Source organism: Vicugna pacos, chromosome 1, assembly GCF_048564905.1.
Source record: "Vicugna pacos chromosome 1, VicPac4, whole genome shotgun sequence".
Lineage (NCBI taxonomy): Eukaryota > Metazoa > Chordata > Mammalia > Artiodactyla > Camelidae > Vicugna > Vicugna pacos.
The window spans coordinates 81,059,145-81,203,323 of record NC_132987.1 but is presented as its reverse complement, the minus strand read 5'-3'; the positions used below and the strand labels follow the sequence as shown (position 1 = coordinate 81,203,323).

Below are 144,179 nucleotides of genomic sequence, written 5' to 3'. Positions count from 1 at the left end.
GAGTTTATTTTAATAAAACTGGATCTGGGTTTTACTAATTTTTTTTATTACTTTTTAATCTCTAGTTTATTTTCTCTTTGATTTTTAGAATTCTTTTTCTAAATCTTTTGGGTGGTAGGTTAGGTTGTTTATTTGAGATATTTCTTGTTTTCTGAGAAAGGCCTGTGTTGCTATGAAATTCCCCCCAGGACTGCTTATGCTGCATCTCATGTTAGCTGTGAGGGAGTGTTTCATTTATGTATATGTGGCTGTGAAGCTTCCCCAACACCACTTGCCAAAGAGGCTGTCTTTTCTCCATTGTATGTTCTTGCTTCCTTTGTTAAATATTAATTGACCAAAAGTCTGAGGGTTTATTTCTGGGCTCTCTATTCTGTTCCATTGATCTATATGTCTGTTTCTGTGCCAATACCATGCTGTTTTGATTACTGTAGTTCTGTAGTATTATCTGAAGTCTGGAAGGGTTATGCCTCCAGCCTCATTCTTTCTCTTCAGTATTGCTTTGGCAATATTGGGTCTTTTGTGATTCCATATAAATTTTAGGATTATTTGTTCTAGTTCTGGGAAAATGTCATTGGTAATTTGATAGAGATCACATTAAATCTATAGATTTCTTTTTGGTATTATGGCTAGTTCAACAATCCAAGAGCATGGAATATTTTTTCCATTTCCTTAATTTATTACCTATTTCCTTTATCAGTGTTGTATAGTTCTCAGTGTATAAGTCTTTCACTTCCTTGGTCAGGTTTATTCCTAAGAAAATTTTTGATGTGAATTAAAAAGAGATTTTTAAAAATTTTCTTTTCTGATATTTCATTGTTCATGTAAAGAAATGCTACTGATTTCTGTATGTTAATCTTATATCCTGCTACCTTGCCAAATTGTTTTATCAGCTCTAGGAGTTTTTGTATAGAGCCTTTAGGGTTTTCTATATGTAGTATCATGTCATCTGCAAATGACATTTCTTCCTCTTCTCTTCTGATTTGGATTCCCTTTATTTCTTTTTCTTGTCTGATTGCTATAGCTAGGACTTCCAATAATGTGTTGAATAGAAGTGGTCAAAATGAACATCCTTGTCTTGTTCCAGATTTTAGTGGGAAAGCTTTCAACTTTTCACCATTAAGTATTATGCTGGCTGTGGTCATACACAGCTTTTATTATGTTGATATGTGTTCCCTCTGTAACTACTTTAGTGAGAGTTTTTATCATGAATGGTTGTTAATTTTATCAAATGCTTTTTCTGCATGTATTGAGATAACCATATGGTTTTTGTCCTTTCTTGTGTTGATGTGATATATCACATAGATTGATCTTGCTTATGTTAAACCATCCTTATGACCATGGAATGAATCCAACTTCATCATAGTGTATGATCTTTTTTATGTAAAAACAATATATATTCGGTTTTTTTTTTTTTTTTTTTGGTTGTAACTTCCTGAAAATATCAATTAAGTTAACTGTTCTTTTATGCCGTTTAGGATCTCTGCTGCCTTATTGATTTGCTGTCTGATAGATTAGTCCATTGATGTTAGTAGAGTGTTCAAGTTTTCTGTTAAGGTATTCCTATTAATTTTTCCCTTTATGTCTGTTAATATTTGTTTTATATATTTTGGTTCTCCTATATTGGGTACATATATATTAGTGAGTATAGTATCTTCTTCTTTTACTGCTCCTTTAATCATTGTACAGTATTCTTCTTTATCTGTCTTTATGGCCTCTGTTTTAAGGTCTAGTTTGTCTGATATGCATATTGCTAGTCTAGCTTTATTGTCATTTCCATTTGCATGAAATATCTTTTTCCATCTCCTCACTTTCAGTATGTGTGTCCTTTGCCCTAAAGGGGATCTCCTGTAGGCAGCATAATGTAGGCTCTTGTCTTATTATCCAGTCTGCCACTCTTTGTCTTTTGATTGGCACATTTAATCCATTGATATTTAAGGTAATTATTGGTGGATATATATTTATTCCAATATTATAATTAATTTTCCAGTTGATTTTGTATTTTGTTTCTTTTTCTTTTAGTTTTTTGTAAATCTGTTGTATGTTCTTGATTTGTATTTATCCTATTTTTTAAGTATGTTAACTCATTACTATCTACTTGCTTTAGACTGGTCATATAGACTCAAATACATTATAAAAAAGGAAAAAAAAAGTCTACATTTTATTACTCCCCTCTCTGACATTTTATATTTTTTATGTTTTCTTTACCATTTTCATATTTATTCTTCTGCTGTTCATTGTAATTATTGCATTTCCAATTGTGATTTTCTCTTTTCTGAAGATTTTTCTTTTCCGTTGAAAGAAGGACTTTCAGTATTTCTTTTAGGATAGATTTATTATTGCTGTGTTCTTTTAGTTATTGCTTATCTGATAAATTCTTTATCTCTCTTTATATTCTAAAGATAGTCTTGCTGAATAGAGAATCCTAGGTTGTAGGTTTTTATCTTTCAGGACTTTGACTATATCTTGTCCTTCCCTTCTGGCCTGTAATGTTTCTGTAGAGAAATCAGTTGATAGCCTTATGGGGGTTCCCTTGTAACTGACTATTTTTCTCTTGCTACCTTTAGAATCCTCTTTAACTTTTCCCATTTTAATTATACTTGTCTTGGTGTAGATCTGTTTGGGTTTATCTTGTTGGGACCTTCTGTGCTTTCTATACCTGAATATCTGTTTCCTTCTGTGGGTTTCAGAAGTTTTCAGCCATAATTTATTCAAATACCTTTCTGATTGGGTGATTTCCATTATCCTGTCTTCTAAATCACTTATTCATCCCTGTGCATTATTTAGTCTGCTATTGACTGCCTTTTGCTCAGCTTTTATCTCTGCAGTTGAGTTTTCTGATTTTGTCTCCTCTTTATAATTTCTAGTTCCTTGTTACAGTGATCTGCATTTCTATAGATAGGGTTTCCTAATTCCTTCCTTCAGGTTTTTGTTTTGTTTTGTTTTGTTTTTACTTACATTTTAAACTTAAGATCTGGTAGACTATAGAGGTCTCTTTCATTGTTCTTTCAGGGGATTTCTCTATTCTTTTAACTGGGGATGGTTCTTCTGCTTCTTCATTTTACTTACAGTTCTCTGACCTTATGAATTAGAAGCAATAGTTATCTACTATGGTCTTGAAGGGTTGTTTTTATGTAATAGAATCCCTGTGTAGCATGTGTGTGCCTAATATTTTTGGTGCAAGAATTGTTTTTAGTATGTATGGCTGCCATGTCTTTTCCTTCATCTCTGCTATTTATTATCTTCTTGATAGGGATTATGATTGGTGTTCTGCTGGCCAGAGCTTCCACTGGATGTTCAGCAGGCCTCTTCTTTGCTCTTTGGTTTTTACGGTCCTATCAGAGGCCAGGTCTGCTCCCCAGTTGTTGGAATATAAGCCGCCATATCCATTTCTGAGCTGCAGAGTGAGGTAGGTAGGACTGGAGCACTTCTGCTGAAAAAGGATCCATTGAGTGTTCCTTCATAAGAGGTGTTCACTGGGAAGTGCACTCTGTGGTGTTGCCTGTCACTCATTGTGCAGCTCACAAAGTACAATTTTGTTGGTACTGCCCTCAGCCCTTCTTCAGCCATGGGGAAGCAGGCAATCAGCCCTGATGTCCCTCAGGTGCTGTGCTTACCAGCCACCAGTGTAGATCTGCTTAATTGCAGGCTCCAGAACCACTGTAGTTGTGCATAACTGCATACCCAGATCCATTATGGGAGCTATGGAGCAGGTTGAGGCCCCCAGATCCACTTGAGTACATGTGCCGGCAAAGGCTGCAGCTGCTAATGCCTGGACCACCCCAGCCGCACACCACTAATCTGCTCTGATGTCCTGCCAGCACTGAGCTTATGAAGGCACTGTGGTATAAATCTGCCAAAGCTGCCTGGGACATGGCTCAGATTTCAGCCCCACTTTTGAAGTGCGGGGTCCTTGTGGACTGGCTCAGATTTCAGTCTCACCTCTGCTTGCAGGCAACCCATCAGGGCTTGTGTACTCCCAGAGATCATAAGAAACCATGCTTGCTGTGAGCACGCAGAGAATGAAGCTATTATGGTGCAGTCCCGCCTCTCCCTTCAAGCTTGTTAACAATGAGGCTCCTTATGGTGGTCTTGGGCTCTGTGCACATACTCCCATTTCTTGCCCAGGCCACACTCCAGCCCCTTCAGTCTGTCTCCGTAGCCAACCTCAGTCCTCTCCCCAGGTCTACCTGCTGAAGCCCAGTTTCAGCACCCAGCCCCCAACACAGACCAGCAGAAGCTCACCTCAATCTGGGGAATGTAGTGAGGTGGCAGGGACCATCTGTGCTGGTCTGTTTCTGTTCTGCTTGTTTTAGGCCAGCTGCTGCACTCTCTTCTGATCCTTTGAAGCTGCCTTTCTGTTCTGGCTGATCTGCCAGCTGTTGAAAGTCTTCTAAGTGTGAGGGGCCCTTTCCTCTTTAACAGCTCCCTACCAGGGATGCAGGTCCCATTTCAGTTTTCTTTTTGTCCTACTCGATTATGTGGTGATCCTTTTTGTGGTTTTGCTTGTATGAGATCTTCTGCCAGAGTTCGGTAGAAATTTTGTGGGAATTGTTCCACATGTAGATGTATTTTTGATGTATTTGTGGGAGGAAGCAAGCTACACATCCTTCTCTTCTGTTATCTTGATCTCCACCCCTGATGATGAGTATCTTAAGACAAATATGAAATGACTAGCTGGGCAAACAGGGGACACAAAGACAAAGTCATTACTCTGACTTATAAGACTCTCCACGGATTGGTCCTCCATTATTATTGTAACTCTGCTCCTAGTAGTTTTTCTTGCTTTTTCTGCTTGAGCTGCGCTGGTCACTGTGTTTACTTCTGAAAAAGCCAGGAGTGGTTCCAGCTGTTTAAATGTTAATCGTTCAGCCTTGGGTGATGTTCCTTTAGAGATCTTCATGGCTCACACTCTCACTATAGCTACACAAAATCATCACATCATCATGGAGTCCTTTGCCTCCCTTATATAAAATCACGATACCTTCACCCCGAAATAGAATAGATTCCTCTCTGCCCTATATTTTTTCCTTAGCCCTTAATACTGTATATTGAAAAAAATCACACATTGAAAAAAATCATGTGATTATTAGCTATTTTGTGAAGACTTGGTTTAAATTTGTGTCCTTTACTATTAGTTTCATTACCATTATTATGTTTTTTAATTACCTTGTTAACGCAAAGGCATTCTGTTATAAGCTGTAACATTATATTCTATGTAATATTTTGAAAAAAATGCTGCCAATTAAACAATTTTCTGGTGAAAGATACATTATGATTTCAGAGATACTAAAATGTGCATTAAATTATAAATTTAGAATCACTGAAATGGAGTAGTTATGCTTCGCTGTTTCCCTCACTAGAATGAAGGTTTCATGAAGGCAGAGGTTTTTTTTAATGTTATCTTCACTGCTATCAACATTTATAGTGCCTATTTTTCCTTTTATATAATAGTAGGTACTTGATAAATATTTTTGATGATAAATTCTGAATAGATTTTAGTAGTCTGTTTATTTATTCTGTTGCATTCATGACTTACAATTGTCATATACTTCTTTCTTTTATCTTCTCTTTCCCAATGCAGCACCACGTAAAAACATAAGAAATTTAAAAAAGTAGATATTTATTAAATTGTATCAAACTGAGATCTTACTTTATGAAGCTGGGGTATGTGTGTGTGTGTATTTATTTATTTATTTATTATTTTGGTAATTTTAGAAAGCACCATTCTTTGTGAGTTGTTAGAGTATATTTTAAGTGGCAAAATGGAGTAGTTTGAAAGTAGAAATATGATTGGTGGTTTTGGCCTATTTTAGTGCCTCATGATGCTCAGGACACAAGATTCTTCTAACTTACTGCCCTACTATTCATGACCTCCAGTCCAAAGTTCAGCACATAGTTCAGTTTATATTCTAAGAGGACCCTACTGGTTCTGTCTCTCCGTTCTCTAGCCAATAGGAGGTAGAACTGCCAAGCAGAAGGATATAGTTCCCCTACCATATAAAGACACTTCCTAGGGGGTGGGAAGGGGTAAAATGGGAGCTCGAGATGTGCAGATATTAACTGCTGTATATAAAATAGATAAACAAGAAGTTTATACTGTATAGCACAAACAGCTATATTCAGTATCTTGTAGTAACCTATAATGAAAATTAATATGAAAAGGAATGTATGTATGTATATGTATGAAACGTTATGCTGTACACCAGAAATTGGCACCACATTATATACTGACTGTACTTCAGTAGAAAGGGACACTTCCTGAAAATTGCACATACTCTTTCTTCTTAGCTCTTACTTGTCTAGTGATGCCTTATGCTAAGCACATATAGTGCTAAGAGAAGGTGAGGCATTTCAAATTACTAGTCTGGATGGCCAATACCCTGTTTCTTAGAACAAATAAATTAATTCTATGGAAAAGTTAGTCTTCTCCACACTGAAGGTTCTGTGAGTTTCCTTCTTCTCACTATTAGAATATAACTCTCTAAGAAAGGCATGCCAGAGTCTGATGCAACTACTATTTTGAGCTCACAGGCCACGTTTTCTCAGGGACATATTGTATATAGTTCTTCATATTCAAATAACCTATCTCCTATATCATAATTTAAAATCTTCTGAATATTTCCCTTTCTACAAACCTGGTTGAGGGGCAGAACAAATGCAATGAAGTGAAGAATGGATGATGGGAAACACACAGCAGTCATTAGTCATAGCTTTTATCACATCCTACAGTGCAAGATTAGAAAAGACTCGCTTCTATAACAGGAGATCTTCCTATAGATTTCATCATCTGAGCTTGGCAACGGAGAGTACAACCCACATGAAGCTTTCTCAGCATTTGCAGTGGGTTTCCTGCTGGCCTGCGATCGTGCTTGCTGTTTCTTTATGCTGTAAGAAATTAAAAGCTTTATCAGACAAAGACTGTGGTTTTGACAGCATAATTTCCTTCAGACCTTAATAGGTTTCTAGTCAATTTTCTTCTAGGACTCTCCATGTGCAAGCAATTGCAGCCAAGGATTTTGCTGATACATATTAATTTAAGCTTAAAAACTCTTGTCTTTTATTTATAATTCTCTTGCTTATTAAACTACTTAGAGAATATCTGAAGCAATTGAGTTGGCTGGAAAAGAAGCCAGCTTAGTCTGATCTTTGCTACAGAGAATAAAATGTGTTCTAAATAGGCTTGAGGAAATACTCATACCACGTTGAAGTGTATGTTTGAGAGCCACCGTTAATAATGGCTCTGGTTTGGACTACCAACATACTTGTTTTCATCAGTCCTCTGAGTCCTCAAATTACTGGATTTTCAATCAACAAATTTACCTACCACAGGCCTAGATTGCCCTCCTAGGCAGAATGGCAATCTTTTCCAACTCTGCTTTTTGGCTGGTAAATTCTAGTCTGAGTATTACTCTCTGTTAAGCAACTAGAAATAGGCTATTTTGAAAAGTTCTTATTTTCTCTAGTGCTGTAGCCTCCTGTAGCACATGGTTTGCTATTGAACAAAAAGAAATACACAATTTATGACGCATATTTCAACATGCATTATTAACCTTTAATATCTAATCCTTCCTACCCAACGTAAAACAAATTCCACAAATCCATTGTCATATGCTTAGGTTCTGTTAGTTGGAGCACTATAATCCAGATACCAGAATCTACATTAGTTAAGATTAGCTTTAGCTGTGAGTGGCAGAACACTCATATTAAAAGTTATTGAAAAAAATTCTAATTCTAATAGTCCTGGACTCCCACAGTGTTGCATCTAGTGTCCTTCTATCAAAGGGCACAAGAATAGGACAGTCGAGAACATGATTTTTGGTGCAATAATGACTGTCCAAGTTTTGCTTCACCACTCACTATGTGTATGACCTAGGACATATAATTCTCTGTGTACTTCAATTACTGCGACAGCAACAATTGAGATAATACTAAACACCTCATAGGGTAGTTGTGAGAATTAAGTAGGTTAATACACATAATGAGCTCCAAACAGTTCCAAGTACAAAATAAATTATACACATGCTAGCTTGTTATCAGTTAGCTTTTGCTATGCAGTAACTATCCTAAAGCTAGTATTTTAAAATATCAACCTCTCACATTGCTCACTTTTCTTTGAGTTAGCAACATGGGCTGATTTGAGATGAACCTGGATGATCTCTGGGCAGGGTTTGCGTGTGAGTCTGTGGTCAGCTGGCAGGTCCCTTTGGGCTAGCTTGTTTATCCTGACCTCATCTGAGAAAACTGGCCCTTGCTAATCCTCCAGAGAGTTGGAATGAGAACTTTACAGTGGTGGTATGGGCAAACAGACAAAATGGGCAAGTTTTAGTGTACGTTTTTCCAAATCTATGCTTGTATCATATTTGCTACTCTCACACTGGCCAAAAGGGAGAGCAAGGACATCCCATATTTAAGGAGTAAATGTTCTGTAGTCATTGATGGGAGGAGTCATGAAGTCATACTGCAAGCGCAGAAGAAAACTTTATAGTCATGATGGCAAGTGACTACCACTATGATTATTATTGCTCTTATGTTGAGCTCTACTATGAATGGTCTCATTCCCAAATTAACATGATACACTCCAACCATAAACTTCACATTTCAACAGTAAGGAGGCAAAAATATCCACCTCCTTTAAGGACATATGCTGAACGTTTCTCTGGTAGGCAGAATAATAGTCCCACAAAGAGTCACATTCTTATCACTGGGAACTATGCATTTGTTATATGACATTGAAGAATTAAGATTATAACAGAATTAAAGTTGTTAATCAGCTGACCTTGAGTTAAGGAAATTATCCTGGATTATGTAGATGGGTTTAGTGTAATCACACAGGTCCTTGCAAGTGAAAGAGGAGACTAGAGAGAGTCAATGTCAGAATCACAGAGAGATTTGATGACAGTACTGTGCTGACTTTGAAGATGAAGGAAGGAGCCATGAGCCAAGGAGTGCAGGAGACTTCTAGAGGTTGGGAAAGCTGAGGAAACAGATTTCTCTGCTGAAGCCTCTAGAAGGAACAGCACTCTATTGAAACTTTGATTTTAATCCAGTGAGACCCATTTCAGACTTGCGACTTCAGGAGCTGCAAGATAACAAATTTATGTTGTTTTAAGCCACCAAATTTGTAGTAATTTATTACAGCAGCAACAATTGCACACTCTAATTTTGCTTGCATTGACTAAAACTTTATAAGTTAGCCATGTGTAACTGCAGGGGAAGTTGAGGGATGTAGGATTTCTTCAGGGTGGCCATGCACTTAACTAATTTTAGAAGTTTCTTTTCTACAGATGAAAGAGAAAATATACTGTGGGAAGAACAGTAATCTCTGATATAGTGACCTGACTAGTTTCATCAGTATAGAGGTCATAAAATTATTAAACATTTTTAAAACATTACACTTCAGTAAGTGAGGACCTGATTACTAGCATAAACTAAAAGATAAAACAGAGCCTGGAAATGCAGTGGGGTAATTATATACATACATGAAAATATAAACATCTATTTAGGGATTTTAAATGAGTTAGTATTCATAAAAGCCATGTAGCAGCACTTGACAAACAACACTATATAATTTTTAGTTACTGTAATTTTTGTTGTTATAATTCTGCGAATAGGACACTTCTGTCATTTTAACTGTTTTTATTATTGGGGAAGTTGGTTTCCATATATATTTTAATTAGGAGGAAACAAAATATTTCTGAAGCTAATCTTGAAAGATGACTTCTATCCCTTTTTAGAAAGTGCACAGTCCATGCTACATGTTTTGGTTCACTTTGCTTTACTGGTCTTGATTTTATTGAGCTTTATCTTTACAAATATTAATAATTATTACAGCAAATTAAGAATTGTTTCTGTGACGATAATTGGTAATAGTCAAGTATAAATAATGTATAGACCCACAGCAAGTAGGGAAACAAAACACATAATCAAAGACAAACTAAATAAAGGAATCCTAGGGAAATTAATGGTGGAGCATCTATAAAACTCACTTCAGGAAGCTCAGAAATAAGTACTGTTGCATTTTTATATGTCAACTCTATATTGAACCCCACCTGGAAAAATGAGTTGTATTTTTGGGCACTTATTATATTTTTAATAATGCGTTAGTAAAAGCACTGAATGTAAAAGGAAATAAAGAATATTAGCTACATTTGTAGTTCTTCTAATGGATATTTACCCAAAATGAATTATCCTGGTTAGTAAGCACTTTAGCCATAGTTTTATTATGATAATTGTTGTTAATATTCTGCTTTTATAGATGCAGTAATTGAGGCTCAGGAAAAATAATTCATTTGCACAATCACACACCTAGTAAGTTGAATTAAAATTAGTACCAAGCTTTTTCTGAATCCAAACTCCATGCCATTCCACTCATGCTTAAGAAAAAGGTTTTTGTTAGCCTCTGGGTAACTGAAGGATATTTTCTAGGCCCCCACCTCTCTTCTCTACCTTCATTTCCAAGCCAATTGAGGACAAATTGTTAAAATTGAAGACATTCTTCTAGGCCTCAATCCTCCCATTGGATGACACTTTAAAAGAAAGTAAAAAAAAATCAATCACTTGGGTTCATGCTTCATTTTTTAATAATAGCATTATTGACATACAATCCGTCTACTGTAAAATTCATACTTTCAATATTTTTAAGCATATCACAGAGTTGTATAACCATCACCACTTCTTCATTTTAAGTATTTTTTTCACCCCAAAAAGAAATTCTGTGGCCATTAGCAGTCACTCCTATCCATCACATTCTTCCTAGCCTCTGGCAACCACTGATCTCTTTCCGTCTTTATAGATTTCCCTGTACAGGACATCTCATATAAATAGAATCATAAAATACATAACCTTTTGTGACTGGCTTCTTCCACTTCCCACAATTTCATCTTCATCTACATTGTAGCTTGTAAGAGTACTTTATTCTTTTTGCTCCTGGATATAACACCCTTTATTTATTCACTTAATAATTTAAAAAAAGGCAATCCCTAAAATCAGAATAGATCATGTGTTTGATAAGGAACTTATATTTTTTATCAGTTGAAGGACATTTGGATTGATTCTGCTCTTTGACTATTATAAATAGTGCTGATATGAACATCTGTGTACAAATTCTTGTATGATCATAATGCCTTTCTCTAGGTTATTTACCTAGGTGTGAAACTGCTATTTACTATTATAACTATATATTTAACCTTTTAAGAAACTCCTAAATTATAAGTGACTGGAACATTTTATATTCTCACTAAGAAAATGTGAGGCTTCCAGTTTTTCCATGTCTTTACCAACACTTGTTATTGTTTGTCTTTTTGATTATAACTATTCTACTGTGTGAAGTGGTATCTTATGGTTTCTACTTACATTTTCCTAATGAATAATGATGTTAATATTCTTTTCAAGTACTTATGGGCTATTTATATGTATTTTTTGAGAAATGTTGATTAAAATACCTAGCCCATTTTTTAACTGAGATTTTTTTCAGCTGAGTTTTAGACATTGCTTATAAGTTCTAGATACAAGTCATTTGTCAACTGTATGATTTGCTCTAGTTTTATGGACTTTTTTATTAAGACTTTTTTTTTAAGAAGTTGTTTAGTTGTCAGAAAAAATTAATGGGAATGTATAGAGATTTTTTCCATATACTTCCTGCCTCCTACATTTGCTACCCTCATTATCAATATCTCCAACCAGAATGGTACATTTGTTACAATTTATGTACCCATATTGTTGAACTGTACATCGTTATGTACCCATCATTATCACACAAAGTCCATAGTTTACATTGTGGTTCACTTTTAGTGTTACTCATTTGAAGGGTTTGGACATGTGTAGTGACATGAATTCGTTTTTATGGTATCATACAGAGTATTTTCACTATTCTAAAATCCTTTGTTCTCTGCCTGTTCATCCCTCCCACCTTTTTGCTCCCAACCACAACCCCTGGAAACTACTGATCTTTTTACTATCTCCACAGTTTTGCTTTTTCCAGAATGTTGCATAGTTGGCATCATACAGCATGTCGCCTTTTCAGATTGACTTTTTCACTTAGTAATATACATTTAGGGTTCCTCAATGTCTTTTCATGGCTTGATAGCTCATTACTTTTTTATCAATGAATAACATTCCATTTTCTGGATGTACCACTATTAATTCACTTACTGAGGGACATCTTGGTCACTTCCAAGTTTTGAAACTAATAATTTTGTATTTCCTTGATCACATATGATACGGACCAGTTTTTCATATTCTTGTTTGCCATCTGTATGTCTTCTTTTGGTGAAGTATGTTTTAAGGTCTTTGTCTCATTTTTAAACAGCTTGTTTTCTTCTTGAATTAAACATTTTTCTGGTATATTTTATGTAACAATCCTTTATAATATTTTTTTTACAAATATTTTCTCCTGTGGCTTATCTTCTCATTCTCTTGATATTATCTTTCATGGGGCAAATATTTTTAATTTTAATAAAGTTTTATTCATTAATTATTTCTTCTTTGGATCATGCTTTTGGTGTTGTATCTAAAAAGGTCATCTTCATAGCCAAGGTCATCTAGGTTTTCTCCTGTCTTATCCTCTAGGAGTTTTATAGTTTTAACATTTGGGTCTATAATCTACTTTGAATTAATTTTTGTGAGGGATGGAGGTCTGTGTCTAATGTAATTATTTGTCCATTTGATTGGGGATGTATTTGGTGTTGTGAACAGAGCCTGCACTGGATGTTAGGCAGGTCCTCATCTTTGCCCTTTGGCTATCATTGCCCTGTTAGGGGCAAGATCTACTCCCCAGCTCCCAGCTGTTGGGGTAGAAGTCCCCAGATCAGCCTGTAAACTTCTGTGTGAGGTAAGTGAGATTGAAGCACTTTTTTTGGGAGAGGAGCTGCTGTGTATTCCTCCCCAGGGGCTGTCCACCAGAGATGTGTGATACTATGAGGCCACTTGCTCCGCATTGTTCATGCCAACACAGGATTCACTCCTGTACCTGCCCCTGCTGAGGAAGCACTGATAATTGGCTGTGGTGTCAGCTCCACCCCTGGCATGTGCAAACTCCCAAAGCCTGATGTTCCTAGAGAGCCACATCTGTCTTGAACATGCTGACAGTGGGGGTCTTATGGTGGACCCGTGCTAGCAGGCACACATTTTGACCTGTTAAGTGTGGTTATACGATAGCTGCCCTGATTTTTAGCAAGCCAGTACCTATATGTGCCTCTTGAACAAAATCCAGGCCACTCCAGCTCCCCATCTACCCTGGCAGACCTCACAGTTGGCCAGTTGGTAAAGGGTTCTTTCCTAGGAGTGTAGGGTCTGGTTCAGAGTCCTGCTTTTTGTTTTGTTTTGTTTTGTTTTTTCATCCTACTTGATTACATGGGGATCTTTCTTGCAGCTTTGGTTGTATTAGGGGGCTCTTGCCAGCTTTCAGCTGGTTTTTGGTGAGAGTCGTTCCACGTGTAGATGCACTTTTAATGTTTGCTGGGGGAAGTGAGCACCATGTCCTTCTACTCTATCATCTTGATTTCTGCCCCCAAGTGCAGTTGAATTTGTATGTTGATTTTTAATCTTGAAACTTTATTGAATTTATTTAATAGTTTTAAGTTTTTTGCTGGAATCCTTAGGATATTTTATATATAAAATTTTATAATCTTAAAATAGATAATTTTACTTCTTCCAGTCTAATTTTTATGCCTTTTATTTATCTTTTTAAAATTTTCTTATCACTTCATTTGCCTTATTGCTCTGCCTAAGGCTGCCAGTACTATTCAATAGGATTGGTAAAATTGGGCACCCTTGCTTGTCTGTGATCTTAGAAGAATAGCTTTCAGCTTTTTACCATTGAGTATGATGCTAGCCATAAGATTGTCATAGATGGCCTTTATTATATTGAGGTACATTCTTTCTATATTCAATTTATTGATAACTTTTTCCTTGTTTATTGAGGTATAGCCAGTTTACGATGTTATGTAAATTTCTGGTGTACAGCACAATGCTTCATACATGAATATACATATATTTGTTTTCATATTCTTTTTCACCATAAGCTACTACAGAATATCAAATACAGTTCCCTGTGCTATACAATATAAACTTGTTTATCTAGTTTATATACACCAGTCAGTATCTGCAAATCTCAAACTCCCAATTTATCCCTTCCCATTCCTTTCTTCCCTGGTAACCATAAGTTTGTTTTCTATGTCTATGAGTCTGTATCTGTTTTACAAATAAGTTCATTTGTCTTTTTTTTTTTTTAGATTCCACTTATGACTGATATCATATGGTATTTTTCTTTCTCTTTCTGGCTTACTTCACTTAGAATGGCATTCTCCAGGGCCATCCATGTTGCTGCAAATGGCATTATTTTACTACTTTTTATGGCTGAGTAGCGTTCCATTGTATAAATGTACCACAATTTCTTTATCCAGTTACTGAGAATTTTTATAGTGAAAGAATGTTAAATGCTTTGTCTGTATCCATTGAGATGATAATATGATTTTTATTGCTTGAGACAAACATACTTCCTTAAGAATAATCTTTTTTTTCTGTTCCCTGTTCCCCAAACAAAAACAAACTTTAGAAAATGGGATGGGGAATCAAGTTTTACCTTAGGTATTACATTAATCATTATTATATTATCTGACTCTTCTCAACAGTGGCTATGTTCTGCTTTTTCTTTCAATAAGTATTATAAGAGCTAAAATTTAGTTTGGGTTTTATGTCATGCTTTGCATACAAGTCATTTAAACTTTAGTTAGGTGTCGACACAGGCTATCCATGTGGAATTTGGAATGAATCCACAACTACCAATAAATAATTATGTTCTCCCATTTACCTCTTCTATGCATATATTTTATCAGGGGCTTTATAGGGATGGTTATATATGGATAGTCAAGGGCAAGATTTAGGCATTTTTGGATTCCATAGTCTTTAAGAAATTTTTTAATCCAATTTCAGTTGTTCTGACAAATGAAAATATACATTTTTAATGGAGATAAAGCAAGTGCATATGAAAGGATTATTACCAAAATATGAAGCACAATTGTAGAAACAAACAGTAGGGTAGACTCGAGCAGGTACTGTTTATATATACAAATAGGAGGCTTAGAAAAAGGAAAGATAGTGTAAACAAGCTATCATAAGTATATTCCTTCAGAACATTTTTCAGTTGCTTCTCCATGTGGGGCACAATATAAACTACCAGGCAAACAGTGTGTGGAATTTGAGAAAATATAGTGTTTCTTAGGAAAAACAGACCTAATTCTGATTTCTGGCTCTTCTAACTATTTGAATGATAACACAGTTATTAGTCAATCTCTGTTCCTCAATTTCCTCACTGGAAAAACTGAAATATATTACTTATATTTTATAAATTTATTTTATAAATACTGTGGTATTTTAGTGTAATAATATGTAAAATAGTAAAATACCTGATGCAAAACTGATATATTTAGTGTGCTCTACTCTGTCACTATCTCTTTTAAACCCTGTATTCTTACTTTTCTAACACTCATCAGTCATGACCTGAATTGATGTTATATATTTTTTAAAATGTCTTTATTTGTTGTCTGTCTCCTCTAAGCTTTAGGGACCATTGCAGCAGGAGACTTGTCTGTTTTGTTCACTTCCTTGGCCCAGCATTTAGAATCAAGTCTCAAACATACTAGGTACACAATAAATATTTGTTAAGTAAATGGATAAATGATAGTTATTAGTAAAAGGCACTATCACTTTAATTTTAACACTTTAGAATTTAGGATGACATCTGTACATGATGCTCTACTTACTCATTCTCTTTTGTCAGCAAAAGTAAACATTTGCACCTGGCTGATTAAAAATAGCATTTGTTATCTTATTTGAAAAATCAAGTCATTAGAGTGAGACAAAGCTAGAAATTCATTGACATAAGTTCAACATTGTAAAGGGAGTAATAACTCAGTAAAAGTAAATATAATTGCTATTGTTGGTAATTATCAAGGTGTTGTGGGTTGAAATGTGTCCCTGAAAAAGATACATTGAACTTTTAAATATCAATATTAGGACTTAGAGACAATGTTTAAACATGAGGCACCAACTTACCTTACAAACTGAGCTGCTCATCATTAACCAGGTGCTATCCAGCCCAGCAAACCATGAACTTGGGCATGCACAGCAGCCTCCAATATCAAATGGAAGCAGTATATATATATGAGATCAGGCTCAGCAAACCCTGAAGGCATAGATAAGTTACATAAAGAAGTGGTTCAAATGCCCATGATCTGCATTCCTGCTACATGACCTTCTTTTTTCCAGCCGATACCTATGGTCCCATGGGGATTTCCATACAGTCCACTGAGGAAAAGACATCTTGGGCCTGGTTTATGGATGATTCTGCATGATATGCAGGCATCACTTGCAAATGAAGAACTGCATTGCTACATGTCCTTTCTGGGACACCCCGAAGGACAGTGGTGAAGGGCAGTTCTCCCGGTGGTCCAGGTGGGCACAGCCAATGTCCTGTGAGAAGCACAGCACCAAACCACAGGGGCTTATTCTCAGGCCTTGACATCTAATGGAATCTGCCCTGCTAGATTTTGGAATTACTTAGGATCTGTGACCCCTTTTTTCCTTCCAATTTACCTCATTTGGAATGAGAGTATCTATCCTATGCCTGTCCTACCATTGTATTTTGGAAGCAAATAGCTTGTCTGGCTTCACAGGTTCACAGATGGAGAGGCATTTTGCTTCAGGATGAACATCTTGAACTAACTTAGATGATGAGATTTGGGATTTTAAGTTGTTGACATTTAGAAGAGATTTTTCACTGAGAGATTAAGACTTCAGGGCTTGTTGGGTTGGGGTAAATAGATTTTTCATGTAAGAAGGACTTAAATTTTGGGTAGTCAGAGGTGGACTGTGATAGGGTGGATTGTGTCCCCCTAAAATATGTTGATATTCTAACATCCAGTTCTTTAGAAGTGGCATTATTTGAAAATAGGATTTTTGTAGATGAAAATTGTTAAGATGATGTTACACTGGAAAAGTGTGGAACTTTAATCCAATATGGTGAGTGTTCTTTGGTGATGAAGAGGGCAGACCCAGCAGGGGAGAATGCCAAGCAAACATAGAGGCAGAGGTAGAACTTAGGCTGTCACAAGCCAAAGAACACCTGAGGCCATTAGAAGTTGGAATACGCAAGGAAAGATCCTCCCCTAGAAGCTCTAGAGAGAGCATGGCCCAGCCAACACCTTTATTTTAGACTTCAACCTCCAGAACTTTGACAGAATAAATATCTATTGTTTGAAGCCTACTTGGTTATGACAGTCTTAGGAAACTAATGCTATAGACAGATATAACCCTTGATGTTTTATTAAGTATTTAATTCTGCATTGATCTAATTGATCCTCATAAAAGCATCATAAGGAATTATACTGAAGATAGAAAGATCATTGGACTGAATAATTTTTTGAGAACTAAAACAAGATTTTTCTTCCTTCACTTTTTTTTAACTTTTTTTTTTTACTATATTACATTGGGCAGGAGGTAATTAGGTTTGTTTGTTTGTTTGTTTATTTTTAATGGAGATACTGGAGACTGAACCCAGGACCTCATTCATGCTTAGCATGCACTCTACCACTGAGCTATGCCCTTCCCCCTTCTTCCTTAAATTTCTAAATGGAATTTTAAAATAATATATTTTAAGTTAAAAGACATCCCCAGAGACTGGAATCATGCAAACAAATTCATGTGCTTACTAGTTCCCCAAGGAGGTGAGATTGGGGAGAGATGGTACAAAAAGAGAAAAGGGAGGAAAAAAATTGTTTAGGGCAAAAAGAAGAAAAGCTGAGGCAACTAACTCCTCCATACTTCCTGTCCTTGTATTAAGGGATATAATGGGCCATTTCACCACTGTGTCCATAGTTAGTTGCGTATAAATGTGTTTTTCATTGGGGGTACACTTTGTTAGTCCCAAATTCAACATGCATGAAGTAGATTATTGTAGTTTTCACCAGTATTTCCCTAAAAATTACTCTTTGTTGATCTTGAAGATACTGAACTTCCAGTTCTCAATCTTAGTGGCATATTCTCAGGTCTATAAAGTTCATAGAAAATGTGTGGAGAAAGGTGAAGATATAAAGAAATAAAGGAGACCTTTATAGATTCTATTATGGTAAAAAAAAAAACTATGCTCTTTAGTTTAACACAAAATGCTGTCTTAAATCTAAACATGCTGAATCGTTTAAAAACTCTAAAATTAGAAACTCATCTCTGTTATTATCTACATAAAAGAATGAGGAAAGAAAAATGAGGACTCAAGAGGTTAAGTGATTTACCTGAACTGCAAAAATTCAAAAAAGAACAATAAGTAGGTATTAAAATTCATATTCTGAAACTTACAGTCACAGCCAGAAATTGTTGGACCTTTCTACCAATGATGAATTTTCTTCTCAAGAAGCAGTAGAGCAGAAAACTTTTTTAACAAGAACTGTAAGGATCTGGGTTTTTGCCGTATTTACAAGCTAAGTTTCTTAATACTGTTTTGTGTGGCCTGGCAGGAATCAAGAGCTCTGGATAGGAGACATAAGACTTTACTACAGCAAGAGCAGTAGCCAGAAGTTCACATCGGCTTCTGTTGGTCCCCATGCTCCCCTAACCCATAGGGAGATAGTAGGGTCCATTGTAGGCGCCTGCACATCCAGTGGGCTGTATTACCTGAGGAAATCCCTGAACTGGGAGGACTCACTGCTTTTACAGTGATCAGAAGCAAGCCTGCTCTTTGGGGAGAAATGTTTCCTTCTCAAAGTTGCTTGCTGAGAAATGACCTAAGCAAAGGGCCATCAGGGCCATGTACTCATGGCATATTCAGCAAAAATGTGGAAGGGCATTCAAAGCCCAAAGCAGATCACCCTTCCCAGCAATCTACCTGTCTGCTCTACAAGTTCTTGGCAGAATTTAAATTTTCAACATGAGTGTGCTGCTCTGTCAGCCACTCAGACTCATCTAACCAGCAGACTGGTGCAAAATCAGTTCTATTTTTCTAATATGATATTTTGGTTGTAATCAACAAAACTCCAAACATCAGGCCAAATTCAGTACTGACTGACCTCAGTCATACCCCACAGAACACAGAATCAGCCATCTGTGAATAAGTCTCAGAGAGGAACGGTAGTTCTTTAGATAACCAGGATGCCAGGCAACTATCCATTATGATCTATGCAAGACATGTTAGAGGGACCTACAGATCTTTGGTGTCATCATGTTTATGTTTCCTAAAAAAATTCATATGTTGTAACTTAATCCCAGATGAAATGGTACTTAACAATGGAGCCTTTGGGCAGTGATTAGATCATGAAGGTATAGCCCTCCTGTTAGAATTAGTGCACTTAATAAAAGAGTCCCCAAAGAACTCTCTTGCCCTTTCCACTGTGTGAGAACACAAAGAGAAGAAGGTCATCTATGAACCAAAAGGCAGACCCTCACCATACACCAAATCTGCCAACACTCTCATCTTGGACTTCCCAGTTTCCAGAACTATGAGAATTAATATTTGTTGTTTAAGCTATCCATGCTATGTTATTTTTGTTTTAGCAGTCCAAAAGGACTAATACAGTTATCATTGCCAATAATTACAGGAGTAATAGATGAGCGAAAAAGCAACCTCTACCCCTACGGAAGTTATTTTATGGCCAACTTTTCCATGCATACAAGCATATAACCTGAAAGGGCACAGATCACTAGAGTTCATACTATATTGTCGCCATTACGTTGGTTTGGTTAAATCACAGTGTCGCTGAGTATTTTCACCTTCAGTTACCATACATGGCATAACGCAAGGCTACTCAAACATCAGAAGGATATGAGTTTGCATCATTTATATAGAAACAAAGTAGTGGTAGCTGAACACACCGCCTTTGGGAATTATCATTAATAGCACCAACCACAGCAGAATAATTCAGGTCTGGCCGTGTCCACATGAGTTTTTCTGTTTTTATAGTATGTGGACAGAAATGACAAACCTGAGAGTAGGTCAGACTGCCAACTTCAGCTGCCACTCGATTCAGACTGATCTAGGGGACAAATAGAGCATTAATTGCCCTCTTCCACTCCTAATACTTCCTAGGGTCTAAGATGTTCACTTTCCAGACACTAGAGTTTTTATATCTCCACCAACACAAATTACCAAGGCCCAATTAAGTAGCTACAATTTTCTGCCAGTCTGCACTTACTTGCATCCAGACCTGTTATTCAGAACAGTTAGAGGGGAATTTCAAAAATTTCAAAAATATGACCCCATTTTGTACTGATGATTTCTTAGCAGTCAAAGGGTGAATATCTGTTTCTGGAGAGTCTCATTAAATAATCCAACTGTGAGGTTGAAGGGGGCAAGAGAGTCAAAAATCTTTCCAGGAATGTCCAGGGCCCATGGCAAATTGCCTTTCCAAGACCTTTATCAAGCACCCACTAAGTAAAAGTATAGAAAAACAGAAATTAAACACAGTCTAGTGTTTTCCAATAATTTTCAATGGAACAAGAGGGACAAAATTTACATGAGAAAAATGTGAATATTAGCATGAAAAGTTGCATGGTGATTGGACTTTTTTTTTTTTTAGAAAAAAACAGTTTATTGAGGTATGTTTAATATACAAAAACTGTACTTAATATATAAAACTTGATGAATTTAGAGATAAGTATGTGCCTGTGAATTCATAACAATCAATGCAGTTAACATTTACATTACCTCCAAAAGTTTATTCCTCCCTTCTTTATTATTACTATTATTATTTATAATAAGAACATTGGAGATAAGATCTACTTGTTTAGCAAACTTAAGTATAAAAAATTAAGTATACTTGTTACTTGTTATGTTACACAGTAGAGCTATGAAATACAGTAGATCTCTAGGACTTATTCATCTTGCGTAACTAAAATTTTGCACTCTTTGACTAATATCTACCTTTTTGCCTTCCCTCCCAGCCCCAGACAACCACCATTCTACTCTTTGCTTCTATGAGTTCGAGCATTTTTAGATTCCTCGTATTTGCAGTATTAAATAGTATTTGTCTTTGTGTCTGGCTTATTTAACTTAGCATAATGTGCTTCACATTCATTTATGTTGTCACCAATGGAAGGATTTCTCTCTTTTTTAAGGCTGACTCATATTCCATTGTGTGTATATACCATATTTCCTTTATCCACTTATCTATCAATGAATATGTGGGTTGCTTCCATGTCTTGGCTATTGTGAATAACGTTACAGTGATTATTGGTCGGAGATACCTTTTTGAAATAACTGATTTCAGTTCCTTTGGATATACACCCAGAAGGGAGATTGCTGGAAAATACGGTAGTTCTGTTGAATATTTTTGAGGAAACTCCATATTGTTTTTTACAGTGGTTTCACCAGTTTACATTCCCAACAACATTGTAAAGAGTTTTCTTTTCTTCACTGTTCCTTTCCAACACTTGTTTTTGTTTTTTTGTTTTGATAATAGACATCTTAACAGGTGTGAAATGATATCTTTTTGTGGTTTTAATTTGCATTTCCCTGGTTATTAGTGATGTTGAGCACCTTTTCGTATATCCATTGACCATTTGTTTGTCGTCTTTGGAGAAATATCTATCCAGTTTCTTTCCTCATTTTTTAATAAGGTTATTTGTTTATTTACTGTTGAGTGTAGGATTTTCTTATATATTTTGAATAATAACCCTTTATCAGATGTATGGTTAGCAAATATTTTACCCCATTTCATAGATTGCCTTTTCATTCTTTGGTTTAATACAGTCCCACTTGACTGTTTTTACTTTTGTTGCCTGTGCTTTTCATGTCCAAGAAATCACTGCTAAGGTCAGTATCAAGATTTTCCTAATGCTTTCTCCTAGAAGTTTTAAAGTTTCAGGTCTTAACATTTAAGTCTTTAAACCATTTGAGTTGATTTTTATATATGGTGTAAGGGTCAAGTTTCATTCTTTTGCATATGAATATCCAATTTTGTAACACCATTTATGAAGATACTGTTCTTTCCTCACTTGTGTTCTTGGCACCCTTGTGAAAGATCAATGGGCTATATAGGCATGGGTTTATTTCTGGGCTCTCTGTTATGTCCCATTAGTCTATCTGTTCATTTTTATGCTAGTACCATACTCTTTCATTTACTGTAGTTTTATAGTGTATTTTGAAAATAGGAAGTGTGATGCTTCCAGTTTTGTTCTTCTTACTGAAAATCGTTTTGGCTAGTCAGGGTCTTTTGTGATTCCATAATAATTTTAGGATTATTTTTTCTATTTCTGCAAAAATGCCATTGGGATTTTGTTAGGAACTGTATTGGATCTATAGGTAGCTTTAGGTAATATAAACATTTTAACAATATTAGGTCTTCCAATCTATAAACGCAAAGTATCTTTCCATTGTGTGTCTTCTATTACTTTTTTTTTTTTTAGTGTAGGTACTGGGATTGAACCCAGGATCCTGTGCAGGCTGAACATGTGCTCTACCACTGAGCTATACCCTCCAACCTATTAATTTTTAATCAATGATTCATGGCTTTTAGTGTACAAATATTTCATCTCTTGGTTAAGTTTATTACTAAGAATTTTACTATTATTGATGCTATTGTAACTGATTATTTTTTAACTTCCTTTTTGGTTTGTTGTTAAGATATGGATATGTAACTAATTTTTATAAGTTGATTTTATATCCTGAAACTTTCCTGAATTCATTTATTAGTTCTGATAGATTTTGTGGGTTTATGTGGAATCTTTAGGGTTTTCTGCATATTGTCCTCTTTTCTCTCTTTCCATTATCATTAATCATCTATTAACTGTGGGTCTTCTATTGGGAGCCTTTGACTATGGGAATTTTCCCCCTATATACTCCTTTTACAACAAATCTGAGTCTCTTCCCTTATTTTTAGCTCCTATATTGGACTCCCCAAATTCTAATTTTAATCTTGACTTTCAGTAAGTCTTTAGTCTATGAAACTGATCATATTCACAGCATTTCTCCATACTATCCCACATAACCCCCAAATTCAGGTTGTCATTAATTGAACTCTTTACCATCTCTCCTACTCTACCCTTTGTCTCCATTTTTTTTGTATCTTACAATGTGCAAGGCAACTTTTCTATATTCTAGATTCAAAGTCAAGAAATCAATCATAAGTTCCACATCATTTATTTCAATAGATCTAATATGGCCCAAGCCCAGTCAATTTCAGTCTTAAAAATAACTGAACTTTCTGTTACATTCTACTACAACTGTTCACATCATAGTTCAAGCCATCATTACCTCATTTTGCATACTTCATAACTGCATCAGCCACCTAAATAACTATCTTAAAAATATTTCATCATGTCATTATATTGCTTCATTTTCAGTGATGCTTCATTTTCAATGATGCTCCATTACCTATTGGATTAAGTCCAGAATTTTGTGTTGGTTTTATTCAAACCTATTCCCATTAACAAACACACCACTTTTACTCAAGCTGAGCTGAACTTCTCGTTTGTTCTCTGAGGCTTTTACTTTAAAATTGGGAGAATTGTATTACACAGAATGATCTGTAAAGGTATCTTTTTTCTACAGTTTCCATTTTAAACAGACAGAGACACATACAGAAAATTATTTTTATCTTTATTAAGTAATTGTTAAAGTTGTAATGCATGTAGGCAGGAACAGGCCATGTGTATTTAAGCTGGCCTGTGAAAGACATGTCTTTTACAGATATTCTGGCTTGTCTAACAGAAATATCTCTGTCTTCTGTCCAACTGTGCATGATATCAATTTAATGTCCTCCACTGAGCCCCTGTGTATTATTCAACGTACCACAAATTAATTTGAATATCAGAGATGGTAAATTATTTGTATAGAATTCTCATACAACATATCTAAGCTTTTTTGAAGGCTGACATACAAATATATTAACAAACAATATGCTGTACCTACTACCATTTTAATTGTTCAATATACAGGACATGGTAATTCTAAACTTACATTAAAATCGCATTGCAGACGTATTTTCATTAGCTCTTAGTCATGCAGAAACACTTACCTTTTTAGCTTTGTGAAGTTGGTGGGCTATGTTAGGAATATCTTGGATTCTAGAAGGACGAGAATTTTCAAGTTTACTTCCCAGACCTCAGTACAGTTAACTTCAGTCAAGATACCTATATAATGAAACCCTTATCTAATAACAGGAGCACCGAGGATCCCAGCCACGATGGCTGCTGTTTTCCTCTTGTATCCACTTTTGGATATAGGTCTATATTCACCTGACTCACTACTAAAGATTCTGCCTTCTGTTTTAAGTGTTTACATGACTCTCTAAACTTAAACTGACATGAGCTTTCTGAGTTTGATAATTACCATCCCCTTTATGTTTGTAGTTCAGCCAAACCTGAACCAACCTTCTTCTTTTCCATACTAAAATGAAGTATGGAATATGGATTGAATGGCTTATTTAAAAGGATCTTACTACAAAGAAATCCCTTGCTTTATACCTGTTCCTTAGTCCAGGTTTTATATTTACACTACTCCTATAAGAGCATTCTTAAATTTTACTTTCAACCACTTTTTTTCCCTGATAAATGAGGGCTAGTCACATTGCTCATCTATTGGTCTTCTAATTAAAGACAGCTCCCTTCTCTCTGCCCATCCTAACCCTTTGCCATCCTCTAAAGCCATTTAAAATCTATCAAATTCAATTCCTTTATCAACTTCAATTTTTTTTATCAACTTCCAAATAACTTGTTCATATTGACCTCCCTATCTTAACCTTCCAAAGCACTAAATTGGTTGTACCATGAATGTTGACACTAGATTATAATCGATTCAGCCCTGTGTCATCTCATACTATTCTCTGAATTTGCAGCTAGAGGGAGAGGAAGTAATGGAGTTAGTAAGTTTCTTGTGAAGAATGATAAGTAAACAGAAAATTCTGCTGCTGACTATAAATGTTTTCCTTAACTTAGTACATTGAACAATGACTAGGCAACCCAGTACATACTAGATATTGAATAAAATGTATGTCCTTTGAAGAACTAGTTAATTCATAAATAAATGAAGAGATTACAGTAATGTAATTGCCTAAATTTCCAAATTGTATTTACCTTATCTCTATGGCACAGGTTAAAATACATTGTATGTTCTATTTCTCTCTGATTACTGTGAAAAGAAGGTAAGTGATGTTTAAATGCGAATTTTTATCTTAACAAGAAGCATTAGTGATATCATATTGAATTTGTGAGTTTTAAAGCTTTTAAAAACCTATTATTATAATCTGCAAAAACAACCTGAGTCACTGGGCTGTACAGCTGAAACTAACACAATATTATAAATCAAATTATACTTTGATTAAAAAAAACTGTTATGTCATCAGTAGTTAGACATAGGAACAAGTGTATATTGGTTTGAAATTTTCTTTTGAAATAATCCACATGTGAATTTTTGTATTTTTCTGGACATTTAAACACAGAAACATTGTAAATACCAACGTGTATTTAACAGTTTCCTTATTCTGTGAATACTGTTAGAATTAGGAAAGCCATTTTAAAAAGTTCAACAGCCCTGTTAGGGCTAGGATCACAATTGGGTCTCATTTTGGAAAGCTGTTTCCATGGAGACATTGAATATCACATTATTTATTAGAGTCTGATTCTAGTAAAGAAAATTAATCACAACTTTACTGAAAATTGTTTTTGAGAAGAAATTCTGATTATCATTAATAGTTACAGGTAGACTAATCTCTAAAGAAGATTGTGGTTTGATATTAAGAATTGGGACTGCACAGAAAAGTTGAGTTGAACCTGACATGTTTTAAGAAAATGGGAAATGTATTCCAAGGTCTTAGGCAATTTTCTTTCCTATAAAAACAATGTTCTTCTCTATTCTTACTCAAAAGGAGATAATTGGTTTCAGTGTTTATTTCTCTAGAAAGGTTAAGAGAGAAATTCTCTAGGAGGATGATCTTCCAGTTTCTTAATAGATGTTTTCTTTTTAGTGGTATTTCACCACTCTCTACCTAAAGTTGCAAATGTTGAGGTGGACTTAAATCCCCATTGATGGCCAAGAATCTGACCATTTCCAGACAGCTTTATTACGGTTGTAGAGACACTTCAGCCTGGTAAATTCTGGGATGCTGTGAACACCATGTATTTCTTGGAAGTTTTTGTGAGTTGACACTGTGACGAAACTCTCTGTCATAATCTCAGCGTCTAGTCTTCACACTTAAAGATGAGACACTGCTTTCATGTGGAGTGATGTAACTAACTGAAAAAGTACATTTCTAAGCCTCTCTTTGAGATAAGGGTAAGCACGTGACTAATGCTTTGGCTCAAGTTAGATGATCAAAAGTTACGCAGTGGGGCTTCCAGCAAAGCTTCATTCAACCAGCAAATTCCTTTTGTCTGTGCCTGTTCCATCTTCCTCTACTTGCAATGAGAACATGATGGGCTGGAGCTTCATCTCATACAAACAGGAGGTAACTGTGAAGAAAGACACACATGCTGTAGGTGGGAAGGCAGAGAGGTAGAAGGATTCTGGGATGCTGTTGACCTTATAGAACCACTGGATCACCCCTGATCTAAGATACCCTTTTTTCATTTCCCATGGGAGAATAATGAACACCAATGTTTTAGTCAGCTGTGAATTTAGGACTCTGTTACCAGCAAATGAACACATTTTTCATTGATTTTTATTCCATAAAGTAAAACATACATTACAAATTCCATTGTATTATTCCATATCGTTTTGCTTTCTGAAGTTTCTTTAGAATATATTGTCACCTAGCACATAGCCTGGCATATTCTTTATTTGCTCTATAATATTTGAACTGAATATCAGAAAAGGACTATCTCTGTTTTTTTCATGATATTTACTAGAAATAAAATATATATCATTAGAGAGAGGTGGGGAAGAGGAGTGGGAAATTGAGTATAAGAGGCTATCAAACTATTATCTAGGATAATAAATTATAAAGCTACTGTGATTCTTGATTTAAACTTATCTCCTTGATAATCTATTCCAACTCATTTTATGAGGCAGGAAAACTGAGAAGTAACTTGTTCTAACCTCAGACAAAAATCCTGGTCTTCTGGAATTGATAACTACTTTTCTTTCTCATGTGAAATTTTCAGACACAGACCTCTGGATCTCTTTTAAAGTGAGAGATTTAAGTAAACTGGAATCTTGTGTAAACCCTTTACCAGAGTTTCCTTTTCCTTCTTCTTTTTCTTTTTCTTTTTCTTTTTCTTTTTCTTTTTCTTTTTCTGTTTCTTTTTCTTTTTCTTTTTCTTTTTCTTTTTCTTTTTCTTTTCTCGTTTTTTGTATATAGCCAGACCTGATCCTAATTGACATAGTAGCTATATCCTTGTATGTATGGAGCACAGAATGTATAATGTACATTTCCTGGTTATCTGAGACAGAATTTTACATGGGAAAGTGAAGTTGTATCGTTACCATATTCTCTAACTTATGGATTGATTGTGGATTTGTAACAGAGTACTTTAGTTTTTTAAAATAGTTATTTTTAGTGAACTTGTTAGATAATTTAGTTGCATAAGCACACAAATATTTTACTACATTAAGATGTTCACAGAGATAGAAAAGATTATAAATCCATCAATAAACTATCACACCTTATCTATTCCTTTAAGCTCTTCAAAAGTCTTAGATTACTTAGGAGTATTGTCTCCTTTAAGACTTTCTGAGCTTGAGATTTATAGAAACAGTGAGCATTGCAAACAGTAGTTAAAAAAAAGATCTAAGCACTATTTGTTTAATTCAGAGTAAGAAAACTCAAGGCAGTATAAAAACTCCCATTTTATAAGTTAAAGGAAATGATTTTGAGAAGCTATGGAGGTAGAAGAGTATTACCAAACTGACTGAAGTTTTATATCCATCTAAAAATTCCCAGAGAATTTTTATCTCAAAATTAGCCTTGTGGAGAAATTAGATCTAAAAATAGTCTTTGAGTATGTGTCTATAGACACGTGAAGATTTGTGTTTCATTCACTGTATAGTGATATGAATTCACATTCACAATGAAGGCATCTAATTGTATAAATGCATTGAGGTATATGTTTCTTTAAAATCTTGTCCAAGATGTGGATTTTGTAATTTAGTACTTTTTTAATGTCGTCATATTTAATATATATATGAACTTTACTATGTAGTCCATTAAAATGAGAATCTGATGCTTATTAAAGACTATGTAACAGGTAGGCTGTGTATGTCATATATTTTAATTAGAATTATTTTATATAATTCTGGACTCAAATATTTTGTTACTTGTTTAAGATCCCAGAACCAAGAAGAGAAAGAGCCAGAACTTAATCCATAGCCACATTGTCTCCACTCTACTGCAGTAACTTTACAGTTTCAATTTTGTTAGCAAATGAAAAGGGCACTTGAGTCACTGAGTTACGGAGAATACTGATGTCCCTCACTTACGTGTCACTGCTGCTGAAATGTTATTTTCTGAATCTCTAAATCAAATAGACAAGTTATCAGCACTAATTGGTAGAAACCTGTGCCCACTACAGGTGGAATAAACAATGGTTTAAAAAAAATCTTAAACACTAAAATCAACCTTTTAAGATCTGAACTTGAAAACCTAAGAATATAAAGTGATGACAGCATCATCATAGACTGCTTAGAACTTGAAAGAATTCTCTTAAGTGTGAAGCCTAGTGCTTGTTGTGACAGAGCTGGAGAGCTGGTAATTTCTTCTCACTAATCTATTTTTTTTTCCTAAAGAAATCTATATGTCCAAGAAATGCTTCCCAATGCACCACAACATTTAATTTTTAAAACCCAAATAACATAATGACTAGAAAGGGAAATATGTTATTACACATTACTTCTCATTCATTTATATTCCATAGTTTAGTGGCTAATGAACATTAGAGGGCTCTAGAATTTCTGAGGATATTTTTTAAACTTTAGATTCCTATACCCAACTCTTAAAGATTCTGTTACACTTGGTCACACATTACACTTATTGTATGTGTATACACACACACATACACACTTAACAGGTACATCTGGAGATTCTCATGAGAATGGTCTAGGGAACACATTTTGAGAATTACTGAGTCAGTCTGCATGTTTGTTCAATTTGTATCATAGTACATAAGCGTGAAATTATAAATCTGAATGAAATCAATGACTATGAGAATCCTTAATTTACCAATGAAAAAAGCACTCCGTTGAATGTTATAAACTCAGTTGAATGTGTAGGATCTGAGTTTTTCTCTATTAGCAGGCTTACAAATTAGCCTGACAGAGTTTCACGGATGCTGAAAGAAGACAAGATCTCCTGGGTCGGAGACAAAAGACTTTACTCCTCATTCCATAGCAAGCAGCATGGGCTCATGTTCATACCAGTTCTCCTTGTCATCCCCAGGTCTCACAGGCATAATGGAACACACAGGTACATGTTGCACATTTAGAAAACCCCAACCTTTTATAAGGTGCTGCACAAAAACCTCCCCAAACATCGCCCTGAAGGGAGGATATTCTGAACATCAAATAAACCTACCTTTTCTCTGGAGGGAGACACTATCTATTTTCCAAGTCTATTTACAAACACTGAAAAGTCAGTGTGGAACAAAAGCTCTTATTGATTTAGTTTATAAAACATGTGGAAACATGAGAGACCCAGGCAGAATTCTCCCAGCAATAAATTTTCCATTTTTAATTGGGTATTTTACATGGTATAATCACAGGGATCTCACTATTCCATCTCATTCCCAATGTGACTTGTTTGTTTTTGCCTCTCCCCCAAAGATCTATATGAAGATTTCTCACCATCCTTTCACTAGGTTTCCTGAATACTGTAGGAGAGTGTCTACATCGTGTAGTTCGATCAGGCAAAGTCATTTCTGACTTTTAATACTGCAAAGATAGGGAGAAAAACCCCTAATGGTCATACCTTACCATTAAAGTCACCTAAAAAATGTTATCCTGGCATAGATATGTAACACTTTCAATGTTTTTTGTTTGTTTGTTTTTTGCTTAAGACAATAGGCCCAATCCAAAGCCAAAATTCTAGAAAGGTAAATATGAAAAATTCTGGAAAGTTAATACCTAGTACAGAATGTATTCTCACTTGATTTGTTACACTCCTCAGTCATCACAGAATTTTTCCTTTGTTAATCATTAGGACTGGTATTTATTGGGGGTCTTCCATTGCCTGGATATTATTGGTGGTGAGATCACTTTATTTAGAACACACATGATAGAAAGCATTACGTTAAGCAGCATACCTGACCTCAGAGAGCTTATAGCACATTAGTGAAAGACTATTTTACGCAAATGCACAGTAAAACAGAGTAAAAAGTGCTGCTTCATTAGAGACTGTATGAGTTTCCTGTTGCTGTTGTAACAAGCTACCCCAATGTAGGGGCATAAAACAATCGACCTTTATATTCTTGCTGTTCTGGAGGTCAAAAATCTAAAATCACTGGGCTAAACCATGGTGCCTTTCCCCTGGAGGTGCTAAGGGGAAATTGATTTCTTGCCTTTCCCAGCTTCTAAGGGCTGTCTACCTTTTTTGTCTTGTGACTTCTGGTACTTGCATTACTCCAACTTCTGCTGTCATTGTCACATCTCCTCTGACTCTGGCTCTCCTCCTTCCAACTCTTCCCTTATATGGACTCTTGTGATTACATTGGGCTTCAATAGTTAATCCATGATAATTTCCCCATCTGAAGGTCATTAACTTAATCACATCAGCCAAGTCACTTTGGCCACATAGGGCAAGATAATCTCTGGTTATAGAGATTAGTATAGATCTACTTGGTGAACCATTTTTCCACCTAATACAGAAAGGTATATGTCATTGTCGTCATTAAGAGTAAAAATCCTACAAGTTTAATTAGATACCTGGTTTGGTTTCTGAAGAAAATCTTACTAATTATTTTTATCAATGATGTAGGTAACACTTATATATTGATTATTCCCTCAAAAGAAATGCTACTAAAACTAAACTAGGCAATTCAGAAAGAGAGAAAGACAGAGAGGCACAGAGAGGGAAATTGTATTTTCTCATAGTTCTTCATGAAGCTGAACTGCCTATCCACTTAACAAAGAGAATTCTTTGAACATTTTTTGATACCCTAATAAAAAATTCTCTTAATGAAGCAGTAGTTGACCTTAAAGTAGTCCAATATAACAACTTCTGAACTTGCTGACTGCTTATTGATTTCTTTAGCTTGTTGCTAATACTCTGTTCACAAGTTCAATATTCAAATCTTGAATGTAATGACGGCAGCCTGTTCCAATACTTGATAATAATTTCAAAGGGAGAAAGAAGCAGGTGAGCTTCCTATCATAATATGGTGATGTTTTGACATGACTGTCTGCCCTGAAGTCAAAAGACTGAAAAGAGCATACCCTTGAAGCTTCTCTCTGATGTCACAATGTGATTCAAAGTAATCAGAATGAATATTCATGTTTTCTAGTGTCTGAAATGCTGTCATGGTCCCATCAGTTACTAAGCAATGACAACATGATGTTGTTTTGATGATTCTTGTTTTTTTAGTCCTACCAACTGTTGTAATGCATACATGAGCATCCAAGCTCTATCTCCTAATCAAAGCTGATTTATTATTTTGATGAAATAAAATAGCATATGACACAAAAATAACAGAAAAATACAGGGAAATTATAATAAACAAGCATGGACTCCTTCCACTTTGCTAACTTAACATTAACTTCTGCTCCCCCCAAAATTTGGAGTAATAGAGATGGGATTCACCCTTCTACCTGAAACAGCCAAAAATCAAATGAAGTATGTAAACCAGTTGTTTTCAAGACAGCAGTCACTGAAGGACAGTGATCCTTAACTAACGTGAAAGTGAGGTGAGCACCAGAATTGTCTGAGCTTTACTCCACTGAGAGTATTTTCAGGCCACAGTCCAGAGAGGGAATATTCAGGAAGAGCCTGAAAATTCCCCAAGGAGATGGAGCAAAGAGTCCAAGCAGGCCAAGGTGGCTCAAGTTTGAAAAACAGAGTAGAACAGAGGAAGGAGCTGCACAGAGAGAATGGCAGAGGTCTGCAGGAGGTCCTCTTCACGTATTCAACCCCGGGTTTTACACACCTGTGTGAAGAAACTGCCTGAGGCTGGGGAAAGAAATACATGGAGACTTTAAAAGTAACATTCCTTGATGCTTTACAGTGATGGGAATCGTGCTATTCCCGCCAGGAATACTGGAAAGCTTCACATTCAGGGAAAACTGAGTAGGGCACACAGAACAGTAGTGCCTCAGTAGAGGGGAATAATTAGCACTCATCTGAGTCCCACTTAACAGAATTTAAAGCAGGAATGAAAGGACCAAACTATTTCCAAGAAACCCAACTTCACCCCAGGATTAAGATCAAAATATTTAGAGAAATATAAAATAGCCACCACCCTAAAAAGTAAATTCACAATATATGGTATCCTATAAGAAGTTACTACACATGTGCAAAAGCAGTCAATTAAAACAGACTCATGAGGGCAAAAATGTTAGCTCTGGGGAAGAGAGAAATGAAAGGAAGTATTATAACTGTATTCTGTATGTTCCAAAAGTTAAGGAGATTTTTGAAAGATACTTAAAAGTCAAACTTCTAGAGATGAAAACTGAAATACTTGATACAGAAAAATATACTAGATGAGATTAATGGTGGATTAGAAATTGCAGAAGAATTAGTGAATTTTAATTCATAAGAACAGAAATTTGACCAAAAGGAAAACAGAGTAAGAATCTGATAAGAATGAGCAAAATATCAGTTAACAGTGGGAAAACTTTAAGTGACATAATCTACAGTAATTAGAGTCCCTAAAGGTAAGAAAGGCAAGGGACAGAAAAAATATTTAAAGAAATGACTGAATTTTTTCCAAATTTGATGAAACTTACAGATAGAAGAACCTGTGTTCCTCCAAGAAAAGAAACATCAAGACAGCTACACAGGACATATAGTCAAATTGCTTGAAACAAAAGATGAAGGAACTTTATAGGCAATTGGAGAAGACATATTATGAACAGAGAAATAAAAGCAAGGATGATGACATGCAAAGAGAGACTGAAATACCGCCTTTAAAGTTCTCAAGAAACAAAAGCCTGTCAAAACAATTATTTACCCAACAAAATTTTCTTTCAATAAAAAAGTAAAAAATAAAGATTTTTCAATGTGCAAAAGATGAAAGAATGTATCACCTTCAGACTCATACTACAAAGCACTTTTGAAGAGTGTCCTTCAGATAGAAAGAAAGTGATATCAGATGGAAATATATATGTACACAAAGCAATGATGAGAACCAGAGTTGGTACCTCCACGAGTGAATATATAAGATTTGTTTATTAGTTCAGATCTTGTAAAATTCCCCTCAATATTAACCCAAAGAAAAGCAGGAAAAAGAAAACCAGAGAAATGGAAAACAGAACAAGCAGAAAATGAAAAATAAAATGGCAGAGCCATATATATCAATATTATATTCAGTGTAAATGGTTTAAATACACTAATTAAAGCAGATACTGGCAGAATGGATAAAATAAAAGCATGATCCAACTATATGGCATCTAAAAGAAACTCAAAATATAATGATATAGATAAATTGAAAGTGAAAGGATGGAAAATAATGTATTATGCAAACATTAAACAAAGGAAAGCAGGGGTCGCTTTATTATTATCAGGTTAAGTAGAGCAACACAATTTCTAAAGACAAAGAGCTACAGAAAAATGATGTGTCAATCAACAAGAAGACAGGGCAATTCTAAGTGTTCATACATCAAAGAACAGAGCTTCAAAATATGTTAAATAAAAGGTGATAGAATTGATAGAGAAAAACAAATACCCATTTTAATTAGAGATTTCAACAGCTTATTACAAATGATAAAACAACTAGACAGAAAAAAGGAAAGATACAGAATTAAATACACCATAAACAAACAGGATCTAATCTATATTTATGGAACACTCCAACCAATGGCAGCAAGATACACATTATTTTTAAGCTTTTATAAAATACATATAAAGATAGATTATATTCTGGCCATAAAATGAACCCCAGCAATTTTAAAAGAATTGCAATCATACTAAAATAGGTGTTTAACCACAATAGAAACCAGTAATAGGATAATAGGAAGATCTCTAAGTATTTGGAGACTAAATACATCTATAATAATAAATTCTCAGTAAATTTAAAAGGATTCAAGTCATGTCAAGTGTGTTCTCTGACATGTGGTACTAAAATAGAAGTCAACCGAAAATAAGAGATGTCTAGAATATCCTCAAATACATGAATATGAAATAACATGTCTAAATAAAACATTCAGGTCAAAGAGGTAGTCAAATAGGAGGTCAGAAAGTGTTTCTGACTACATAAAAATGAAAACAAATTATATTAAAAATTTAAGTTGTCATTAAACTGGTAATTAGAGGATAATTTATAGCACTAAATATATTAGAGAAGAAATACTTACATTAGAGAAGAAGAAATTAGCTCTTTGGTGTGTTTCTTGAAAAAAAGAAAGAAAAAAAAAGAAACCCTGAAAACTAACGAAGGGACAAATATAATTTAAAGTAAATAAAAAATAGAAATTGTAAAAGGAGAAAAATCAATGACAAAGAAAACAAACAAATTAATAAAACAGGTTTAGATACTTTAGCTGTGTATTTTCAGAGGATATAGAACTTTGAATTGTTTATTTTTAACCAGGACTTTAAAAGTGTCATCCCTTGTCTTACAGCTTGCAGCTCCTGATGAGAAATCTTACATTTGGTAGTTGTTATTGTTTCACTTTCCCTAAGTTTCTTTTTAATTTGTTTGCTTTCCAGATGTTTTCTTCATCTTTGTTACTCAGCATTTTGGCTATTATGTATCAGTCACTTTAAAACTTTTTATTTATGCTATTTAGGATTATCTGGATTTCTTGGATCTCTAGTTTATTTTCCATTAACTCTGGAAAATTCTTGGTCATGACCTCATCAGATTTTTCTTGCAATCCATTCTTTTTTTTTTAATCCAAAAACACAGATGATAGGCTATTATTTCTTATTCCACAGTTCTTGGATACTCTGGTTTTATCTTAATTATTATTATTTTCTTTGTTATATTTCAGCTTAAATAATTTCTGTCAACATATATTCAGATTCACTTTGTTTTTCTCAGCTATACCCAGTCTGCTTTTGAATCCATCACAGGAATTCTTTATCTCTGGTATTTTACTTCTACAGGTAGCATCTCCTTTTGACTTTTTGAATAGTTTCTACTGCTTTGCTGAAATTCATCATCTTCTCATGCATGTTGTCCACCTTTTCCACTGGATCCTTTGTCATATTAACCATAAATATTTTAAAGTGCTATAGCTAGCATCTGCATAACCTTTGAATCTAATTTTATTGATTAATTTTCCTTGTAAATATGTTTATTTTCTTTTTTGAATATCTTGTAATTTTTAATTTGGTAGCCGATACTGTGTGGAGAGGAGCAGGAAATGAAGTCAGCCACAGTTATACCTGGGTGCACCCCTTCCTCCGTCAGGCCACTGAAGAGGGCAGGTGCTGCTGGACCGCCCGGAATGGGCTGGCAGTGCTTGAGACTTCTCAGTGTTCCTGCTCCACTCAGTTTCACCAGCTACTACCTACGTGTACCATGCAGTGGCGCTTTCTCTATGATTTTTTCCCTCCCACTGGAGGCGGACTGTTGTTGCTTGTTCCACACAGTGGGGCCAGGAAGAGTTCTTTATTCTCCTGGATCAGACTAAGTCTTGCCTAAGGGGGAGGGATTCCTCAGCATTCCTGCCAGACCTCTCCATTGCGACTGGACTCTGTCTTCGACCTGTAGTTGGTCTTCGGTAGGAGGGATGTTTCTGCCCCATCATCAGCAGTACCAGATCTCTGCTTGGTACTGGTGTATAATATTGGGTCCAGGGATGGAGGGCATTTTCTTGTTCTTTTACCCTGTCTCATCGGCAGCGAATCATTGCTTGTGTTGTGAGTTTGGAAGTGTTTTTTGCCCATCTCCCAGAGGCAAACAGGTTTCATATCTTCCATTCCATAAGAAGTGCGGGGGGCCACTCATGACCTGAGGGCTGCCGAGCACAGAAACTGGGCCTAAACTCCCAGAGTGCGGGGCGTCAGGCTCTAAGGTTGATTGAGCAAAGACAATCTCTGTCCCGCCACCCCTTTGTTAGAAAAACAGCAGGTGCATTTGGAGTCGGAAAAACATCTTGATGCCATTGAGTTATTAAGAACAGGGGCTTTTGGAAAGAGAGATACAGGTCACACAAGTTAGTGATCTTAGTAACAATCACCTGAGTTACCTATACACAAGTTACATAAGTTAGTGATCTTAGCGACAATTACCTGAGTTACCAATACACAAATCTTAGCCTAGAGGAACAATACAGTAATCAATAATGTTAGCTCATGGGGAACGGTTAGTCTTGATTGATGAGAAATGTAAACAATAATGATGTATGTAACTATGCACAAGTTACTGATTTTAGTACACATTGTTAAGAGATCATAAAAACAATCCGTTACCTACGATACTGTTGCCTATGGGTTAAAAGCATATAAATTAACTGCTGGAAATAAACACGAGGTCCACTCTTGACCTAGCGTCTTGCGGGCTAGAGTGAGACCCTCTCCCCCAGCTTTTAGTCTTGTCTTCCTTTTAGTCTTGTCTTTCTTTTCTCAGTCCTGCAGCACAGATTTCTGGACCTGATCGATTGTCGGCTGGCTCCGACAAGAAGCAGTGGGTTTGTATGAGCCTTGTGGGTGACCATCAGCTTAAAGCCTCTACTTCCTGGGAGGGAAGTCTCTAGGGAAACAAGTGGCACATCATGCCTCTGGCACCAAGTGGTGTCTCTCCCCGACCGACCCACGTCCTGCTCCCAGGCTTTCTTGAGGGCACTGTTGAAAATATCTTCAGATTAATTAGAAACTTCCTTGGTTTCTGGAGCTTCTAGTTATGCCATACTGATATGCTAGCCCACACATGGCCTTTAAGACTGTGAAAATATCAGCTGATTTTATCTTATCCTATTTGTGGCAATCACCTCTTTCTCCCATGCTCTTAAAAAAGGATGTATACATTCTCTCCATGGAGAAGATTTTCACCCTTTGAAATACAAGGTTTTTAAATTTTTCTCTGATGAGCTCAAGAAAAATTATGATTTTTCTAGATTGTTTGGTTTCTCTAATTTTTATATGTTGGGCATAATATTCTCTTAATGTTTTCTACATTTTAAGTGGAAGCAGAACTTTTTTTTTTATTTTGTCATTTCCATGGATTTTCAACAGTCTGTGCATAGAAGCAAGACCTTTGCATAGCATATGGACCAAAAATTAGACCATGATTTTAAACAAAATTAGGACCCATGAGACATCTGGTGAAAAATTAAAGGGAGCAAGCTACTGTTTCAGAGTTAACAGATATTTTTACTGAAGGTCATACTTTAGTATGTATGTAGAAGAGTTTGTGACCATGTTATGCTTTAGTGTTTTCTTAGCATTGCTTAAATGGAAATAATCTCTAAAACCAATTAAAATCAAATCAGATGAAATCAAAACTTGCTCCAGCCCCTTCTGTAATTACATACAACTCCAATTGGCAATAATTTTGTAAGCAGTAACTCTTGGCTTCCAAGCTTTATCTTACGTTATGTAATGGGCAATGGTTAAAAAACAAAACAAAACCCTGTCTATTTATATATAGAAACTAACTCAACTTTAGAATTCTCCGGTGATGTTACAGAGGTTACCAAATGGCCTCAGTTGTTGTTTAGGTTATCAGTCTGTTTTCACCAACCAGAAATCAAAAGTGATTTTCTTATCAAGGACACATCTGTTTTAATATTCTTATCAGTTCCATTTTCGTATTACCAGCATAGCAAATAATAGTCAACTCTCTTTCTCAGTGATAGTTTTGTACATTTAGGGAAATTCTTAGAGTATGTCTTAAGGAAGATGCAGGTCAACAGTTTATTACTAAAATAAAAAATATGTGTAGTATTTGTTGTCATTTCTCTTTTTCATTAGTCCTTCCAGTAATAATTATTCAGTACTTCTTTTGTGCCTGCGTCTGTATTAAGTACAAGGGATAAACCAAAGTGCACAAGTAGACGTGTTTGCTATCTACTTGTGCTTGAAATCTGAGGAGGGGGAATGGGTGGGGAAAGGTGTGTGCAGAAACTAACACACCGTGATAAATGCTGCAAAATGGAGCATATCTAATCACGTGACTATTATTTAGGCAAGGAAACAGAAAACTGATTTCTTTTTTACTATTATTGTTGAAATACAGTTGATATACAGCATTATATTAGTTTCAAGTGTACTGTATAGTGATTTGACATTTGCATGTACTATGAAATAATCACTATGATAAATCTAGTAACCATCTGTCCCCATACATAGTTATGGCAATATTGTTGACCATGTTTCTCATGCTGTGTATTATGTCCCCGTTACTTACATATTTTGTAAGTTGTGAGTTGTGCCTGTTAATCCCCTTCATCTATTTCACCCCCAAACTCCCTCCCCTCTGGCAACCACCCATTTGTTCTCTATGAGTTATTGTTTTGTTTCTTTTAGATTACATGTATAAATGAGAGCATACTATATTTGCCTTTATCTATCTTTTTGTACGTTTTATTTATTTATTTTTATTTAAAGTATATCTGATATACAAAATTATATTAGTTTCAGGTGTACCACATTGTAATTCAGTGTTTTTACAGATTATACTTCATTTAAAATTATAACAGGATAATGGCTGTAAATCCCTGTGCTGTACAACACACCCTTGTTGCTTATATATTTTATACATAGTAGTTTCAATCTCTTAATCCTATAGCCCTCGTTTGTCCCTCCCCATTTCCCTCTCCTCTTTGGTGACCACTAGTCTGTTGTCCATATCTGTTAATTTGTTTATGTTTTGCATATGTAGTTGTATTATTTTTTAGATTCCACATGTAAGTGATGTCACATACTATTTGTCTTCTCTAACTTATTTCACAAAGTGTAATATTCTCTAGGTCCATCCATGTTGCTGCAAATGGCAGAATTTCATTATTTTTTACAGCTCAGTAATATTCCATTGTGTGTGTGTGTGTGTGTATATATATATATATATATATATATATATATATATAGCACATCTTCCTTATCCATTCGTCTGTTGATGGGCACATGGATTGTTCCCATATCTTGGCTATTGTATTTAGCGCTACTGTGAACATTGGGGTGCAATGTATCTTTTCAAATTGGTGTTTTTATTTTTCCAGATATATATCCACGAGTGGAATTGCTGGATCATATGGTAGTTCTATTTTTAGTTTTTTGAGGAGACTTCATGCTGTTTTCCGTAGGGGCTGGGGCAAGTTACGTTTCCTCCAACAGTCATGAAGTTTCTCTTTTCTTCGTATCCTCTCCTACATTTATTATTTGTAGACTTTTTGATGATAGTCATTCTAACCAATGTGAGGTGATAACTCATTGTGGTTTTGACTTTCATTTCTCTAATAATTATTTATGTATGTGTGAGCATCTTTCATGTGTCAGTTGGCCATCTATACATCTTTGGTAAAAATGTCTATTGTAAGGCCTGAAACCATGAAACTCAGAGGAAAACATAGACAGTGTGCTCTTTGACATCAGTCTTAGAAATATTTTCTTGGCTCTATCCTCTAAAGCAACGGAAACAAAATAAAAAATAAACAAACTGCACTACATCAAACTAAAATGCTTTTGCATAAGGAATGGAACTATCAATAAAATGAAAAGGCCGCCTACTGAACGGCAGAAGACATTTGCAAGTAATATATCCTGTTCAGGGTTAATATATGAAATATACAAGGAACTTATACAACTTTATACCAAAAAAAAAAAAACAGATTTAAAAAAGATCTGAAAACGTGTTTCTTTTTGATGGATTTGTAAGTTTGGAGAAATGAACTAAGCACCATGTGCATTATGGCTTTTACTGTCAGTATCTATTTTTTTAGATTCTGAAAGTCATATAACATGAGATAAAAGCTCTGAACTTCATTAGATGGAAGGAAGGTTCTAATTGAAATTTAGCTTGGAGTTACCAATTTTCTGTAAAATACACGTGGTAACCTGTGATGATTAATGTGGAACAGAACTCTTTTCTTTGCTGAATGGACTATATGGTTTATAATATGTTGAAGGCCAACCTCAATCTCAAGAAGCAGTCAGTCTAAAAATAAGCACTGAAGATATGTTAAATATAGTAGCTTGATCTCAGGTGGAATCACATATATCAATGCATTGTTTGTTTTTATTTGTAATAACTAAGAAGTTATGTGATTAACAAGTCCACTTGAAGACAGGCAAACTGAAAAAGGAGTTTCTATCTAGGCTGGAAAGCAGAAGTCCCCACTTTAGCTTCTGAAGTAAGTAACATACAGTGAGGGTTAATATCAGCCCATAAACAACATCATGGTTTTATACTTTACCAACTTATTAAGATGAGTTAATTCCCAACGAATTACAAGGGCATATACTCTGCATCTTTAAATAATTAGTCTCCAAATACAGGGTAAGTTCTCTATGTAACACTGCTTATTGACACGTTTTTAGGCTCTGAGGATAAGGTGAATAAATAATTTTCATGATACTGTCATTTATATAAGTGAAAGAAGGACAGCAAATAATGAAAAGAATAAATAAATTTTAGATGGTCGTAAGTGCTGTAAAGAAAATAAAAGCAGGATATTGTGATAAAGAAAAAATATGTTTTGAGCAGGAGCTGAGGTTTTTTTTTTTAGATACATTGGTCAGAGAAGATCTCTGAAAAAGTGACATTTGAATGGTATTTGAGCAGAGACTTGAGTGATGATCAAAATCCAGCTTCCTGGAGGAAGATCATACCAAGCACAGGCATTAAAGTCTATAAAGTCTCTGAACAAGAATGTGCTTAACTTTTCAAATTGACAATAGAAAGCATAATTCAGTGCAAATGTAGAGAACAAAAGATAAAGCAGTACAATATTAAGCTGCAGAACTAATTAAAGAATATATCACCTATGACCTTTGAGCGTTCCAAGGAGTTTGGCTCATTCTAATTGCTGAAGGAAACCGTTTGGTATTTTTGATGAGAGATGAGGTGCTCTGAGTTACAATTTAAGAAACTTATTTTTAATAAACTACTCAGGGCCAGGAATTTTGTGTGAAGCTAGGGATGTGAAACATATATGGCTTGGACCCTCTCATCAAATAGTTGAGTCTATTAGTCTTTTACTGTCCTTCAAGTAGCCTCAGTGTTCTCCAGACCATATGTGAAACTACTGGCCCACATGGGGATCCCCTGCTTATGTACTTGGTTTCCTGGGATGGATCTTAAAGTCATGATTTTTAAGGTAACGTGATTCAGACTTTTTAATAGCAGTAATTTCTATCTATTATTGCCTTTTTACCAGGGGAACTCACAAAGCAATTTGTTTCATGGAAATTATTCATGATTATAGATTCAGAAAGACCAAAAGTTTTATCCTGCTATCAAACTATAATTTTAGTAGGCATTATTATTGATTATTGAGTAAAATAAATTCTAATATCTACTATTTCACTTATTCCAGTTTTAAAACAGCTGAATTATTTTTTTAAGCTAGAGGTATTTTCTGATGGACTGGTTAATTTTTACTGTAAAAGAATCCTTATGCTTCTACTTAAGTGCTGTGAAATGTCTCTCCCTTCTACGTTTTTAGTTTAAAAAATATTTACAAGTGACTCTTACTTTGCATAAGAGTCTCAGTCACAAAAGGCAAAAAAAAAATGCTGTATTAATATGCTTCATTTTTGGGGTCTTAGTTTCTTTTAGACAAAGATTTGCTTCATCACAAGAATTTAGAATTCCCTGCAAAGTACAGATATAATTCAAATTATATTACTGCTTGTGCTTGTGTTTTAATAATCAAGGAAGAGAATGAAAAAGATGCAGAAAAACTTCAGGATAATAACTGGATGTTTCCCCCGAAGCCATAGAATAACTGAAATTGTGGAGTGAATAAGTGATATTCATCATTTTCTTCCATTTGTAATTTTACATCAAGCAGAATATTTATGGAACCTCAAAGATAGCAGATATGAGATTTAAGGAAATAATATGTTAAATTTAGTTTCCCTTCTCCACTATCACATATCACTGCAGATCTATATAATCATTTAGTATCCAGCAATAACTCTTAAGAAAAATGTATTTGTTGTCTAAGGGTTAAACAAAAAGCAAGGTAAACAGACTACACTCTTCTAAGACTGTTGTGCTAAAAGATGGAAAGATTTCTAAATCCAGCAATGCCAGTTAGTCAAATTTAACATGCCTGCTTTGACTATAATTTTACATATAAATGCTTGAGTAGTATAGTGGTGAGAGAATGTGCCTTTCAGACTCCAACTACAGAGATCCTAACTGCCAATGGCCACAGCTGCTGGGATCTGAGGTCCATCTCTGCATTTGCAGTGAGGCCACTTCCAGTGGGCTTTCCCCTGCCAATGCCTGAACACCGGAGCTATATTAAAGCAGACATCTCTCTGGAAGACATGGTACTCCTCTGAAGGCAGACTGTGAATCAAGAATTTTCCAACAGCCCTGCCAAACCTCTCTCAACCTACCCAGTACTCTAGAATGCTTCCATCTATCTCCTTTCCCTTTCTCCTTCACTCAGGCTGACACTTGTACTGCAGTCTGATGGCTACCCCGATCTTCCCCAATCCCCTCCCCATATCCCTCACAGGCATTTCTCTTAGCAGAATCCTTGCATGTTTAATCCTATCTTTGTGTCTGCAGAGAAGAGTACTCAGGCTAAAATAAGTAGTTAGTATTTTAATATGATTTTACATATATGATCAATGTGATCATCGTTAAGAGTGCTGTGAGGAAGGCAAAAGAAGAATTATCATCATTTGACAGAGGGAAACGAGATGATTCAATGTGTTCTGAATTTTACATGCAATTCAAAAGTGACAAGTCATTGCTAAAAAAGCCAGTCTCAGCAATGTGTGACATCTTGTTCAGTCATTGACTATGTTTGACACGAATTAAATACAAAATTGAATGTTCAATTAAAAATGAATAAACTCACTGCCCCCAACTTTCTTTATATGGAGAGGAGTTTAAAGAAATGATCTATAGGCACTTCATTTATGAAATGGGATAACAATACAAAGAAAAATTACAAAAGAAGAAACAGTGTGATACTGCATATGGACATTAAGTCAATATTTTTCTTGTCAATTCTGTCCTATTTTCAGTAATTTCAATTACCTTTACTTATGAGCGGATGACCTATCATATCAATCAACACAGTAAGTTCTTTAGGAGAACTTGGTGGGGTTGTCACTGTTGGGAGTCCACTGGGGGATGCTATGGGGCGGGGCTTCACTGGGTCAGTGACTTCTGATAGGCTTTAGAGGAATTAGCACAAATCCACATGGTGGGTCAGGGAGAAATATACAAATAACATGTATGTGTACACGTTTCATATGTTAAAATATACTTAGTTTTATACTCTGCTCATTTTTAATGTAATATATGATGAGTATTTTTTCTGTAACCTTAAATGTTCATTGAAAATATTTTTTTTATCCTTTGTGAGAGACAGATGTTCAGGTTAGGTATCCTGATAAGATCACACTGTTAAATAATTATGTGTGTAATATACACGTAAGCATTATATTATTTTCACAAATTATTATTATTAGCTGTGGATGCCACTGCATTCATGTGGTTCTTCACAATGTCCAAGACACCCCAACCAGAGCAAATAAAGGATAAAGACAGCTGGGTTATTCAGCCACTTACGGGGCAAGATTTGTAGATCTATACCTGTTTGTTGTAATCACTTTTGAGAAAACATAGTCAAATTAACCACAGTGTTTCTTCTGTTGCATCATTCCTCTTTTGGAAGATGTTACAGTAGGTTCACTAATAAGATATTATTCTCCTTTTCTATTTAAATAACGTTTTAAAAGTTTACTTCATGGTATATGTTATTTGAGTCATAAGAGTTTGAGAGTAATGACTATCTCAATGAATTCATTTAGAACCAAATTAGCAATATGAAGAAACAGAAAATCCTGTTTGTCTCCAGCATACCTTGAGGACTGTATTTAAAAAAAAAAGTATAATGGGAAAATGTGTACATTTTCTGAGTCAGCTTTAGTTACCTTGTTTAGTCTGAGTTTTACCCACAAGGTGACTGTCATCCTTCAGTGTATAATTATGCTTCTTTGAGGCAGAAGCTTTGTGAGTTTATCTGGTTCTTTCAAGAGCTGGTTTACTTTTCAGGGTTCACACAGTGCTTCCCCCCATGACCATCTCAACAGTGGGTATTAGATGATAGCATTGTGAAGGTTACTGAAATGATTAGTGAGATGTCTTTCTCAGTATTAGGCTAACCGGAGCTCATGAGAAATATATAAGACCCGGGGTTGCAGCCAGAGGGAAGGCAGAAGAGGGGCTGGAAAAAGTAAAGGAAAAGGAGATGAAGGAAGAGAAAAGGGAGGGTAATTGGTGCACAACCCAATGTTGACAGCGACATGTTTCAGTGCTCTCGGTCTGTACAGTTGAGCAGTGTAGGTACAATTCTGCCCTTGAAACACAGTTCAAGTTACTGTGCGAATCTGTCCTCTCCCCTGTCAGATGTGTCACTGATTCTGAATTCTGTGGGCTGTTTAAGGCTGTCCTACACTGTTAGTTCAGGCCTGTCTTCTTCTGATTAATGAGGAGGAAATGACTAAGATTTTCTTCTTGAGTAAGTGATGCTGGAAGGACTCTTGCTGCAAGGACTGCTGTCACTCAGTGCCTCAGTATAGGCCCACTTTTCTCCAACTTTCTTTTTCCCATTTGAATTTGTGCTGTGAAATATTAACAATGCCTATACTTGTAGATATTAATTACTCCAATGTGACTGTAAGAGCTGAGCTAACCATTTAAAGATTTAGACAATGGCATAGCTTAGGAGAACTTAATTTGAATAATTTTCTCTGGAAAAAAAAATCAAGTGCTGTTTTATAGCGATTCTGTTTCTTGAAAATTGAGACTTTTCAGTAAGCTCATTACTAAAATGTCTTAGTTTAGTTTCTTACATCAGCTTTCAGAAAAATAAATCATTTGACATGGTAGAGAGAGCCAGGAGCTAAGAAACTTAGGTCTGGTCACCATAATGGTAATTAATTGCATGCCTTTAGGCCAGTTCTGACTCTTTGAGATATTACATTTTGGAGCTAGATTAGCTCATCTCCAGCTTTTAAATTTTAAAATTGTAAAATATTATTTCTTACACTTAAAGTTATTTTAAAATGTGGGCTGTTACCAGCTGGTAATATAAGAAGCATGACAAATTGAACAAAGTATCAAATAAGGAACTTAATACAAGTGATTTTTAGGTCCAGCTCTTTTGCCTACAAAATGGCAAATGAGTCATTTGAAAGTTTCGTCCTCACCTATAAAATGTAGGTAATATCAATTTCAGAACTTTGTTGCTAGAGTTGAAATAAGATGCTCTAGAGACAAACAAACAACACTCCATGAAGCAAAGCCTTCTGGAGCCGGAAGCTATTGATTGCTTTTCAGTAGAGGACTTACTGTATCTTAAAATCTCACATTTGAATCCCTCCTCCTATTATGTGAATCTCATTCTTTGTAAAATTATAAAGCACATCTGCAAGCACACATTTTTCTCCAAGAGTTAGAGTGTATGTTTACCTTACTGTTGGATGAGTTTTGCCTCTGTCTTTGATTTCCTAGAGGTGGATTATTTTTTCTATTATACTTTTACATATTCTGGCCTAATAATTTTAGTTGGTTTCCTAAGTATGTCTTCCACTGACTTACCTCCAAATTGCTCTCCTTGCTACTCCTATCTCTAATGCTCTCTTTTCCTTGGTCTACTCCCCCAGTTTTCCACATTGCAAAATTACACTGAGTTTTGAATTAATACCTACTTTTTCCTTGGTACCTTTAATCATTATCCCAGTTAATTGTGATATATGCCTCTTCAGACCCCAGTAACTTTTGAGGATTATATCTCTTCACAGCATATCATACTTAATATTGTATTTATTAGATTTTTAGAAGTATGTATCTAATACTACAATAGTATACTATTATATTTATATGTACATTTTACATACTACTACATATGTAATAGCATATTATTATACTCTTCTGAACCATGCTTTTAAGCTTTTTATTTTGAAACTGTTTTAGAATATCAGTAAGTTACAAAAATAGTAGGTAGTTCCCAGATAACACTCACCCATTTTCCCCTAATGTTCACATTTTGTATAATATAGTACAGTTATCAAAATGAATATATTGAATTGATATTGCAATATTAACTAAACTATAGAGTTGATTTAGATTTTACCATTATTTTCATTAATACACTTTTTTTTTCTTTTTCAGGACCCAATTCAGTATGCCACACTGCATTCAGTCATTATGTCTCTATTTATTCACTTACTTATGTACATCGGTATAGAATCATGAATATCTTACTCTATGAGTTATTATTCAACACCATTTTTATTCATTTTCACATTTAGCCATTGGAAAATCTTTCTTATTGTTACTGTGACCTTTGGACATGCCCAAATTCTATTTTTGAGTTCTTCCTTACATTTCCAAAACTGCAAGTGTTCCAGGCACATTTTGTGTTTTTTCTGGCCCAGCCTTGGAATCAATTCTTTTCTTAAGGAACCCCAATTCTTAGTATAGGATATTGATATTTAGAAACCAGGATCTGAGTGTTAGGTGTGCTCATTGCCACTCATATATCATTGCTTCTGTGCCCTCTCAGCAAACAAGCTGGGGAATACATGTATGTTACCTGCATCTACACACACATACATTTGTCCATGTATGCTTTATGTTTTTAAATATGCATATTTCAAAGTCACAAGTTCTTAGTAAGATCAGTGATTCCAATTCAATACCACCAGAGAGTTCATTTCTGCCTTCCCTCTTTCTTTATTTGTAACTCCTTTCTGCAATAAGAAGGAACCTGGGTCACATTGTATTTTCTTATTTAGCATATACGGAAAGCATTTTAGAATTGTTGCCCCTGATCCCTATGAGAAACAAATTTACTAACTAGAATATAATATTTGTGTAGAGTCCTTTTAGTCTTCAGTTTTATAGCAAAATACTGTTTTCTAAGGTACTTTGGTTAGCTTCTTATTTCCTGCTTCCTATGGTTTGGCTGTTATGGATGGTAACACAGTTAGACTTCATGTTAACAGTTTGTGTTTGGTTCCTCACCTATCATAGTTGATTTTTCAAAAGATAGTAAAATTCACTCATTGTGGTAAATCATCTGTGGGCTTTGACAAAAGCATAGAGTTCTATACCCATGACCACGGTCTTGATGAACAGCTGTAACATGCCAAAAATTCCCCCATGCCACCATCTGTAATCACCCCTCTTCTCATCTCAAACCCCGGCAACCACTGATCTGATTTCAGTCCATATAGTCTCAACTTTTCTAGAAATTAGTATCAATGGAATCATATAGCATGTAGCCTCTGAGTCTATCTTCTCTCACTTCTCAAAATGCGTTTAAGATTCACATCTGTTGCTGCATTCAACAGTTCATTCCTTTTTATTCTTGAGTAGTATTCCATTGTATGGACTTACCATACTTAGCTTCTCTGTTTATCAGGTTGTTTCCACTTTGGAGCCACTGTGAAAAAATAATCTGCTATAAACATTCGCATTTTTTGTGTTTACTTTTTATTTCTCTTTAGTAAATACCTCACAGTGAGATTGCCAAATCATAAGTATAGGTATAAGTTTTGAAGAAACTGGAGAATTATTGTTTATTTATTTATTTAACTTTCAACATTTTTTTATTGAGTTATAGTCATTTTACAATATTGTGTCAAATTCTAGTGTATAGCACAATTTTTCAGTTATACCTGAACATATATATATATTCATTGTCTAATTTTTTTTTGCTATGAGCTACCACAAGATCTTATATATATTTCCCTATGCTATACAGTATAATCTTATTTATTCTGCATTTTAAAATCCCAGTCTGTCCCTTCCCACCCCACTGCCCCCTTGGCAAACACAAGTTTGTGTTCTATGTCTATGAGTCTGTTTCTGTTTTGTATTTATGTTTTGTTTTGTTTTTTTAGATTCCTCATATGAATGATCTCATATGGTATTTTTCTTTCTCTTTCTGGCTTACTTCACTCCGAATGACATTCTCCAGGAACATCCATGTTGCTGCAAATGGCGTTACGTTGTCAGTTTGTGGCTGAATAGTATTCCATTGTATAAATATACCACAGTTTCTTTATTCACTTATCTGTTGATGGACATTTAGGCTGTTTCCATGTCTTGGCTATTGTCAATAGTGCTGCTATGAACTATTGTTGCAGGTGCAGGTGTCATTTTGAAGTAGGGTTCCTTCTGGATATATGCCCAGGAGCGGGATTCCTGGGTCATATGGTAAGTCTATTCCTAGTCTTTTGAGGAATCTCCATACCGATTTCCACAGTGGCTTTCCTTGATTCCCTCTCCCACTCTTAATGAGTTAAATGTCTTCTTCTACAATTTTGTGTTTATTCTTTTTGTAATTCATGGCAGTTATCTCCTTTCCAGTTACGAGTTTCTCATTTTTGTAGCATCCTGCTTCTTTTCTATTTAGAGTAGACCTGTCAATATTTCTTTTAGCATGGGTTTGGTGTTGCTGAACTCTTGAGTTTTTGCTTGTCTGTGAAGTTCTTTATCTCTCCTTCTAGTCTAAAAGATAGCCTTGCTGGATAGAGTATCCTAGGCCGCATCTTTTTTTCATTCAAGACTTTGACTATACATTGCCACTCCCTTCTGGCCTGTAGTGTTTGTGTAGAGAAATCAGCTTAGAGGCTTATGAGGGTTCCCTTGTAACTCACTCTTTGCTTTTCTCTTGCTGCCTTTAGGATCATTTCTTTCTCCTTGACTCTGGCCATCTTGATTGTGATATGTCTTGGTGTGGGTCTGTTTGGGTTCTTCCTGTTTGGGACCCTCTGAGCCTCCTGTACTTGGATATCTGATTCCTTCTTTAGGTTTGGGAAGTTTTCAGTTATGATTTCTTCAAATACCTTTTAAATCCCTTTTGTTCTTTCTTCCCCTTCTGGAACCCCTATTGTGTGTAGATTGGAATGCTTTATATATCCCATAGGTCCGTTATATTGTTTTCATTGTTTTTTATTTGTTTTTCTCTCAGCCGTTCTGATCGGGTGCTTTCTCTTGTCCTGTCTTCTAGGTCACTTATTCGTTCGTCTGCATTATCTAGCCTGCTTTGTACAGCCTTTAGGTCAACTCTCATCTCAGCAAATGAGTTTACTGATTCTAATTGGTTCTTCTTTATAGCTTCTGTTTCATTTTTGACATATTTTATATCTCTAAACACTATTTCTTTTAGTTCCTTCAGTACTTCGATCAGTCCTTTTTTGAAATCTTGATCTAGTAGGCCATCAATGTCTATTTCCTTGAATGTGCTTTCAGGGGATTTCTCTTGATCTTTTAATTGGGAGTGGTTCCTCTGCTTCTTCACATTGCTCATATCTCTCTGGCACTGTGGCTTAAGGAGTGTCAGTTATTTAGTTCTCCTGGAGATGGTGTGCTCTTAATGGTTTTATCAAGAGGTCTTTGTGTCTTCACCCTGTTTTGCGAACTCAGCTTGCTGTTTCCAGAGGCCCTCTGTCAGCACCCTCATCTGTGCTGCTCCCCGTGGCTGTTGGCTAGCAGATCATGCCCCCTGCCAACACTGGATCAGGTGCTGAGCTCTTACCCGGTGGGCAGGCAGGTCACTCCCCCTAACAATGCCGCAGTCAGATGCTGCACTCAGGTGAGGAAGGTGGGCAGATCGTGCCCCCTCCCAGCACTGTGGTCAGGTGCTGCATTCCTGCCAGGAAGGTGGTTGGCCACCTGCCCTCTCCCAGGGCCAGTCGCTCTGCTGCTCTGTGCAGCTGCCCACTCCACCTCAGATCAGCGCTCCAAAGGCGGGCTCGGGGACAACCATGGAATGGTCCCACCCCTGCTCCGTGCCAAATCTCAGCTCCTTGTTTGTCTTGGCGGTGTGAGTTCTCTGAGGTGCCAGGGCAGAAAGATCCTATCTGCCTTGGGCTGTAAACAAGTCTCAGTCCTGCCTAGGAGGTTGCAGAGCCCTCGGGTACAGATTCAGGTCTTGGCCCCGCCCCCACCCGAGTGCTCACGCAGGAGATGGTGGCTGTGGCTGAGTCCTGCCTCTCTTCTCTTGAGAAGTGCCAGTAATGGTGCTGCAGTTCTGAGGAGACAAAGCTATGGCGCCCCTCCCCCTAGGGCACACCAGCCAAGTTGCTTTGCTTTTTTCACAATTTATGGGGGACCAAGGTTGTTCTGCTCCATATCCCCTCCCAGCCACGGCGTGCAGCCCGCTGCAGTCCCCCAGGGAGGCAGCCACCCCAGTCCTCCGCCCAGCTCGGGTGTCTCATGTCTCGGGCTGGGTGTCAGAGGGACCCTCTGTGCCCATTTAACTTAGTTCTGTCAGTCAAGGGGTACTTGGGGCAGATCTGAGCCTGGAGGCTCCCCCTCTGTCCCGCTGGCCTCTCCGTTGAAGAGGGGAGACACAGAGACTGAGCACCAGTCCTCTTTTGCCGTTCCCCCCCCCCCCTTGGGATCAGTCCCGCACTGTTTTGCTTTTTCTTCTTTCTGTTTTCCTGTTCTGCTACCAGATTTTTGGTGTCTTTGTCTTTTGAAGAGGGTGATGTTCTGTCGGAGTTCGGCAGGTGCTCTGGTTGGCTGAGTAGGTCCATAGATGTGAGTTTTGGTGTATTTGTGGGAGAGGGTGAGCTACCAGTGTCCTTCTACTCTGCCATCTTGCTTCCTGTCCTGGAGAATTATTTTTCAAAGTGGCTGTACGATTCTGTGTTCTGACCAGCAATGCATGAATTCTAGGTGCTCCACATTCTTGCCAGCTTTTGATTTTTTAATTTTCTTTGATATTAGTAATTATAATTAATGCACAGTGTTATCGTGCTGTGGCTTCAATTTGCATTTCTCCAACTAACGAAATTCAGCATTTTTTCATATGCTTCTTTTCCATGTTGTATATCTTCTGTGGTAAAATGTCTGTTTAGATATTTTCCCCATTTTTAATATTTTTTTCTTATTTTAGTCTTATTTTTCTGTTGTTATAAGAATTCTTTATATAATCTGGATCCAAGTTTCTTGTAAGAAATGTGATTTGTAAATGTCTTTTCCTGGTCTGTGGCTAGTCCTTTCATTATCTTAACCATGAATTATGCATGCAGGAAAGCTGGTGAGATGACACTCCTAAATCCTGCTGAAGTAGGGCATGCATGGGATGAGAGAATGTGTTGCAAAATCCCCAGTTACAGGTGTGTGGGTGTGTGTGTATGTTTATGGCAGGAGAATGGTTCTCTAAAGAAACCACAAAAGTGCTCCACCAAAGAAAAAGGTCAATTATAAAATCAGCAAGATCAGGCTTCAGACAGTAGCTGTAAAGTGAGAGTTGTCCAGGTAGTCTCTCTTCCCTCCTGACCCTTCAGCCCATGTGCCTGAATGGGGAAAGATATAAGGAAAAGAGATGACCCAACCTTAATCCCTTACCAGGGAACATGCAGTGCACCAGCAGCCTTTCCTGGAGTTAAAATAACTTCATATTAAGGGAGAAGAGATGGCTATTAGATGGGACTGAACATCTAAGTGTTGAATCATAAGTTTGCTTTTTTCTGTAAGTTACCATAGAAGTATTTACAGTGTGTGCATGATTTGAAAATTAGCAAAACCCTCTAAGTTTCAAGTAGGAAAGGGGGAATAAATTAATAAATTTTAGAGACAGTGGAAGGCATTGTGTTGCTTTGTAAATATAGGTTATGATTCCTATATGTTCAATGTAACTGATGTAATTTCTGTAAAGAATATCACATTCCTTTTTATGTGTTACTTTATAAGGATGTGTCATAATTGATTTTACTCCTACTCTGTGGGCATTTAGATTATTTGCTACAAATAATTCTAAATAATTCTCCTCCTGTATTTGTCATTTTGAAGGAGACTACATGCAGGAAATATTCTTAGGTATGGAATTGTTGAGGTAGGCATTGCCAAAATTCTCTCTCAAATTTTGTTGCAATTTGCATTTCTATCATTAGTGTGCCCACTTTGCTGTATCTTAGAATGAACAATTTTTGTCAGTCTGATAAGTTTCTTAAAGGCAATTTTATAATTTCAGTTAACATCACTCTCATTCTGAGAGAATAGAAATTTTTTTATTTAACAGTTAAATTTTCCTGTGAAATATCTTCTGAATATTCTCTTTGCATACCTTCCTGATAGTCTTATTCTTACTAGTTTTTAGTAGCTATTTATATGTTAGAGAACTTAGTTCTCTGAGGCATTAGTGGCAATTATTTCCCTTTATGATATTTGTAATTTGATTATGATTATGTGCTTTTTTTTTTAGTTTTTATATAATTGAATTTATCAGTCTGTTATGTATAATGGCTCTGGATTCTGCTATAATTAGAAAAACTTCTTTCCTCTAATATGTATGTATGTATCTGTGCATTTATTTGAAAACATATAAGTATATATTGCATACGTTTGTCTAATATTTTAATGTTTTTATTGTTTACATTTAAATTTTAGATTCATTTATAATCTGTGTTGCATGGCAAGAAATATATCTGCCTTTAATTTTTTCAACTATCTGGATTTTTTTTTTCCCCAAACTATTTCACATGTTGATTTTAAATGAACTTAATTTTGAATTCATTTATCATATATTACATTCCTAAATACATTTAAGTAACTTCTAGACTTCTTTGTCTACTCTTCAGTCTATATCTTTATGTATTATTATTGTACTATTATCAATTACTATTTAGTTTATAATATAAAAATTCATTTGTACATATAATTTTTAAAGAAAAATCTGGTAAAATTAGTACAGCATTTTGATCATATCAGTTACTCTTATTTTTTGGAATTTCACAGATAGTTCTTACTTCTCCACAGTAAGATTTGGGCTATTAAAGTCAGGAAGTGAGACTTAAGACATTTTTATTTAATGCAATGAATAGCACAGTGCCCAATGCCTAAAACAATGTAAGTGAATCATAGAATATTTGCTGAATTAAATTGCAATTACTTTAAAATTATAGCACCACAAAACTGGTCTTTCCTCTAGAAAATTAGATATGGGATGCCGATTTGAAATTTTCTGTGCAGATAACACACAACTGCCAGACAAGAAAGAAGTGAAGGCATGAAATAACAGAAGCCCACAGGACTTGTGGTAGTTTTGATGATGGGAAGGGCAATGACAGCATTTCTGGATAAGTATGTTAGTTGTATTAATATCATAGTTTGAAACTCACATAACTCCTTACTAGTAAACTAACCATGAGCATTGTATCCTGTTAGATCACTTGTCAAGGATAGACTCTAGAAGAGATTCATTGATCAGCTGAATATGCAAACATTTCTCCTTATCCTGATAACAGGACTCTCATTTACTTTCAGGAATCCTGTTTTCCATCTTCCATTTGCATGGTTCCCTTGGACCTGATCTAAACCCTCGCTCCAGAGTTGGGTATAAAATCTGGGCTTGTTAATCAGATCCTTACCCCCTGTCCACAGTGGATGGTACTCAATTCAAGGCAGGCTGGTCAGAAGTACTCATTTCAAGTACTTCTGGTGAAACTAAAGAGGAGAGAAATACTTGTCTGTCACACACACACACTGTGAGAATGTAGGACTGGAGGGCTGGGGGTCCATCATGTTGCAGGATGTTGTCTGAAAATGAAAGTAAAGCACAAAGAAGGATAAATCAGCCCAGTGGGAGAGGTTACTGCTCCAGATGTCATCATTTGAACCCCTGGATCCAGCTTTGAGTTTTCATTTATGTATGCCAGTAATGTCCATCAAAAAAGACTCAAGCTTGTACGACTTGAATTTTTTTCATTTGCAACTGAACACCTTGACCAATACACACTATTCTTAGGATCATGTTTGAAATAGTTCTTGAGCTATTTTGTTCATTCAGGTTTGTGTGTTTGTGTGCATGTGTGTTTGTTTTCTTTATGAAACAGATTGTATTTTTTTCCTAAGTACTCAATAGAGTACTCTGAACATCCTGGCAATGATGTTGGCTCTGATGGAGTTACACAAGATACTTGCCTACATCACTTATTTTAAGAAATTTGTATAGGTTTTCCCTTTTTCCCCCAGAGATTTACATAAACTTTTCATATCCCTTATAGGAATTTGATGAAACATAAAGCTGACAATTCACACCTTAAAATTCAACACTGTGAAACTTATCTTTTTTTAGAGTCAATTCTCCAGTTGGGTGCAGAAGAATCTTAAAATATTTAAAAACTTGTTAAAGTCTCCAGAAAAATATATATAGCAGCAGCATTCAGGAAAGTATAGAGAGGAGTAGATAAATTTTCAATCTTATGTATAGAAACCATTCCCACTACCCTTGGCCCATTGGTTGATCTTTCATGCATGGCAACATGAGGAAGGACTAGGGAATAAAAAAAAAAAAACGGAAATAGAAGTGAAACTGTACCAGAGATGCTGGCAAAAGAACAGTGTTTGGTGTCTTAAAATCTGACAGCAGTTTAGAGCAATACCACATGACTTATGATGGTAGTATGTGTTTTCCATGTGCTGGTGGTCAGAGATTTCTCAAATTTGTTCAACTACATTTACTACTGAGGACTAGTTGTGCTAGACTGTTACTGCAATGTCCAGGAGACATGTGACTTGTAGGCTGCATAAAAGAATAGAAAAAAAAGAAAACAATGGGGCATTTACTGATTTCCAAAATGGCATGCAAGATATGCAACTGGGAACATGTGTTAAAAACATTATATTTGTTCTTACTTCTGAATCATAAAATACTGCTTTCCTATGACCCTGCCTTGGTGCTTTTGCTCTCTAGGCAACCTTTTATTCAGTCCCTGTGACAAAGGTACAGACGACATCTGCCATGTTCTTTGAACCAGTAAAAACAGTCATTTGAAGAAAAAAGGAAATGAAAAATAATGAGCAAGGATGATTGTTTTTTTTCCATTATCTTTTGTTTAAAATTTTATTTCCCTTGGTCTCAGGTGCATTGTTTGCACTATGAAGTAATTCATTCTATGTCATCAAGTGATAACTGTGCACCTGCCAACTATCATAGCGAAGACAGAGAAGACCCACACCCCACATTAACTGTTCTCTGACAGATAACCACATCAAATCTTTATTTTATCTTGGACCTGTTTCAGCAAAGAAGCAGTGATTGTGTGGTTCTGTTTGTGAAAAGTCTGCATTTGTATGCTTTAGGGTTTTTGTATGTGCTATTTATATCTTGAAAGCTTACATAGGTAAATTTATATTACAAGTTAAAGATTCCTTGAAAAGTCAGTGTCTTCACAGGATGCTCTGTAGACTGTTAATTTTCACTCTTTAATATATTGTATTGTGCTTATGGAGATTTAAAGGATAAAAGTATCATAAGTGAGAAAATTACAACATTGAAAGTAGGATACCTTTATAATTATTAGTGAGACAGTTTTTCTGTTTTAATTTCTTATGCTACCTAGATTGGGAGCCCTTTCATAATGAAGGCATATAGGAGTAATTTGGGATTACACGGGAAATGAATAAAGAAGAAGAGCTCCTTTCTATTTAAAGCATTAGAGCATTCTGTCCACTGGAGTTTCCTCCCTGGTCCATATTATGATCCTGAGAAAGTGTCCCAGGAAAAGGTGTGGTCACGAGAAAAAGTCCTCCTTGTTTACAGAAGTGCACGTGCACTTGTCTCATTTCCTCAGGTCACCCAATTTTCAGTTATTACTCACTTTCATAAAGTTCATGAAGACTTTCAAAATATTCCAGCCGTGGAAGAGAAAAATGATCTTGACTAAACTAGGAGAAGATCCACCCTCTATGAGTAATCTCTTTAATAAGGTTTCTTCATTCTGCAGGCACAGTGACTAATACTGAATCCACAGATTTATCTATATGCCAAATGGGAATACAAGGGACATAGGAGAAAGACTTATTTTTTTTCCTGAGGAGATACTTTCTTTAGTCTGCTACCAGCAAGCAAAGAAGAGAATGCAACTGAATCATGATCATTTTGGAAGCTCCAAACAAATGCAAACAAACAAAAACCAAAGCAACTATAATTTCTTTTATGAATGCGTAGAATAATTTACAGGTAACGGGGAAAATTTCTTTTTAACCAAGATAAAATTTGAAAAACTGTTAAAGGATTATGTTTATCTTAAGTAATTATAGAAGATGAGTACAGGTTATGCAAAGAAAAAGATTTTGACTTAGCATTATCTGAAGATTTTTAGCAGGATTGCTCAATGTAAAAAGTAAGTTTCTTGATAGAATTTTTCAAATGTTAGATGGATCAGTCTTCAGAGAAATGCTCCATGAATTCTTACGTGAAATGAGTTGTCTCCTTTAAAAATAAAAGTGCAAATTTCTAATGTTTATTGCATCCCTGCCATGTCCAAAAATATCATTTAATCAGTTTGTGTAAGTTACCTCAGGCATCCTCCCAACTCCTAGATGTGGTAAGGAATGTACTGAAGAAGAGAAAGAATAGAGATTGGGCAGAGGGGGGTGTTGGGTTCTGCACTGTCACCACAACACCTGAGCCAACTCTGTGGACTCAAGGTGAGATGGCCCTTTAGATATTCCTGATTTGAGGGAGGGGGCAGCATCCATCATTATTATTCCCATGTGGATCACTGGTAAATGGCTATCTCAAGAATGACGCTCGGGGTGGTAGCTTCATTCAGCTCAGGTGACTCTCAGTGGAGCTTGATGACTAGCACCTGAGTGAATTTATCCCTCAGTCATGAAAGGAGCATCTGACCTTGGTTCACAGGATCCATGACACTAGCCCAGTAGCTTAATGGTCCACCAAAGTATTGCTAGTCACGTCCCTTCCACGGACTATCTTAAAGTACATTTCTTCAGCTCCCCTTAGTTAAAAGAAACCCCCTTAAATTAACACTATATGTTATTGCTGGCTCATTCTTTTTGGTGACATTTCAGGCTGTGTACAGTGAGTATCATAGCCTGAGGAGACCTGGTTAAATTTCATCGTTTAGCTGAGTCTCCTGCCACAGGTTCACTTAACAAATATCTATCAACTCTAAGTGCCAAGTATTTTTCTAGGCACTAGAAATAGTGGGGTTGGGGGGAATCACGGACCGTACATCAGTGGTATTTCTTCAGTGACTGAGTGACAGGATGGGGAAATAAATAACACCTCTACTTTTTTTCATACTTAGTATGAACCAAGCACAGTTTTGAATTTTTTGCATACATTAATGCTTTTAACTCTTGTAACATTGCTGTGTGACAGGCACTACTAAAATTTAAGAAGCTGGCACCAGAAGGTTATAGAACTTCTGGGAACCACTCAGGAAACATGTTGCATTAGGCATTCAGACTCTTAAGTGTTTTCCTCCGAAGTCTATTCTCTGATCCACACATAACTAATTGTGACCAGTTATGCTTCATTGTGCTTATGAAGGCTTTTGGAAGATGTCTGGGGCTGAGTCCCTCATCCAGAGATGAAAACAAGTGATTTACCAGGCATTATAAAATAATTACTAAAAAAGGAATCCACAGAGTTTTGACTTTTTTTCACAGTATCTGAATAGCTTTATGTAGTTTAACCCATTTATATTAATCATTTATCTCTAAAAATATTTGGGTGTGATATTTCAGGAAATACTCTGGTTGCCTCATCTGACACACATGATTGTCTTTTGGTGCTAGGATCTGAGACAGCACAGACACCCCAAAACTGAGGTCACCTTAGCATGATGCTGCATTAGGGTGAGGAAGTCCTCCTGATTCTTCATGTCTGGCGTTTCCTCAGTGTTGGCACTGACGACCCACGTCCTGGGAACTTCCTCAGTCCGGAGCAAACGAGAATGGTTTCATACTCTCTGCTCTACCTTCATTCTTGTTGCTGGTTTTATTGCCCCCTCCATCACGGGGAAGATATTTAAGTCCAGTTGATTGACTTCAAGTAGAAAATGGAGGGGAAGAAGGGATACACTGAGAACTGTCCATTTGGACATCCTTCAGGAAGAGGGGTTGAGAGTGAGGAGGAGGAGGACTTTGGGACCCCCAGGTCCTACACTACAGGCTTTGTGCGCTCCCTGCGGGAGTGTTGGCTGGAGCCCAGCTGAGTGCACTCCTGCACCCAGGAATTTCTAGAAATGGCCCGTAGCACTTCCTGCTTCCCCACATTTCTCACGCCTCAGTCTTCTAGACTCAAAAAAAAAAAAAAAAACAAATACAACTTAATGATTTTTTTTTTCCATTTCTGCCTCCTTACTAAGCATCAGTAGTTAGGATTATGCCTGCCTTTAATAGTTGGTCAGAAGTTTTCAGAAAAATAGTTCAGATCATGGGATTTTATAAGCCCTGTTTTATTGTAACTTGCTATATTCAAAATAAAGCAAAAAAAAGATGCATTTATTTAAGCTGTGTGATGTCAAAAATGATTTAATGATTTTAATACCTTATTAAAAAATCAAAATATATTAGGAAACATTCTTGTCAACATAATAGGAATTTTTGTTAAAGAATGTTGAAAGGAGTGTTTCAAGCCAAAAATCAATAAAAACATAGGGAAGATGAAAGATGACTAATGAGAAAACCAAGCCCTTTACACTTTGATGAATGCCGTTCGAATGTGTCAAAACTTGCAATGTATTACCAAATAAAAAAGAGTATGGAACATAAAGAAAATCTAATTAGGGAAAAAACATACAACAATACAGTCTACTTGAAAATGGCTGGTGAGATAATTACACTGAACAGTCAAAGAAGAGCGAAGTTCTGAAGTTTATACTTGTTTGTATCAGTGATCTAAGGAAAGTGGGGACTCAGATACCAGAATTAGGTACACATTAGAATGTCTTTATTTTAATTTATGTTAAAGAGTAACAGAAGTTCTGCTCTCCTGATAATTTCTCTTAAGCTATTATACATGGTTATATTTACTAACTGATGATTTACATATCTTAGAGGATAAATGAGTTCAAATACATGTATTTAGCATTGTTCTTTCATTATACTTACAGACCAATTGCAGTTGGATGCAGAAGTTATGGGAAATCTGAATGCCTTCCTTACACTAAATCGTTAGAAACACTGTTTTTCTTTTATCATATATTATCATATTATTGTCCCACATACAAACAAAATTGTACCTTGGGGTTCTCCTCTCTGGTTGCTTCCAAAAAGGTATAAACTTTGGCATACACACAATATTCCAGACCGTCAGGATGACTGTGATATTTTTAATCTTAGATTCTTGATTTTTGGATTCTGGGTCAGCGTAACCTATTTTTCGAGTTTGGCCAGAGTTCTGTTCAAGTTCCTTCTGCCAGTGAGGCTTCAATCTCACTGAAGTCTAAGCAAACTATTGAGAGTGTGCTCTGATTTCTTTTTGTCACCTGTAGTAAAATGTGAGAGGAAGGAGATACATGGAGGAAAGAACTGTTAAGCAAAAGAACTGAGACATGACAATTTGGAGAATTCTCAGGTTATCTAGATTGTAAAGCATGAAAAAATTAATTTATTATTAGACAAGGATGGAGAGAGTCAGATCTGTGGCTAGACAATCGTTTTATAATGCCTCAGGAGGATTAGAAGTTCAGAGTGTTCAGTCACACAAAGGGCTTTGTGAGATTAGATGTGTAACATACAGATCCTCTCAGCCATCTCAGCAGAAGCTAGGAACACATACAAGATTACCCAGGAAAGGTCTGTGGGAGAAGTTTTGGTCTAACATAGTGAGTTCATGTGAGATACGTGGGAGACACACAAGATATTTGAAATGTTTATAGAAGAAGAAAATACTGCCAACTTGTACTAAAAGGGACAGAGAGAAGACGAAATGAAAGAAGTTTGTCAGGCTGTCAAAATTCTGTGGGTAGGAAACAGGATGATAAAATCACTAAATTTCAAACACATTCTCCCCTTCATGAAAAGGAATAATGACTCTAAGAACAGAACTGTGAGCCCAGTAGGTGGAACCTTCAACAGAAAAGAATTATTCCCAGGCCTTGAAACCTAATACTGTTTTCCTAGCTGGACTTTGAAATTGCTTAAGACAAGTGACTCCTTTTTTCTTTTTGTTTTCTTCCTTTTTGACTGGAAATCTCTGTAACTGTTAACCCATTCCTATACCACCATTCTATTTGGGGAGCAGGTAACTTGTTTACGAGACTCACAGGTCCACAAGCGGGGAGAAATTTTTCTTTAAGAATGGATTATACCCATACTCCTATCTATGCCTAATTTAGTTGAATTAAGTAGTAACATCTGGGACTTTTGATATGAGGTTTAAAACTTGAGCTGATGCTCTAATTGGTTAAGTCTTCTGGTGTCCGTGGGTGGGATGAGTGTGTTTGCACATGGGACGGATGTGAATCTTTTTGGTGTCAGATGGTGGGTTGCTGCAGACGCAATAACGGCCCCATAATATGTCCCTGCCTTACGCGGCGTTCACAGGTTCTGCTGGTTAACATGGCAAAGGGGGGTTAAGTTCGCAAATGGAATTAAGACTGCTAATAAATTTATATTAAAATGAAGAGATTATCCTGGATTAAAATGAGGAGGGGGAGGAAGGAGTGTCAGTCATCAGAGTGATGCAATGTAAGAGAGATTCTACATTTATTGCTGGCTTTGAAGATATAAAGAGGCCATAAACTAAGGAAGGCAGGGGATTGGATTCTTCGCAAAGCCTTCAGGAGGAATGTGTATTTACCTATGACTTCAATTTTGGCTGAGACACCTATTTTGCACTTCTGAACTCCAGGACTATAAGAAAATGTATGTCATTTAAGCCATCAAGTTTGTGGTAATTTGTTACAGCAGTGATAGGAAACTAGTGCATGCCCTTCCGACAGTGCTCGGGTTTTGTTTGTTTGTTTTTAATTTTCATCAGTTAAATAGTTGCGCCAGTGAGAGGATTCACCAGAGATCCTCACTCTGCCGTTTTAGAAGCCCCTCTCTTGAAATGTATGTCTTCGTGTTTGAAAGCTACTGTTTGCTGATAAAGAGGTCTAAATAAACAGTTACCCCTGCCCTGGCACTTTAACGTGCCGTTCCGTTGCCTGGCAAATCCTTACATTTCTTATTGTTATTGCAAACAGTCTACTATAATTCTGATTTTCCTTCTCTGGTGCTTTAAATATATGTTCTTTATCTTTGGCTCTCGAAAGTTTGATAGAAATGTGCTTAGGTGGGGGCGGTGAGGGTGTGCGCACGTGTGTGCTGTGTTTATACTTTTGCTGTTTGCTGAGCTACTAGGATTTGTAGTTGGGAGTCTTCAAACAGTTCTTATGCTTTATTCTATTTGCCTTTTACTCCTGGGACTTTATTTTCAAATATATTAGATTGTATCTTGGAACTCATTTTATTTTTCACTTTGTTTTACCTCCTTGTGCTTCTCTGTGTGTTCTTTCTATTGACCTATTTTCACGCTCAGTGATTCTTTACTATGTTGAGTTTATTGATGTGCCCATCAAAGGTGGTACACACTTCTATCACCAAGTTTTTCCCTTTGATTATTTCTTATGTTTCTCTTGCCCCATCTATCTATGCATGTTGCCTGCCTTTTGCTCCACAGACTTTTATGTATTAATCATTAATCAATAAAAAGAATATAGAGTGATTTAAAATTCTCTGTCTGATAGTGCCAATATCTGGGTCTTATGAGGCTCGTTCTATTAGTCCCTGAACAGTGTGCTGTGTTTTGCTTGTATTTTGTATTTCTTGTGGTTTCGAGTTGACCACCAGACATCTTGAATAGGAGCACGGAGACTGAGGTATAGAGACCTGGAAATGTGAAACTTCTTTTCTTGCCAAGTTGAGGTTTTCTAGTCAGAAGGTGAGCCACGTTGTTGTTGTTACGGTTACCCTTATTGTACCACCAACTTCAAATTTTTCTACCTTTGCCTTTTGTTTAGTGTGAAGACTGGTTTTCTGGAAGATTTCATCAGTGTCTGCTCCGTTCTCTGCTTTAGGTCTTCTCTTTGCACTTGTGTGTTAGATGTTTCTTCACAGCATCACCCCTCTCCACATAGTAGACTGCTGTTATCTGTCATGCAGCTCTTGACGATCTGGGAGAGGGAGTGAAAGGCACGGACATTCCCTGGTGTTTGGGGTCAGCCTTGGTCTTAGGCGGACAGTGTGCGGCCAGTCTCAAGGATGTGAGGATCTCCTCCTCAGTGATCCTGCTCTTTCCCTAGTGGATATTCTCTAATACCACGAGTCCTGAGTGTTTTGTCCCCTTCCGCATAAGTAGAGGTGAGTTTTTATTTCCTACTCCTAGATGCAGGGGTCTTCCACCGATATCCTGAGAGCAATTTATTTTACTACTTTACACCAGGGGCTTAAACTTTTGTTCTAAAGGGACAACAGGGGAGGCTTTGAGTGGGGCTTTATGCCCTTCCTGCATGAAAGTCCCGTCCCCTTGACACACATCATCAGGGGCTCTCCTGTCTCTTACTTTGACTAATTTTTCTCATGATCACCTCTTGAGAAAATACTGCAGATGGTCATAAATTACCTTTATGGCTTTCAGCTCCTGGAAGCTCTGGCCTCTCATACTAGCCCATACTCATTATTTAGCAATTGGTTTAAGTTTTAGCTGGATTCTTCTTTCTTGCCCTTCAGCTTCTACATCTGCCCCAGGTAACTAAGTGCTCTGTCCTCTCTCTCTTTGGAAGATCCTATCTTTCCACAGATTTTTGGTTTGTTGCCCTGTGATCTCAGTTCCCTAATGAGTTCAAGGAAATGTTGGTTTGTAGATCCAGCTTTTTATGTTTTTTTTTTGGAAAACAGTGCTCTTCCTAGTATTGTACATACTAAGTAGGAGCTTAAAATCCTGTTCCCTTTGTCTGAAAGGTTCTCAGTTTTGGTGTAGAAACATATTTGATTTTTATAGATTGCTTAGTATTGTGCATCTAAGCTTAAAGCAAACTGTAGGAATCATTCTGCGGAGTTCCTGTCTGTTCAGATAAACACAAAGCAATGTAGGTAATGGTATATTACAGTGAGATTCCAGATTCTGCAAAATAGAAACTGATTTCAAGGTGAAAGCAAATAGGCTGGTTATACCAGAAATCCTCTTTGTCTCTGCTTTCAGACTGATTTAGTAAAAAGGTTCTCCTTCCTCCCTTGAGAAAGCCTCAATCTATGTAAATTTCTTCCTGCCTTCTTGTTTTTCCTGAGGTGGGGTGGGGAGAAAGAGAGAAAGAAAGAGAAAGAGAAAGAAAGAGAAGGAGAGAGAAAGAGAGAGGATGAATCTGATATTCTGGTATTTGGCAAGATCTTTTCTAGAGACAGAGAATTTAGTTGCAGGTGAGGGGCAAGATCCTTGAACTTGGGGAAACTACAGGCTGAAGGTATCCATTATAGTGAAGTACCTCAAATTAGACAGAGTGAAGTGGCTTATTTAATAACCCCCCTTAAGCTTTGCAGGATTGTCAAAGAATTTTTTTCAGAAAATTTGAATCATTTTCATCAATATTTTATTACGAGGATGTATTTTGCTGTAAGCTCCCTAAGCGAAGAGACCATCTTTATTTGTTCTTTTCCAATCTTACAGGGTACATATTCCATACATATACTCTGTGTGTTCAGTAAGTGTTCCAGGTTCATTAGATCTTGTGTATAAGTACCATTCCTACACAAATATGAGTGTGGCTCACATACTGATGTTATAAGTTCATTGGTAAGGTTGATTGCTAAAGTTGAATGTTGATAAGTTGATATTAGTTGTGGTAACCTTTTCTTCAGTTTATATTTTTAAATTTCAGTGCTTGAACATCGTATACATTTTGAGTTTCTGATGGGTAGAAACTGAATGAATACGCTTGAATTCGTTTATTCTCCAGTTCAATCCAGAATTGTTGTGCAAATTTGCAACTCACCCAGCCTGTATTGTTCAAATAGAGTTGCAGCCCCCAAGGTAGTTGTTCATTTGTCAGAGTGAAGCTTGTGTGTTTGACAATGTACAGCGTAGGTGACTAAGTTATTTTCTCTTGTACAGCATCTCACAGCTTTTTGTTACGAACTTTGAGGGGCTTGTCACTGATGCTTGAACTTGTGGAGTTTCCTGATATTATATCTGAAGTTCGATAATTCTATTAAAGAATATTTCTCTATGTCTGCATGATGGATTTGATATCAAGTCAAAATTGAGCATTTCTAAGATGCCTCAGTTTTTACTTGCTTAAGGGAATAACGTTTTAATATACCAATCTCTTCATTACCCTACCAGGAGAAGAAAGCAGTATAGATGATTCTGTATTACTAAAATTTAAGAGGAAACAAAATAATAGCAGAAGGCTTCTTGAGGGGTGGAAATAGAAATCTGTTTAGCTTTAACCTGAGTTTCTTCTGTTTCTTCTTATAGCCCCCTCATGGCTGGAAATGGACCATATCTAAACTGACATGCTTGGACTGCCCCTTTTCTACACCTGTTGATTCTTATCCACCACAGGAAAGGTAGGTTTTTTTTTGTTGTTGGTTTTTTTTTTTTTCCTGCTTGTTTTCTTGTTGTTTTATTTGAGAGTCTCTTTCAGCTCTTTGTGGTTTATCATAACAATCCTGTTCTTATTAACAAAATACAGATTAATCTGACTTTCGATCTCAATAGAAACTTGAAAAAATAAGTTGTAATAGTGTGGTAATCTGCAGAAATGAAACTGTACTTAATGCAATTGTAATTAAAATACCAAAGCCTTCTTTAATTTAAATGGCAGTGTATTGGTTAAAATAGCCAGCAATTTAGAGGATTAATGTATAATCCATGGTGTAAATTACAATCTTCCTTTGCCATTTTGGATATAGATTCTTGATACAAACTGGTTCTAGGTGCAGAATACCTGGTCTTTAAACGCTGTCTCTACTGTTTATTAGTTGAGTAAACTCAAATTTTAAAACTCTCTGTCTCCTCACCTGTAAAATGGGAATATTAGTAGTATCTTCCTCTGAAGGTTATTTTGAGAATGAAATGAGGAAATATTTGTAAATCTAGAGCAGTAAGTACAAAAATACTATTATTCATTAGTATTTTTATGAATTTGAAATAATGACAGCATACTCAACCTTCTCTTAGTCCGTGGCACCCAGGAAAATCTTTTAAATAGGGAACTCTGGTTCAGACCCTTACCATATAATCCACAATAAAAGTCTGCTGCAACCTTTTTGGGTATGGGTATGGGTTTGGCATTTTCAATACAACATCTGGGATTTCAGCTAATAAGAATGTAAGTAAGCATCCTTTAGCTATGCTTGTCAGAGTGGCTACTTATGTTCTAGCATGCACAGTTCAATATATTTCTGCTATGAGTTTGTTAGAAAGGTAAGAGATGGCTAGGAAAAAAAGGCAGATAGGTCAAGATAATTCTCCAGTTTCACTCCTCTTACTATTCTGGCTGGAAAAGCTGGAATCATTTAGATGATCATTTATTTAAATTCATCCTTGATCAGCTTCCTTGTTTCTACGGAGTACATGTAGGAAGTCTATGACACTGATTTGATTTTACAGGTCAGGAAGAACTTCTCCTGGTATTACATCATTTTGTACCAGTGACAACACAATATAATTGCTACTTCAGGCAATTCTATAATGCATCAGTTGAAGAGTTAGAGGGAAGGGTTTGAGCAGTCAAATTAACCCAACTGCCATAACTTAAAAAGCCATTGCTGAATCGTTAGCACAATCCTGGGTGTCTGAATAATATGAAAATGTAGCTTGATAAAATAACCCAGAAAAGCTTCTACTCATGTAGCAGACATCTCATAGTATAGAAACTAGGAGACAGACCAATAGGATATTTATTTCTCTTGAAGATCAATAAGAATTTACTTTATTTCCTCTTCTGATGGTTCTTCTGACTCCCTCTTTATCTTCTTGTGGATAAAATTATAGTAAGAGTCTGCCAAATTCAGACTCAGAGAAACACATCTAACTTACATTTTGATGTGGCTTTTTCTTCTCTATCTATGACGGTGCTCAGTTTGGTTTCCACCCAGCACAAGGTGTTCTAACTGTCAGTCATACAAAGGGCCAATTAGGTCATCAAGTCAGTTTTTCTACCAGTGTAGGATAGATCTCTGGTGTTAAGTTTTCTTCTTTTATTTTCCCCCAGGCTAGAATTGAACATGTTTCTTGCTATTTCTTGAGGGCAAAGAAGATAAAAATCAATAATAAAAGTAGGTGTGGGTTTAAGGGGACTAGTGTCTTAAATGAGGAGGAGGCATTTCACTTAAGCAGTTGCTGAGAACTTTTCATTCCATTGGGTGACAAATGACTTCTCTTTCATTTTTCTTTTACTAGCAAAAAACAAACAAGGACTTTATCACCATGTAAAAGTCAGACCTAGAATTCAATCATTGGCATATATATTTCCGCAGGGAAATACACCTGCACAGAATTCTTCTGATCTGCTGACAAATCCATTGAGATTTCTCTTTTGCTTAAGAAGAATAAGAGTATTTAGAATATTGGATTTCCATATTTGACTAAGGAAAAGGACGAGAGGGAGAAAGAAAGAGAGGAACTGGAAAAGTGTGTGTCTATGAATATGTGTAGGAGAGTGTGTGTGGTATCTGTGTGTGTACATTTGTGTTAGGAAAAGTATCAATTAGATTAAAATAACATATGGTTATGGATTTTTTCCCCTCAAGGGACATTAGCATTGGAGTGATGCTTAGAATAGTTGATAAACTTTCTAACTTCACATAAAGATTAAGTTTTATTTGCCAAGGTTACCAAGGTTACCAAAATAGATTGAAGATGGTTCAGGGCTAAACCAGACTTCCTGATTTCTGGTTAAGTGTTTGCTCCTCTATGCTACTCTTGTTCAAGATTATTTTTCATTTTTATCAAGAAGAGTGAGATTTCTGAATTATAAGTGATTTAGCCTGCAGCTTAGACCTGAATGACTGAGACCAGAACAGAGGTTTGTTTGTATCTTTAGCTCAGATAGGCTTAGAGAAGTCTCAGCTTCTGCAAGGAATAGTCTTTAAGCCAGAAGAGACTGAGATCTGTTATTTAAATCCTGATTCTTATGATGTCAGACGTGAACTCAGACATCAGGCATTTTAGCAAAGAAGTGGGGAGAAGTTGGCAGCAGAATCACATCTCAAAACTGCATGATGTCTTAATGCAGCATCCTGCCTTTCTGGGACCCTACTGATTAAAACATTAAGAAAATTCATTTCTGAGCCAAATTAATTATAGTAGTAGATAATGTCCAAATAAATGAAAATAATGTATCATAATAATATAATGATGTGTTTTGGACTCTGATTTCATCCAACCCTAATTGTTAAAATTCATCAGTAGTCAGCACTGGTGAGTCCCTTCTCATATTCTGATTTCTGTAGTAAAGTAACTGAACAAGTAAGACAAGATTAAAATGAAAAAAGAAATATGTATCTCTAATGGCAGAATTATCTCAGAATTTATATCAGAGTTATGATTCATTCTAAGCTTCATAATTATCCTTTATTATATGTGCTATGTTTTAAGAATGATCTTCTAATAAGGTGTTTCTATCTGAGTATGATCGAGAATAAGGTTTCTGAATACAGAGGCTAAACCAATAAAACTTACAGACATCACTGCTACTGTTTCTCCTATAAGCCCTCTGCCAACAATAGCAATAATTGCACCAAGAACCCTTTACACTCCCTGAGAGTGTGCGTGGTGCCTGTCTTGGTCAGATGAAGACAGAGGCTTAGAGAAGGTAACGTACCTGAATTTGCATACTTGGTAAGTGACAGATCTTAGGAAACCCCGGGAAGACTGACAACAGAATCCACAGCATTAAGCCCCACACCCCAGTTTGTGTGTGTGTGTGTGTGTACACACGTGTGTACCAGTGTGTGTGTGAGGCCATGGTGCGTGTCAGCAGGGAGAGAGGAGATAATGTGAAGGAGAGAATCAGGAGGCGATCGGGTGACAACAGCAGCGTGGCTCTGATCAGTGTTACTTGTCATTGAAAAGAAAGAGCTACAGACTGTCTGTATTTAGATGATCAGACCTGAGGACCTACTTATATTATTACTACTATATTATTACTGTTATTTAAAACAGTAGTCAATATCCTGCTTGCAAAATGGCTTGGTTTTTATTGTTTAAAATTTTCTTGGCATTTGATTGAGTTAAAAATAGAGAAAGGGCAATCTAGATGTCTAAAATACCTAATATAAAATGTTAAGCACATAACTGCCATATGTAAAGTGTTATGTCTACATTTCTGTAATTGCTGGTCTACAGGGACTAGATTTTCACCATCTTTGGCAAAGCTATTTGACAAAATAAGAAATAAAACACTAAAGTGAACTCATTTTGAAAAAGTAAAATGGAAACAGAGCAGATGTCATTTTGTAAATGGAGAATAAAAAGGTTTCTGTTTGTCAGCATATGAAAAGTTTAAAATAATTTCACTTCATGAAGAGTAAGACTTTAAGTGATTATAGAATTGCTGATGGGTGAGAGTAACACAAGTAAATTTACCAAAGTTCTGTCGGTGTCATTTACACATTCAGTAGATCATATATTATTTATTTGCTAAGATAACACATTATGCAATTAGAGCTATTCTTCTATTTTGTATCATTTAAATTCTATATTAAACTGCATTTAAATAAAATTTCAAACAATTTAGTCTACATCTATCACAACTGAAGATGGCAGGTGTCTGGGGTATAATACACGAGGCTTGATTTATTTCCAGTTTCTTGCTTGATAAAAATATTCAGAATTAATTATCAATCCAGCCTGAAGAGAACTCTTTAAAATTATATCTTTACAGATAAATGTATCCTTTAAAAATGCTCCTTTTATCCTCACCTCCACCTCTACTTCCCCTAGTCCATTTCCTGTTACTGTCATTGATGAAACTTTGAATATGTGATTTTCCTAATTCTTAGCTGTAATATTTTAAAGTTGTCAAAATATGAGAATAAATCTACAGCATACATTGGATTTGGTGGCGTTGGGGGTATCTGGCAGCCATATCTTCTTTTTGATTACAACCAAGTTTCTTCTTCCTATTCTGTATAGTATGTTGGGGCTCGAATGTGCACTGTTTTGCCGTTCGCAGTGTTCAGGCTCTTGATCCAACCAAAGTCAATTAGAATCACAAACTTGAGCGTGCCACCACAAAAAGATGCAAACACACTTAATTCCACTTAATTCTAGAAGAGGCTGTCAGACTGCATGTCACCTGTCAGAAGACCAGTGCCATTACCCTCCAGAATTTCCTGTTCGATTTCAAGCCTCGACCTCCCATCTTACCACCAATTTTGTATTTTCCAAAAACACTTTTAAAATACTTTTCTTGATTTAGATAAGCTATAGCCAGTTTCTGTGATTTGCAACAAAAGAACACCAATATTGTAAGATCCTGGCATGTGTCTATATTGTTTCAACTTGAAAGTACTATAACATTGAGAGGCAATGTGTTATCTGCTATCTACTCTCTGTCAAAGTATATCACTGAGTTGTCAAAACATGCTCCCCAAATCTATATCAAAATACCTCACTCTGGAGGAATCCCACCCTATTCAGCCTTGATTTGGTATATAGCTTTGTGCCACATAACTCCTCAGGAAAAATGTTTAAATTTTTCGGCAAAGACTTCGTTCTCCAGTATTTATCCAACAAAACAAAAGTGGTATATTTTATAAGGATAAATTTATCATTGCCTGGCAAGACATTGCCAAGGTCTGGAAGTTTAATGAAGATCATAATACAATGTATTCCTTAAAATAGATAAATTGGTCACAAATTATGCTACTATGAGAATGTTGCTTTTTTGTTGCTAATACTGGCTTCTTTAAATATTTTTTGGTCTGAAATATTCAGATGATATTTAATAGAACCTATGATGCAGAGTCAAATATTCTCAGGCATTATGCATTGTAGTGACATAATTTTATCTTTTAAATAAACAACAACATATGCATCTTTACAAATTGAGAGTACTTCTAGGAAGAGTAAGTACAGAAATTTACGTGAACATTTTTCTTTGAACTTTATATAGCTAAAGACACAAGTTAAAATTACTAGAATTCCCTTGGGTCTTTCCCATCTATATAGTGATCTTAATACTTGGGCTCGTTTGATTGTTTCTAATTCATGCTCTTCCGTTAACTTCAAACAGAATCATAGTGTTAAACACAGATTGATTCAGGCCATGTCTCCAGAGAAATAGAGCAAATACTAAGCTAATCCGTGTAACTATACTGTTTGTGTGACCTTCCTAAACTGGAGAGTGGCAGCTAATGAAGACGAACGTGAGAGTGGCTAGCATGCCATATTTTAGCTGTTCAATCACATATGTACAGATTGAGTCCTGTTTTGAAGCCAGACGCTATTTTGTTTGTTTTCTGGAGGGGGTGGGGGGGTGGTACCATGGGCAGTACAACACTGCATGCAGAACAAATCAGAATGACAATACAAAAGCACTTGCTCAGTATGTTTTGTGGTGGTGATGATGTTTACCCTTGTGGGTTTTTTGTGGACCTCAAATCTTTGAGTGTTCTTCCTCTTATAGATGACATCTGAAAATGGTACCTGTTCAATCCATCATGGGATTGTGAAGGTTAATTTTAGAGGAAAATTGCTACATGGACTCAGAAATTGTTATTATTTTCTTGTTTCTTGTCTGAGGCTTTATCTACCATTCTGAGCTGTCATTTTATAATTCTAAAAAAAATATGAGAGCTATTATCAGAAGAGGTGGTTTACCACCAGGTATAAAATACAGTTTTTATTATTGTTGTTGGTTGTTTTGTTTTTGTTTTTAACTGAGCACTAAAACTGAGATGCTTTCCGTACGTGACAGTTGTGTGGCAGTGGATGAGCTATGTGATAATTACAGGTTATAACTTATCATCTAGGGGTGATAATATATGGGCAGCAATTCAACACATAGCCTAGTCAAATACTTCTTATTTCTGCCCCAAATGATTTATTTATTTTTCCAATTAAAAGAAATTTTACCTACATAATTGGATCAAAAGTGTACTACAATTGAGATACTTCCACAGTCAAGGGCAGATGCATAATACACCATCCATCAAACTTGCTAGACTCAGAAGCAGAATGGTGGGAAGGAAGAAAAACATCTAAGACATTCAAAATTTTCCATCCTGCACTGCACAGGTACATACTCCATCTCTCCCTCATTATCATAGGTTTCCTGAAAGCAGAGGTTTAACAAAACACATTTTGATATCCTCACCATCAAATGACACCTAGAGAGTGAAAACTCTGATATTTTTTATTTAAAGAATCAGCAAGTGATAATCATAACTTTAATAATGACAATAATAAAAAGATGATTTAGATCATATGAAAATGACCATGTGTCACACAATGTTCTGGTAGCTTTAAACTCGATAACTCCTTTAATCTTCTCAAAAACCCTGTAAAGTACTCTTATCCCCACTGCACAGGCGGGCAAACACTTGCCGAAGTAACTCATCTAGTAAGAGATGAAAAGAGGATTTCAGTGTAGGCATTCTGGCTCCATAGATTTAAAATCTTAACCATTTTTTCTCTTTAATGAAAACAGTGATTATGGTTGTTCTTGAGCTATATTAGTTTTCTATCATTGCTATAATAAATAACCACAAATTTAGTGACTTAGCGCAACCCAAACTTACTATCTTACAGTTCTGGGAGTCAGAAGCCATAAAATTAAGGTGTTAACCAGTCTGCTTTCTTTCTGAAAGCTCTAGGGGGGAATCTGTCTCCATCCCTTGTGGAGTTTCCAGAGGCTGCTCAGATTCCTTGGCTTGTGTCCTCCCAGTGAGCAATGGAATGAGTTCAATCCCTGCTCAGTTTTTTTGTTTTTTAGTTTTTTGAGATGTAACTGACATCTACTGTTCCATCAGTTTAAGGTATACAGTGTGTTGGTTTAATACACTTATATATTGCAATATGATTACCACTGTAGTATTAGCAGCAATCCCACTCCTGGATATATACCTGAAGGAATTAAAAATCACTATTTCAAAAAGATATCTACACACCCATGTTCATTGCAGCCTTATTCATAATAGCCAAGATATGAAAAAATTAAGTGCCTATCAATAAATGAATTGATAAAAAAAAAGATGTGATAGATACACATAGACACACACAGACATACAATGGAATGTAATTCAGCCATGAGAAAGAAAGAAATCCTGCTATTTACAGCAACATGATGGACCTTGAGGATATTATGCTAAGTAAGATATGTTATACAGTGAAATAAAAATTTATCACTTACAGGTCTTATCTAAAAAAGCCAAACTCCTAAAAACAACCTTTGTTTCTGTGTGGTTTCCTCCTCTAATGCTGACTTTCTTACCACCTTCTTTAAGGACCTTTTAATTGCATTGGTCCTACTTGGCTAATCCAGCATAATCTCTCCATCTCAAAATTTTAAATTAATCAGATCTGCAGAGTTTCTTTTGCATTGTAAAACAACGCATTAATGAGTTTGGGGAATTAGAGCGTGGGCATCTCTTCGTCCTCTGAGGAGGTATTTTTCAGCCTACCACCATGACCAATAAGTATGTAAAAATTTTAGTAATAGCAGTCATGGTCTTACAATATCAACCGAAGCAGAGAAAGAATATGCTTCTGTTACCAGAATCAGAATTTCAAGACTTTATGAAAACATTTGAATTCGGGAGAATTCAAATCTTGCTGTCTCCCTTCTGCTCACAAATTAAGTGATCTGAACTTAATCAAAAGATAAATCAGTAAATTTTTTCCAGAGGTTTAACAACAGGATTGGGACAAAGCCGATTGCAAAAAACTTCAGATATGCTTCACCAAAAAATTCTAAAGCTCAATGTCTGATCCTTTTAACTGTTCAGGTCTTATGTCACTTGTTCTCAACACTAGTATCACTGCTCAGAAGACAGAACCTTGTATAATTAGCTGAATACAAAAGCCTGAGTGTCAAATTCTGATGCTACTCAAGGACTTTTCTCAAGAACCCAAAGGAAGCCTTAAGGATGTAATTTTAATACATGATATTGATTATAACACATATATATATGCATTAGTCTTTACAAAATGTTTTTACGTTCATTGCCTCTGTCCAACTTCACGGTAAGTCTGTGAGTTCAGTTAGGTAACTAGTATGTCCATGATCATTTTACAGCCAATAAAATTGTTCACCAATGTAGACTCTTATAAGTAAGTAGTTGATCTTAGACTACAACTTATTTTATGATTCCTATTCTTAGTCAATTCTTAATCAAAGATATTTTGTGACCTTCTAAAATGTAACCTATTTACAAAATTTTCTGTATTTTTTTGCAAACAAGAAACTGTTGAATGACTAGCATAAATGCTTAATTTTTTTAAAAAATATATGCATGCTTGAAAAAAATCTTCACTGGGCAAAACAATTACTAATTAAATTTGACATAGAGGAGACTCTTGTATTTATCAGTAACACATATATCTATATTTAGATATATACACATGTTTTATATATTTAAAATAATGAAGCTCAGAGGAAAAGCATATTTTTGAATGAAGTATTAACTTCTGACGAAGTTTAAAAAAAATCTAAATGCATCCTTTCCTCCTTTTATTTTCCCTCATTTTCATCCTACCTTGGATTTCCCTGTTTCTCCTCTGAGGTGGACCACCCTCGTATCCTAGTAGTTCAGCCTTTCCCAAATACTAGCCCATGATTTTTCCTTAAGTTCTTTATAATAGCATTATTATTCAGACAATAAATCAACATGTGTCAAACATTATAGCAAGCTCTGGAGCCCCCGGAGATAGAAAGATGAAGGAAGCAGTCCCTGTCCTTCAAGAATTTATTAGCAACCAGGTGTGATCTACATGTGAACACAGCTGATTACAATGAAAGATAAAATGCAAGTACAGCAGGGGCAGAAAGATATAACTGTTTTATCATCATTCTTGATTTCTTGTTCTCAGTTACTTATGGGGTGAAGATTTCTGATAGAAGATTTTAAAAAGGTTAAAATTATTTTTATTATTATTGATATTGACTTACTCTTAACAGAAGGCTTAGTAGACGAGGACGTATAAAGATGGCTTGATTTAATCTGAGGGCATGAAGTTTCAGGTTTTGCAGGAGATTTATAGTAGTCCCATCCTGTCGTACAGGGAGAAATTCTAGTACTGTTCAAATCACATGATAAAGCTACAGATTGGTAGAAACGCTGAGTTCTGTCTATAAATTTTTAGCACATGGTGCTATAGAACAGCATCCGATTAAGTAAGGTTAGAGCAGTGGTGCAAAAAAACCTCACTGTGCGTTTGAAGCTTGTGGAGTGCTTATCAATGACTACAGAGATACCTGCTAGTTAATTTTGTGCATAGGGCTCAGGAATGTGCCTTTATGAGAAGCAGTCTGGTCATTCTGATATATGGTTCAAAGAACTCACTTTGAGGAAAACTGTACTGAATATCCACAGGGAAAAAAAACAAGTAAAAGTTCTCAATTGTTCTAGCATTATGACCATGTACACATGTATCTCCAGACAATCCCTAAAACATTCAGCAAATTGCCCATTCTATTTAGTCACTCAAATGCCTGCCACGTCTAAGCCAGGAATGAGGTCCTCAGGATCAGCCTCGTATTATTTGGCCCAGTTCTAAATCCCCTGATTGAGACAGTCATCTATCCGAGGCTGGATTTCCAATTTCCAGGAATTTAAGCTTGGCAGTCACATTGATATATCCAGTTCTACATAGAAATTCTAGTGAATACTAAGACAAGCACATTTTCCACCTGAAAGTTCACCTCAATCTAATGTAATGCTTGTCTTCCAGTTGATTATTAATGGGACTGACAATTTTTTTTTTTGGCAAAGCCATTTGGATTGAATTCTCTAGGCAGATGGCTTACAAATGAGTGACATGTCACCACCTTCAGAATTTTCAATGAGTGACATGCCATTACCTTCAGATTACATATTTTTCCCATTTTCAGTCACTCATTCTTTGTCAGTCAATATTGTCTATTATCCATTATATATATTTTAACACACACTAGCCTTCTATTAGAAGGAAACAGTATATTATATCCTCAGAAGAAAAAAATCATTTACAAAGAGGCTGAAAAATTCTCCATAATTATCTCCAAAAGGTAAACCAGAAAAACCAGTATTGTGCAGCAGAAACAGGTGATGCAAAGAGAGATGGGTGAACAGCTGTTATTTTCCAGTGTTGTTTCCATTTTACTTTTAAATTCATTCACATGCATTTTAGGGAAATTAAATTTCCTCTATTTCGTATTAGTTTTCACTGACACAGGAAACTTTCATTAGGACAACATTTTATGTTAGAAATCGTGCTCCTAGTATTTTGCTAATGAAGCTAATATATGAGTTTGAATTTACAAAGAAGATAGCTGCAGATAATACTAAATGGTCTTTGAATAGGTATCTTCTCTTTTTAAAATTTTATTTTTTATTGAAGTGTAGTTGATTTACCATGTTAGTTTCAGGTGTACAGCAAAGCAATTCAGTTATGCATATGCATACAGATATATTTTTTCTTTTCAGGTTTCTTCCATTATGTTATTCTAAGGAATTGAATATAGTTCTGTGCTATGCAGTAGGTCCTTACTGTTTATATACTTTATATAGTGTAATGCGTATCTGTTAATCCCAAAATTCTAATTTATCCCTCCCCCATCCTTTCCCTTTTGGTAACCATAGTTTGTTTTCTATGTCTGTGAGTCTATTTTTTGTTTGTAAATAAAATTTGTATGATTTTTTTAGGTTCCACGTATAAGTGATATCATAGGATATTTGTCTTTCTCTGTCTGACTTACTTAATATAATAATCTCTAGGTCCATCCATGTTGCTGCAGATGGAATTATTTCATTCTTTATGACTGAGTAATTGAATAGATTATTTTCTAAAATAAACAATGATGTGGAGAAAACACATAGAAAAATAAAATTTGAAGAGAAATGGTACCACTTTTTAAAACTTCTTAGTGCAGGAAAATAATCCAATCCAATTATTCAGAGGCTATTAAAATTAGAAAAAGAAGACCTGATTCCTAATATCAAGGAAGTTACAAAACCTTGATGTGATTCATTTTCTCTTCCTCAAATAGACCTCATAAGGTTTGCACTGTCCAAGTTATCAAGTTGTGCTGAGGATCACTTAAAATAAGCCACTGTTTCCTGAAGTTATCTAATGAGATGTGTCACTTGCTGTGATTATGGGAGATTTAACTGCCTAGACCCTTTCCCTGGAGATTCTGATTTAGAGGAGAAGGAGTGTGACTCCCATATGTAAATGCTAACATGAGGTCCAAGTGAATTTTACCATTAGAGGAGTTTAGACGATATTGAAAGAATCATTCCAAATTTTTTACTGGGAGAAAGTAAGCAGCCAAGGGTTAAAGGCAAGGCTAATACTTAGCCAGAATTGGTTGGCACGGCCTTAGTGGTTACAATAGTGAAAGACTTCTGATCGTGTTTTCAAATAACCACTCCTGGCAGCAGCCAGTCCCTCCTCTGACCACAAGATCCTTCTGTTCCCTGTTTCAAACAAAACTGCAACTGAATCATTGGTGGCTGTCACAGCAGGTGGCCTGCAGGACTCTGCTCTAGGCTTTAGCTGCAGTTTTTCTGGATTAGCCAGTACCTGTGCCAGGTTGGTTGTTAAATATTTTTTATAATATCACCCTTGGATCAAAGCATATGTTTAGTAAATCCATGGAGAGTTTGTCTAATACAAAGCAAAATTGTGCATGGTTTCTGGAGCATGTAAACAAAGCTTGGAAACAAATGAGCGGCACAGAGACAGAGTGCTTGCGTTGTTTCAGAGGTTTTTGTTTGGGACTAGGCTTTTTCCTTCAATTTCAGAACATATTTCAGGGGAAAATTTGTATTATCCTGAATAAATTTAGTCATAATGGCAGCTAATAGGAAAGAAACAGTAGGCGAGAGAGTGTGGAGTCTTCAAGGTAGATGATTTGGATGCTGGCAGACAGCTCAGTGGTGAACTATCAGCAGAAAGAGACAGACGGACAGACAGAGACCTCTTCCTAGAAATACAGAATGACCAAACGTAGGCCAAACAATGAAATATGTGAAGATTGGGATTTATAGGCTATGAAGAATATACTGTAAAGACAAATGTATTTTTGAGAAATTGCAGCAAAAGCAACAGAGCCTTCAAATAATTACTGAGTAAATTAAAAGCTTTTGAAACTGTGCTACAATATTGTATCATATATATACAAGACATGCACAATCACTTTTCTAGAATTTCAGAATCTTAGAGGTTTCAGAATGTGGATGTGAACTTAGGCATGGCAGTGCAGTGAATAAGCATTAGGGGAGTGTTCACGGACGATTTTCAGAGGAGCAGCTGAGTGATCCTGAACTGCAGAAAAAAGAGAGGAAACATGGGAATCGACTGGGCGTTGTTCAAAGAAAGTATCGACGTCAGAGCCTGTAGTCTTGAGACTATGATAAGAGAACTTAGGCCAGGGAGACGGGGTGTAGCATCCAAGAACACCGCTTACAGGCTGGTGGGCTGGAAACCCACACAGAGCCTACATGGAAAACCAAAGACAAAGGAGCTATTGTTTGCAGAATTTTTTTTTCATAGTCACATATGATTTATTTCCAGTAAAACTTGGGACATCACCATAAGTCATTGTTCAATTAGATCTTTTCAGAATTTTTTAAATTTAATTTTTAACTAAAGTGTAGTTGAGTTACAGTGTGTTTCAGGTGTACAGCAAGCGATTCAGTTATATACATACACACATTTTTTTTCAGATTCTTTCCCGTTACATGTTATTACAAGAAATTGAATATAGTTCTCTCTGCTATACAGTAGATCCTTGTTGTTTATCTGTTTTATATATAGTAATGTATATCTGCTGAGCCCAAACTTGCAGGAACATTTTAAGGCTTTTTTAGGTTTCCTCTGCCATGACCTGTGACTGGTTAGAGTGCCAAGGACAAATGAAAAGGGAACATTAATGATCTCCTGCTAACACCCTGTTGAGGAGAATGCAATTGTTAAAGCTCACCTTGTAACTGAATGTGCCAACAATTAGTTGGGAATTTTAATTTAAATGCTTGGCAAATCTGTCCTTAGGTTAATGTGTGGCATGATTAAGTTGTTTCCAGATTATTCCCCTTTGCTTGTATTTGTAAATAAAGAAAACAAATTAGGTAATACATGAAGTAAAGATACCTCAGTCTGGAGACCACACGGTTCTCTAACTACTGCATTAGGGTCCAGAGTGGGACAGCTTGACTTCAACCACTTCTACCTTTTTCTCTGTAAATAGACCTACAGGTAAATTCGTGCCAAAATAGAAAAGTGTTAACAGTAAAATTGTTTGATTTCCCTGAGGTTGAGTTGTGCTATTAATGTTCAGATAGCTTTCTTCTCTTCTTTGAGCCTCAGTAGCTAAATGCATTTAGTCACACAGATCTCAGTTCCAAGTTAAACTGAAACTGCTGATGAAACCTATGTTTGCTCACAAACCTGTCTGAGATTCAAGAAAGGAGCACAATTCTTTATGCTTAAATTCGACAACAATATGGGTAGGACTTCTTGCTGCTGAGTTCTCATTGTGTGCTCTAATCTAGTTTTTGTTTGTTTCATGATTCATCAAATAATTTGGGATATGATGTGCGCTCATTGAAAATTTTATCTTCTTCCACATCTTCTTATGGAAAATTGCTTCAGCTTCTAATTTTCTGTAAAGATTGACATTGTTCTGCTAAATCTCATTCCTATCCGAAGTAAAATATCTCCAAATTTACCCACTTCTGGCAATACTAATTTACTATCTGTTTGTTTGACCCTACCCTAATTCACTTTCTCACATATTTCATTTCTCCACTATTAGTGAATGTTTTCACTGGATATTGTGTTTTTCTGCTACAAACATTCTAAAGTTTCTCACATGTTAAAGTTTTGTTTTCCAATCTAATTATAGGGAGACAATTCTCTTCTCCATGGATTTCACATTTCTGCCTGTCTTGCAAGCCAAGCATTGATTGACTTTATTTTGGACTATCTTTTCAAGGATGTTTGTACAGCAAATAGCTTGGGAAGAAAGAGATAGTGTCTCCCTCTGGAGCAAAGGAGAAAATTTTGTTACCGTGCAATGTAATAATAATAATGTCTCCTTTCATGACAAAGGTCAAACAAGCTTAAGGCCCATTATAGATGGGTTCCCTAAGCTCTAGGCTCTTCCTATCTAATTAAAACCACTCTATGTGCAAGCACCTCACCTGACTGTTTGTGGGAAGTAGGACTCAGGGAACTCATGCAAATTACAAGATTCTGCTGATACAGCTACTTCTGTGAGTAATAAAGGTTTTTGTCTCTGACCCAGAAGTTTGTGTCTTCGGCCAGCATTTATGAAACTGTGAAATGATAACTTATTAGCTTGCAAATAGAGTAAATTCTCAGACCTTTTACAGTTCTTGACAGGAACATGCCCTTAAGGTATCATTTCATATTATTCTCTTTTTTTCGCCACCCTAGTCATCAAAGAGTAACCTATGTGCCCTGCTTCCATTTGCTCATACACCATATACTCTTTAACACATGGAAGTCTAACTGTTTCCCCCTTACCATTGCTGAATTTCTTTCTTCAGTGACACAAAATACACTTTTTTTTTGTTGTATCCAGGGTTCTTTGAACAACTCCTAACAATCTTTGCTCTTGCTCTGAAGCATTTGTTATGTTGATTATCTTGTACCACTTGAAACTCTTCATTGTAGTTCCCCTCTTAGTCTTCTGTCAGTCCCTCTCAGTCACCATCAATGACCTCTCTTTCACTCACATCTCATTAGAGAGATCATACTTCACATGCACGACCATAAAGCTCTGGTTTTGATCAATTCTTTTCTGATAGTTCATTAGTAGCTTAAACATCTTCAGTTCAAAACTATGTCTCCAAGTTTACCTTTTTTCAAAGCCTTATTTTCACATCTGTACAATTGCTCATGACATCTACCTAAATATCCCTGTCTGCAGTGTCTCAGACTAGTACATACAAAGTCAGACATCTTTCAGCCTGAACCAAACTTACACATTTCTGGAAAGGATGCTATTATTCACCCAGTTACCCTAATTTTAATATAGAGAAACATCTTTTATTTCTTTCCATATCTGTCTCTCTTGTCTTGCTAATCATTCATTTTAATTTTTTAATGTACCTCCTTGTTTATATTTGTTATCTCATTATCTTCAATCATTATCCTTTATTTCATCAATCTCATTCTTGGTATATTACATATATTTCAAAACTGGGGATCTGTTTTCTATTTGATGTATTATTAAATTGGTGATGATTTATTTTCCCAAAATACAACCACACTTTTTTTCATGTTCTAGCTCAAAAAATATTCTTACCTTTAGATGATAATCATCTGAAGTTGAAAATCATCACAATTATGTCCCAAATTGCTTCTCCATTTTCCTCTCCTACCTCTGCTCTAAATAAACATATTCATCATTCATTCAACAAAAATTGATTATCATCTATTTTTCAGGCATATTACTAGAAAGCAAAGATGAACATAGTATCTTGCCTAGTCTTAAGTACTAAGGAAAATAAATACTAAGAAGAAAATTGAACAGGAAGTACTATAATGAAATGTTGTAAAAACATAGTGGCTTTTTTCATAATCTTGCTCATGTTGCTTTTCTGATACTGAATGTCACCTTTCTTTCTCCTCACTTATGTCTTATAATTTTATCAAGTTCGATGTTTAGCTCCAGTTTTATTTCTATATGAGTTTTTCCTTCATGATTAGAGCTCTGTTAATCTCTGTAGTAATTAGTACCAATACCACTCAATTTAAACTCAGCATGAATTATTTCAATTGTTACTAACCTTTTTTCTGTGACTTTGGTTCTAATATATGTATAAGATTATAAGTATCTCTAGGCAACTATGTTCAACTCTTAGTAACAAAGAAAGGGTTTATTTTTCTTATGAAGCAGGAAAACTAGAATTGAGGATTTCAAACACTTGAGTAATCAACTCTGTGATATAGAGACTGAGTTGACTGTGATTTTATCAGCCCTTCAGCTATGATCTCAAGATACTACTCCAGCCATAACAAAATCTTTTCCTTTAGCTAACTAATGGAAGAACAATGTGGTAGAAAGGTAGTGCCAAAATTAGGAAAAGAAAAATGTGCAGAGAGGAAGAATTCAAAATGTAAACATTTTTAAAAGTTCAGAGATATAAACAAGATTAATGGGCCCAAAGTATATCTGGTAGCTATCCTGAGCTGCAAGAATTCTAAAAAATATAAACTGTAACTCGAACATGTTGCTACTCATTGAAAAATCGCATCTATGAGGAAAGTGTACATTTGGTAGGTCACTAGTAGGATCTACCACAGAAAGAGTATTTCTGTTCATAACTACTAATATTTGGTCATTGACATTCAGTGTCAGCCTTTAAAAGTGTGTCCTGTGTTTTCTACCCTTTACCAGTAGATGTCTGTTTCCATAGTCAAACTACCACAAATATATGTCAAAAGAAAAAATATTGAAAGCAACCAGAAAAAAAAAGTTGCATAGTATTTAGGAGAACAATAAGAATTATGGGTGACTGCTCAGAGAACTAGAGGACAGATGACAAGAAAATTCCATTTTTAAAAGTACTGTAAAATATTTTTAAGTACTAAAAAACATTTAAACTGTCATGTTGAAACTGTCATTCAAAAATGAAAGCATAATAAAGTCATTTTCAGACAAAAGGTAAGAAAATTTGTCTCTAGCAGACTAATCATAAAAATTAAAGCAACTTCTTCAAGTTACTATCTCTTTAAGACTTTAAAGATAGAATGCTAGTTATGTATTGTAAGGTTTGTAAGTTGTAGATGTAAACTCTATGACAACAACACAAAAACTGAGAGACAAATGGAATTATACCATTTTATATATCTTATATTACTGATGAGGTATTATAACATTTATTTAAAAATAGAATGTGATAAGTAAAAGATATACATTGCCATCCCTAGAGAAACCACTAAAAAATTAGATATAGCTGAAAAGTAAATACAGAGGATGAAAATAGAATTCTGAGAAATAATTCAAAAGAGTGTAAGAATCTCGAAACATTATGTTGAATGAAAAATCAAACATAAGTGAGTGTATCCTGTACAATTCCATGTATGTAAAGTCCAAAAATTAAGTCATACTTAGTCTAAGCTGGTAGGTATCAGACAGCATAGACCATAGTTGCCTGGTGGGTAGGGTGTTAGCACATGGGTTTGTGATCAGAAAGGACAAGATACAACCTTCTGGGGGAATGGAAATAATCTATATCTTGATTTGTGTGGTGATAGTATGAATACACAATTGTCAGAAATCATCAAATTGTGCACAATATTTATAATTTCATTATACATAAATTTTATCTCAAAAATCTGAGTTAAAAAAATGAGACTCTTTCATCAGCTGTTAGAGGCTGATAGTTTCCTAGCTGATAGGCAGTAGTTTCCTATTGCTGTTGTTACAAATTAACACAAATTTAGTGACTTCAAGCAGTGCAAATTTATTATCTTATTTGTATAGAGGTCAGAGGTCCAGAATGGATCCACAGGGTAGTTCCTTCTGGAGGCTCTAGGGAAGGACCCACTCATTTGTCTTTCTCAGCTTCTAGGGGCTCTCACATTTTTGGCTCATGACCCCTTTCTCCATCTCCAAAGCCATCACTCCAACCTCCTTTTCCATCCTTACATCTCTTTTTTCTGACTTTTACGCCCTTGCCGCCCTCTTATAAGAACAATGTGAATTAATACATTGGCTCCCCCCAGTAATCCAAGATAATCTCCCCATGTTAAACTCCCTAGTTATACCAAATCTTCAAAGTCCCTTTTTGTCATGGAAGGTAATATATTCATGGTTGTTACAGTGATTAGGATCTAGACATCTCTGAGGTGAAGGCAAGGTCATGGGGGAAAGGCAGTAATGTGTGGCATCGTTCTGTCCACTACAGAGGCCAAATGATCAGACTAATTAAAGCCATTCCCAGGGTTGCTGACATCCACTGAGTAATGAAAACAGCTATGGACAAATCAATCATAACCAGGCTGGTCCAAATATTAGAAACAGAACCTGTCAGCAAAAGTAAAATCTCAGTCTTTGTCTGATTCTCCCCCAGGGGCTGAGAACGGTATGCCTGCGTGCAAAAACCTTACGATGTGCAGTTCTTGCAGAAAGCAGTACAATCATCCATACTGCTGCAGTATATCATAGCATAGACACTGTATTCAAAGTGCTGGGTAGGCATGTTCCGGAGGTGATGCCTTTTGTGCATCTTAGTGAAACTGCACTGTGCACCTTCCTGGTAGCATGCCCTGCATCTCGTTGTGCTCAATAAATATTTGACAGTGACCTCAACAAAGAGAATGACTGTATTACTAATGACGTCCATGAAGTGGACTCATAGAGATCGGCAGAAGACACGATGCTGTCCTGAGCACATGTGTCACTCCCAGGGGCACCTGGTTTGGGAAATATGGCAAATTAATAATATTTAGTCAAACACTCAGGTATTTAACAAAAACCAATATCAAGTCACTGTATGAATTCATTATTTTAAAAACAGTTTGTTCTTTCATGGAAATCAACCCTTTCTTATTCCACGCTCCTTGCACCCAAATGCATTTTGACTGTAGATACTGATTCCAGGGAGGGCAAAGCCCAATTAATTACTAACTTCCCCAGAATTTACAAGCCCCCTCAAAGATTATACTCAGCAAATCTTGTTCTGTTAACACTTGGAGTCTGTTAAAACAAGCAAAAAGCTTTCACCATTTCAGTTAAGCTAGCCTGACCAATTTAGGAGTTACAGACACATTAGCTCCACAAATTAAGCTTTCTATTCCTATGGGTCTTTTACTGGGCTTATTTATTCAGCTTAGGTTTGTGAGAAGAGTTGTCTGTCAGCTCGCTCTTCTTTAAACCTATATGTCTCTTGGGGAATTTTATCTTAGAAGCCTTCATATACATAATTACTTATTTTCTTTTCAGAAGCACAAGGCATCTAGTCATTTTTTACTTTTAAGGCAGTGTATCATTGCCCTAGTTTTTGCAGTGACAGAACTTTGAATCAACAATTAACTATTTACATCTCCGTACTCTTTAGTATTCGTGACATAAACATGCCCAAATTACTAGAGAACAGCTGTTTTAAAGAGTATGTTTTTCTTCTTTTTTTCTCTGTCTCTTTGTTTCTTGGTTAACCAAAGACAATGACTACAATAACTGCATATTTATGTAATTAAACAGGTCACTAGTGAATTTAAATTGAGGACAATATTAGACTTAAGGGGTCAATTCTCTAGCAGTCAGTAAAAGAGTAGCTTCTTTTGTTGTTGAATCAGGCTCATTACGATTGAGAAACCAATTATGTTTGACAGGAATTACACGTAAACTAATAGGAAACTTAAGAGTTTTTTCTCCTACCCTTGGAGAATACTTTGATCATTTTTTTTATTAAGAAGTAGTTTGTGGTTTAAAGTAGAGTTTTCTAAGCAATTATGAGATCTTCTTATGCATTAGGGAGGATATGGCTTTCTTAATCTACACATGTAATTTCGTGAAAATTGGGCAATCTTTTAAGTGAATTGTGAAAGTACGATACAGCAGGTGATTTTCAAAGCTCAACTTAGACCATTGTCTCTCATCCTCTGGCTTCAAATTTTATCACTTCTAAATAAAAGCAGACAGGGAGAAGTTCTGTCTCATATTCAGAGGACATCCCATGGGCTACGTGAGTAGTCCACTCCAATGCCTAACAACCCTCATACTTCCCTCTGTGTACTAATTTCCTCTGGTCTTGCCGCACTGGAATTAGAGGACAGTATGTCAACATTACTCTGTAATGAATCTCTAAAACTCAAATACTTACAGACCTTGTTTACCCAGTCAAAACTAAATGGCACCCGGTTTCTTTGTCCTCCTTAAAGTAGATCTTATTTTAGAAACTCTTTTAATCAAAATGATGGTTTTCTTTAAGTTTTCCCTGATGTTCTTGGATTTCCTTATTTTATAATTTGCCTATGCCACTTCATCTCCAACTCAATATATCTGAAACTCAAGTAAATACCTAATTTCAAGAAAGATCAGTTTTTCTTCTCTATTCTGTCTCCTTACTTTTTCCATAAATATGCTATGCTTCTTTTTATTTTATTTCATATGTTACTCCTATCTGCTATGAATTTTCTTATCCAAATTATGTCTCTTCCATTCATGTCTTTTTTAGATCTGAAATATATTTAATCCCCACACACATCAATTCCCTTACATTTACAAGGAATCCACAGACACTTTTGGACTCTTTAGTGTCCCTTTTCCAAATGTCTATAGCACTTAAGTCACAAAACTTAAAAGTAAATTATCTTACCGTTACATATAAATATTATGTACAGGGCATCCTGTTAGTCCTAAGAGGTAAAAATATGATCATCAGCAACACTATGCAGATGGCAATTATGTAAGAAGGCTTGATTTGTAAGTGGGGTGCCAGTGGTAGTTACTTTCAGTAGTAAGAAAATAGACTCAAAATGGTAACTGACTTGGCCACATTAGATTATATTATAAAATTTTGAGTAAAGAATATTTTAATGATTTTGTGTGTGTGTTTGGGTTGGGGGAGGTTCCTCTCAAATTCTAAATCAATAGAGAAATGGACAAAGGAGTCTGACGAAGGAGATCAAACTATTCATTTTATTAGTTGTGAAGCTGATACCAGAAGAAGACTAGATCTGCTGACACGAGAAGCTATCTGACACTCCCTACTCTCTTTATTAACCAGACCTGCTCAGGAGCAGGCAAAGCTGAGCAAATACAGATTTTCCTTTCACTCAGAGACAGGCTAGTTACTGCAAAGGAGAGGAGAAGGAGTGTAGCTTGAGGGCAGGCTGCTCCCAAGAAGAGAGCCACACCGGTTTATTTCCCTTTCTCTAGATCTCCATCAATCCTCATGGTGAGGATCCAGTGAAGGGCTGTAGAAAAAAAGAGATAAAAGCCACCTCCAAAATTTTTGACTCCAAGGGAAACTTTTCCTCCCCTCCAGAGAAATATGCAGGTGAGAGATGAACACTTCCTCTTTCACTGGAAGCTCTCACTGGAGAGTGGAACTGAAGTTGCTCTATAAAGAAGATGTGGAGGAATGTGTGTGGCCTGATCATGGCTGTGGAGGTCAGGAAATACAGTCAGAGCTTGAGCAGCAAGACTTTGTTAGAATATCTTCTCCAGGAGGGGAGATTTTTGTCTTGTTACCCCAGAATTCATGTCTGACATCTTCATCTGTTTTCCATGAGCCTTTTCCCTACAAACACCATAATTCCACTTAAGAACAATAATTATGTCAGGTATTTGAATTTGCTCCTCCGAGAGTCCTACATTAGGATAACGCTCAATTAATGATGAGTCAGTTGATCTATGTTTCTTTCTCATCTCCTCAACCCCATACTCTTCTTTTCTAGTTATTTATCAAGGCCTGCCAGTTTTCCTCCATGGAGTTTTGCATAACTGTCCTTAACTCTCTTCCAGACCCACCCTCTTCTAATTTAATCAAAGCACCATCAGATCATCCCAAGGCTATTGCAATTATCTGCTGATTGAACTCCCTCCCTCAAGACTCTTCGTAATGCAGTCCATTGCATAATGCATTGCCTGATTAATCTTCCTAAAATGGTTATCTTGTTCATGTCAGACCCTGCTTGAAAATCTGCACACTTCTCTATAAAACTCTAATTCTTTAGTCCCAAGTGTAAAAGCCTCACAAGTTGGTTGCCACTTGCTTTCATTCAAAATCTGTTTACTAAGTGCCTAGCACACTAATAAAACCTGAGTACTTTAATTTTCTTTTTTTTAACTTAAAAACTGAATGAAGAGGTTTTTGCAGTTCAGTCTACACCTTAAGCATGTGTCAGCTTTCGTCCTTAGTTCATTCATAGAATTCCATAAAGATGACTTTCTAAGGGAAAAGTGAATATGCAGATTTAAGTCTCCCCCATCATCAAGGCCCATTGGTACAAAACAACTTCATGAGATTAATACTTCTTAAAATAATTACTTATTGCATGTAATGGGAGAATGACCTTTATCTTCAGTTTCCTCTTGTTATATTGATGAAAACACAACAAATAATGCTAACCAAGAATCACTTATCCATTCAGCCTGTTCTCTTTTGTTAAGTAACAGAATCTTATAATCTTTAGAAAAATGTATAGATGTTTTCCCATTTTTCATTCTCCAAAAGTATTTACATTAAAAATACAAGAGTCGTAGAAATCACTGGACACTTAGCCATGTCATGGAAAGAAATATGCAAAAAAATAGTAATGCAGCCAAATTGACAGCTTTTAAAATAACAGCAAAAAAAATAAAACTGAGCAAGACAATATAGAAAAACAGTTGTAATATTAATTAGTAATTCTTTGGGGCATATTTTTAAAGCTTTTCTTTTGATTAGGCAAATCAAATTTGCCTCTGAGCCTGCATTTCTTTGCATTCTCTAGCAGAAGTTATTACATGCATTAAACAAGATAACATTGAAAGAGATTTTTCTACTCAATAGAGTGAATTTTCTGTTATGACCATCTCAGTCCTGCAAGTGACAAGAGAGTTTGCTTTCCCATGAGGCTGACTGCAATTTCCTATTTGCTATGACTTCTCACATTTAGACATGGCCACGGCAGGAAAGCAGATGCTCAGCACGTTCAGAGTCCTGCTGCTCTAAATATATATGCCCTTGGCCTCTTGCACACACCATGCATACAAGGTATATAGGCCAAAGGCATTTTGACAGCTGCTTTCCAAAGCTGGAGAGCAGGAATGCTTGCTTCAGGCAATAGCCCACAGATTCCAACTTCATCTGGGTTTCAGTCTATTTTCAGTGAAGAAGTGGGTTTGGGGACAGAGTAAGTGCAGGATACATTCCTCTCTTTTGTGATCCGAAGAGCACACGTGCACACTGTCTCCATGCTTAAAGGTAGGGAAATTGGGTAAATTTTATAATTTAAAATTAAGCTGGGTTAAATGTAAATGTTTAAATTTAAATAGGTACATGAGTAGAAGTCTAATTATTTGTACAGGGCAGAAGTTGTGTCTTATTTCATTATTGTTATCTTAATAATTTTATGGTTATGTAGATGAACAGGTACAAAACATTGGTTAAAAAACAACATACATTCATTGAAAGTAAAACCTGGAACAGAACTGTATTAATTGTAATCACTGCTTTTACATTGGTTTCTAAATTATTTCTGGATACCCCTGGGATGTTCTTAGAAAAATTGTAAGAGGGAAATCCTTCCCTGAGATATTCCTTCTGCTTAGACTACACGTGAAACTGTAAATCTCTACTATTCACAACTCTTCCCTTTTCCTTCTATCTCAGCTAAAGGCCGTATTTGCCTCAATGTAATGATACACAGTAATTCGATTACTGATTTCACTTCCTGATACTACCAAGTTTCAAGAGACCCAGCTAGGAAACATGAAAGTCATCTTTAAATTCTCCCTTTCCTGTGCCCCAGATCATTTGCCCAGTTTCATAATCTACCAGTGTGTTGGCTGAGGTATCTGTCAAATCACATTGTGTTACTGTTTCCCATTCCTGTTACCACACTTGCTTGGGCTGCCATCACTTCTCACTTGGATGATTGTGATCACTTCCGAGCCAGTTATCCAACCATGGTCTCTCATGCTTAGTTGCCAGAGCTCTCTCTCCAACGTACTGCTTTGGTACTGGGTTATGTTATTCTCTGCTTAAAAACCTTTCTTACTGCTTAGAACATTTAAAATACTCACAATTGAGGCAGGTAAAAATGTCTCCTCTCCTCATGGGACTGTCACTTATTTGATGAGAAAGCTTTATAGAAATAAGAGTCAGGATTGACATGTTTGAATTGTGCTAGATACTGTTTTTTTTGCCCAGGTAAGTTAAAAACACTATTTGATAGAAAATATGATACTTGATCTTGGCCTTAAAGAATAAGTAGAAGTTCACCAGGTATAATTGGAAAATCAGGAGAGCAAAATAATATTTTAGGTGTGGTGAAATTATACGAGCAAAGGCAAAATTATTTCAAAGTATAGTATGTGTTTAGAGAATAATGTTTACATTGATGTGCATAGAGCAACGTTTCCCAAAATACATTTCAAGGAATATCAGTCCTGCAAGAGATCCTATGAGAAAAAAATGGCAGACTGGTGAGATCCAAGGCTAACTTAGTCTGTGAAGTTCATCAACTTTTGTTTGTTTTGAAACTCATAGTGAATCAACATTATTAAGGGCTCTGAAATATTTTTACTTTTCTTTAAAATTTATCCAGAATTCTGCAAATCTCTTACCTTCCTATTTTAAGGCAACCTTTAGTATTGCTTTGAATGAACGTGGTTATATAAAAACTGCTTTGGGAAATTGAACTGAATAAATACAAATAATTCCTGGGGTTCTTGCACTAAGACAAACATGTAAGTGTCATGAAATAACAAAGACAATTTTTATGTAAACTGAAACACTTGATGAGACTATATATATAATGTGGCCTAAGACAGAGTGTTCTATATTAAAGACATGACATTTTCTATTCACTTGTAATTTTTGTGGAGGAAATTTGGCAATATGAACTATAAACTATGATGTTGTCTTTTCCAGCATACAAGAAGATAGGGTTGGGGAAAGGGACAGTTGGAAGTGAAAGGCGCTGGTCACTGTAACTGACATTAACACATTAATTCTATTGGTAAATTTTACATAAAAAATGGAAATTACCAGCATTTTTATTGCAGACAGTAGAGAGTAGTTCATAACTGAATTGTTTCAGTTGCCCAGTTGGGTACCACTGAGTCCAGAGGGGTGAGAATTAAGCAATTGTATATTGTACTATATTCACACTGGTTATGGATTTACTTGGAATTCATCCCCTTCTACCACTTAGTAACTATCAAATTCATTTTTATATTATCTCAAATTCCTTTCCACCTTTCAAAGACAGATACCACTCAGGATAATTTTGCTTGACTTAGACATGCAGGTATCATCTGAGTTCTAACGCAGTTTATCTAACAGCTTCAGTAGTTCCTTCACTGGGAAATATGGGCAATCACAGTAACTACCCTTGTGGAGTTTGGTGCAGATTAAATAATACATGGGAAGTGCTTGGCATGGCCTCTGGAGCATAATCACTCAGTACATATAAATTACGGTGCTGATCACGGCCATGTTGACGATGTTGCTAACATCCTGTCAAGTGAACAGGATTTATAAATATTTATATTCCTAATTATTTGACATGGTATAAGTAAAGTTCACATATGAAGACACTTGGTCTGGTTAAAGCTCTTACTTTAAATTTGTACAATTATATAGACTATGTGAGAAAGAGCTTTTAATATAGTTATTTTAATTATAATTGTTACTTATTTAGCAATATTATTTGGTGTCATTTAACTTGTCTGGGTTAAAGCTCCTAAGTATGTCTTGAGTTGAAGTCCTTGCTTATGGATTTATTTCCCCTGGATTTTGTTTGGTGTATACCACCCAAAACAGAGACAGAAACAAAGACAAGATGAAAACGAAGCAGAAGAGGAAAAGATGATGAAAAAAGTCTCCACTTTTATAAGCAACAAAGGTTGATTTTCTTTTCTTCTCTCCAATTCAGATACTTACAGTCCTTGGTGATTTATATTTAGATCAGGGGATGAGAAGAAAAAACGTTTGAGATATACTTCCTGGCTGTCAATATTCTTATAATTTTTTTTAGCAAGACACACCCAATTATTTGGCAAAGCGTCCCACTATTCATTTACTTTGAAATTTTGAAATTGTAAGTCACTCCTCAGACATGGTAAGGAAAACCTATAGAACGATGATGGAGGCAGGCACACTACTGCTGAGAGGCAGGGGGACGCATCTTTTCTGGCAAAGGAAGAAAATCTGCATGAAAGATACACAAGCTTTAATGAATATGAGCAATGTAAGCAATATTCTTGTGCAATGGGAATTGCTTAATTCAGAGAAAAACTCAGTGTTTAGTTTCTGGTTAATTAAAGAGCATACAGGGCTCACCATCATAGCTACCCTTCAGATTACAATTCCCCTAGGTGTTATGGCCGTTCCATTCTTCATTTCCATTTCCCAGTCTTTTTATCATGGCTAAATGAGAATAGAGTACCATACTCAGGATGGTTCTGGAAGGACTGTGAAAGGGTTGTTTCTCCCTCAGAAAGGGAATTTCTCTCTAGTTTGAAGATAAAGTGTCACTCCACTTGACCTCCAGGGTGCCGACATCATGCACAGAACTTTGTGCAGCCAGTCAAGCTGGCCAGGGTCACCATTGTGTGGAGGAGGTCAGGCTCCGGGCAGGCATGTTGTAGGTGCCAGGCAGGTGCACATGGAATTCACGGAGGGCACAAGCAGCTCCATCATCCTAAGCATGAAAGACCCTTTGCGCCAGGACAACATGCTCACCCTATTGGAGTTGGAGGGAGAGCGAGCAGCTGGTAGGCTGCTCTGAACTTGGGATGGGTCCCCAATGTGTAGGTGAACCACTTGGTCCACGGGGATCATCTGCAACTGTAAATAAGATGTTTTATTGTAAGCAAAAACATAAAAATAAAAATATAAAAAGACATGGCTGTTGTGGAGGGTGTACCCTGCTTTGTCAACCAAGGGAGGAAGTGGGAGAGAATAAAGATAATTCAAAAAGATAAACAAAAATTAATAGGAGTCTCTTGGCATTCTGGACCATGGTTCAGTCATCCCTAGTGCCAGAGTAACTCTATCCCTCCTAGAAATTTAGTTAAGTTGAATCCATAACTGTCTTCTTTATGTATAAAGTGATTTAGATGGCTACATAAAAACGTCTTGAATGATAGTGAAATGAGTAGCAATCTTGTGCTATATGCTGGAGATGTTTTGTTGTTGTTTAGCTTATAATTGTCCTTTAGTATCTTTATATAATTTAAATATATTTAGGAAAATTAATTATATTCCTTATTGAAAGGAAGGACCCTTCTGTTGTCATCCAATTTATCTAGAATGTTAAGTTTTTAATCTCCTTTCGTTTATGTTTGTTATATAGGATTGCTACTATAAAATATATTGCTTAAATAACAATAAGTTACTTACTGGGAAAGAGTTAAACTATACTGAACAGTTTCATGATATGACACCTATAAAATATTCTCTCTTCTGAATGTAGTATTATACATATTCAAATAGTGAACACAATATTTCTCAAACAAGGAGTATTTTAGCTCTGAGATGGTGCATGTGATCCTCCAGTTGCCATGATAACTAGTTTTTATTTTACAAAACCACAGATGTATGAAGCAAAAAAAAAAAAAAAGACAAGAAAACGGCAATTTTTCCAGAAATGGCACATTTTGTTTAATCCAAACACTGAATTTCTTTTCATTGCAACTGATAACTTTTCGATCTTTATTATAAATAAAACATAGAAAAGACTTTAAACTTTAGATTTTGCAATACATTTTAAAATAAAAATCTATTAAGTTTGGATAATGTACTAAGTGACCTCATCTGAAATCAGAAGGTGCCTGAGTTACCTTACTCGTTCTCTGCTTTCTGAGGTTTCATTTTAGGCACTGATGAAATTCAGAAAATGCTTCTCAGATCTGTTTTGTTTATAGAGAATGGTCATTCTGAAATGAAAGCTGAGATATATTTTGGCTTTACCTGTACTGCCTCAAATAATATCCTGTTTACATCTCTTAACAAAGTGCCACCAATGCTCTTTATTCAGCAAGGAACAGAATTCTCTCTCTCACCCTTGTAGATTCCCCAGTGCCTTCAGAATATTCATATGAAATATAAGATACTAAAATATGTTTAAATATGGAGCAATTATCAAATTTTGAGGTCAGTTCCAAAGAAGCATTGACTTTTGTTTGGAAGGCCAAGCCTCAGTTTTGACTAACTTTGCTTCAGAATTTTATATATTCATATATATGTATTTTTATTGTTATAAAGTATTTATGATCCAGGTAAAAAATTGTTGAATTATGTCTAGTCTCTACATTGCACAGCTATATGTGGTACATTTGTGAGCAAATATAACTTCGATGCATCCTCAATCATTATGTGATATCTATTTCTTAATTCTCTCGAAATTAAAAGAATCCTCAGTTTGCTCAACAACAAAACTCCTCACAGAGCTCAACAGCAAGATTCTTCTCTTTATGTTGATCCTCAGTTAAAGATAGTTTAAAGGCATTTTTCTCAAAGCCCGTCCAGTAGCCGACAAGAACACCTTTGTTCCTCCAGAAAGTACCTACTGGGTCTTCTTACATGAAATTCCATGCCGCTGACCCAGTCTCTGAAAAAGTAATAGAACACATTATTATTTGTTTTTCCAGTTCTGACTCTTAACTTTTTTTATCCTCAAATTTCACTTGATGTTCCTTCCTTCCAGAGAAGCTAGTGTTCAATCTGTTTTGGGAGCCTCCGAGTGTGTGATGGTAGAGAGCCCTTTGAGATGTTTCATCTGAGAGAGTGATTAAAAACTAAATAGGCAGGGAATATCTTCTCACCCACGTCCTGAAATTAAATAGTCTGTAATGAAATCACAGAATTAGTACATGTGCTATCTACATCTTTAAAAAGAAAAAAATACGAAAATTTGTTATGGAAAATACAATTTGATCTACACAGTGAGTCACAGAAACATTTCAGCAGGTTAATTGTGTATCTCCTGCATTTTCTTTTTCATCTGCCTCTCCAACTGCTAGAAGCATGGACAAAATTACAAGCATTTCTTAGAGCTTTGTAACTCCTTGTGGACCAGGAGTATCAACATCCCCCATGAGTTTTTTAAAAAAATGCCTAATCTTAGGCTGTGTTCCAGATCTGCTCACTCTGAATCTGCATTTTACCAAAATACTCAGGTGATTTTTCTTTTGCACATTAGATTAGGAGAAGCACTGCCCTAGAGGAGATGTAGATATTTATCACTTGTCTGCCCTTTCTGCCAGATCCCCAAATGATCACAAACAAAACATCAAACAGCTCAAAATTCCACCTCCCTGAGTTTATGCACCTGGACCAGTGTGGACTGGAATGAAAGATGTGAGCAAGCACATTCAAGTCCTGTATGGGCCCGGTGCTCAATGCATGCACGTGATTCTTTCACATCTAATTTTTCTGTCATTCTTCAGCAGGTAATATGGTCCACACTGTTGTTATTGTTGTTAATATTTAAACGTACATAACAGTAATACAAATACTAAACTTACATAATACTAATGAAACAGAGGCTCAAAAAGGTTAATTAAGATCAAACAACTTTCCCAGTATTGCACAACTGGTGAACCCAGGAATATTTTCTCTAGGATTATTGAACAGCTTCCTAATTGATCTCGCTGATTGCAATCTTACTATCCTTCATACTGCCACCAGATAATTCCTCTCTTATGCAAATCTAATTCTACCAGCTACCTACTTAAAATTCTGTGTTGGATTCCCATATGATTTAGGAGAAAGCGTTTCTGACTTTTCCTTGCATATCTTTCTTCTTGTACAGGTAACTACTATAACTCTAGACTTTTTCCAAACTAAATTATTTCTTGCTCTCACAACTTCTTTAAATGCGCTTTTCTAGCTACTAGAATATTCTTTTATTCATATGCTCAACTTCGATTCTTTTTTAAAACCTATTTCATCACACCCTCTAAGCCTTCCCAGACATCTCAATCTGATATAAATGCATCCTGCATCTGACTTCCTCAGCCCTTATCTCATGCTATTAGGATTATTTCATTCCTATCAGCCTTGCCCTTGGAACTACAAGCTTTTGAGAGTGAGAAACTTTCTATTTCTTTCCTTCTCACCAGTTTTTAGCACAGAACTTGGCCTACCACAAGGCACTGATGAATGTTCACTGTGTGAACTCAGGTAATGTAAACATTTATTGGGAGCTAGGTGAATCTGAAAGATCAATATTTAGATCAAATAATAATACTTCAGAAAAACTGACTTTGGTCCTAACCCTGAGGCTCTGCCTTCTTGTCACTCTCCTGATGTCCGTGAACGTGCTGTTGCTGACAGAGACTTAAAAGTAATCGGGTGGACCCTCCTCTTGATCATAGCTGGAATAGAGCTACCAGGGGGTTCTATTCAATGAAACAGCATTTAGTGTCCATATTACATAAAATAATAATTAGGTTTTATTGAATTTTGTTGTGTGGTAATCATGTTGTTGGTACTTTATCTACTTTAGGATTATTTTAAAACTTGTGAGGTTTACTTTATCACCCCATTTTATAGAGTAGCAAGTTGGATTTCAGAGAGGTTAATATGTTGCCCAAGTTCACACAGGTTGAAAATGACAGAACTAAGGGCTCAAACCCATTTTGTTTGATTCCAGTGTGACTTTGACAGAATGCAAAAGCTCTCCACTTACCTGCATTATCCCTGCAGTCCAGATGAAGCCCTAGTAGGGTAAGCAGTGTTCCTCTAGGAACGGTGTTCCTGGAACCGTGTGGTAGACAGGAGTAGGGTCTACCCTGCGAGCCTTGTGAGCTGATAATTCATACTGACTCTGACTGGCGTGGGTGTCTGGGGGAGGGAACCATGCTTTCCATCAGAAATGACAAGGATATTGTTCAAATGATCTTCACTGACTTTTTCAAGCTGCAGTTCTCTAGTTTATATCTTCAGGTTCTGTTTAAGTATTTTAGCACCTACTGTCAATACACTCATAATACACTGCTTGTTCTTGGGCTACTTTCCAGAGAATCTGGGACATACCCTTGACTTTTGAACTGAGGTCTTTGAAGTACAGGACATGCTGCCTATCAGCCCTCATTGTTCTACCTGTTGACACTTTTGTTCTTTCCAGCAAACTGTCCGTGTTTACAGAGACTGTGACTGCATACTCGGCAGAGTGTTATCACACCTGAGTGAGCCGTAGGCAGTTGTCCCCGTGGCACAAATTTTTCTTTAAATAATTTTAACCTAACTGTACTGCTAAGGTATTAAAGAACTATAAAATGTGGAAAACATTTTATTTTAAAATATTCTGTTACTTAATATTCCCTTAGATTTCACATGTTAAATTTCAATCTACAGTGAGTTTTGGAGCCAAGTTTAAAAATCTCAAAATAGAATTTTAATGGAAATGCTAAGATATTCTCAAGTATAACTGCATAAAAGCTGCAGCTTTTTTTTTTTCCCCAAACCATTTCCATCACAGTTTAAAACATATGGCAGGTCTTTCTTGGAAGTTTTCTGATGGTATGTAGAATTTGTAGTTACAAATATTCTGCCATTTAAATTAACTCACTCAACTTCACCTTTCTGAATTAGCAGAACTTAACTATTCATTGTCAACTGATTCATGAATATAGAACCAAGCTCCATTTGGAACATATGGCCTAAAGATAATAAATTTAAATGCCTGATGTAAAGTAAATTAGAAGTGGGATTGTAATGCTGATAGCTTTTTCTACAAGACTCTTATAACATCTGTCCAGAAACTTTAATTTTTTTTCAGATGTTTTTCACACATGCTGCTTCAGATCTCTATATAGGTATTATAACTTTCCTTCAAGAGAATAATTAGAAAAGTTGGTTATTATTTAAGAATAAAATGGCATACATGACAAGATCAAATTGTATCATTACTTTTGCAAGAGCCTTAAATTTTACCAATAGACCAAGAAACAATATTAGGAGGGAAAAAAATTGTGGGTTGAGGTTTGAGGAGGTAAAATACCTCTGAATGAATTTCTATATCAAATATAACAACCTCCCCTTTTCAGGTTTCCCTTGCATGACAGGAACTAGAATTTGGAAACTGGGTTTCCCGTTATCTCCCACCAGTATGGTTATCTCCACCCATGAGAGATACTCTCAAACTGGGAAATGAAAGAAAAGCAGAAGCAATTATTCTTCAGCCCGTAGCTGTGAGCAGGCACGTTGCTTTGGCAGATGCCAGTTATGAGTTTTTGCTGGCAACTTCCAAGTGTCCTCTGGAGAGTCATGTACTTTGTTGCTGTAGGTTGTTGAGAACATCAGTGGCAATTTTCTACAATCACCTTTGCTAGTTTTGTGAAATCTCCTTGTAGCTTCCTGATCTTCACTGCCCTAGTTCTTCCAACAACTATGCAAAACTCTCATTTCCAGTGTTAAATCCCTTCCTGTTTGAAATACCTCTAGTCCTTTCTATATCCATGATTGACTGACTGATACATTTACTATATGAACTTGTGGTTTGCTTGAAGAAATTGGACTAATTTCTGTCATTTGGAAATACTAGTATTCATATACACATGTAAATCATCTTTTTCTATTAATTCAAAGGCTTTTCATTAACATATTATATTGATATGTGATTTCAAGAAAAAAGTGTTAAAATCTCATTGACATGGATAGCATCAGAAATTAACAACTGGTGTGAATAGATTCTTAGCCACCAGCATTTACAATGAAAGCCCCTGTGTTGTAGAACTTAGGGTGCATCATTCATATCCCAGACTGCACAAATGTTACCCATGAAGTTGTGTCAGACAATCTGTGTAGCTGCACCTAATGCCCGTGTTACATCACTGTCTCTGTCGAAGAAAAAAGTCATGCTTCCCAATGTGATGAATGTTTTCAGTTGGATACAATTATTGCAGTTTAGTTTCTCAATTAAGTTTGAGCAATATTTATATGGCTGAATATATATGTGTACATGTGTACATATATAGCCACATAAAATATGAGTTCTGTATTTATTCATTTATTTAATAAGTGTGTATTGAGTGCCTGTTCTAGGCCAAGCACTGTGCCTAACAGTTACAAATATAATGAAGAACAAATCAAATTATTTTTCTGTCCCCAGATTTCTTATAGTTTACTGTTGGAGACAGAAAATAATATATAAATGTATGGATGGATAGCTCAGTAGATAGAGAGCTATAATTGAAAAGGGTGATAGATTCTGAAGCAAAGTACCAGGATACTGGAAGCTAAAGAATATTTAGGAGATGCCTAATCTAGTCTAGGGGATGTAAGGGGAGGGAACCATTGAGGCAACATTTTCCTAGGAAATTTCCCTTAAGGGAATGACATTTGAGTTGAAATCTAAAAGATAATATATCAGTTGGGGTTCAGCTAGGGAAGCAGAGTCATTAAAATGGTTTTGGAATAAGGGATTTAGTATAGGTATTAAACCTGACAAAGTCATGAGACGGAAGTAAGGGAATTGAAGGTTGGAAGAATCAGAAAACAAATCCCACTAATTTCTACCTAAGTACTTTCTTGGGTGAATTAGTTAAAGTCTTCAGAGAAATTTGAGAAGCCCAGAAAACCCTGTCTTATAAGAAAGCTGGGCAGGTAAATTCCTAAAGAATTTCAGAGAAAACTATTGTTTCTGTGGAACTTCTGCCTCTCTTTTGGTCTGGGACCACTGGTAGTTATCAGGTTGTCAGCAGTTGAGTGGGAGAGCTGGACACTGAGTGAAGGAGAGCAAGAAGAAGGTGGAACCCACCAGGTACCTCTGCATCTCTGCACCATCTACGTGACCACAAAAGGGCATTTATAGGGCCCTGCTGTTACCTTACCTTCATTTCTCAAATCTCCTACAAGTTGCCCTTTGGGCCAAATCCAACCAGGAACCCAACAGGAAAGGGAGTTTAGGCAATGCAGGCCTCTATTTAACCCAGGGGCCAATAGGAAAATGTCATATATATGAGCAGGCATTAACTAGAAGAGGACTTCAGGATTAGAGGAAACAGAAGCTAGAGGCAGAGAGATCAGTATGCTGTATTCAAATTTATATTATTTTATACATGGTAAACCCTTGCTTATATTTAACTTTTGACTAAAATTGAATATTGTAGGCATAGATAATCAAAAGAAAATCTATAATTGTTATGTTGACTTTTTTTTTTTGAACTCTGTATTAAGAACAACTCCAGCATTAAGACATGATAACTGAGAGCTGGCAATTCAGACCTGTATTGGTCACATTTCATGGATGTTGAAGTGATCCTGAATTAGCTCTCCAAATCTCTGATAGACACACAGGATTACCTTCCCCCAGGCAATTTCCTTTTTATTTGGGACCATGAAACAATTTACAGATTCATGTTCTTTCAAAGAATTTTTTTCTTTTAATTTTTTTCTTCTTTTCCCTGTCTCTGTCTGCCTGTCTCTCTCTCTAGATTACAATCTATTGTTTCTAGGAAATACAATGACTTAAGTGCTGTTTTCTTAAATACATATATTTTTATTATTTATCATATATGAAGAGATGAGAATGTAAGAACATCACTTTTGTACTGACATGACAAATACTGAGCAACAAGTTAAAGAAACCAACCCTTAAAAGAAAAATAAATAAATAAACAACCACCTCATAAAATCAGGGCTTTTATGCAAGCTACAAGATACTGTACCATTTGGATTGTATCCAATCTTGATGAAAACATCAGTGAGAAACCTCATTACCATATGTTTTGTCTCATTTAATCACTGAAGTTGAACCAAAAGAAAATCAATAAAACATCATGGAAAAGTAGTTAGTATATAATCTTAAATGTAAATTGTTAACACAGCAGTAGCAGTATCAGATCTCCTCTTTATTTTTCCCTTTTCCAGAAAGTATAAAAATGACATAATTGCAATTTATAGACCTCATGAATATTTCCCAGATCACATGTGAGTTATTATGAGAAAAAACAAGAAAAAAATTTGCTCATATATCTTATTTTTTGATGAAGTGAAATTATCCCTTTTTCTTTCTGCTTTTGTTCTATAGATTGGCAAACAACTACTATTAGTGTCTATACCAAATTTTTCAGTAATATAGTGAATGCTAAAAGAATCTAATACAGTCAATGAGTTATTTTCTATTTAACTATAGTGAGATGAGAAACCTATGTAACTCCTCAGATTCTTTGCTTTTTTTTATTATAAAAGTATAGGTTTATGATGTTGTGTTAGTTTCTGGTGTACAGCAGAGTGATTCAGTTATACATATATATGTGTGTGTGTGTGTGTATATAAGAATATATATATATATTCCTCATCATATTCTTTCTCATGATAGGCCATTAAGAGGTATTGAATATAGTTCCCTGTGCTATACAGTAGGATCTTGCTGTTTATCTATTTTATATATAGTAATTAGTATCTGCAAATCCTGAGCTCCCAATTTATCCTTCTACCCTCCCGTTTTCCCGCTGGTAACCATAAGCTTGTTTTCTATGTCTGTGAGTCTGTTTCTGTTTTTTAGGTTCATCTGTCTCCTTTTTTTTTTTTAATTCCACATATAAGTGATTTCATATGGTATTTTTTTTCTCTTTCTGGCTTACTTCACTTAGTATGATAATATCCAGGTCCATCCATGTTGCTGCAAATGGCATTTTATTCTTTTTTATGTATGGCTGAGTAGTATTCCACTGTATAACTATTCCACAACTTCCTTATCCAGTCATCTGTCGATGGACATTTAGGTTGCTTCCATGTCTTGGCTATGAACATTGGGGTGCATATATCTTTTCAAATTAGCAGACTCTCTGCTCTGAATTGATCTCTATTTTCAGTTTATATCATGCTTCTAAGGAAAATATGTATGACACAGATAATACCTAACAGATACCAAAATATTGTTGAAACAGAAGAGTAGAAAAGTTACATACACAATCTCCCATCAAAGTATAAGGTTAAATGGGTTCTTTTTCATGTGAACTTTTATTTTACCGTATGGGTTCATGGTGAATCCAATCTCTGTTCAAATATTATTGATATTTAATAAGATAATCCAAGTAAGGTCATAGTAAATTCCAGGTATGAATCATGTTAGCAATAAATGTGCACTATTAAAATTACATTGCTATATTTTATGGACACCTCCAGAAAACTCCTTCAAGATTACTTTTATATAGATAATGTACATTACTATCACGACATAAAGTCTGTTGTGATCTTCAGTCATCACATTTACCTAAATATTTCAATTCAATTCAAGAAATATATATTAAGTGCTTATTATGTGCCATGTACTTTTTTAAGTACTTGGGATGAATCAGTGAATGAAACAAACAAAAAATCTCTACTTCGTAATCTTGCATTCTGAATATACTTTAATATGTCCACCTAGATTTTTTTTTTACTTCAAATTCGGTACAATTAAAATCACATTGGTCATCTTGAGTAAAGGTGTTACTGTTTTTGTGTTTCCAGTTTTTGTAACACTGCGGGTGTCTGAATTGAATTTCTAGTTGTTCCTCCACCTTCTTTTGCAGTTAATTTCCAGTTCTGTCAATTCATCATTTGAGATTATTTTCACATCCATCTTAGTAAATCGTGTTTCCTTTCCTCTTACCCTTTTATATCAGCCATTAATTTATTGAATGAACATGTATTAAATATTTATATTCTGTGTTACATGTCATGCCTGAATTATTACAATAGTTTCCAAATGGGTTTCCTTATCTCCACAACCTCTTCTAACCTATTTTAGACATTATTACAAGATAAGTTTTTCTTTAACTAGTTTCATTGATGTCAATTTTCTTTCTATCAACTACCAATGACACCCATGTGCCAGCAGAACGAAGTTCATCGCTGTTAACTGATAGCAATATGTGGATATTTTCTTGTCCCAATACCTGTTGTACCTTTATTACCTTCTTTATTTTCAGGAACCTTTATTCCAGTTGGATGATCTCTTTCACCAGTCTTTATGTGTGCCTTTCTAATTTCCTCCTTTGCATGTTTTTCTAATGGAAAGATACTTTCCCCACTTCCCTTTCTATTTAAGGCTGATCAGTCACTCAATACCAAACTTAAATCCTACTTCCTCCATGAAGTCTTTCCTGCCTGTTTCAGCACAGTCTGAACTATACCTCTATTACATTTCAGTATCACTTAACACCTTTATTTTATGCTTAATCTTACACTGCTTGGATTTCTTTCTGTAATTTTGCCTTTCACTGTGATGTATACCTAAAATATGTTCATTAATACCATTAATTTGTACTGCACCTTATTCCTAAATAAGTTTGATTTACAAAGTTTGTAAGTGAGATGACAACCAAAATGAATACAGTTTGCAAATGATAAATTTGGCATCTCACATAAAAAAATGTCAAAAAGAGACAAAGATAAAAGTGTGTATTTGGACATAGCATGCCATATAAATTTGACTATACAATCCAAATAGACAAGAGAGTTTCATGATTGGTTATATGATTGTGTTATTAATAACTAAAATATCACTTAGAATTACAACTCTCTTATCAAAACTAGAGGGGAAAAGTAATTCTTATCCATCCTTACAGAAATTTAAGTATGTAATGTAATAATAATATCCTCAATCTTTAAAATACAGAAGTTCATTACTTAGAAATTTTTTTTAAATAGCTTTTAAAACTATTGGTCAAACATCTCAGTAAATACTATTACATTAGGATAAAACTGAATCTGTTTCATAAATGAAGCTCTTATATAACACATATAGTCCTAGTAATAACTAGGGTATATACAGGAGATGATGGAATATATATTCCTCATGATTCTGTAATTTAAAGGATTTTTCAATAGCAATTTGACTGAGATCAATTTACATCCTACATGCTGTCAGTAGAATTTAACCATATGTAAAATGTGACTGCACTTTAATCTAAAAAAGGAACTCTTAATTGGAGAAAATTGTGTGAGTGGAATGCTGGTTGTGCATGACTGTATTTTAATATTGTAATAAATAGAAATCTAATTTGAATTAAATTTAAAACTTTATTAAAGTTTATAATTTTTAAAGTTCAATGCAGTGACAATATTTTATTAATATTATCTAAAATTTTGTTTATTACAAAAAGACTAAAAACTCTCATAGCATACTTACAGAGCTGAGAATTGAGAAAAAAGAAATGAAAAATTTAAGTATAATATATATTGTTTTATTGGTAAAGGTGAGATATATAGTAGATATAAGCACTTTCAGAGTTTAGATAACTAAAAACTAGGGCAAAAAAACTAAAAACAGTTACTTCTCTCCAGTTGCAGGGTTAGGTGGGAAAAATATAGTTGTTGAAAGCTTACCTTAAGAAAAAAAAAAAGGAAAAAAGGAAACAGACAAAATCTAAAAAGTAAAAAACAGAAAGCTTAAAGCCAGTTAAGAGATATAAGACTTAATAAATAAGTGTATCCTTGAAAAGGAAAGTATTTGGAATGCGTCTTAAAATATATGAAATTATAAGAGATTTACCAAAAACAAATTGTCTTGAGAAGGTTGAATATAAACACTATTCACAGACACAATAAACAAGTGCAAAAATTAAGATAAAATCCTGGATCAAGATAGTAATATCATACAAATTTGACCTCCCAATAAAAAACATCAAATCAGACAAAAGAACTAACTTTTTAATTTTTTTTAACATTTTTTATTGAGTAATAGTAATTTTACAATGTTGTGTCAAATTCCACTGTAGAGCACAGTTTTTCAGTTATACGTGAACATACATATATTAATTGTGACATTTTCTTTTCGCTGTGAGCTACCACAAGATCTTGTATATATTGCCCTGTGCTATACAGTATAATCTTTTCATCTGTTCTACATTTTAATATCCCAGTCTGTCCCTTCCCACCCCCCTGCCCCCTTGGCAACCACAAGTTTGTATTCTATGTCTATGAGTCTGTTTCTGTTTTGTTTTTTGTTTTTTTAAGATTCCACATATGAGTGATCTCATATGGTATTTTTCTTTCTCTTTCTGGCTTACTTCACTCAGAATGACATTCTCCAGGAACATCCATGTTGCTACAAATGGCGTTATGTTATCGGTTATTATGGCTGAATAGTATTCCATTGTATAAATATACCACTTCTTCTTTATCCAGTCATCTGTTGATGGACATTTAGGCTGTTTCCATGTCTTCACTATTGTAAATAGTGCTGCTATGAACATCGGGGTGCAGGTGCCATTTTCAGGTAGGGTTCCTTCTGGATTTATGCCCAGGAGTGGGATTCCTGGATCATATGATAAGTCTATTCCTAGTCTTTTGAGGAATCTCCATACTGTTTTCCACAGTGGCTTTTCTTGCTTCCCTCTCCCACTCTTAATGAGTTAAATGTCTTCTTTTACAATTTTGTGTTTATTCTTTTTGTAATTCATGGCAGTTATCTCCTTTCCAGTTATGAGTTTCTCATTTTTGTAGCATCCTGCTTCTTTTCTATTTAGAGTAGACCTGTCAGTATTTCTTTTAGCATGGGTTTGGTGTTGCTGAACTCTTGTAGTTTTTGCTTGTCTGTGAAGTTCTTTATCTCTCCTTCTATTCTAAAGGATAGCCTTGCTGGATAGAGTATCCTAGGCCGCATCTTTTTTTCATTCAGGACTTTGACTATAACTTGCCACTCCCTTCTGGCCTGTATTGTTTGTGTAGAGAAATCAGCTTAGAGCCTTACAGGGGGTTCCCTTGTAACTCACGCTTTGCTTTCTCTTGCTGCCTTTAGGATCATTTCTTTCTCCTTGACTCTGGCCATCTTGATTGTGATATGTCTTGATGTGGGTCTGTTTGGGTTCTTCCTGTTTGGGACCCTCTGAGCCTCCTGTACTTGGATATCTGATTCCTTCTTTAGGTTTGGGAAGTTTTCAGTCATGATTTCTTCAAAGACCATTTCAATCCCCTTTGTTCTTTTTTCCCTTCTGGAACCCCTATTATGTGTAGATTGGCATGCTTTATATATCCTATAGGTCCCTTATATTGTTTTCATTGTTTTTTATTTGTTTTTCTCTCAGCCGTTCTGATCGGGTGCTTTCTCTTGTCCTGTCTTCTAGGTCACTTATTCGTTCCTCTGCATTATCTAGTCTGCTTTGTACAGCCTTTAGGTCAGCTCTCATCTGAGCAAATGAGTTTACTAATTCTACTTGGTTCTTCTTTATAGCTTCTGTTTCACTTTTGACATATTTTATATTTCTAAACACTATTTCTTTTAGTTCCTTCAGTGCTTTGATCAGTCCTTTTTTGAAATATTGGTAGTAGACCATCAATGTCTATTTCCTTGAATGTGCTTTCAGGGGATTTCTCTTGATCTTTTAATTGGGAGTGGTTCCTCTGCTTCTTCATATTGCTCATATCTCCCTGGCACTGTGGCCGGTAGGCGGGCAGGTCACTCCCCCTCCTGATGCCGCATTCAGATACTGCACTTGAGGGGAGGCAGGTGGGCGGATCGCACCCCCTCCCAGCACTGTGGTCAGGTGCTGCATTCCTGCCAGGAACGTGGGTGTCTGCCCGCCCTCTCCCAGCACCAGTCACTCCACTGCTCTGTGCAGCTGCCCGCTCCGCCTCGGGTCTGCACTCTGTAGGTGGACTTGGGGAAGATGGCAGAACTGCCCCGCCCCTGCTCCATGTCCAAACTCAGCTCCTTGCTTGTCTTGGTGGCACAAGTTCTCTGAGGTGCCAGGGAAGAAAAAGCCTACCTGCCTTGGGCTACAAACAAGTCTCAGTCCTGCCCAGGAGGTTGCGGAGCCCCCTGGTGTGGATTCAGGGCTCGGCCCTGCCCCCGCCGAGCACTGCACACAGGAAGATATGGTGGCTGTGGCTGCGCCCTGCCTCTCTTCTTAGAAGAAGCATGGGTAATGACGCCGCGGGTCTGAGGAGGCAGAGGCAATGGCACCCCTCCCCCAAGGGTACACCAGCAGTGTTCCTTTGCTTTTTTTCACGATTTATGGGGGACCGAGGTTGTTCTGCTCTGTATCCCCTCCCAGCACAGTGCACAGCACCCTGCAGTCCCCCGGGGCTGCCTCAGTGCAGCTGTCTCAGTCCTCCGTCCAGCTCGGGCGGCCTGTCCTGGCTGCAGCTGCTGGCTCGTGTCTCAGGCTGGGTGTTGCAGGGATCCTTTGTGCCCATTTAACTCAGTTCTGTCGGTCAAGGGGTGCTTGGGGCAGATCTGAGCCTCGGAGGCTCCCCCTCCGTCCCGTTGGCCCCTCCGTTGGAGGGGGGAGACCTAGCAAATGAGTTCTAGTCCTCCTTTGCCACTCCTCCCCTGCGGCACTGGTCCCGCACTGTTTAGTTTCTTCTTTCTTTTTACCTTTTCTCCTACCAGATTTTTGGCGTCTTTGTCTTTTGAAGAGGGTGATGTTCTGTTGGAGTTCAGCAGGTGCTCTGGTTGGCTGAGTGGGTCCGCAGATGTGAGTTTTGGTGTATTTGTGGGAGAGTGTGAGCTACAAGCATCCTTCTACTCTGCCATCGTGCTTCTCTCCCCCAACTTTTTAATTCTTAAAGAAAATTATCTGATAAAATTATATTGAAATAATTAATTTTATGCAACAAAGAAGCCAAAGATATATAAAGAAAACCTGATAAAATTATAACAAAACATCATCAAAACACTGACATTTTACATCAAAGAGAGAATATTAGACAACGTAAGTGATGCACACACAAGGGTATCCTGCAAAGCAGGGTCAGGGATGGGAGGCTTATTTAAGGTAGGTATTTATTCCAAATATTAAGCAATTTAAATGTAAATAATGAACACTAAGTTAATTTTTCTAAGTTAAATCAGAATGTCCCTGTGTCAGAGGACGAATGTGAAAAGGACTGTGTCAAATGGCCATGTGGAAATCACATCAAAATGTCACATTTCTAGAAATGTTTAAGGCCATTGTATTCAGAAGTAATCTTGCTTGGTTCTAGCCTGGAGTTGTATCAATTTTTTCTTTACCCCTGAAATCCAATATTTTTCAACATGGTATGGCTGGTAGGAGACTTTAAAATAATGTTTTGTTACAAATTTTGTTTAGATCTTTCTTTCATTTTAATGGAGCATTGTTTCATATCTTCAAATGCATTCTATGATTTACTTGTTCAGTTCTGCAGTCACATCTACTACCAATCTGATTGATCTGCCTCATCTTATTTTTTCATTAATTTATCTTTTTGCAGCGCATTCAATTCCAGCTGTTTTCCACTTTGTTTTCAATATTATTTATCATGAGTTTTGCTTCCAGCAGTGTCAATGTATTTGTCATTTAAGTACATTTTGAAACCCTCCCAAATACCCTTTTATATCTTATTTTATAGCATCCATTAAAATTTCCTTGAAAATGCAGTTATGACAAATTTATCTTCTTTTTCTAGGGTGTCTCCTTCAAAAATATATTTTCCATCATTTGCATGTTAACAAATATTTGCATAATCTCACTTTTTTTCTTGGTTCTATTAACATTTACACATTTCACTAAAAGTCACTGTTTAGATAAATCCTTCATGGTTCCCCTCCCTTTTTATCTGAGCAAGATTTTGAGTTTTCTTTGTACTAGAAGCCGGTGCTTGAATGCCTGTGGTTTCTCAAGACCTGTTCAGCCAAGTAATTATTTGCAGCCAGGGTTAAAGAACTGGGTTTCAGGGTAGCAACATAGGGAAAAATTTGCCTCTCTGTGTACTTGTTTTTGGATTAAAATCTCTGTATTATGGGACATCTTTGTTAAATTGAATATAGGCCCATTGTTAGGGAAATGGCTATCTTTCAGATATATGTTTGTTCATTGTTTTAGGGTGTGTCAGCCTTTTTAGTGGGAGGTTGAGTTTGGAAATGCTTCATAATTCATTGAATTTCCATTTGGCTTTCCACATTGAAATAAAAGTTTACTGTATGAGAAACAAAGAGAGCTAAGGTTGCAATATGACACCAGCTCTGTTAAAGAGAATGAATTAAAGTTGGAAAACAATCCGTGAAAAAAAATTAATATTAATCACAAAAATGCAACATTGTAAAGCAATAGTAATAGGCTGAATTTATAAGATATATCCATAATAAAATAAAACTCAAAAAAAGAGGAAGTCCAGGCGTGTTCATTGCAATGGAAGTCAAGGGAGATGAAAAAAAATTGTTTTTAAGAGATGAGGCTTATCTATTCTTACTATAAGTTCAGGTGGAGCTGGTGTCCAGAGAAGGGTTCCTTGCTTCTACATCTTTGGTGTGACCAAGTGCCAGAGGAATAAAATTTCTTCTTAATTCCCCAGCTTTTGCTAAACTTTTAACATGGTCCTGCCTTTAATGAGTCATAGCAGAGTGCAGCAAAGTACTGATGCTCAAGTATGATCCATAGCTATTTGCTCAATAACTCTGTTGATCATGGATTGTTTGATGTATATGCTGGCAATAATTCTGTCTTCAGTACAGTGTCAGATATTTTGATCTGAAGTAGCTTAGTGATAACTTTTATGATATGGCTGATGGGTTTTTGGAAATTTGTTTGTTTGAGGATAACTCCTATTATCAGTATGTTAGGCCAGCTGGTTAATACTGTCATTTTTGACAATATGTGACAAAATATTGTCCCCTGAATATAAGCTAAATAATGTATCATGAGTGGATCAATGAATAGCAACATGGCTGTCTTTTCCTACTTACAATGTAAGACTTTCCAATTAAACAATAGAAATATAAATGCATAAAAACAATAAAAGTTACTTTGAATTCATCTCTGTAAAACTTTATTAGAAGAAAATGGTACCTGTGTTTCATCTTAGTGATCAGCCAGAAATATACCTGAATGGATCCTGGCTCTTGGTTCACTCACTCACCAACCTGTGAGTGGATGTCTTAAGGGTATGGAGCCAGGAAGCCTGCAGAACAGGATCCCCTACTCAGATAGGGAAATGGACACTTGGTGAGAGTAATGCAGGTCTAAAGAGCAGACCTCAAGAATTGTAAGATTGACAAACCTAATAGTAATACATGGCTTAACTGAAGCCTGCCAGGTGAAACAGACATGCAGAGCTGGCTCCAAGGAGAAAACTGAAACAGACCAATAATAATGGGAGATATTGGCAAATTTATGGGAGGAAGCAAAAGGAAAGAAAATGGAAAAAAAGGAAAAAAGAAGGAAAAGAGGGAAAGGGAAGGAGGGAGGGGAAGGGAGAAGACCCAGGTGGTTTTAACAGTGGGTTTATACGCAGTGTGACTCCAAGGCAGTTGACATCTCCCAAATAGAGTAAATAGGTCTGTCATAATGTGTCTTGTTTTAGGAGCTGCCAAACTTAGAAATGTTTTCCCCCTCTGGGTCAGGTCTAGCATTAGTTCTTAAACTGTCATGAAGCAAAAAGTAGCAAAACACCAGGGAACAATGTTTACTGTCCTATTTCCCCCATCTGTGACAGAGCTAAGCAGCATTCACACATTAGTCATGCACAACCACCCCTCTGACCAGTCAGGTTTCTAAAAAATGTGCAGAAAATCCTGACGTGACTGGGCTCAGTTGTTAAGGGGTCGGTATGAAGGAGTTTGACCCCTGCCATAGCCATGCTGCAAGGGTACCCCTGGGTGACTCTCTAGGTGGGGAGAAATGTATTCTGACCACCTTAAGTACCCCATCAGGGCAGACCTGTGGGACTGTGGTGGTATCTGATCATAAATGTCTTCAAGCAAGGGCAAGTTTATCTTCTGTAACAATTATGGGTGGCAAGTCAGCTTGATCTCCAAACCAGGAGACTTGGAACAGAGTCTACTGATGGTACATTTCCTACGTTCTTCTGGAATAGGGTCAAGGATATCTTACTGTAGCATCCTTAGGAAAAACAGACATTTTAAAATGGGTCGTCTTCTCAAGAGAACAGAAAAAATACATAATGTTGTTAGAAGGGCTTGGGATTTCCCTGAGGATCTACCAAAACACTGAGCCTCGCCTCCTTCTCAATCCCTATTGCCTTCTCTCTTTCCTCGCCATGTTATGCTCTTGCAGGAAGTATGCTAACATAAGTCCACTCACAGTTCCTACCAATGTAGTGTGGTTTTCTCTGTGTCTTAGTCTGGAGCTGACAACTGCTGCCTCCTTATTCACCTAGTCAGTTTTCTAAACCTTCCCACCTTCTGGGAAGGCTGCTCTGTCACTCCCTGAAGACAGCTATTTCAACAAGCATTCCTCTGTGGTGCCATTGTGTCTTGTACCTACTTCTGTGATGACACTTCTCATTGTATTATAATTATTTGCCTGTCTTATATTGCTTCTCGAGTAGAATCTTCGTAGTACTTATGTCTGTTATCTCTAACATCTAGCAGAATGTGGAATGAATTGTAGGTATTTAGTAATTGGGTTGAATTTAAATAGCTTTGCACCTGCTGGTGTATAAGCAGGCAAAATAGAAAAACAAAAATCCCTAAACAGCTCACTGATAGTTTTGTTGTTGCTGTTATTTTTGACTATGTGATACATTAATTTGAAAGGAGCAAATACAAAAGCACCTATTTGTATTAAACAAGTATTTACATAGGAAGGGAAAGAAAGGCGCCTGTTGAGTCTACTATGACTGCAGTACTTACCAGGTTTCAAGCATCGTATGTGGTACCTGGCATGCTGCTCCCATTTAATTTTCATTATAATCTTGCTGGAGAAGGTATGGGGCTCAGTTTATATATGTAGAACCTAAGGATCAGAGAGATTAGATCAAGGTTACTTTGGAACTTTGTCTAACCTGTCACTGTTTGTCTTTTATCCCTCTGATTAGGGCTCTGTTGTGTTCATGTTGCCAACTAAAACTTGGCGCTTGCCATCTGCCTCTATAAGGATTAAGTCACTAGCCACTGTAGTCCCTGACCTTCAGTTTTAAGAGTTCAGGGTGGAGATCAGGAATGGGGCACTCTGTGCTCTGGGAAAACCTGGTAGAACAGGCCTTCAGATAATAACATATTTTCAGGAGATTTTATGAGCCCAAATTCTTGCATCTCCTTGTATCTAGAAAAGCACTAAAATCATTAATAGAGACGTATGCCACATTTCTAAAAGGAGAAGGTGGTTTTGTTTGTGCTCTAAAGTTTTCACATTTCTATAATACATATCTGTGGCTGATATAGATGACAAATTCCTTGGGGAACGATGCAGTGTACTTTGCCTTTAAAATGATTATATTTTGCTTCAGTATCCTTCGTTCTGAATATTCAGTAGTTTATAGAAAAGTGTATGGGTAGCAAAAAAAAATTAAGGAGCTTGATTTTCTTTCAGAAATTGTATTAAGAATATATTTGTTTTTAGGTCATAGTTCTGTTCATCTGAGATAGCTTTGTTTCGTTTTTGCTGGCTTTTTTCCATTGAAATCTTTGTGATTTTTCCTATTGATGAATAAACTTCAGTTTTAAGAAAAGCAAAGAGGAAACAAAATACAGCAAACACTTTTCACCCACCAAAAGGGTTAGGTGTGTTTGGTGGATGGTTATGGAATGAATCAATAAATTGACCAATCAGTGACTGGAAGAATGAAGCAGGAGAAAATGTGTCCAAATCCTTTCATTCTACAGTTGCTTCCCTGTTCTCCTCCGGTGTTAAGGAGTCAAAGGCCAAGTGGATGGTGGGAAGAATTTCAGGGGAAGAAGGGCCCAGGAATTGCCTCTGGTTAATGTCCTGACACTGGTGATATCTTTACTATTGGAAGCTGCCTGGTTCTGTGATTTATCAAGTCTTGACAAAATGGGGACTCCCTGAAGCTGTGTTTATCAGCAGCATCTTTTGAAAAATAATATTAAGTTTCAGCAGTTAAGGTCTAAAATACTTGACTTCTTTCTCGGCTTGAACTTCTTGCCCCTCTTCCCTTATATCTTTAAAAACAAATTTCCTGTCAAGTTACAGCTTACATTATACTCACTTTTTACAAGTATATAGGCCTGTGACTAATCCAGAGATAATTATAGTGCCAATCCCATTGACAAAATCGAAATACTGAAATGGAAAAGCATACATTTCCACTCTCTTTTCCCAGTAATATTAACCTGTCACTTCAGTGCTGTATCAGAAATTTCTTGGCTTCTTTACTTATATTTGCCCAAAGCCCTGAGAAATCACATTTTCATAAGCAACTTAGTCAGGGTACATCCACAAGCCCCTGGAGTGAGATTACCACACTGTCCCCCATCAAAAACTTTTCTTATGTGATATTAAGAACTTTGAAAACTGACTTGTGCTTCCCTACCAAAGTCATCTTCAGGATTTAGGGGGATTCTTAATTAGCTTCTTATGCTCTAGTTAACGTGCTAACCGACTGAGTTTCCATTTCAAAGGCAACATGATGAAAACGTGCATGTTTCTCATTTAAGAACTACCATACGCATATTGGCACAATAATTTTGTATGAAAACTCAGCATCATGGAAAGTATAGCAACTGGGAGAGCTATAAATGTGAAGACAAATATGCAGAAGAAGAAGAAAAACATTCATGAGGCAATTTGCACCTCGTTACCTAATTTGAATTTTAATAGGCAGACTCCTACCAGAGTCACATGCTGGAAGGAAACATTGATTGAAAAGGGCCAAAGAAGATATTACGAGATAATTAGCTTACAATTTAAAATGCACATTCCATTGTTCATATACAGTGCTTTTTTTTTTAAATCAGTACATCATACAACATTCAGAGGTTAGAGCAGAAATGTAATATCAAATGCAAAGTAAAATTATAAATCTCTGGATAATGAACTTTTACTTTTCCATTATATAGCAGTTAGGTAGGGAAAACATCCCTTGATGATCAAGGCAAATGCAGTGCCACTAAATATTGCATCAAATGCAAAATAAAAATGTTTGTATAATGTCGTACCTTGCAGAGCTGTGCACTACATGTGAAAAGTTACTGAGAGGAAGAGAGGGCATTGCAGCAGGGAGAGAGAGAAATGCACAGTAAAAGTGTTTTAGAACTTGTGATTAACAAGAGCAACAATAAATATCCTAAAGTCAATGTAAGACCATTTAAAAAGCTTTTAAATGCTCCTGGCAATTGGTGAATCCATTACCAGCAAAAATCTTCTGAACACACAGGAAGAGGACTGATGCCTAAACAAACCTAAAAGCAAACTAAAAGTGACTGTCTTTGGTTTCCTGGGGTGAGTTCTGCCTAATGCAGCAAGAGAAATGTGTGCTACCTGCCACGCTACATGAACAATGCATATGCACGTGCACAAGTCCCCCATACATCACTTTTAACCAGAATGGAGTTCTGGATGCCTAACCCTGGGTCTCCAAAGAAGCAGTGGATGAAAGACAACTGTTCTTTCACTAGAAAGGCCTCCGTAGATAGATGAGAACTGATTAAAAACACCTATTGAAGGCAGACAATTTTTTTAAACTGTTATTTTAGGAAGATAGTAGCAGGTAGCACATAGAGACACTATTTCAGTCTTAGCTTGGAAAATTCTTCCTACTTAATACATATATATATTAACCATATGTATTTTATATATATGTATATAAATATGTGTGTATATGTATAATTATACACACTTTGTATTGTTGGTAAAGCTTTGTTTTTAGTTTCTGTGCTTTCAGGTTTAATGTAAACTGACTCCATAAACACTGAGAAGGGAAGAGGCAGGTTCCATAGTAAATATAAAACCCTATTGCCCACCGCCCCAGGGGAGAGATGAGATTAGCCAGATTTGTCATCCTTGCAACCCTTCATCACCTTCTTTTCTTCCTTGTATCCCTCGACTTCCTCATATCCCACTGTCTCTGTCCCAAACAATTTTTTTTAATTTACCTAAATATGTGTATTGCTTCTGTTGCTTCTTAACAATTGAGCTGCTTCCAGTCCTTGTCAGAACCATAGTACAGTATATGAAGGTGTTCTACACACTTCTACCAGCTACTAATTTGATAGTATGTATATAAAAAGTAGTTCATTAAGATTTCATTTGAGAAGTGGAACTTCTAAATAGTTGATGACATCATATCCAGAGAATTGGTGATTCTATACGAAATTTACCACTGAGAGATGTCCAGATTACTGAATTCACCTGGATCTACCTGATACTTCCTACACTCAGAAAAATAGGTAAATTCAGTATCTGAAATGACATATCATGGTCCAGGAGGGATTAAGTATTATAATTAATGTGTTAATTGAAATATCATTTTGTACTCTAATAGAAGAAAAAGAACAAAACTCAAAGATAACCTTTCCTTCATCAACTTAACAGAAAATATTTTTATAATCGAACAACAAAAAATAGCTCAAATCATTTTCATGTTTAGAAACTTATGGGGGGACAGGAGGAAAAATTCAGGATACATATATCAAATAACCTGAAAGAATTTGTATAATTTTCAGAATCTGTGTTAGACAAATTTATTTTTAATCTCTACTTTTGGGAGATTTAATATGATTTTTATTTCATTTGGCCAATAAATGGGTAGTGTTTTATATGTTGTAAGTCATGTTCTCTCATCAGCTATAAGGGGGTAAAGAAAAATGAAAACTTCGGAACAATGCTTTGAATAAAAATACAACTTTGAACATTTGTAAACAGTAGCTTTTTTTTAACCACTGATTTGTGAGAGTTGTATGTTTAAGAGATGTTGGTTTTCTCACTTTGGCTGAGTTTTGCTAGAAGCTTTTCAAATATAGGTATAAGTGCTGTCCCTTTTTATGCAGACTTTTTGCTTTTTGTTTTCCTCAACTGCCCTACCTATAAGTACGTAACAGGTTTGTACTGGCTCCGGTCACGTAAAATCTGTATTGCTTCAGGGTCCCGCATCATGCAGGTCACCCCCAAATGGCCTGCATCTTTGAGCTGAGTGACCTGCACAGTGCGCTTTCTCTGTGAGTGCTTCTGAAAGCGTCTGAAACAGGAGTGCTTGTGTTTTCTCCCTTCGTTTGATTGTTGTGGCAGGCTTGTGAATGATACGTCTTTGAAGAGAGATTTTTCAAAAGCAGAACGCATACTTACTCACCAAGGGTAAGTTTAGAAAGAAACAGTAGCTTTGACATCCAGGGCCACTGGATGAAGACCTATTCCAGAGTGAAGGTGAAAGTTGGATTCAGAGTACTTAAAACTATTCTAGTTTATTATTTTACCATTGAATGGTGAATTTTCTGTAGACTCTACCCTCTCTTGCTGTAAGATGAAGTACTATCATGCTATCTACTTTACTTGTTTATTCTTTGTACAGCAGTATTTAGTTATATTTTATCTACTTGATAAGCATTTATTGATGGATTACTATGTGCAGAATACTTTGCCTTATGCCAGAAAATTTAAAAATAGAGAATAAAATATTAATATTGTCACATCTTTTCCTAAAAGACTAAGAGGTAAAACAGAAGATTTTGCAAAGGGTTTTCAAATGGCATGGGTTTTGTTTAAACAAAACAAAACAGATAAAACCACGTGAGAGGAGAAAAAGAATCTGTTGCATGTGGTCACGGAAGTCTTCCTGGAAATGGTGGCCTTTGTTCTAGGCCTTGCTTTCATAAAGTTAGAACAACAGCAAAGCTGTAAGCATAAAGGGTGTACTTTTCTCCTTATTCATGCCCAACTGTCTTTCCCTGAGTCACTAGAACCCAGAAGGTAGCTGCGATGGTTAATCTTATGTGTCAGCTTGACAGGGCCACAGTCGCCCAGATATTTGGTCAGCTGTTATCCAGAGTGTTTCTGTGAGGATGTTTTTGGATGAGATAACACTTAAATTAGTGGACTGAGTAAAGATGGCTCTCCCTAATGTGTATGAGTCTCATCTAATTGTTGAAGGCCTAGATAGGACCAAATGGCTCACCCTCCCCTGAGTGAGAGAGAATCTTTTCTGCCTGCCTTCAACTAGGACACAGGCTTTTTCCTGCTTTTGAATTAAACTGAAATATTTGCTCTTTCTGAATACTGAGCCTGTGGTCTTTAGACAGCAACTGTGTTGTCATTTCTCTTGGTTCTCAGGACTTCAAACTCAGACTGGGATGCAAATAATCAGTATATACATCTCATTAAGCAGTGTAGACAAGATAATACAGGTTGCCTCCATAAGACGACTTGACTTTTAAATTGAATTTTATAAATTACTGCCTAGATTTTATTTTTCTCTTGACTATCTGTCAGTAACCTGACTCCAGATATCCTGAGGCCAGGCATTCCACTTCCATGGACTAACTGCAAGTTAAGTCTGACCTTACAGAGCTCACCTCTTCCCAATGATTCCTGGTCAAATATTCTTAATTACAAATACTCATCATCATTTTTCTTTTGGAATCTTTTACAACATTATTTAAATCATATGTAAGTATTAGCCAATGAGATATAGATATTTCTTTAAAGCAGAGCTCTGTAAATTATGGCCCACTGACTACATCTAACCCATGGGCATGTGTCTGCTTAGCCCTGGAGATAATATTTTTAAATTATTTTTACAGGGTTAAAACAAAGATATTAAAATAAGAAAGAGATACCGTGCATGACTCAAAGTCTAAAATATTTACTATCTGGCTTTATAAAGAAAAACTTTGCCAGCTTTGGGTTTAAAGTCACATTTCAGTCTACCAAATATTTCAACATAGATTGTTAATAGCCATTCAAAAGATGAGCATCTTTTATCTCCTTTCACCAATGAAATTTGAATTTTATGAAAGGTACCAATAGATTATTTCAAAATTTAAAAATCGGTGTGATTGATTATCACAAAGCGTAATACCTCCAGGTTCCATTCTAATTTTTCCTTCCGTCACTGGTGTCAGTTGTTTAGCAACCTCAAGCAACAGGTGGCCTCGGAGCCACACTGACTGTTCATCCCTATTTTCCTCATCTTTCATTCTTCCCAAAGGAATCAGTTAGTATTGAATCATGAAGTTGTCATTTGAATTATCCTAGTGCCACCTATGGAAAATTGGATAATTGAAGGTCTCATAAAACTCCACTCGGTGTGTTCAAATAGAACTGTACAGAAAAATACCATTACCCTTTATTAAGAATGCACAAACATTAGAGATGCTGAAAACTTCCAGGTGCAGTTTTCAGAGTTCTTTTATTTTCCTTTACTTATTAAATTTTTTTTATTTTGAATACACACCTGTATTAAATTAGAGGTTCTGTGTACTGTTTCCCCCAGTGGTAACATCTTGAAAAAATTGACATCTGGAAAAAATGGTAGTAAAACACCATAACCAGGAAATTTTCATGGGTACAATTTACCAATCTTATTTAGATGTCCCCACTCAATTTATGTATGTGTTATTACTTCTATGCAGTTTTTTCTTTCAAACTGAAGTATAGTCAGTTACAATGTATCAATTTCTAGTTTAGAGCATAATCCATACTTATATATACATATATTCATTTTCATTAAAGGTTATTACAAGATATTGAATATAGTTCCTTATGCTATACAGAAGAAACTTGTTTTTATCTATTTTTATATAAAGTGGTTAGCCTTTGCAAATTTCAGACTCCCAATTTTATCCCTTCCCATCCCTTTCCCCTGGTAATCATAAAACTGTTTATTAATGTGCAAATCTGTTTCTGTTCTGTAGATGAGTTCATTAGTGTCCTGTATTTTTCTTTAAGATTCCACATGTAAGTCATGTAATATGGTATTTTTCTTCCTCTTTCTGGCTTACTTCACTTAGAATAACAATCTCCAGTTCCATCTGTGTTGCTGCAAATGGCATTATTTTATTTTTTTAATCACTGAGTAGTATTCCATCATTTACCACATCTTCTTTATCCAGTCATCTGTTGATGGACATTTAGCTTGCTTCCATGTCTTGGCTATTGTATATAGTGCTGCTATGAACATTGGGGTGCATGTATCTTTTCGAATTAGAGTTCTCTCTGGATATATGCTCAGGAGCAGGATTGCTGGATCATATGATAAGTCTATTTTTAGTTTTTTGAGGAATCTCAAATACTGTTTTCCATAATGGCTGCACCAAACTGCATTCATACCAACAGTGTAGGAGGGTTCCCTATTCTCCATGCCCTCTCCAGTATTTATCATTTGTGTACTTTTGAATGATGGCCAGTCTGACTGGTGTGAGGTGATAGCTTATTGCAGTTTTGATGTGCATTTTTTCATGTGCCTATTGGCTGTATGTCTTCATTGGGAAATTGCTTCTTTGAAGTTTCATCATGTATAGGTTCATGGCTCCACCACCATAATCAAGATACGAACAGGGATCCCTTGTGTTGCCCTAATATAATCACAACCCTCTTTCCTCCTGCCCCTTGACTCCTATACCATGACAACTATTAATCTCTCCATTTCTATAATATTTCAAATGTTATATAAATGAAAATGCCACATTTTGTATTTTTTTTTTCACTAAGCATATATCCTTTGAAATCCATCCAAGTCAATAGCTTGTTCCTTTTATTGTAATGGTATGGTTGTTGAATGTTAAACTAGTTTTGCACATGTGGACTAAATCCCACTTGATATGGTGTTTGTTTTTTTATATCATTGAATTTTATTTGCTAATATTTTGAGGATTTTTGTCTCAAGGCTTATGACAGATGTTGGCTTATAGATTTTTGGTGTTCATTTATTTTTGGTATGGTTTGGCTTCACAGTAGAACTGGTTACATAAAACAAATTTGGTAGTGTTCCCTCCTGTTCTATTTTCTGGATAAGTTGATAAGTTAAAAATTGGTACTAAGTCTTTAAATATTTGGTGGAATTCTCCAGTGGACCCATCTGAGCCTGCTAATATACTATCTGGGAACATTTTAGTTAAGAATTCAATAATGATAATTACTATTCATGTTATATATTTTGTCTTGATTGAGTTGGTAGCATAAGGATTTTGAAGAATTAATTTGTTACTGATGAGTTGCTTAAAGTTCTTTTTTTAATATTCCCTTGTTATACTTTTAATGGATGCAGGATGTGTATTGATATACTCTTTCATTCCTGATATTGATGATTTGTGTCTTCTCAGTCTTAACTAGAGTTTTAATCATTTTATTGATTTTGGGGGGAAGAAAACAACTTTGGTTTCATTTATTTTTTTCTATTCTTGTCATGTTTTAAATTTATTTCTGTTCGTTTATTAATATCTTCCTTCTGCTTGGACTTTATTTTGTACTACATTTTCAATTTTCTTAAGGTAGAAATTTATATTATTGAGACATATTCTTATTTTTGGAAAAATAAATTTTGTAATAATTTTAATGTTTGGAAAAATCAAGATGTTAATTATTTTATATATTTTATATCAGTTTCACGTCTTATTAGTAACTCACATGAGTTTGCTACATTTCTTATGCTTAGTGAACCAGTATTGATACATTACCTGAAGTGCATGTCTTATTAACCATTCTTAGTTTTGACTTAGTGTCATTTTTCTGTTCCAGGACCCCATTCAAGACATTACATTGCATTTATTTGTCATGTCTCAATACACTTGGCTGTGCAACTTTTCAAACTTTTTTTGATGACCTTCACAGTTATAGTCAGTTGTCCAGTCAGAATGTCCCTCTTACTACTGTTTGATGATTATCTCAGGATTAGACCGAATTTATGGATTTTTAGGATGAAGACCAGAGAGAAGTGAAGTTCCATTTTATCACATTCTATCAAGGGTACATCTTATCGACATGACTTACCAATGTTGATCTACCATTGAACAATATAAGCAGGTCCATTAGCAAAGAAAGAAATGAAAAGGAAAGCGCCAGATCCAGATTATCTATTTCTCCTTGTATGTGATTTGGTAATTTATGTCATTTCATCTAGTTATCACTTTGGAAGGCCTAGAATTGTTCATATTGTTCCTTTACTATCCATTTAATGTTCATACAACTTTCATTTCTAATATTGATTTGTGTCTTTGCTATTTTTTTCTTAGTTAACATGGCTAAGATTTACTTTATTGTTCTCAGAGAATCTGCTTTTGACTTTAATTTTCTATGTTTCCACCTTAAGAAACAATAGGAAAAAATCAATATAGTATTAAACACATATCTTAGCTTACTGATTTTCTGTCTTCTTTTCTAAGTACTGCTATCACTGCATCAAACATTCTGTGTAATTTTTGATCTATTATTTAGGAATTTATATCTAAATTCCCAAATATTGGGAATTTATAGCTGACTTTCTCATACTGATTTCTAATTTAATTCAGTTATGGTCTGAGAAAATACTTTGTATGACTTCTGTTCTATCTTGAATGCACCAGGTAAACTTGAGAAAACTCTACATTCTACTGTTGTTGGGTAGAGTATTCTACATATTTCAATTAAATCATGTTGATAATGTTCTTCAGATTAGCTATATACTTACTGATTTTCTGCCTATTCACTATATTACTGAAAGAGATGCATTTAATTATCAAAATATAATAATGGATTAATCTTCAGGATGTTAGGCACATGAAGAGAATATTTAGGTGTTTTCCAAAAGTCACTTCATTACATAAATCCAGTTGTGGTAGAAAGTGGCTTATTATAAATAACAAAACACCCAATTCACCTTTATGGCTCTGGAGCAGTTTTGGGAATTGAAGACAAAAATATTAATCTATGAGATGCTCTTATCATTCAGGAAATTCCAAGGGTTTGGCAGCTATGAGCCAGGGACCATGGATGAAGATTCTATAGGATCAAAACTTTGTGGTTTTGTAGATTTAACTCTGGCAAAGATTCAGCCTGAGGAGTTGTTTGCTGGAGTCATTTCAAATTCTTTTCACTCTCCCTGGAAGATGATTAGAACAACTGTGTAACCTCCACATCTGCTGAGCATTAACTCCACAGTCACGGATTTCTACTTTCTTTCCAGCTCTGTGCCCTATGAATCTGAGTTGAAGTGGAGAAAGAAAAACGGTGTAAGATACAATGAAATACAAATAGTTGGAGATTCAATTTCTTAGCACTATCCAATTCAAAACCAAATGTTTATTTTCCCTTCTCCTAATAAAGCCTTTGTGTTCATTGTCAGGATGGTAATGTTGGTCCTATGGACACAAAGGAAGACTGTGAAATAGAAGGGCTTCAAAGTGTAAATATTTATCTTACAGCAAGACAGGAGCAGAACAAACAAGACAGATTAAAGTAGAAGCATTTTTACTTGAATAATCCAGCAGTTTTGCTAGGAGTTTGATAACGTAGACAAGATTGAGAAAGTTCTGTTTTTGTTATAGAATATATTGTAGACACATAGTTGAGACACAAGATAGTCCAAGGTAACTTCTACAATACTCCTGGCAACTCCTTTGTGATGAGAACCTAGAAGTACGTTAGAGTTCACTAAATCACAAGTATGCATAGGGTTGAAGTATTAAGATTCACTGTACTGGTAGAAATTGTACATGGAGTTCTTATTTAAAATATATTCATTTATTTCTTATGGACCCAGTTTCTATTATCTAAAAAGTCTTTTCATCTGATAAGTAAGCCTCCCAACCTTCTCTATCCCCACTAACATTTTGTATTTATTAACCGTGGTCAGTAAGGTGGACGTGCCAGACATTGCAGGTAAGTTGTTTCCAGGTGGTATTTCTAACATACTGTTAGTGATTTGAGATAAGAATTCACAGTTTAAACTTTGAAAGTCATCTTTTTAAAAGGATATGCTGAACAAATGCTTTGAAAACAATGACAAGCTAGAGAATTTCATTAAACAGAATAGAAAGAGATCTGTAACTGAATTCTTGCTATTCTTTCCTATAGTAGCTTTTTATTTCCATGAGGCAATAAAAACAGATATTAAAATATAGAAACATTAAGATTCCAAATGAAAATGTTTTTTGGAACCTTACCACCTTCATATTGAAAGAGAGGACAAAGAAAAATACGTGTTAGATTTCTTTGATATGCAACTTACAATTGTATACACAAATATAAGTTTAATGTCATAAATTTGATAAATGTAAATTATTCTGGTTTCTGTGTAATACCACTAAATTCTTCCCACTTTAGCATGAGATACAGATCTTTATGACTTACATGAATTTGGTGGTATTACACAGAAGCAAGAAGAATTTGCATTTCTTCACTCAATGAAGAATATATTTACAGCTTCAACCTAATAAAGAAATAAAAATTCTTCCTCTATTGCAGGAGTCCATTCAAACACAGACTAGAGAATGCTCAACTGCATCAGAATCATCTTAGGATCCTATTATTCCAGAATTTGATGAGTGCACCCAGAGAGATGTATTATGACAACATCTAAGAGAAACACTGAAATAGTCAGTGAGGCTGCAACGCATCATGGTTCCTAGGTTCAAATGTAAATTTATACAACCATCATCTTGCACAGCCTATTGAAGAGAGCTAACCTCAGTAGTTATTAATAAATGAGAAAGCTGTGCTTAAATTATAAGCAATTATATGGAACTAGACAATTCTATATCTAGTAATATCAAAATTTAAAAATATTTTAGTATAGATCATTATCAATCACAAATTATAACTAGGACACCAATAAGAATTGGCTCTTTAAAAAATGAGGAACACGGTCTACATTGTGGCAAATACTCTCTCTTATGTGTATTAAGAAGTTATTAATTTTGCTTGTCATCACTGAAGCCGCCTTTTATGCTCCAGGTATTATGCTCCAGGTATTCCTGAGTTTGAGGCTTGGTAGGTGACAGAGATACTGGATGAAGCATCACAGTGCTTGGCTGGGTAGAACCACCACTCTGATCATGGTTAGAGAACCACTCAGCCACGTAATAAATTCATTCCTGGATCCTAATAATTAAGATCCCTGACAGATGGATTTAATAAGATTTTTTAGGTAAATATTTCCTTATATATGAATTTTTAAATATGAACTATATATTTATTCTTTAGTTACTGCTTAATTTAATACTGCACTATAAAATGAGAACAATTTAATAATATGCATTTAATATTAATTTTTACTGTAGTGAATACTCTTCAATACTGGCTCTATTACTCATTAAAATTGCCTCTACATTACTTTGTTTAAATCTTACAGACACTCTGATGCTCCATTAAGAGAATCCAAAGTCATAAAGCCAGGAAATGGTGGTAGAGCCAATATCTTTTGTTTAAAACCTTGTGATTTTCAACCTATGACTTATGGTATGTTGCCTTTCAAAGAAGGAAACATTTCTCTAAATGGAACTCTAATTCTTGACCATAGGTAATAAGATTAGGCAAAGTAGATTTAGGTATAAAATGATACATCTCTGTAATAATCTATAATGAAAGAGAATATATATGTACAGCTGAATCACTATGCTGTACCCCAGAAACTGACACAACATGTAAATCACTTACAATTCACTGAAAAATAAATTAGTTTTATATATATATATCACTACATGTGTATCTATATCTTTATATACACATTACAGACTCTGAACAGCCTACATATTTTCTTTGGTGTCACCTTGAATACCTGCCTGTGCCCAACCTTGTTCTTGAGAAAGCTTAAAAAAATCATATCCACCTACAATTAAAAAGTAAACAAAATCCACACTGCTATGGATATTCAATAAAATTCTGAGAAGAGAGAATGAGAAAAAATTCATCCTGATTTTGCTTCATTGTGGCCTAATATAGTTTTTGAGGTTGACATATGAAAGAATAAATGAACATCAATTGTCACAAGATTTTTCAGCCTGGGACAGCACTAAGGGTGGAGAGGCTGTGAATGGGAAGCTGTGTTTTCTACAGGCTCACAGCCACCACTCTTCTGAACTTCTCTTTCCTTCCCTGACTACACCTCCTTAGATTCTCATTCTTGTGTTACTTCAGAGCAGTTACTCTAGTACTGACTGTGGAGTTTGCATTGAAATCCTATCAATGATAATTCATTTCATTTGATTTTTGAGTCTCAATTTAACAGCATTTGATGCTTCTAGTGTTTTTTCTTTTTCTAAATATACTTTTATTAAAGTATATGGTTAGTTACAAATCAAAACTATAATGAGGTACCACCTCACACCAGTCAGAATGACCATCATTCAAAAGTCTATAAACAATAAATGCTGGAGAGGCTGTGGAGAAAAGGGAACCCTCCTACACTGCTGGTGGGACTGCAGTTTGGTGCAGCCATTATGGAAAACAGTATGGAGATTCTTCAAAAGACTAGAAATAGACTTACCGTATGATCCAGCAGTCCCACTCCTGGGCATAAATCCAGAGAGAACTCTAACTTGAAAAGGTACATACACCCCAATGTTCATAGCAGCATGATTTACAATAGCCAGGACATGGAAGCAACCTAAATGTTCATCAACAGATGACTGGATGAAGAAGATGTGGTATATTTCTACAATGGAGTACTACTCAGCCATAAAAAAGAATCAAATAATGCCATTTGCAGCAACATGGATGGACCTGGAGAGTGTCATTCTAAGTGAAGTAAGCCAGAAAGAGAAAGAAAAATACCATATAATATCACTCATATGTAGAATCTAAAAAAAAAAAAAAAGGACAAACTTATTTACAAATCAGAAACAGACTCAAAGACATAGAAAACAAACTTATGGTTACCAGGAGGGGAAGGGATAAATTGGGAGTTTGAGACTTGCAGACACTAACTACTATAAATAAAATAGATAAACAAGTTTATACTGTATAGCACAGGGAACTATATTCAATATCTTGTAGTAACTTATGGTTAAAAAAATATGAAAACAAATATATGTATGTTCCTATATGACTAAAGCATGTGCTGTACACTAGAAATTGACACAACATTCATATAAAATAATAAACTCAAAATGGCTTAAAGACTTACACGTAAGACAAGACACTATAAACCTTAGAAAACAGGCAAAACACTATCTGACATAAATCTCAGGAATGTTCTCCTAGGGCCATCTACCCAAGCAATAGAAATAAAAGCAAAACTCGGACCTCATTAAACTTATAAGCTTTTGCACAGCAAAGGAAACCATTAGCAAAACAAAAAGACAGCCTATGGACAGGAAGAAAATATTTGCAAATGATGCAACTGACCAGAGCTTAATTTCCAGAATATACAAACAGCTCATATAATTTAATAAGAAAAAAAAACCAAACAACCCAATCCAAAAATGGGCAGAAAATCTAAACAAGCAATTCTCTAATGAAGACCTACAAATGGCCAATAGGCACATGGAAAGATGCTTACAGTGTTTTGCTAGACTTGCAACAACCAGTGTCATGGCGCTCGATCTCAGTACTGTGCCCGGAGCCTCTGTTCTCTCTGTCACCCATCAAAACCTCCTGGAGGACAGCAAGAAAGCCACTTCTGCTTTCTAACTCAAAACTACCAAACATCTGAAGCTGCTTCTATATTCCCTAGTTCAAATTTTCCAAAGTATCAACTTGTATTTCTCGTGTTACAGCTGCTGTCTTTCCTCACTTCACTCTCAATTGCTTGGACCAACACACATGTACAGACACAAACACATCTGCATTATCCCAACTTCCACATGTGCTCGCATTTATATTACTTCTTAGAAAATGCAGAAACCGTCATTGAAAAGGGACTGGCCTCAGGGTCAGCTTTTGAATTTCAGACTGCCTCCAGCCTGTCACATCACCAAACACGGTGCTTTGGGCTGGAATCCATAGCCTTTCATTGCACTGTGGCCATAAGACAAAGAGAACCCTCATGAGACCCAGCAACTGTAAACAACCCCTACCTGACAGACTCCGGCTCTCAGAGGTGGTTCTGGCAGTTAATACTTTGACACCAAATCCCACTTCTTTCACAGTTTGTCAGAAGCAGTGGAAGATCGTCACAGGCAACTGTTAAAATAGAGAAAAGAAATTAACTGAGAGGGATCATAATTCTATCTGTTTCACTTCTTGTTCTCTCAGCCCAAAGGAGAAAAAATTGCAAAACCATCTTTAACCTTTATAATTCATTTAGCATATCTAGCTGGCTGACAAGGAGAGATATTGAGTTCTGAGAAGTGGAAATATACCTAGAGTTGAAAGTTTTAGCAACCATGACATAATAGCATAAGATTCTTAGAAGAGTGGGAATGGTTCAGAGAAATTGTAGATTAATCATTTATTTAAAAGTCTGTAAGAAAGTCATATCCTCTTTAATTGCACAAGATCTAGTTAAGAATCCAAAGGAGGGGAAACATTTGCCCTCTTTCAGCTCCATCCCATCAGTACTTTTCAGCTTTACAGATCAGAATTACAGATCTTTATTGGCCAAACGCAAGAATAATTTAAGGCACCATAAACATAGGGCTTTGATTTCTCAAAGGAATTAATGATCACAATGAAGAGAATGAATCAAAGCTTGAAGAGGTATGGGTATGGACTCGTTCCTTATCTTTACAGGTATACAATTCATTTTCCGTCCTTCACTTTTTTCCCTGTTGGACTATTTTAAATCCCAAATGCTATTGTTGAGACAAGCCTGAGGGCAGTACTTGGTTCCCTTGCTTGGGAACCTTGCTTTCAGTGATTGGAGTTTTACAAGGAGCTAGTGGTATAAAAGCATGTGCATGGGCTCTTTTTGTTTCATAAATGTTCTCGGGGGTTGTGATCCCAGCCAATGTGCCCAAGGAAGAAAGCTCAGCTCTGCCCTAAGCACTGGGATAGCTCTCCTTTTTTGCTTAATCTTTTCATTCACAGTTCTGTGCCTAACCTGTTGGTTCTTTTCCTAGAGAATGAAGAATTAAGTAGTTAAAGGCTGACTAGCTCTCTATCCCCAGCAGCCCCCTGAGCAATCCTGCAGACAGACCACACGAACGAGATAACACTTGAAGACAGATCGTGAGGAGTCAGCCAGCCTGCACACAACGGACAATGGTGCAGAACATAACCTTCTGCCTCAGTGATTAACTGAGATTGCTTCCCCTCTTTTCCCTTTAAAAGCTGTCATAGCTGAGCAGAATCTTGCTAGTTGGCTTTGGGGTGTAAGTCCACCTTCTCCCCAGATTGCGGGCTTTTTTGATGAAAGCAACTTGACTTCCTACCACCACCTGCCTCTTGAGTATTGCCTTTTGAGCGGTGAGCAGCTGAACCTGAGTTTGGTTACTTGTGTGTGTGGTTTTTTACTTGAAAGCAGAAGAAACTGACTTCTGCCCTTCGTTTTCTTGGTTGGGGTTCTAGTTAAGGAATTGTTGGGCATATATAATAAAGCCAATCAAGAATTTGTTTCCTCAAGTTTTACATTACATTATTTCATGGGAATTTAAAGATTTCATCATCCACTGGTGTTGGATCTTTGTTCACATTATCCACCCTAGCCAATGGTCAGAGCAACAAAAGGTTTAAGTGCTACCATATTCAATACAGATTTAGCCTTTTTTTTTTTTTTTGAGACAACTTCTATTGTGAGAAGGTTTAATAGCCTGAAGCCACTTGGGGAAGGGAAATACAGTTCAAAGGGATGATCTTCTGGTCATCTGATTAATAAGAACTGGGAGAGGAAAATTAGCATGGTAAGTGCCTGTCTGCTTATGAAAAAAAAGTTGTTTGTTTTAATATGCTGCTGACAATAGCTATTTATAGCTACTCCTGAATGTAAGTCAGCAAGAGGGCAGGGGATGGAGGATGAGAGAGAGATGAAGAGGGAGAAAGAAAGAGATGGGAGATATCAAATGGATGTTGAGGTCTGGAGTTGATTAATCTGTGAGAGTCACCAGGACAGTTAATAATAGATCACCATTACCCACAAATTCACATAACAGTTACGTCAGTGCTCCTTTATGGACACTTAGAAAACAACTGTAGAATCTGTGATTATATTTCACCTACATCAACCATATAATTACCATAAAACTTGACCTAAATTAAAAAAAAATTTGCTCCAGTTCTTTGTTTTGATACCTCACTATTTCTCTCCTTAAAGCATATATTCTCTCCCCTGTGATGTCTCAGCACACCCGCAGGGCGAGGTTTATTAATATGTGACCCTACTGCTCTATCCATAACTGAATAAATCAGTACCAATCCACTGATCTCTGATTAACTGGACTTGGAGCTTTTCATGATGAATTAAATCTATGCAGCAAGCAGCACAGTGCGTATGAGACCCTTAACAAATGGTAACTGTTGATAGACTGATATTATATTACTGATACAGTTATTCCCTTTTTACTCTCTTAACTTTCCGATTGCTTCAATTCTGCCACCTTCTTAAATTCTTTCACTTTCTAAAACATGATTAATGATATGGGCTACCCAAGGTTATATTCCTTTCCTGATTTTCTCCACTAGCCTGCCCTCTGCTCCCCTTCTCCCCTCCCTTCTTTCTTCTCTTCTCTTCTCCCAACCCTCTCTGTTTCATGGTGTCAACCACTTTTTTCTAGGTAACTATTTTCCACTGTGGTTTCTAACTTGTTCTTCAGTTCTTCAGCCTCATTCCCATTCAGTATCTCTAAAGACTAAAAATTTGAAATTTTCTGATGGTTAGTAAAATAGAATATGGAAATGACAAGTACTGAAGTGCTGAACTGATCAGTTCTGCCCTCCCCCTTTTATTTAAAAATAAGAATTTCAGTGGGTGGGGGAGGAGGCAGAGGAGAAACTGTAGTTCTCCTTGTAGGGAGATTAGTAGATAAAAATAAATCTTTGTCCTCTAAAATTACAGTAACTAACATTAGAATGATAATTTGCAGTTTCCCGTGGACTCCTCATATGCCTGAAATGGCTCTACTCACGTCCATGTTAGTGATGAGGAAACTGGTATTCAGAGAGCCTGAGCGCCTTGAGTCTGCAGATGGAGCAGGATCCGACGTTCATTCCATTTGACACCAAGACAGATCTGTGTGAAGAAATAAAACATGACACCACTTAAAGCTGCCTCTGTTCCTGCCAGCTGTAATTCAGGGTCAGGTGGTAGAGCTTGAGGTAAAGGGCAGTCAGAGAAAAGTTAAATGGCTTCACATGAAATACTCTGCTTTGTCAGGGGCAAGCACAGGAGGCCTTGGCTGTGGGGTCTTGTGGAGTAAGGAGAGAGGCCGACTTCTTCACCTTGTCAGTGGAAAGCTCCAAGAGGACTTCTTGTGGATGCACCTTATATAGGGCAGATTAATTAAATCTGGCTCTGTCCCACCAAAAAAGAGATTCTAAGTCACTTTAGGAGAGAGTCAACTGAGTGTTTAATATCACAAGCCTTAGCTATGGTCAAACTTGGCTCTGTTTGTGGTTCTGGGGCACACACTGGTGCTCTGTTTGATTTCTCTAAGCCTCAAATTCTTCATGGGTAAATTGGAGAATAAAACTAACAATTCTTTTGAGAATTAATTGAGATACTACATGTAAAAGGGCTTAATTCAGTGCCTAGTGGTGTTATAATGGCTACTATCATCTTTAGGTAATTACTAAGCTGTAGTGAAAAGGACACACATTTTGGGGTTAAACTGATGTGGGTTCAAACCCCTCTCCTACCAATTACCCATTGTATGAAACTGGGCAGATTACTTACCCTTCTCTGAGCCACATATTCTCTGTGTATTGGGTCTATTACTACTCTATGGGTCTTAGCAAAATGTATTTTTGTTTAAGCTGCTCATCAGCCATGTAAGGGGAAAAATGAGTGCTTTCAGCCTTGGAGACTATACTACCTTGCCTTGCTCAACGTTCTCCCAAGCACTTTGCTGACATATAAGTCACACTCTGTTCACTTACGCCTTCTATTTTTAAACATTTACCATTTAAATAAAATACACAAAATTACAGAAAAACAAAGCATATACTCATACACCCAACACAAAGATTAAAGAAATATTAACATTTTCATATTTTGCAGATGTCTGTCTTTCTAAGAAATAAAACATTAAGATAGAGTTAAAATTTTACTCTTTCTGTACTTCTTTCCTTCTCAGATATTGACAGCAAAGCATATTAATGCCATTAATGTCTGTATACTTTGTAACATATATCTGTATTCATCAAATATACTATTTGGTGTATTTCTTGAAGGTTTGATAGAATTCATCTAAAAAACAACTATGTCTTTGTAGTTAGATTTTTACTTACCAATTCGCTATCTTTTATATTCAGAAGTCAACTGTATTTTAAAAAAATGTTTTAAGATACATTTTTCTAATAAACGTTTGCTTAACTTTTTACTACAAAGGGCATCAAGTTGTTTATATGATTTCTTCCCACACTATCTGTAGTTATACTCTTCCTTTTAATCCCATTGTTAATTTTCTAAATTTTTTTATTTACATAGCCAACATCATAGACTATACTCTTCTTAAGTTTGCAGATTATCATCTGGACAATACTGTCTTTGATTTCTTTGTTTTCTATTTTATATGTTCTAACTTTTATTTTTCTTATATTCATCACTTTACTTTTATTATTTGCTATTTTTCTTTCTGATTGTGGGAGCTAAATGCTTAAACCGTTCTTTATATATACTTTTTTTTTTACCTTCTAATACGTAAATATGCTGTGACAATATAGCTTTTTCTCAAAGTTTCATTTGGTCTCCTCTATAGTAATGTATAATATTGCCACTTTCCTTCACTTCTATTTATTTATTTTACTTCAATTAAATTTTAATTTAATGTCCACTGCCAGTTAGTTATATAAAAACATGTTTTGATATTTCTAAATTAAAGGGTTTGGATATAGTATTTTTGCCATTGCATTGGGGTCACAGAATGTCCTCTCTATAATATTAATTTGCATCTTTGAGCCTCCCGTTTTGGTTTACTATATTAGCAACTTTTTGTTAATGTTTTTAGTGTTCTTGGAAGGGGTGTACTTTAACTATTGTGCGAGATGTTTTATTGTATCCACTAGAAAGTTTGGAGTTTGTAATTTTTTATTTTGACTATTCCTGTGGTCTGCTTCATCTATCACTGAGAAATGTGTATTTTTATCTTCAATTGAAGTGGATTTGTCCATTTCTTACCGTAATTCTGTCATATTTTGCTTTGTATAGTTTGAGAGTATACATTTCATGACATATTGTTTGATAAATGATAGAATCATCACTGTATTTGTCTTTTTTTGTTATTCAACTACATTTTTATCCTGAAAATTATTTTTGCTTTAAATTCTGTTTCATACGCTATTATTTTTTTTGATTAGCTTTTAAAACATTTCTTTTTCATCTCTTTACTTTCTACCTTTCTGTTTTATTTTGCTTCAGGTATATCTCTTTTAAAGTACATATACCTGTTTTTTCTTAAAATCTTTTGTCTTTTATATGATGAATTAAACTTAGTTCTTTACTAAGTTTACTTCTGTGTGTGTGATGATTGCTGATGTATATGGATTAATTTGTAAGTCTTGGTGTGATTTTTTAATTATACATTTTCTATGAGTGTAGTTTTTCCTTCTCTGTCTTATATTTTGTTAAATTTTTACTTATCTTTCTTTGCTTTACCTATTTGAAAATATTGTTTCCTATGTTTATTCTTTGAGAGACTACTCCAAATATTTAACATGCCTAAAATAAAAATAATAATATAATTTTAATATAATCGATATCTCTTTCTCTTCACTAATAACAGTAAAAAGCCTTTAGAATGTTAAGTCTAAATTCTCCCTCATGTCTTAACATTGTAACTTTTTCTTGTCTTTTAATTATACTATTATCTGAACTTTAACCTGTATTGTTGATATTAAGAATTCTTCTTTCCTTGTAAGTGTTGCTCTTTCACAAAAATTCTGTATTTTCTAATTGCTTTCAAGACTTTTTTATTTTGATGTTGTATATTTTTATTCTGAGTATCTAAATTTTTACTCTGCTAGAAACTTTTAATGTTTTTGAATCTGAGGATTTGCATTTTCATCACTTCTAGAAATTTTTCAGCCAAATTTTTCCTTTGGCTCTTGCTTCTCCACCATTTCTAACATACTTTGCACCCAGAATTTCCTTTTAAATCTCTACTGGACCCTCCCATTCTATTCTCTATTGGTTTCCAACCAATCTTTAATCTTTTACATAGTTTTCCTTCTCTGAAATGCATTCTCTATTATTTCATCCAATGTTGTTACAGTTTACATATTCTCTTTTCACTTGTGTGCACTTCAACACATTTATTGTGAGTTTGTTCTAAGTCCCCTTACTACATTTTCACATGTTTTCTTAGATTATTTTACTATTATTTGTTGCTTCTCCAAATTTCTTCTTCTTTCTTTAATCACTTAAAACACTGTCTTTCATTTGTTGTTTTATTATCTTAATTGCTTGTTACATTGATCTTCTGGTTTGCTTTTACTCATGAGTTTTATTCGTTGTGAATTGTTTCTGTGTGTGTCTATGTTTGACCTTGCTGTTAATGGAGCTTTTCTGTTAAGGAGGTACTGAGCCCCAGCTAGACATGGCACGTTCACTCAGTTTGAAGTCTGCCTGACCTTTGTGATGTCTACAGTTCATAAATAAATTTTATGTTACTTTCTTAGCTTAAGGTTTCTTAAACCAATTAGAGAAAATAAATTTAACCCTCAAACCTATAAAAAGTATAGGTCAAAGTTTTTATTTTCCAGGAGACTGTACTTTCTGTAGCCAGAGCTTCCTTGCCACCTGCCCTAGCCTTTGGCAGAACATTTAGCAATCACACTTGCACCAAGTGCACTGATCTTGGCAGTTCTGCCTTTATGCAGACCAACAGCTTGATCTCTTGCTTTCAGGTAAGCACTAAAACACAGGCTCTTGGGCTACTGTGGTCAGTGACTACCAGAAAAATGCACATATTTGTTTAAATGGTAACCACTTTGATTTTTAGGGTTTTTTTGTTTGTGGCAAGTGGAGATTCCCTTTCTTATTATTGGTGAGATGAGTGATGCATTTTATGGTTGTTTTATTGTTGTATAGTTTATACAGTACTTATAGGTGCTTAGAACAAAAGACTTATTCATATTATGTTAGTTCACCATCTTGCCTATAATTGGAACTTTCTTCTTGTTGAAATTTAATAAGGCAGCTAAAAACTACAGATGTTTGAGGCTACCTCTATCTGATATGCTTAGGATTCCTTTAAAAGAAAATTTGATGTATTTTAGTCATTTGCATCCTACCTTCAGGATTTGTGGCATATGTGACCATTAGTATTATTTATTTCATAGTTTTTGCTAAATAAATGCACTAAAACAAAAATAAAGCAAAAATAAAACCTCAAATGGATTATTTATCCTGGATCTAAATAATATCTGGCAAGTCATGATTTTTTTTCAGCAATTGTAATTTTCAAGTTAAGCATCAAATTAGATATGTAACTGTTTTTAATAATATTGTCATTATTAAATGACATACCATATCTAGGATCACATATGGTACTAGAGTCATGAAACACTTTAAGAAATTGGGGAGCTTCAAGATGGTGGAATAGAAGGATGCAGAGCTCACCCTCTCCCATGAATACATCAGAAATAATCTGCATGTGGAATAATTCTCACAGGATACCTACCAAACTTTGGCAGAAGATCTTGTACAATTAGAACTATAAGGAGAATCTTCCCAAAACTCAGTAGGAGGAAAAAAGGAAAAGAAAAAGGAATTCAGGGCAGGACCTGCCCTCTGTCCAGCTGGGAGAGAAGGGGAGCTTTACGCTTGGAGGAGAGAGCAGCAGCCACTTGGCAGACCGAATGCAGAGAAACCAGCACAGAGGTCTGTGCGATCCCTAGACTGAGATGTGAGCCGGGACTGGGTGCTGGAGCTCAGGCTTCAGGGGATGGACCCAGAGAGAGGATTGGGGTTGACCACATAGATGCAGCCTCAGGGGGCTGGAGTGTGGTGCAGGCTGAGGCTGGGAATATGTGCAAAAGAGCCTGGGTATGCCATAGAAAACTCCACTGCTGATACTCAAGGTGGAGAGGGTTGCAATGCAGCCAGCCATAGCAGCCTTCTCCCCTAGCCCAGAGGGCATTGCTTACCGCACCACTGTTAAGGTGTTCTCACAGAGGGATGGGTGTAATGTGGCCCACCATAGCAGCCTTCTCTGCTAGCCTACAGGGCATTACTTGGCTGCCCCATTGTTAACACATTCTTGGGAAGGAATGGGTGGGGCCAGACATAGCCGTCTTCTCCACTTGCTCTGAAGGGGCACAATAGTTAGTGGGCGGCTCCCAAACAGAGGCAGGGCTGAAACCTGAACTCATTCCCAGGGGTCACACAAATTTGCATGTGGGATAGAAATTTGAGTTGAGCCCCTGGCAGCTGTGGCAGATTTACTCTGCTGGTGCCTTCGTAAACTCAGTGCCTCTGGGACATCAAAGCAGAATATTGGTGCCTGGCAGGGGCAGATCTGGTGGTAATAGCTGGTGTGCATATGCAGAGGCAGGACTGGGGTCTGGGTTGACTCTGTAGTCCACGGTGGATCCAAGTGTGCGACTCCACACGCACTACACCGGGTCCTGATGCCTGACATCAACTGATCTGCACTCGAGACTTTGTGAACACAGAGCCTAAGGGACACCAGAGCCTGTCAGCATTACCACAGCTGAGGTGGAGACAAGGCAGCATCAAAAAAGTGTACTTTGTAAGCCCACACAATCAGTGATAGGCAATACCACAGAGGGCATTTGCTGGTGGACATCTGTGGAGGAATACTCAGTGGCTCTTTTCCCAGTAAAAGTGCTGCAGTCCTGCCCACCACGTACCACAGCTTGCAAACAGACGTTCAAATGTCTACTCTAACACCAGGGGAGCAGATCTGGCCCCGGACAGGGCTGTGACAACCACAGAACAAGGAGGAGGCCCTGCTCAATGTCCAGTGCAGGCTTTGGTCACCACAACACTCCCAATCAAGAGACTAACAGCCAGCACACATGGAGGAAAGAGGTGGCAGCCATCCGTACTAAAAACAGCCCTCACAACAAAAATACTAGACACACACAGGAACACTCCCATGTAAAAACCGCCCCTAAAGACCACAGTAGGTAACTGTTACTCCTAAATTCATAAAGTCTGAGAAATAAGAAAAATGAAGAAGCTGAGGAACTGCTCCCAATTAAAAGAGTAAGAGAAGTCCCCTGAAAGAATGAACAATGAAAGAAACCTTGACAGTCTACCAGAACTTGAGTTCAAAGAGGAGATGATATAAGTGTTGATGGGAATAAGAGAGGTTATTAACAGAAATGAAGAATACTATAAAAAGGAAATAGAAACTGTAAAGAGGAGCCAGTAGGATCAGAAAACTCAGTTGCCAAGATAAAAGCTGAGCTAAAGGCAATTAATAGCAGATTAAATAATGCAGAAGAACAAATAAGTGATTTAGATGATAGAATAATGGAAATCACTCCATCAGAACAGCAGAAAGGAAAACAAATTTTAACAAAAGAGAGTAATATAAAGGACCTACAGGATAATATACCTATATTAGGGGTCCCAGAAGGAGAAGAAAGAGAAAGGGGGAATCTAAAACATATTTAAAGATATTATGACTGAAAACATCCTAAACCTAAAGAAGGAAACAGATATCCAATTACAGGAAGCACAGAGGGTCCCAAACAAGAAGAACCCAAATAGACCTACACCAGAACATATTATAATCAAGATGGGCAGAGTTAAAGATAAAGAAATCATTCTAAAGGCAGCAAAAGAAAAACAAAAAGTTACAAGGGAACCCCTATAAGGCTATCACCTGATTTCTCTGCAGAAGCACTGCAGGCCAGAAGGGAGTAGCAAGATACATTCAAAGTCCTGAAGGAGAAAAACCTGCAACCTCAGATGCTCTACCCAGCAAGACTATCATTTAGAATAGCAGGAGAGAGAAAGAATTTCTCAGACAAGCAAAAACTAAAAGAATACAGCAATATTAAATCTATCCGGAAAGAAATATTAAAAGGTCTTCTCCAAATAGAAAAGCAGGAATCTACAGAAAAGAGAAAACTACAACTGGATATGTGATAAGTAGAATGAACAGCAAAAGAAGAAACACAAAGATGTAAAGGAGGACATCAAAATCACAAAATGTGGGAGAGGGAAGCAAGAAAATATAGACTTTTTTTTCATTCTTTTTAGGATGTGTTTGAGCCTATGTGATTACAAGTCTAAAGCAAATAGATATAGCAATGGGTTAACATACTTGAAAAATAGGATAACCACAAATCAAAAGGATATTGAAGTAGTAAAAATCTTTATCACCTATGATCATAAAAACTAAGTGAATACGGTTACTAATGAATTAATGCAGCCTATTTGAATATTTATAGATGAAATGAATAATGTGTTTGAATTTTAATTGTTTAATTGTTTACTAGATGATGAATATACTTTATATTTTATATTAATATACAATACTATATAATTTATAACATTATTGATACTGTATATTTTTCAGTATTAGTATCCTTTAACCTCAACACTTACTTATATTTTTAGTTTTAATAATTCCTAACCTTACTCCATATTTCTAAAATTTTTTTTTACTAACTCGTGCTTTTGAATTTTCTTGTGCTCTTATATTATAAGCACATTGAGGATTAGAAATGTGCCTTACTCGTCTCTGAATTCACTTTAATGTCCAGTAAACTACTTTGGATGGAAATTAAACTCGAAGTGAGTTAAACTGGTCAAAATAATCAAACCCACTCATTAGGTAGATAACCTTGATAATTACTGAGCAATTGTTTCTTGTAAAATTGGATTCTGATTAACAGCATCACATGAGAAACAATGTGTCTGTAGTCATTTACTCATGAGAAAAATACTAGTGCTTTTAGTTTTACCTCAGTTGATTGACAAATGCTTCTGATATTTTCATTTTGTGACTAAATGTTCTATAGAATTTAAAAGGAGGTTGACATATCACACTAGCATTTTCCTTTACCAAATTGCATTTTTGCTTTCAAAATTAACATAAATGTTGCTAGAAAAATGTAGCAATGAACTATAATAAATCTAATTCAGTTGCATTGTTACAGGTCATTATAAATCCCAATAAAATTGTTATTTTTCCTAATGAAAACATTATTGAAAGCTATGACTCAATCTTATTGTTTTGCCCATAGAGGCATGAAAAAGAATATTAAAAATAAAATTATTTTTCTGCTTTGCTTGTATTTGTTATTTTCAAAATCCAATTACCAAAAATTGGACTGTGATCAAGTAAAAACACATATTAATTTATCAGTAACAGCTTGTCCAACTCCACAGTGACAAAGTTTTCCTCCAATATAAATGTCCTGAAGGAGGAAGATTTCACTATAAAAAATTATAAGGCTATAGAAATTGAATTTTAATTTAATAAATATTTATCAAGTGCCTAGTCCTTCTCAAGTATTATGTTAGACACTAGGGAAGCAAAGCGGTCAGATGTTACTCCTGTTCTCAAAAAGTTTAATAATATAATGATTGTAATGATAGAAATATGTATAGATTTTCAAGGCAGTACGGGGGCAGGATATACTTCTGGCTGTAGGAGTAAGATATCTGTGTAGAAAAAGGAATTTGCCTCTTAGAATTGGTTGTAAAGGCATTTATGGGAGAAAAATATAAAAATCCACAGAGAAATAGAATAGTATGACACAGGTGGAATAAAATCATTTGCTATTGCATGATACAGGGACGAGCGGGAAGCTCTAAGAGATGAGCTGGGAAAGAGGGTCCATGGACATACCTTGTAAGTGACACCGTGAGGGCGTGAGAAGTCCTAAGGAGCTTGTTTCTCCAGGTTAAAACACACTTTTAAAATCCGGCACTTGGCGGTAGATACTGGTATCTTGTCATGAGCTTTTTCTTCAAATCAAGATACTGAAAACAGAAACAGAAAACCAATAAATCATTCTGAGAAGAAATGCTGGCAATTATTTGGAGCACATTTAACAAAAATTTGCAAACATGATGATAGTTATGTAGATGTGTGCAGTGGCTGATCAAGTATTTTGCAGGACTGAGCTAGTAACATTTGACCAAAAGGCCTTTCATAGAATGTGTTTGCCAACAACAGACAAGATGAAGAACGTAGACTACATTTTTGTCGCCCTGACTAGAGATAAAAAACACTAGTAAAATGTCTGCTCATTTTAGATATACTTAACTATTAGAAGGACATGTCTGCCATCAGAAAATCACCTTTTAAATAATTTATTTTCTTCATTTAATAATTTATTGAGTACTGCCATCTATGAATACAGGTATATTAATATGGATGAATCTAGTCTTCACTACTATTAATTTCGTAAAATTCAAGTGTTTAAAAGTACCGGCTTTGTAAACAGAATTCCCAGAGCTTAAGTTTTGCCTTTACTATTTGCTAAGTACGTGAATTTGAACAAGTGCTTTCACTTCCCTTCATTTTAATTTCCTCCTCTTTACGATAGGAACGCATGGACAACAGGGACACATGTAAAATGTCACTACTTAGTCCCGCACATAGCAGAGCTGATCGCTGCTGCTGCTGTATCACTATTATAGTACTATTGTTGTCATCAGGATTTTGTACAGAAAGCACATTTACAAGTCCTGCTGGTGATCTGCTACCAAAATCTGCATGACAGTGCGAGTCAGTACTTGTTAATTTTCCCCACCATGTGTCTGTCTTTCTTACTAGCACTTCCTATATGTACTGTTCACGATGAAAACTCAGTGGACAGTACAGGTCATGATATTCTGTTGAAGATACTATGTATAAATTCTGTTTCAATTAGTCATCTGGATAATATGGGCTGTTATCATTTTATCAGATTTAATTGATTTATTACTGATATTCCCTTATAATAAGGCCAATAAGAATGTTACTCTTGAGATAAGAGAAATTTCAACCATGATTTTTATCTTTCCAACATTAGCATTATCTTTAACTTTAGTAGTTTTGAAGAGATCTAAGTCTACTTGGTATAAGTGAATTTAGTTAAAATTAAATAGAATAATATGTGAATTCAATTCATTAGCACTCATGAACAGTGATATACAACAATACGCTGAAAATTAATCAATGAATATTCAGAAGTATTTCTTGGGTGACCGTTAGATCCCAAAACATATTTAGACACACTGAAACAACATGAATTCTATTGGGCAGAATCAGATCATTAGAAAATAAAAAATACAATGTATAATATGTTAAAAGAACTTAAGTCTATGGAGAAAGATAACACCAAGAGAATGAGAAAGGAAAGGTATGCCTTGTGGTGTGGGCACGAGTGAGAGATGGTGTGTAGCAGCTTTGAAAAATGAAGTCAGGGAAGACTTCCCTGAGAAAATAACACTTAAGTAAAGATCTGAAAGAGATAAAGGAGTGAACCTTGTGAATAGCTGAGAAAAGAAGGAACAGAAGATGCCTCAGTGAGAGGGGTGTTGTGCATGTTTCTCAAACACAGAAGGTCAGCACGGCTGCAGCTGGAGGAGCAGGAAGCAAGACCAGGGGGCCATGGGGAGGGATGATGAAGGGCCTCGCAGGCCACTGTAATGACTCCGGCTTTGCCATGTCGTTAGGAGACGTGCTCCGAAGACCTTTAAATACCATGTAGGCTGCATGACCATCTGACACTCCGACCAGTTGAGAAAGGCAGTATGAATGTACTAGTTAAACAGTAGAAAATGCAATTTCTTGTTGTGCAGGTAAAAATTAAATACAAATAAAAAGTTGTGTTTTCTAGCTTACTATGTAATTGCTGTACCCAGTGGAGTGAGCAGTGTTATGTATCACCCTGCAGCAGCTACATAGCAATGGAAAGCACAAAAGCGCTTTGCCGTGAGCCATGCCAAACTCTGAGTACCAAAGATGAAGGCAAGAAACAGAGAAAAAGGAAAAGATTTTTAGGGAGCATTAAAAAAGTCAGAATTAAATCTGTGGACTACACCAACTCATGTCTTCACCCTTCTGCAAACATTTCTTCAACAAATAATTATTTTGTCCCATTCTATATGAGTAAGGATAAGAAAGAAACCCTTGCCTACATACTACCAGATAAAGGGATAATGTAACACAAGCAAAGGATGAATCATCAGAGAAATGACTCAGAAAATGGAGGGAGACATTAGATAAGCATATCAACTTAGCCTCCAAGAAATCACAAGCAACATGCTATCTCTAAACAAAGTCTGAAAGTTCATAAAAGAATCTGTAAGACAACAGGGGCCTGAAAGTGAACTAGTGTATTTGGGACAAAATAAAAGAGAAAAACATTATAGTGATGAAAGTCATTAAAGCAATGAAAATAGAAAAAAAAAAAAGAGTGGGAACAAAACAAACGGCATGAGAGAAGCTAGGCTTACCTAAATCACAGAGGATGAAATGGTAAAGAACAGTCATTACCAAGTGATTATAAAGAAGATGATGTGTATGGAAGAGAGACAAAAGTGATGTCACCAACCTTGGCTGATTCTGAAGAAAACAAAAAGAATAGGGGAAAAAATCCCAACTAGAATAGAATAAAACTTTTCTGAAAGGAAAAAAGAGTGGACTTATGTACAGAAAGGGCACAGAGTATGCGAGAATAAAATAATGCAGAATAATTAACCTAAGCACATGTCAGGACAAATTTACTGTATTTTTAGGATGAATAAAAAGTTATGTTTACAGCAAAAAAGGAGCCATGTAGAAGGAAAACTCAAGATGACCTCAGGCTTCACCACATCAACGCAGAAGAAGGTAGAGTGCTGCCTGCCAAGGTCCGATGAAGATGTGTTTCAAGAATTGTATTCCAAGTAGTTTTTCAAGTATAAAGCAAAAAAAATATACATATACTTTCATATATGCAAAAAAAACCAGGGAATAGAGTACTCGTGATTCTCTCCTGGGAAACTGCCAAAAAATATAACAGAGTGAATAGACACATCAAAAGAAGCAATTTAGTAATAGAGATGTGATACAATGGCTGATGATGATCACTAAATTTATTTCAATACCAAACTAAAACTGATCAATCATGCCAATCATGGTAGATTTTTGAAATGAGTGTGTTTTAGACGCCAAGAGGCCAGTTGGCATCTGAAAATTCACCTCCTGTTAGGCAGCCCGACTTCCCGCACGCCTTAATTACAGGAGTCTCCAGCACCATTATTTCTATTGACAGAAATGGGTGGACACCACTCAATTTTCTCTGAAACCACCCTGGCATCAGAGAAAATACCGCTAGTGAGACTGTTAATTAAGCAAGGGGGCCGTGGGACCGCGGAGGCGCTGAGGTCTTGCGAGCCTCGGTCAGCAAACCAGAACCTGAGCCAGAGTCAGTTCCTCTAAACGCACTCTTACATCCCACAGAGTGAAAGTTAAGAACCATCAATCCAAACGGCTAACCAGGCTTCCCCAAACGAGGCAACCACTTAAGCTACAGCCAATCAAATAATGTCTCCACTTTACGTCTGCTCTGTAAATGCCTCTCCCCTCCCTCCTGTCAACGGAGTGTTTCTAACCACTCCCGGATTGACACTGCCCAGTTGGAATTGATGTTTGTCTAAATAAAGACTTAAAAATTTTAATGTGCCTCAGCTTCTCTTTTTAACAGAGGTAATGGGGCTTCACCCCAGAGAGCTGCATAAAACTCAATATGTACAGCACTTTGGGGGAGCCCTAGAGTTACAGGAAAACACAACTTTATCCAGCTTCTTCTTTGGCTTTGGTAAGTGGTTTAACTGACTGTATGGCCTCTGTCATCTTAATGATGTATGGGTTTTTAATGGAACCTGTAATTTTCATTGAATATACAATTCAGTTGTCTGACATACCTAAAAAAAAGATCAAAATTTTAATTCCCATATGAATAATAACTAGCAAGGATTCGATTTGGGAAAAATGCAAATTCACGGACAGATGAAGACATTCTAGAGGCTGGTAACTATGAATAACAGAGCAGCCAGAAATGAAATCGTATCTTTACGTGAGAATGGGCCCAGGATATTGCTGTGGTCATTTCCATATTACTGGATCCCTTATGATGTGTGACAGCACAGCACACTGGCTCTTATCCTTTGATGTACTATTGTGTCTAGAGGTACTGGCCTTATTTATTACTGGAAGGTAGATTGCATTTTGGACCACTCCCTGCCTGCAATGGCCAAACTTATGCCCTTACAGAAATGGTTCTCATTCTGTTTACAGCTCGGTTTCTTTCCTGGACAATGGAGCCATTGAATTATCCATCATTGGATGTTTTACTTGGTATGCAGATTATCATGAGATACATTTAAAATCTGGTTTAGTCCCAAAGAAGGCACATATTTTGAACATAAAAGTAGCCTACTACTTTGCCCATTAGCTGCAATCAGAACAAAGGGAGACTCCTTAAGTCTAGGCTCCAGAATCTCACTAACTCTTAAATTATAACAGTATGTTTCAAATATCAAAATGATCCTGTAACCAACATATTCCCTAAACCATCAGTAACTATAGCAGTGTTCCCCTTGATTTTTTTATACTGAGAAATGGAATGAAAAGGCCCCAGGATACTTTTATTATTGGACATTCCTTTGCTTGGAACCATTAAGATTATCACTGCATAAAGCCAATGCATTGATGATTGGAGTGACAGAAGCATCTTACTTATATCTTAGTGAAAGAATGAAGGGGCCTAGGAAATTTAACCAGTTATGATAATACAATGGATGGGGAAACAAAAGGTTCTTTCAGAACTAAAGAAAAATTAATTCAAACCCTGTTCTTTACACCTATTATTAAAGTCATGAAAGTCCATCTAAATATCTTTGTGAGGATGTAAAAAGAGAAGCCAAAATGGAAAATGTAATAAAACCAAAGGATAGAAATCACAAACCAGAAAAAAAATCACCATACAATATGGTCTGAAGTTTTCTAGTAAAATTGGTTTGGAGCAGCTACATAAACCAATTTGGTTCATTGACTTTTTGATGGTGTACATTTTGTTCTTTCAGATCTTGTATTGAACATAATATATCACTATATATGGAATGGATATAGTTTTTATTAGAGACAGAGAGAAAAAGCTGGGTTTCATTAGATCATATCAAGCTGAAAAACTGTGGCCTTCAGAAAAAAAAATTGGGTCTCCATGCCAGACAAAAGAAATATTCTGTTGAAATGTTGACTTGCAGAATTTTTATCAGAGCACATATTTAATAAATAAGCATCCCTGTATGTAATTTTTGTAAAGTCATCACTTTTGTCAGCTAAAATTGATTGATCTTTGATTTGAGCTGTTGCGGAAAACATAACTATACATTGTATATCAAGCATTTGAATGTTTACTATTTGGTCAATTTACTTCATTATTTGAATTTTTTAAAGAAAAATCTTGAAAATCCAAACTTAGCCTTAAGTACATTTTTCAAACAAGATTTACCTTACACTTCATGTTTTCCATAATTAATCACTTGAAATAAAAAAAGGACATGCAAATTTTATCACACATACACCCATCACAATAAGCCTCCTCTTAATCAAATCCTTTGTAGCTAATTTTCAACAGGAAGCAGGATTACCCTTACAAGATGCAGGAAATTGTGAAAATGATAAGACTGTTTTATCCATTAAGTAAACCACAAATTCTGTCACTTCTCCTAACTGAAGCCCAACAGCAAATGCTCTTAACGAGAAGGAGGAACAACCCACCATTTCAGACAACTAAATCACTAAATAGATGGAATGATTAGCTTTAAGTCTCATATCAGTTACATAGCTGAAAGATATGTGAAAAGGGAACTGGCTGGCATACAATGTTCAAATACTTCAGGAAAAACAACAATTTTATAAGTTTGCAATTAACTTCAATTTCTGTGCAGTACAAAGACATAAATAGATATTCTATTTCTTAACCACTGCTATTTACTGTCACTCAAACTGTATTGTAATTTCACTTTAAATAGATATATAGTTGTCACTACTACCCAACTGTAACCGGAACATGAAATTAGGTTGACATATGTGTGAAATTAATGTAATAAAACAATTTCTGCTTTGCTTTTGATACTTATGATATCCCCCCCTCTGGAGACAATGTCTGGTTTTCCTTGACCATGTAAATACCCCAGACTAAATATTTAACCAACTTTGAAACACATTCTCTGATTCAAAACAACACAGTGAGAAGAAAACTAGGGAAATAGAAATATGTCAGAACAGTGTTTAAAAATCACAAGGGAGAAAGGAAACCTCCAGCCCTCCCAGGTAACATTGCCTATTTTGTTTTAAACAGCCACTAAAACAACAGCTTAATAATAATGTTAACCCAGAAAATCAAAAGGAGGGAGAGGACAAAAACCATCCCCGTTATAGGTGCCAGTGAGCCCATTCGACAAAAGAACACCACAGGCTACTGTGCCAAAGAGAACATCAAATACAGAAGGAAAGTGCACATGGGTAAAGAACTCACACAGTTCATTACTGAAGAGGAAATACCAATAGGTAGTACGTGAGGTTATTAGAAATGCCGCAGCAAAGCACCACAAGAAGGGGGGTTTAGAGCAACAGAAAACTAATGTCTCATAGTTCTGGAGGCTACCATTCCTTCTGCGGACTGGGAGGGAGAGATCTGTTCCATGCCTCTCTCCTGGCACGACCACAGTCTTCTGTTCTTGGCTTTTACTCCCTCACTCTGGTCTCCGCCTTCATCTGCATCTTGAGTGCTCCCTGTCTGTGTGTC

The 144,179-nt window shown here is 36.0% G+C and overlaps 2 long non-coding RNA genes across 2 annotated transcripts; one reads left to right on the top strand and one right to left on the bottom strand.

Annotated features, from left to right (window-relative positions):
* Positions 1–26,268: 26,268 nt before the first annotated feature.
* On the bottom strand, positions 26,269–31,274 carry LOC140698576 (uncharacterized). Its single transcript, XR_012076389.1, has 3 exons — positions 31,105–31,274; positions 30,499–30,768; positions 26,269–26,433 (listed from the first exon to the last, which is right to left on the bottom strand). It is a non-coding gene; the product is annotated as an uncharacterized lncRNA (long non-coding RNA).
* A 28,439-nt stretch (positions 31,275–59,713) lies between these two features.
* Positions 59,714–128,482, top strand: LOC116277657 (uncharacterized). Its single transcript, XR_012075042.1, has 3 exons — positions 59,714–59,775; positions 64,439–64,530; positions 128,333–128,482. It is a non-coding gene; the product is annotated as an uncharacterized lncRNA (long non-coding RNA).
* Positions 128,483–144,179: the final 15,697 nt, after the last annotated feature.